We start from the raw sequence: 144179 nt of genomic DNA, 5'->3' as shown, positions 1-144179 counted from the left end.
TAATTCACTTATGAGGTCCAATTAATTCATCATTTCAATTTGACTGCTGATGGCTGATCAACTTGAGAAAGTTTGTAAGCTAAGTGGGAGGGCTGAGAATGGAAACAGAAAGGAGAAAAGAATATCTCAAAACATAAGTGACCCCCCTGCCAAATATCATTTATGGTTTTCTCTTTTCTTCATATCAAAGTGGTGATACGATCGTGGAGCAGGACTGGGACATCATCTGATGATACAGTTAGAATTTTAGGGATTTTTTCACCACTGGCCTGGGATAGCAAATGTCTCTCTCTCCCCCACTCCCTCTCCCCTCCCTTCCTCCCTTTCCTTCCTTCTCCCCTCTTCTTCCTCTCAATATTCTTAACCATCAAGCTTTGCCTTTGCCTACAATGTTCCATAAACCTCCTTACCCCCAGTTGAGAGTAAGCAATAAAACACCATGGGAAATGTAACAGGAGGAAGATACCCGTCTTTACTGGGCTCCTAGGCTCTTGGCAGGAAGGAGTACTTTAAACTTCCTAGCTCAGGACTGAGATTGTCCCCTCAGGGAGCATGCTTAAGTAACAGTGACTGGCCGCTGAGCAGTCTTCTGAGGAGGGAAGCTCTTATCTTGCCTAGCAGTCTTCCTTCTCAACATTGCCCTCAGCCCCACACAGTCTAAGTCTGGCAGAGTTGCTAGATTAGTGGCCAGTGTAGGGTGAGCGTGTAGGAGTCTGGCCCTAGATAGAGTATCTGGAGTTGTGAACAGTGGGGTGACTAACTTCACACTTGTGGGTAAGGGGCTCAGCAGTGACTGTATGATAATAATCAGGATTGTTACAATGTTTTGTCTTAATTCAGCATCTAGGTCAGGGATGTTTGTCTATAGTTACCCAGTCCAAGGAATCTCCTTTTAGAAAGAAAACTTCTTTCTTTGCACTATTCAAATAATAGGTGACAGTATGGATTTGGTCTTAGACCTTTTAAAACATGAGATTTAAATGTCCACAAGTATATGACCTGCTAAGGAAAGGGCACGACAATGCTAATATTCTATACCAGTTTTGCATTTCTAAATATATTTTGTCAAGTAGTACCGACGCATATGGATTCTCTGTTGAAAAGTAGGTTGCAGAGTGATGAGACAGGAGCAAGCATCTAAAAACTTCAGACTTTTGACCTAGGATATGGGTGATAGTGATAGAAAACCAGATCTCTTTGCTTCTAATAATATTAAACAAGTTTATATGTATAATATAAAATATTAACATATATAATAGCATCTAATATACTTAAATAGCCAAATATGAATTTCTCTTAGGTCGTAGCAGTTTTTGATCTTATTATTGAGTTCATTTTATTTCATTTGACTTCTAATTTCATTGTCACTGTTCTTGAAATAATAAACATTCATTTTAGAAAGTATTGTGAGTTTATTTTTGAAGATAAGCTTCATTATTAAAACTTATTAATTCTAAGATTTACTCCATGTTATCCTGGCAAATGTAATTTTAATATTAAAATCAAGAAATGTGGAATGCATCAGATAATTTTTGTGGTGTAACTAAGAATTAAATGTGATTAAGGAAAAACCTGCTTTGAAAGAAGAAAAATTGTTTATATTACTTGAACTTCTGATTATTAATTTGTATTATTCATGACTTTTTTTAATAGGATTATTCTAATTCCCCTCCACCACTACTTCCACACATTATCAAATGTGACCAAAAGTTTTCTTTATTTTTTTATTTTATTTTTTAAGATTTTATTTATTTGTGAGAGAGCGTGTAAGTGAGAGAGAGAGCACAAGCAGGGGGAAAGGGTAGAGGGAGAGGGAGGAGCAGACGCCCTGCTTAGCAGAGAGCCCATGATGTGGGACTCTATTCCAGGAGCCTGGGATCATGGACCTGTGCTGAAGGCAGACGCTTAACCAACTGAACCACCCAGGGACCCCCAAAAGTTTTCTTTAATCTGGAGGGGAAAATTGTCTGTTCCCTGGGTCTTCAGTCTTAACGGTTTAAGCACTCATGGGTCTGTTCACTCATGGCTCCAACAGACAGATATTCATCAGTGGTGTACTAAAAGCCAGTATATAGACATAAAGGGAGGTGGTCTCTTCTATTAAGGATGCTATAGTATCATTGAAGAGCTGGGCATGAAAGCGGACCATTAAAAAGCAATGAATGCAGCAGTCAGTTTAACAGAGTTGTATGCAAAATACAGTTCCTGGAAGCAGAAACATCTAAGTTCTAGAAGGTACATGTGTTTAAGAAGTATTATTAAATCATGCAGGCAATGATTAGGGGTCTTCACCTCTGCTCCCAATGGAGGAAGGAACACATTATTAGGTGGCCTTTTTACTTTTCTGATATTGACTGCTGAGGGGTCTGGCAAAGAGCTTTCACAAGAGGGATGACAGGGAAAGTGATGAAGAGAGAAACTGGAGCTTTCCTCCTTAAATATACAACAGCCTCTTTTCTCTGACTTGGCGATTAGGATATATACCCAAATTAGCATTGTCTAATAGATTTATTAAACTCATACCTAGAGGATTCTGAATATAGCACAGGCCAACAGAAACTGTCAGGAAATTAATTACTGTGGAGACCCAGATATCTCTCCAGACTTGCAAGTGCTGGAGTCTCTACCTATTACTTTTTTTTTGGGGGGGGGGGCGCAGATGAAAATCTTTAGGAATGAAAGCTGTGCTTTCCTGTTTCTTTTTTCCTTTTAAAGATTTTATGTATTTATTCATGAATGACACACAGAGAGAGGCAGAGACACAGGCAGAGGGAGAAGCAGGCTCCCCCCCCTTGGAGCCTGATGCAGGACTCAATCCCTGGACCCCAGGATCATGACCTGAGCCAAAAGTAGATGCTCAGCCACTGAGCCACCCAGGTGTTCCATGCTTTCCTGTTTCAGTTAATGGGGTCTCCTTATCTAGTACTGGAATGCATATTTGTGGTGTCATAATGGGGTAGCTGTACATGGTTCATAGTGTCCTGTACACACATTGACCTTCTCCCCTAGTTGATACTGTAAATGGGGTATAAGTAGAGTGTCCATTTTCCTCTACAATACATGTGTTAAGCTATTTTTCAAAATGACTTTATTGAATCATTGAGTGTTTGAGCACACTCACATGTAAGCCGCATCGTATAGATGTTGGGTGTCTCCAGAGGCAGCCACGTTGACTGACAGCTGCCTGCTTGCCAGGGAGACTATGAGGCTTGTCTATTTTTTGACTTTTCATCTCTGACTTTCTTGTCCTTTTGTCAGTGCCTGCTGCTTTCCACCCCTATCATCACTTCCAATTATTACCACCCTCGACACTGTAACATGGCTGTTACTCTCTAATGCTCCCCTCTTCCACCCTCCTCTGTGCTTTGCTCACTATTCATCTTCTGTGGCTCCTTCTGCTCTTCTCGCCCTTCACATATTGACACTCTGGATCCTGGCCGGTTGGCACATTCACCTTTCTTCAGTGGGGGCAAACTGCTTTGTCAAAACAACTTGAGTGTTATTCTCATGGCTTTGGCTCACATTGATGGTGTTATTACTCTGTTTGCCAACTTGGTAGATGGATTGAGTAGTTGGCTAATTCTTCATTTCAGTAAAGGATTTGACTTCTTTAATAATGTTCTTTTGTTGATGAGTGTGAAAGAGATTGTGATTCAATCTGAAGAGCAATTTTTGTGGGGTTTTTTTTTTTTTTTTGAAGCTGTTTCTTATAGAACCCAAATGTTCCAAAACATAAGCTAAGCATACATTTTAATAACACTATTTTGATTTGCAACGTTTATTCATTGTTTTCTTATTCCCCAGCGATAGCATCGTAGAGAGAGCATAGGAGAGACCTCTGAGCTCTCTTCTTCTAATTCTTTATCCTTTAATGACTTTAAGGAAGTTACTTATCATTCTGACCCAATCTCTTTGTCTATAGGCTTAGTATCAATTGGGCAGAAATAAGAGTAGCCTAGGGATGTAATAACAAAGAATATCCCAGAGGCACATATAGCAAGATCAAGAAACCAGAACAATCTAGATGAACAGCAACATGTTGCTCCTGTAATCTGCCTATAATAGGTCTTTCTCTTGAGCCTCTCATGTACTGACCAGGAGAGAGAGAGAAAAAAAAAAAAATGAAACAAATGTCCATTCTGTGGTTTGAACTAGTTTTTAAAATTTTGTTTTGTATTTTGCTTGCTAAACATACTTATTCAACAAGTGAATTAAACCATAAAGCAATTAAGTTAATTAAATGATTAAGCAATTATGTGAGTTGATAGGAGGGAAGATTTGCCCTACATTATTGCAGGGATTAGGTCAACTAGGACAGTGTCTCCTTGTGCCCTGAGCTAGTATCTAAGGGATTTTTGCTTGCTGATTCCTCTGTAACCCCTCCTCCCTGCTCCCACCACCCCAATCTCTATAAGGGGTCATAGTCTCCTTAGGGTTCATGTATACACCCCTAGTTCAGGGCACTCTGGAGAGATGCTGTGAGGCCAATTTCATTGATCCTAATTTGATGTTATAATGTAAATTTTCCTTTTAATAAATAGCCTTTCACTTGAATAAAAGAGCTCAGGCTCTCAGAAAGCCTCTCCCTATCCACTCCCCCCTACTCTCCTCTCCCTCTGTAGCATCTGGGCACTGGGGGAAGGGTGTTTATGTATCCCCTGGAAGAAAGAAAGATTTGGTGTCCTCTGATTCTTCTGGTCTACTTATGCTGCTTGTCAGCGAAAATAACTTGATCTTGGCTGACTTGCCTTTGTTCTAACCCAGATATTCTCCTTGGCATACATATATGGATGGTTTCAGCTCAGCTCTTATGAGCTACAGAGCTCAAATACAGCTTACATCACTAGCGATGTCCCTAGTCGGGGTGCAGACTCTCTGGCTCTCGGCGCAGTGTCCACAATACATAGGAACATAGCGTGGCTTGAGAAAGCCCATAACATTCTCTGCTTAACCAGGCTGGGATGTCACAGGTCTCTTGGTCTCAGCGGTTTCTCACTTTCTTGGATCTACATCTTAACTTCTCCTTCCTTTCTTTTTTTTCATTCTTGTGCCAGGACAGGAAGCACAATGGCTTTGCTATCAAAAGCTATCTTAAAAAAAAAAGAAAAAAAAAAAAGCTATCTTGTCTGCACGATAAGAGCATTCTATGATCAGGTTCCTTCACAACTGATTAGAGAAATAAAGAACTGAGCAAATCCTTCCTCAAGATGATTTCTCTTTTTCCTACATTCTGCTTTCAAAATCCCATTTTTCCTACAAAAAAGCTGAAAATTACCTTGTTCTTTCTCTTTGCACTCCTCTAAAATTTGTCTTCTCTACTTCTCCCCTACATGTCCCCATTGAACTCTAACTAACCACTCATCATCCCCACCCGCCTCTCCTGCTGCCCCCACAGCAAGGTGTCCTGAGTCAACTGGGGAAAAGATATTGTATTTGGAAACACAGAAGAGAAAACACCTTATTAGTTTTTCCAAAAATACCCTTGTGGCACTGGAAAGAATTTGGAGTTCAGACCCCAAGTTGAAACCCAGATCTGCATTTTGCTATATATGCTACAGTGGGCTGGTTTTTAATCTCAGTTTTCTTATCTATGAAAGGGAAATAAGACCTGCTTCATAACATTGTTATAGGAATTAAATATGATAGTGTGTGAAAAACAGACGCGTGTTATGGCCTTCCTTCATGGCATCTCTGCTGGAAAGCTGTTGTAATAATCCAGCTATGGTTGATTAAAGATTGTGAAGATGGTGCTGGCAATGAGAATTGGAAGGGAGGCTCCAGTACAAGAAACATTCCAAAGGAAAAGCTTCAGAACTTTGAGACTGAGAGCCTCAAGATGGTGAGTCATAGATGACCTTGAAATTGCTTAATCTGAATAAGGAAGGGGTGCTTGTTAAGGGAGAGGGTGAGTTGGGACATTTTTAGTGTCCAGAGGACAGATCATTGTACATGTGGGATTCGAGGTCAAGGGAGAGAATAGAGCCTGGGAAGAGATTTGGGAGCCCGATGGAACGGATATTTATTGAGTACTTCTTCCCTATTGGTCACTGGCTAATGAAAAATAAAGTACTACCTGACCATCAAGGAATATGTGCACATATGTGGGGATATATATTAATATTCTATTTTTTAAAAAAGAATTAATATAATCATAAAATAGATTTAGAGTACATGGAATATAGGATAATTGATTTTAAATCTATGTGAGAAATCATTTAGGTGGTGGGAAAAGACTACACCAGAAATCTGGAGTAGAATAGTGATGGTAACTAAGTACTTTTAGATCTAAGCAAAATTTCCTAGGGAAAAAAAAAAGACAAGGGTTATATAGTTTATGTATTACTAGGTTAAAAGAAGCAAACTCATCTGGGGAGAGAGAGAAGCATATTAATACACAGTTCTAGAATAATTTTAGTACTTGAATACATGTAAAAGCTACAATGGATATAATAATAGACAACCTCTTTAACCCTTTAAATACAGTTTTGAAAAAGACATAGTAACCTTTTAAAAATATCAATTCTTGGTAAAAGCAAGGGCATGAAATTAAAGAGTCACTGGTGAAGGCATTTTGCAGGGGTCTTCTTCTTTTTTAAAAATTTTATTTATTTATTCATAGAGACCCAGAGAGAGAGAGAGGCAGAGACACAGGCAGAGAGAGACACAAGCAGGCTCCATGCAGGGAGCCCAACTGGGACTCGATCTCAGGTCTCCAGGATCATGCCCCAGGCTGCAGGTGGTGCTAAACCGCTGCGCCACTGGGGCTGCCCTGCAGGTGTCTTCTTTATTGTGATTCAGGCGACTTGCCTCCTGGAGATCAAATTTTAAATGCTAATAAAACATAGGGAACCTAAATGAATAGAAGGCTACTTGTCTCTTAGGCTGCACTGCTCACATGTGTTATTTCAACTTTACTTTTGGCAGGGCCAGTATGACAAGTGATTAAAGGCCTCATAGTCTGGGGTCATTGATTCAGCATAATTCTTAGGAGACAATATAGGTGACATTTGATAACTTACTATGCCCAGCATAAGTGCTTTGTGTGTATTTTTTTAAAAAAAGATTTTACTTATTTATTCATGAGAGGCAGAGAGAGAGAGAGAGAGAGAAGCAGGCTCCACGCAAGGATCTGATGTGGGACTTGATCCCGGGACTCTGGGATCACACCCTGAGCCAAAGGCAGACACTCAAACGCTGAGCCACCCAGGCATCCCCGGGAAATTTTTTTTTTAAAAAAACACTTCTTATGTGGATTCACCATGAAGATAAGCAGCATTTGGTCAGCTTTTTTATTTTGAAATAGCTGTATAATTTGTTCTAATTCAGAAATCTGACTTCACACTTAACTCAGTGTTAGAATCTTCTAAAGACAAAATCAAAATGACTCATGTGACTTGTGTTGTATAGTACCAAAATCCCACATTTCAGCTCAAATACACAAAATGGAGATACTAGTTCTGAAAGGGGAAGAAATACTAAGAAAAAACTTTAAAATACTAAAAAATGCAAAGGAAGATTATTTAAAGAATCATATTTCAAATAACACTGGTATTTTCAAATCATACTCTTTTGAGAGAAAAGGTGGAGTTTTTATAAGTGATTTTTGTTGTAGATAGCAATCATTAGATAAATAGCCCTTTCCATTAAGATGTCACACTTTAATAATGAGTGTATTCCCTAAAGATAGTGTAACTGAGTATAGATTGGAATTCTTCAGACATACATACTCTGCAAATACATTCTGCAGTTATAGAAAATGTCAATATATTATCACTGGTAAGCACAAAATTCAACTTTTATACCATATGGAAATTCTGGCCATTTGAATAGTTCCAGTTTGTAGCTTCATAGTAAAAAATATTAACCCAATAAAGTCAGTACCATTAGTAGTAATGAAACATACCTACCTACTACAATAACAATATTTACCAGATTTGTTTAAAACCCTGTCATGGAGTTTGGTCTTGAAATAAAGTTCTTGTCTGCACAGTTCACTGAATGCTATTTCCCAGTTCTTGTTCACCTAAAAATCATCCTCATACCAACACACATAGACACACATAGACACACAGTATATACGTATGCAACACCATCCCCTGAACCAGCATTGCACCTCCTTGTCTCCCACACACACCACACATTCCACAAACTCACTCTACATGCTACCCTACACAACACACATCCATACCTACCAATAGACCATTTATTTAGCTTCAGAAAGATTATAATGCAATGATTGCCAATAAGCACTTATATTTAAATTTTTTCAAATAAGGGATTAAAATAAACATTAAAAACATGAATTTTATTTTCATTTATTTTTATCTTAAAAAGATTTTTAATTATTTATTTGAGAGAGTGTGAGCACTGAGTGAGGATGGGAAGGGGCAGAGGCAGAGGGAGAGGGAGAAGCAGGCTCCTTGCAGGGCTCTATCCCAGGACCCTGAGATCATGACGTGAGCTGAAGGCAGACATTTAATTGACTAAGCCAGATGCCCATGATGATGAATTTTATTTTTAATAAAAATATTCAAACTGTGGTTAAAACTATTCAAAATGAACAAAAGTGTATAACCGAAGAGCAAAAACTTCCCTTCTCCTATGGCTCCTCAGTTCCACTGCCCAGGCATAACTATAATAAAAAGCCTCTTATGCTGCTTTCTAGAAATTGCTACAAATACATAAATATGTGTGTAATACATATGTGTACATATATAATGGTATGTTTATGCATATAAGTGCTATATTTATTTCCTTTAAAAAGTTGATCACCTGACACTAGTTGAGCAGTTAGAATGAGGGGCCAGTCTAGTACTGTTGCCTTTGGAGTTAACATGCCTCTCTGGACCTCTTTAGTTAATGCCTCTGTAGACCCAGGTTTGCCTGGACATGTTCCCTTGGTCTCCATATGGGAAACCTCTGCCAGTGCCTCTGTACTCCTTTCTTGGTTTGAAGCCCCAGTGGAGGTGAGAATTGAGTGGGGGCTGGTAATTGCCTCTGACTTATTCTTCTCCCACATCCCCAGGGAGAACAGTGTCTTCTCTAGCTAGTTTTCAGCCCCTGACTCTGTGAATACTGTTTTATCAATGGTGGAAGGTATTTCTGGAATATATATTATAGAAGGAGAGCATTCCTTCCCTCACCCCCGCCATTCACTTTTAACTTTTTACTGTTATTTACTTCAAAAGTTAGTAATGTGAAAAGAGGTATTTTTGGTGCAACTCATACAGAAAAAAAGTCACAGATATTTTAAAGGAAATTATCTTAAGTATTTCAGTCAACAAGAATGTTAGAACTGGGTAAGGGTAAAGATGTAGATGTATACTTATAATAATAGCCATTTAAATAGTAAAAGTAATTCCAATGTTAAAAAAAAGTAATCACAGTGTTAAAAATTATATTGTTTATTTAGCATCCTTTTTCAGAGACTCAGTACTTCTTTTTTTTTTTTTTTAAGATTTTACTTATTTATTCATGAGACACACACACACACAGAGGCAGAGATATAGGCAGAGGGAGAAGCAGGCTCCATGCAGGGAGCCTGATATGGGACTTGATCCCGGGTCTCCAGGATCACGGGCTGAAGGCAGGAGCTAAACTGCTGAGCCACCCAGAGATCCCAAGACTCAGTACTTCTAAAAAAGCTTTTTGTCCATGTGCACATGAGGAAACTCTGGAGCACTTGGTAAATTTCCATTTTACATCTGGGGTAAGGAAGTCCAAATAAGTGAATTTACTCAGCATCACAGAAATTAAAATGTGAACCTGAATCACTATACACACCAATTAATGACATCAGTTTCATAATGCAGCTAAACCTCAATGAATGTGGTATTAGGATTTCAGTACATTGTAATGGATATATAATTAGTGTCCAGTGCTTTATTCATGAAAAAATAGTAGTGATTTTATTTTTTACAGGGGGGTTTGGAGAGAGAGAGAGAGAGAGAGAGAGAGAGAGAGAGAGAGAGAGAATGAGAATCTTAAGCAGTCTTTTCGCCCAGTGTGGAGCCCAATGTGGGGTTCTGGACTTGGCTTCACAACCCTAGATCATGACCTGAACCAAAGGCAGATCCTTAACTGAGCTACCCCGGTACTCCAATAGTGGTGATTTTTTTTTAAAGGATTTTATTTATTTGAGAGGGAGATAACAGAAATAACAGAAAGCTGAGCAGAGAGGAGAGGGAGAAGCAGGTTCCCAGCCAAGCAGGGAGCCTGACATGGGACTCGATACCAGGACTCCAGGACCATGACCTGAGCCGAAGGCAGATGCTTAACTGACTGAACCACCCAGGTATTCCTGATTTCTAGACCATAAATCATACTATATCCTTTTATTTCAAAGAGGCAATTATATAGTATTGGTAATTAAATAACTCATATTTCAAAGTCACAGTTATTTTTCAACAAAATAAGTTTATTTATTTTTTCAACAAAATAAGTTTAGATGTTCTAATTTTATAATTGCTAAATCTTGTGTCCTTGAACAAAATGAATCTTGTTTTGAGGGGGATGGGGGTGGATAAGATACCCTTAAGAGAAAAAGATAACAAAGGTAAGATCCTGAATGATCCGTGGCTTAAATCCTAAGCCTTCCCCCGCCCAGCCCCTGTCAATTAATTAATTAATTTAAAAATATGCAGTGACTTGAGAGGATTCTTCTGGCCTAATGCTTGAAAATTTTTTTTTCTTTAGCCTTCAACCCTAGTGCTTTGGAACCAAGAGCCTGCTAAACCTCTATTTTCTTTTTTTTTTCTTTTCAATTTTTTTAATTGGAGTTCAGTTTGCCAACATATTGTATAACACCCAGTCCTCATCCTGCCAGGTGCCCCCTGGGTACCCATCACCGAGTCATCCCAACCCCCTGCCCTCTTCCCCCTCCACTACCCCTTTTTCATTTCCCAGAGTTAGGTGGCTCTCATGTATTGTCACCCTCACTGAGATTTTCACTCATTTTCTCTCCTTTCCCTTTATTCCCTTTCACTAATTTTTGTATCCCCCAAATGAATGAGACCATATAATGTTTATCCTTCTCTGATTGACTTATTTCACTCAACATAATACCCTCTAGGTCCATCCACATCGAAGCAAATGGTGGGTATTTGTCGTTTCTAATGGCTGAGTAATATTCCATTGTATACATAAACCACATCTTCTTTATCCATTCATCTTTCGATGGACACCGAGGCTCCTCCCACAGTTTGGCTATTGTGGACATTGCTGCTAGAAACATCGGGGTGCAGGTGTCCCGGTGTTTCACTGCATCTGTATCTTTGGGGTAAATCCCCAGCAGTGCAATTGCTGGGTGTAGGGCAGATCTATTTTTAACTCTTTGAGGAACCTCCACACAGTTTTCCAGAGTGGCTGCACCAGTTCACATTCCCACCAACAGTGCAAGAGGGTTCCCCTTTCTCCACATCCTCTCCAACATTTGTTGTTTCCTGCCTTGTTAATTTTCCCCCATTCTCACTGGTGTGAGGTGGTATCTCATTGTGGTTTTGATTTGTATTTCCATGATGGCAAGTGATGCAGAGCATTTTCTCATGTGCATGTTGGCCATGTCCATGTCTTCCTCTGTGAGATTTCTCTTCATGTCTTTGCCCATTTCAGGATTGGATTGTTTGTTTCTTTGCTGTTGAGTTTAATAAGTTCTTTATAGATCTTGGATACTAGCCCTTTATATGATAGGTCATTTGCAAATGGCTTCTCCCATTCTGTAGGCTGTCTTTCAGACCTCTATTTTCAAGACTTTTAAGAGTAGTACTGTTGTTCATACAAGGTCCAGGGAGTTCCATCTTTACCAGGGCCACAAGGGGGGCATGGATGTCTGGGGATTGTTTATATTATTGTTTTTTCTGAATGCCATTTTCTTTTGCACAGGAACCCGTGTTCTGTAGGGCTACCAGCCCCTCTCCGGGTTCAAGCAGCCCATATTAGGTAACAGGTGTAAATTTCAGGTGCGTTGCTTAGCAACTGACCCAGCTGCCCACCGGCCGCCGCAGGTCAGGTCGGCTGCAGGTGCTGTGTACTGGGAAAGGGCTGGATACGTGGGAGGAAGCGCGAGGCCCTACCAGTCTACAGCTGTTGCTATTGCTGCTCATTAGGTCCATGGAGGGAAGCCCATCCCTGAGGCGCAAGACGGTGATGCGGGAGAAGGGCCGGCGCCAGGCCGTCCGGGGCCCGGCTTTCATGTTCAATGACCGGGGCACTAGCCTCACGGCCGAGGAGGAGCGCTTCCTTGACGCCGCAGAGTATGGGAACATCCCTGTGGTGCGCAAGATGCTGGAGGAGTCCAAGACGCTGAACGTCAACTGCGTGGACTACATGGGCCAGAACGCGCTGCAGCTGGCCGTGGGCAACGAGCACCTGGAGGTGACCGAGCTGCTGCTCAAGAAGGAGAACCTGGCGCGGATCGGCGACGCCCTGCTGCTGGCCATCAGCAAGGGCTACGTGCGCATCGTGGAAGCCATCCTCAACCACCCCGGCTTCGCGGCCAGCAAGCGCCTGACCCTGAGCCCCTGCGAGCAGGAGCTGCAGGACGACGACTTCTACGCCTACGACGAGGACGGCACGCGCTTCTCGCCCGACATCACCCCCATCATCCTGGCGGCGCACTGCCAGAAGTACGAGGTGGTACACATGCTGCTGATGAAGGGCGCGCGCATCGAGCGGCCGCACGACTATTTCTGCAAGTGCGGAGACTGCATGGAGAAGCAGAGGCACGACTCTTTCAGCCACTCCCGCTCCAGGATCAATGCCTACAAGGGGCTGGCCAGCCCGGCCTACCTGTCCTTGTCCAGCGAGGACCCCGTGCTCACCGCCCTGGAGCTCAGCAACGAGCTGGCCAAGCTGGCCAACATAGAGAAGGAGTTCAAGGTAAGCTCCTCGCTCCACCCCGGCCACCCTTGCAAGCTCACCCACTTCCCGGCTGCCGCCTGGTGCCTTCCAAAGTTTGCTCTGGAATCTGTTTTGTCCAGTGGATTTAAAATCACGAGGCACTGGAAATGTTCGGAAATGATCTGACGGCTTCCCCCTCTCAGCATGGTGGTGTGATAAATGCGCTTTGGGGTTGGGTATATACCGGATCAGAGAGCTATAGTTATGGTACTGTTCTATGTGGATGAGTAGTAAGTAGAACGCAAGACTACCCCCCTCCCCACCTTTTGTTTAAAGGAGGGATTTGGTGTGAGTTTTTGCCTCCCAAATTCTTCTTCCTCTTCTGTAAGTAGTGGTATAGTGGCACACGACACAGACGTGGTATTTGGTTTTGTATGCCCTGTTTATCAGCCCAAACATCTGTATATCCCTTTAGACAGAAAGTCAAGAAACTAATATGAAATATAATTAAAGTCATTTTATTAATATGACAAAAATGCTTCTCCCTGAAATCCACAAATGTATATTCAGAGTGGTGAGCCACAGACATTAGGTCAACCCAGAAATACCAGGATAGCAAAGTGTTTTTGCTTTAGTGGATTTTTAAAAAAAACGAATGAACTTTTTTCTGAACATCATCTCTAGTCAGTTTATTCAATTGCTACATCCTCTTGTGTGTTTTGGATGGTTCTATCTATTAAATCTGGGGCAAAAGGAGATTTCATGGTTCTGGTGAAAGCCAGACTGTTTTTCAGCAGGTTCTTGTCTCCTGTTGTCCACATAAGAAGATTATTGTAGACCTCAATTCCTTAAATTATTTTCTAGATGCCGAGTTAATCTGCTTTTTGGTGTTGTAATGTCAGATCACAGAAAGAGTGATTATTCTGTCTTTCAGATCTTATTACAGTTTTTCATACTTAACTGAGATTTGTGTAAATGCAACTAGCAATGCAATTCAGATTAAGGGGTTGCAAGAAAATGGTATTAAACAAGGAAATGAGTTAGTAAGCCATGGAAAGGGATGGAGGAACCTTAAATACACATTACTAAGTGAAAGCAGCCAATCTGAAAAGGCTGCATACTATATCATTCCAAATACATAACATTCTGGGAAAAGCAAAACTGTGGAGACAGTAACAAAATCAGTATTGCTAGGGGTGAGTGGGGAGGGAGGAATAAATCAGTGGAGCACAGAGGAATTTTAGGGCAGTAAGAATACTCTGTATGATACTATGCCATTATACATTTATCCAAACTTATAGGGTGTATAACACCAAGAGAGGACCCTAATGTGAACGATGGACTTTGGATGATTCAGTGAAGGTCCATCAGTTGTAAAAAATGTACCACTGAGAGATGGTGATGATGAAAGCTGCGCATGTGTTGGGGCAGCGCATATATGGAAACTCCTAATTTTATGTGAACCTAAACCTGTTTTTTAAAAATGGTCTTTTAAAAAAATAGTAAAAAAGTAGAAATTTTTGCATATTTTTTGTTTCCCTTTCCATACATACCAGATCACCTGGATATCCGTCAACCCTCATCTTGTCCTAATAGAGATCTGGCCTTAGTATAATTCTTTCATTCCATTAAATATTTTTCTGATACAAAAGCTGCACATATTTATTGTGAAAATGTGAAAAATAATAAAAAACAAACATTACCTTATATTTACTCTCTTTGAAGAGATTCATTATATGATATCTGAAAAGATATATTTCCCTGGACTCAAAAGGAATTATATATTTTTAGACAGAACTCAGAGCAAATTGAAAACTTCAAATTCTGTTTAGAGAGAATAGAAAAGCATTGAGATCAAATAGTTCTAAATATCACTATTTTGGCATAGTAATAAAAAATGTCATTCTAAATTTATTTGCCACTATTTCAAATGTCATTCAAACCTTGTTTCTTTGCATTTTGCTTGATATATATTAAAAATCTGTACAAGAGATTCTACAAAAGGAAATATTATCTAACATTGTGCTTTAATAATTTACAAAAGTTGGTGATGTTTGCAATTCTGCCCATAGAAGTCAGCAAAGCAATTGTTTAAGAATTTGTTATTCGTAGTTTACCCCTGAAGCTGGCTAAATCTGTATTGATAATACTTAGGATCTCCTTTACCCTGACTTGAAGAGTCACCTCCGATAATCTTTCAAATGTGGGAAAATACTACAAGAGGCAAAAGAGAAGAAAAGATAACTGAGTTTAAGGGGGAGTCCATAAAGCTACCAAGTAGCTTTTTTTTTTTCCAAATCCTTCGATTCTAAGGATATGCAAAAATCATCTAAATCTCACAGTTCCTTTTTCTGAACTATGTAGGAGACTCTTGTGTAGCCTTCTCTGAGCCAATTGAATACAGATGGTTCTTCAGAAGTTACAGTCTCTAAGGACAAGTCTCTCTCCCCTGACTAAATGTTTCTTTCCTGTTCTTGCCTGTCCTTATTATTCCTTTCATATCTGCCTTCCTTTCATCTCTTTGCCCTCTTGTCCCACACTCCTGTCCATCTGTCAAGGCTTTAGACAGACGGAGAAAATAATGCTTTCATGACATAGACCCAGAGACTCTGAGCTTGGAAAGGGCAGTGGAAGTGAAGCTCATTTCTGAGGCAAACAGATAACCTAATTTGCCCTATTCCACGTGTTCACTGTATTCTTTCCATAGAGACTGTGAGCTCAAAATACTAGCCTTGAAATGAAAACATAATGTGTTCCCTAGTGAAAAAGAGGTGATTTTTTCCCCATTTTTAGACACCTGTACCTATTTTATCTTATCAGTGGCCTGTAGGATCTTAGGCTTACCCCCCTCAAATAGCTATCATTTGGGTGTATCCGAGAAGGTTCTCACGCAGCATGCAGTTTTCAAAGTTCCTTGAAGAACACAAGAGGCATGGTGCCGAAAACATATGAAGGTCATTACCCCAAGAAGTTGAACATTCTAGGATATAGATTTAGATAAATTAATGGAGGAGAGCTTGGTGACAGGCTATTAAAGAAAGAGTTTGGATGTGCAAATGATGTCTGAAGCTATTCTGAGAGACAGAATATTGGACAGGATGGACTCTAGGTCTAATCCTCCAAATGTCAGTGGCAAGAAAGCTAGTCATTTATTAAGCTGCAAGAATGCAAATTGAAATTTCTTAATTCTCAATGATGCACTTTTTTTTTTTTGAAAAAAAGAGGGAAACATTCACCCTACCTATGTCTCAGTAGTCTTCTCTTTAAATTAGAAGAGCAATTTTAACTTACAGTAGGGCTGTCAGAAAGAGGTAAAGATATATAATCCAAAAGCAAGACGGTATTTTATAAAGCTAGAAGATACTCTAGGAGTCATCTGGCTGTACAGACCTCTTATTTTAAAAATAAGAAAACAGGGGATCCCTGGTGGCGCAACGGTTTAGCGCCTGCCTTTGGCCCGGGGCGCGATCCTGGAGACCTGGGATCGAGTCCCACATCGGGCTCCCAGTGCATGGAGCCTGCTTCTCCCTCTGCCTGTGTCTCTACCTCTCTCTCTCTCTCTCTCTCTCTCTCTCTCTCTGTGACTATCATAAATAAATAAAATAAAAAAAATTTTAAAAAAAAATAAGAAAACAAAACCTATTAGCCAAGGACTCATATGCTAAGCCTAGATTTACATGTCTTGGATCCCAGGCCCAGATATTCTAATGAGCCATACCTGATATCATTGAGGTATATCTGTAGCACTTGTTGTGTACTATGAGCATATAATCCTCCTAGCAGTAATATTAGGTAGGCTTATTCTCATCAAGAGGCTAAGTAAATTCTACAGGATCATATGGTAAGTAGGTGGTAGAAGCAGTGTTTGAACCCAAGAAGTCTGGCTTCAGATTTATGCTTTTAACCACTATACTATCCTGCCCCTTTTGTTATCAGGGAAAGGATCTGCTTACAGTTGAATTTCAATTTTTCTCATGAAGATAAAAAGGGATTAGAATGATAATCAAACCAACAACATTAAAATAAGTGTGCTACAACCTGTAGACAGGTTGTGACAAGGACCCCGTGTCATTGTTCGTTCCCTGGCTTGAGAGGTCTTCAGGGTTTTGAGTTCCTGCTCTATAAAGAAGGTAGCAGGTCCTTCTGGTAACTTTGTGGAGAGCCATGGTATTAGAAGAATGGCGCGATGAAGATGATTAAGCAAAACTAAGAGAAAATTACTAGAAAATGCAGACCAGACAAATGGCCTAGGTTGTGAAGTAACATAAGGCAAGGGTTTATGAGAGAACTAATATGGTTGTTTCATGGTGCAATGCAGACTTTTGCAGCCAAGAAAAGGCTGTCTTTAGCTGGTGCTCTCCTTCTTTCCCTGGAAGTACCACATATATTGGTAAAGTGGCATCCTATGACCACAATAAAAGAAATTGCCATTATCTCCACCTCTGATTATTTTCTGCACTGGGGCAACAGTCTTCTTTCAGCAAGAAATATTTACAGTGTTACGAAGATAAAGTGTTGTTTTTGTAACTTGTATGACTACCAGTTTTTGTTTCTTGATTGATGTTTCTGAGCGTGTGAACAAACCACACAGCTTTCTTTAAGATGAGACAATTTACTGATTATGATTTCTTGAATCATAGAGTTATTTAGGTGTTACTGCAGAGGTCGCTACTATTCAAGCATTGAAATAGTCTCTCTTTTTTCTGATCAATGGAGAAATGGTCATCCTATGTTGCACCAAATCTTTTTTTTTTTTTTTTTTAAAGATTTTACTATTTTTTTTTATTATTTATTTATGATAGTCACACACACACACATACACACACACACACACACAGTGAGAGAGAGAGAGAGAGGGGCAGAGACACAGGCGAGGGAGAAGCAGGCTCCATGCACCGGGAGCCCGATGTGGGATTCGATCCCGGGTCTCCAGGATCGCGCCCTGGGCCAAAGGCAGGCGCCAAACCGCTGCGCCACCCAGGGATCCCCTGTTGCACCAAATCTTATAGAACAGTCTGAACTGAGGAATAGCATGAGGAAATTTCATCTAAAAAAATTGTATTAAAAGGAGAGCTTTATATGGAAACAGACATGAATTTAATTCTTCTGGATGCTATAATAAAATATTTCATTAGTCTTTCAGGAATGGAAGGCAGATGGATATTTAACTGACACTCTGCATAGAAGCCAGAGACTGAACATTTTATTAATTTTATCAGTTGCATAGTACCAAACTTGAAACCAAAGATTGAAGTTTTTATTCATTTTATCTATTCTCTTATGAGGGGAAAAGGATTAACTGTAACTGTTCCTTATCTGAATTTCTGATGTCTGAAATGGAAACTATTCTAGTCTGTGTAGCCTTTAAATAGTTTTTCTTTATTTTAGTCTGTGATGTGATTTTTTTCCCCCATCAAATCAATTCTTTATTTAAGGGAAAACATTCAAATTCTTCATGTCTTTTTTTTTTTTTTCAAGTAGGATTTTTGAAAGCCTAGAAATTCTTCTGTGGTAAGTAGTACTTACCTCAGGACATTGAAATGGGGAATTCTATTTTCCCCAAGTGTGCCAAATTAGAATATCATCTGGTTAATTTTCTTAATGGGCTAAAATTTTAGTGAAAGCCATAGAAATGGAACTGGGGTTTCTGAAAGTAAGAGAGTTTCCCAAGGGATGGTTATTGATACCTTGACTGGAACCAAAGCTAGAAATAGAACTCCATTCAGAAGGTAATAGGGAGTGCTGCCAAGTGACTTCCTTAAACCAGTCCATGGCACTATATAAATATGCTAATGAAATTAAAGATTCACAGATTATTTTTAGCAAGGTGTTAGTTCCAGTGGCCTGGAAATTTTCTCTCAGGTATTGATATTCTGCAACCCATGAGAATTCAATTACATATAATCAGACATTTTTCTCCTTCCAGCTCTGCAGGACATGATAACGTGCCCTTCAGACAAACAAGGAAAAATACCTCCTCTCTGTGGGTACCCGTCCATCTCTTTACATTCACTATAAACCAATCATTCTCAAACATAAATGTGTATCAAAAACACATGGAAAGTGCGTATACACAGACTGCTGAGCCCTATCTTTAGTTTCTAAATAAGAACCGCTGAGATGGGGTCTGAGAATTTACATTTCTAATACATGTCTAGGTACTGTTGATGCTGCTGGTTTGGGGACTACGTTTTTTTTTTTTTTTTTTAAGATTTTATTTATTCATGAGAGACACAGAGAGAGAGAGAGAGAGAGAGAGAGAGGCAGAGACACAGGCAGAGGGAAAAGCAGGCTCCATGCAGGGAGCCCGACGTCGTGGTTGGGGACTACATTTTGAGAAGCTATGTCCCCAACAGAGTAAGGGACAGTATAAACCAAATAAATTATTTTCATGTATAGTCAATCTTCTATGTCAGATTGCCACTTTAGAAAAAAATTAGCATTTCAACAAATTTCACTGCCGGAAAGGTTTTGTTTTGGCCTTAAGGAAACTATTGTTTATATAAGAGAGAGACAGCTCTTTTTGATCCTTTGGTCTGTCAGCATTAGCATTTAGCCAATAGCTCTTAATACAAACCAGTGACAAATGTCCATACCATTTTCAGAGCTGTCTCATACAGGTGGGCAGATTGCAAAAGATACTGGCTAAGGGTGAGTGGGGCCTAACCCTGCTTGTATCTAACTCCGCAAGCCTTGCATCCAACAGTAAGCTTCCTAACCCACAATTTTTGTGATTCACAAAAAGCCTAAATACTTTCCATTGAATTAAAGCAAATTCCTTGAATTAAACTTTAAACCTCTTGTTCTTAGAATGACTATCGGAAGCTCTCCATGCAATGCAAAGACTTTGTAGTGGGTGTGTTGGATCTTTGTCGAGATTCAGAAGAAGTAGAAGCTATTCTGAATGGAGATTTGGAATCCGCAGAGCCTCTAGAGGTACACAGGCATAAAGCTTCACTGAGTCGTGTCAAACTCGCTATTAAGTATGAAGTAAAAAAGGTGAGTGACCTGTTTTTATCCAGCAGCATAGTGGAATAAACGTGTAATATCAACTTTGCCATAATTCCAGGAAAATTTTTTAAATAATATAGATGTTATTGATAAAAGTTTTTTTCCTCCGTGAAAGAAATTAAGTGAAATATGAAAAAGTTGTGAGTCAAATATCTATCTTCTGTGACTCCCTCCACTTTTTGTCTGTTGTGAGACCTTGGATAAGTCATAAAACTTCTCTAAACTTCTCTAAACTTCAGTTTCCTCACATAAAAGGAGGAAACTCTTATATCTAAGTGTGATCTCAGTGGATTAAGATATGCAAAAGAATTTGTGAACTGCTTATTACAATGCAATTAAAAATAATAAAATGTTATTTTATATATTTTTGTAAGTCACTATTATAACTGTCTCATTAATCCTTGTGACAACTCTATGTTATTATCTGTTTCACCTATAAAATAGGTTAAATAGACGATGACATTTCTATTTTACAGGGAACTGCAGTTTGCCAAGCTTAAATAATATGTCTGAGGTAACAGAGCTGTGAATACCAGAAATAAAATTTATGATTACTTTTTACTCCGTTTATTGCAGATAAACTATTAAGTGTATGTATTTGCTGCTTGTATGGGGCTTTTAAATAATTCATGAAAACTGTAGTTATGTTTTACTATAATAAAAATCTCAGTTATTTATAATCTAGCAGCTTTTATACATTAGATAACTGATGGGTATTTTTGTTGTTGTTTTTTTTGTTTTTGTTTTTGTTTTTTTTTGTTTTTTGTTTTTTTTTGTACTCTAAGAGAAACTGATAAATCACTAGGAAGTAAACTGTTATCAGGAACAGATCTAGTTTCATGAACTGGTAAATCTCTGTATAGTTGAGTTTCCTCTCCTCCCTGCATGGTGCTTAAGAGGGCAGCCCTGAGCCAGTCTGCAGGGGTTCAAGTCCTGAGTTAATCATATATTCCCTGTGTGACCACAGGCAAGTCACCCAACCAGGTCACGCCTCCGTCTGCTCAGGTAGTAAAGTAGTGACCACAAAGGCAACTGCTTTTTCAGTTGTTTGAAGGTTATAAGAGCTAATGCATGCAAAGTAATTAACACAGCTATAGTACATGGTGATTGTTCAACGTGGATGAGCTGATAACATTTCTACATTATGAAAATTCATTTTCCGAATGACTCTTAAACAAGTTCAGCTTTTAGTCATCAAACACAGGTTTCATGTTCACTGTGCTGGCTCCAAGCCCCAGTGATAGACTCTAGACAATTGAAGCATAAAGGAATTTAGTAAGGGATATGAGGAGTCACACAAAATCATTAGGAGAACCATGAAACTGAGGCAAGTGTGGGCATCCTCGCAGCAAGTGAGCCTGAGAAAAACTTCCTCTCTTTCCTCTTCTCTCCTTGTATGCATGTGTGTGTGTGCGCACACACACACATACACAAATTCTACCACAATGTAGAGAACTTGCACATACAGTGTTCACAGGGTTTTAGCCAACTATTAATCACAGATCTCCCCTCAACTTAATAAGACAGGGAAATGTGAAGATTCTTAGTAACTACTGATGTAAAATAACTTTTCAAGGAATTATCAGTTAAAAGCAAATTGGCTCAACTGCCTTCCTCTCAGAGCATTCTTTTTTTAATTTAAATTTTTATTTTAAATTCCAGTTAGTTAACATATAGTGCAATATTAGTTCAGGTGTACAATTTAGTGATTAACCACTTCCATACAACACCCAGTGCTCATCACAGCAAGTGCACTCCTTAATCCTCCATCACCTGTTTAATCCATTCCCCCCCTCAATTTACCCATCTCCCCTCTGGTCACCATCAGTGTGTTCTCTCTAATAAAGAGTGTTTCTTGGTTAGCCTCCCTCTCTCTTTCTTTTTCCCTGTGCTTGATTGTTTGTTTCTTAAATTCCACATATGACTGAAATCCTATGGTATTTGTCTTTCTCTAGAGCATTCTTGCTAGCTGAGTTTTTGCTATATTGAAGGAAAGATAATTTTGAATAAGATTCATATTAAACCATTTTTAGAAAGCTGTCTGGACATTTATTCACAGATCTTGTAATACACATCTCTTTTCTTTGGCACCTGAGAGGAGAGAATTGATTTCAGTTGTCACTGGTACTTTATCATTACTTTGAAAGTGTCATATTAGCAGAGACAGCTCATCCATAGTTGTGCTTCTGTTAACCAAAGTGTCTTGAGACAGTGAATGTCTTCCTGGCATGTTAATTTTAAATAAATTGATGTATAGTTTACAATGTGTGAGGTGTCATTAATAATAAATTTGCTACCAGTCAACAAACTATCAGGAAACAACAAAAATCATATATGAAACTGAAAGGAGATTTAGGGCTTTGCAAGTATTTCTGGGTTTGTTTAATGCTGTAAAAGGATATTAGTTAAAGTAGTTGCTTTGGAAGCTTCACTCAGTTAATGTATATAAAAACTTTCTTCTTAGAATGCCCAAAAAAAAAGCCCCAAAGACTTCCTTCGTTCTCCACTCAACACTTACATGTCTCCATCTAGCAAGGAGGAAAAATGCCCCATCCCTTCTGGTACTTCCTTTCCCTTCATCTCATTTCTAGTCCTGAAGTGAAATCGCTTCTTGGGTTACAGTGACGTGTGAACCCTACCCACTATGGCACTGAGGTAGTCTAAGGCCTACATGCAAGGCATTGGGATTTCAAAATGTATGTTATGGAATTTTTTTCCTCCTGATAATAAACATATTTATTCAAATCAACTCATAATTCCACCAAGGAAACCAGCTTTATGTAAGAGTAAGCCATTTCCCACAGAAGACTCAAAGTTTCTTCTGCTATGTGCCCGAAATATACCTCCAGCTGTGGTTCTGAGACTACGGCCTTATAGTACCCATAGCTCAGGTCTTCCCTTGGAATCAACCAGGAGTTCTAACCAGGCCTTACAGAGCTCAGTGGCAGTTAGTGAAGAAAATGAAAATCTAAAAGACCTGAATAGGAGAGATCTGAACATGTTTTTCTTTTTCTTTCTTTTCTTTCTTTCTTTTTTTTTTTTTTTTTTAGACAGAGGAATGAGAGAGTGCTGGTATATACACATGGGGGAGGGTCAGAGAGTGAGGAAGAGGGAGGGAGAAAGAATCCTAAGCAAGCTCCATGCTCAACATGGAGCCCGATGTGGGGCTCCATCTCACAACCTTGAGATCATGACCTGAGCTAAAATCAAGAGTCAGAGCCTAACTGACCCACCCAGGCACCGTGATTTGAATACGAATTTAATGTTTATATGAGAAAGGACTTTCTAATATGAAAGTAGTCAAAGTAATAACAAAGTAAAAATGTAAATAATCTGACCACATGCAACTTAGAACCTCTGTACACAGATCATAAAAAAGTGAAGGGCAAAGTGAGAAAGATAGAATTTCTCAATTCTAACACACAAAGGATTGATATTCTTAATATCCAAAGAGTTCAAAGAAAAATTTTAAAAGATATATATATATATTTATATATATATTTTTTTATTTTTTGACACAGAGAGAGCGAGCACGTGCAAAAATGCTAGAGCAGGCACAGGCAGAGGGAGAAGGAGAAGCAGGCTCCCTACTCAGGCTCATCTCAGGACCGTGGGATCATGACCTCAGCCAAAGGCAGACACTTAACTGACTGGGCCACCCAGGCATCCTCAAATTTTAAGAAAAATTTCTAGAATCCTGTAGAAAAATAAGCCAAAGACTTGAATAGGCAACTCACAGAAAATTCAGGTGGCTAACAAACATATTTAAAATTTTCAAACCCTTTAGTACTAAAGTAAATGCATCCTAGTATGCAAATACCATTTCCTGTCTCTCAAATTTTTAAAGAACAAAAAATATCCTCAATGCTGTTGATGAAATGAGCAATCTTATGCTATTGGTAAGGAACAAACAAAAATGTGTTCTCTATCAGGGAGTGGATGTTTCAGATTATCCCAGAATCATTTCTGAGGAGTCTCTAAGATAAATAATAAAACTGGAAGGATAGTAAATTTTATTACTGTTTGTAGAATTACCCATGTTACTCTACAGAAGAAAATGGAATAGGGTGAAAGATGAAATTTGATTTTTTGAGTGCAAAATATTAACCGTTAGGCAAAAATAGAAGAGAATGGAATAGGGTGAAAGATGAAATTTGATTTTTTGAGCGCAAAATATTAACTGTTAGGCAAAAACATCAATTATTTTCCACTTAGAATAATACTTCTCTCCCAAAGCTCTGAGTTTTAATTCTATCTGTTCCTCTGGCTTCTCTGTGACTTGAGGATGAACATTAATCCCTTCTCCCCCATAGAAATAATGAGAGCTTTACCTGCTTCTAGTAAGCTGTGTCTATTCTACGAAAGTCCTTGACAAAGATAAAAGATACTAAGAAGTTGAAGACTATCGAATGTGGAAAACTGGGCTGTTAACTTGTTAAAATATAACAAGTGAAATGCAAACCTCACAATTTGGACTAATATTTAACATTTTAAGTGTTTACACTGTATTGTACAAGTCATAGTGGGTTGAAGATCATTATATAATGCATATGGAAAGCACTGATTTCCATCAAAAGTACACCTTCAAATTTGAAGATTACCTGGAGGAGGAGGAGCAAGAAGATGGAGCCATACCACAACATTAATATTTCTGTCCTCAAGAGTTTAAAACCTAAGAAAGAAAGGCTGGACACTTACAAAAGCGAAATTATTCCATCAATTCTATGTGGACCCATGTCCACCAGTTTCTTAACTTCATCGGGATTTTCTGTCTTGCAGAAACCTTGGCCTATAAAAAAAGTGTCCCAAGTGGTAATCTGATTTGATGGCATTGTCTACTCCATCTATAGATTTCTCTGAATGCGCCATTCCCCAGTCTAAACTAAGCCAGCTGGAGTCACAGGACTACTTTTTATTTGCATCTGTCAAGCTTCTCACAAATGCAGATCCCTCAAACAGCAAGACATTCAGACCAACATTCAAATTAATACTATTATAAATGTTGATTATTTACCTTGGCAAGCATAAGGAGACTGTCTCCATTTAAAAAAAAAAAAAAAGATTTATTTAAGAGAAAGAGAGTGAGTGAGCAAGCCTGGGTGGGTGAGGGACTGAGGGAGAGAGAAAGAATCTCAAGCCGACTCCGCACCGAGTGCAGAGCCCAGTGGGGCTGCATCCCAGGACAACCCTGACATCATGGCTTGAGCCTAAATCAAGACTCAGATGATTAACTCGCTGAGTCACCCAGGTGTCCCTCCATTTTTTTTCACATTTATTGAGAGCCTACTGTGTCCTAGAGCAGGGACTGCTTATCACTTAATGCACATTGATGCTTCCATTTTCACCTTATTCTTCCAAATGCCTAACACAGTGCCTGGCAAAAACACAAGTACTTCCTAACAGGTTCATTGTTATTTTTTACTGTTTTTCAGAAGATAGTGATACCTTGATTTTTATGTTGCTAAACACACTTAAAAAATATATTGGCACTCATAGTTGATTTGTGAATGACCCTGAATAATTTCCAAGCTTGGGCAAAGTATATCTGGTCACTCAAAGACAGGCATATCCAGTCACAAATGGGCATCTGTTGATATAGGGACCTTTTCATGTGAGCCTGACTATACGTACGTTCTGCTATCTGTATAAGGACAGGTCTTTAATGAATTCCCAGTCCCTCTAAATAGATGCTGGCAGGTGACTTAGCAAAATCAGATAGCAAAATAAAATAAAATGTCAGGGCTGAAATAAGTATAATTTGCTCAGTTTTCCCTGGTTATAATTATAGTTACAAAAGAACTGTTGGAGACAAATGTTTGAGGTTTTTGACCTGTAATAGAGAAAGCAACAAAAAAAGGACAGATTACTGAAATAGGAAGGACGGGGCATTTGATGCCAGCTCCTAGAAGAAGTGGAACTATGGACCAAGCATAATTCTTACAGGTTTATTGGCTTTTTTTTTTTAAGATTTTATTTATTCATGAGAGACACTGAGAGAGAGAGAGAGGCAGAGTCACAGGCAGAGGGAGAAGCAGGCTCCATGCAGGGAGCCTGACGTGAGACTTGATCCCGGGTCTCCAGGATCATGCCCTGGGCTGAAGGCGACGCTAAACTGCTGAGCCACTGGGGCTGCCCGGTTCATTGGCTTTTTGCAGATCTTTGCAGAACTGCAGTGGTAGTACACATGTATTCATAGGGAGTATTATGAATGTATTTTTCATATATGTAGCATTTTAGGAATTGCTTATGAGACTTGACACATTTCTCTTTTAGCTATAGTCTACAATAAACCAAATGACTACTCTTCTTTCTATCTTGAACCAAATACAAGTAAACTGGCAGACAGCCAGATGGGACACATTTCCACAAAGGAAAGCATATGTCACCCAGATTCTGGAGAGGAATTTGTGAATTATGGAGAATTTCAATCAGGAAGAACTGTAATTAAGGACAGCATTAACTTTACCCTCTCATTTCCACTTTAATTCTAGTTCTAAAGCTATTTTGGAAAATGGAGGGAAGCTAAAGGAAGGTATATTCCAGAACCTTATATTCCAGGAAAATAGGCATTAATATCTTTAGGATGCACATGCACTCAGTAGCTGAAGTGTCCCTAATGGCACAGTAACCTCCCTCTCCCTCTGCCTCTCTTTCTGCCAACAGTTTGTGGCTCACCCCAACTGCCAGCAGCAGCTCCTGACAATCTGGTATGAGAACCTCTCAGGCCTACGGGAACAGACCATAGCTATCAAGTGTCTGGTTGTGCTGGTTGTGGCCTTGGGCCTTCCATTTCTTGCCATCGGCTACTGGATCGCACCTTGCAGCAGGGTACATGTTTTTCTCCATCCATTTCCTCTATGGTTGGTGTGCTATGTGCTTTTAGGACGAAAAAGGAAAAAACTCCCTACTTAAGGCTCTTATCAGTTTTACCCTGAATGTTAACTGACTCGGAAACACAAATTCTGCTTTTTAATGACTGGCTCAATTCAAATAAGGGATGAGAAAGGATCTGGTACTAGTGGGGTAGATCACATTTGAAGGCATATAATACTTAGCCTTTTAAGATAAAATCCCCAGGGTAGTCAAGAGGAAAAGCTGCTTGAGTGAAGTAGCACTTTGCTGATTCTATTGATAGCTTAATAAACAGAGAGTCAACTGAGTTGGCCTGTGTTAAGAGAACAACCCTACTGCAGTGGTACCAAGGAATAGTTAACCTGGGAACTGGAAGGACAACTCACTGGAATCTGTCAAGAGATCTGAGGCTGAGTGTATTAAGTACAGTCACAAACAGTGGTGTTAATTTAAAGAATTCAAGAAAAGTGCATGCTAGCTTCTCTCAGCCCTTTGTTCCTTCAGAAGATTCTAAAAAAAAAAAATGGGGTTTGGGGGCTTTGGATTTTGTAGATTGTTTATTTAGTTTTGATTGAATCATTTTGTTCCCTACCTTTATTCCTCTCTCAACTTGCCAGCATAGACTCAATTGAATTGTGCCTAAGAGATCCTCTGAACAAGATATGGGAAGGAATACTAGTCATGCTAACAGAATCTGTATTAGGTTAGTAAAGGGCACTGCCAGGGAGAAGAAGCCATTGTGAGATCCTTTAATCCTGTTTTTATATTCCAAAATCTGGTTTGTTTAAGTCAGAGGCAGTTTCAGGAAAAATGAGTCAAGGCCACTTGCAAATGGTCCTGGAAATCCGCCATCTCTTTGGTTCAAAGGTCTTTCTGGCAGAGTGAGTCCTGCTCTACAGGCACCATGCACATGTGAGAATATTCATCCGTCTCATTCCATTGTTGAGCTGCCCCTGTAATTTAAGGCAGAAAGTTTGTCATTCTGATCGGTTTTGATGACTCGACTAAGTTCCTTTATTATGTGTCATAGGAAAGTACCTTATGATTCCTCAAATAATCAACACTGAAGACTAAAATCTATAAATGATGAAAGAGCATGCATTAAAACAAAAATCATTTCCCATGCAAATAATTTCTCTTTCTGAGGGAAATGACTTGGAAAGTTCAGATTTCTAAGCGTTTGTCTCTTAGGACGGCTGTATCAGTTAAAACATTGAAGTCCGCACCTTTTTTCTCTTCACTTATAAAAGTTCAGCTCTTAGAAATGGTGTGGTGACCTCTCTGCCCATGGAGAGGGCTAAAGGAACCCACATTTATACCTGCCCTATACCACCTAGCCTGTGGCGAAAAGACGACATAACAAGAATTCCCCACATGTATCCCATTTTTAAGACCGCTATGCTACTTTATTTTCATGTTAATGTAAAGTTTTAAAAGATCAGCCTTGATGAGAATCAGACTTGGCAACTCCCAAGAAATCACTGTGTACTACGGATGAACTCCCCCAAATGTGCCTCTTTGCAGCTGCAGAGTAGCACGGCGATATGTAGATGTGTTGTTTATTTTTCTATGTCTAATATGGAAAATGTGACATTTGTTAGTCTGCATTCATGTTTAACTCCAGAAATGCTTAACATTCTTCGGTTATTTGTTGACATCAAATTAAGGTTCCAGACATACAAAAACATTTGTTTGAAGTTGCAATCTCTTAAATGTGAACCTTGGTACTTCCTAAGGTCATAGACTGAGTTTGAAAGTTGGTTCTGGGTATGTGGACTAGAAAACTTACTTGATAAATCTACCAAATGTATCTAATTCTTGAGCTACAGAAGCCCTTGGGATAGGCAGAGTTGTTTTTGATTTCTACTAGAACATGGGACTTTTAAGGACATCATATCACATGGGATTTTAAAGGAGTTACCTTAAAATAATTATGTACTGAACTTTAGAAATGCTTTTGTACTATTTATGTGATTTTCCAAACTCAGGGCTGACTTAATTAAGCTGACCTACTTAGAGGCTTTAGTTATTATATATCTCCTTTTTATTGAGCTAATAACATAAAATATTTACCCTTTCTAATATCTTCTGCCTTTTTAAATGTCTTACAAAGTACAACTTGATTTCAGAATATTTAGAAGTGAGAACTAAAATTGACTTCTGTAGTAAGAAAGTTTTTAATGTTCAAAGGCCTTGTTAGGTACTACAAACACATCATAACATTTCAGTTACAAATGAATGAGTCTCCAAACTCATAACATTTTAATTATAATGCAATAAAGAATACACACTACACATTTTGAGTTTCTTTTCCTAGATGCTCAAAACCTAGATGTTGATTGCATAGTCTTTCATGTAAAAATAAGAATAACCAGCATATGACTTGTGATTTTCAGAAATGCATCTGCGAATGCAGTCTACCCTAAGACAAATTGGATACTTAGAAAAATGAAGTTTGAAGACTTCTTAAAATTATTCTTGGAGGAAGCATCTCCTAAAAGGAGTAATTTTCATAATTTATAACTCTTCACAGAGGCAGAATTTTGAATGTATTCTCATTTCATCTCTTTTTTTTTAAATCCTGTATAGTAGTTTTCAAAAGCAGAAGCCAAGTTTTCCAAAGTAAAAGTTGTTTCTTCTTCTTCTTCTTCTTCTTCTTCTTCTTCTTCTTCTTCTTCGTGTTCTTCTACTTTTTTTGTTGTTTTACTACAGCTGGGGAAAATTCTGCGAAGCCCTTTTATGAAGTTTGTGGCACATGCTGCTTCTTTCATCATATTTCTGGGCCTGCTTGTATTCAATGCCTCAGACAGATTTGAAGGCATCACCACGCTGCCAAATATCACTGTTATTGACTATCCCAAGCAGATCTTCAGGGTGAAAACCACCCAGTTCACGTGGACTGAGATGCTAATTATGGTCTGGGTTCTTGGTGAGCTTTCTATTTTAGTGTTCTAATTTCTATCAAAAATAGTTTCATAATGATTGCCTTTTATATTTGAAATGTTATTGTGTGTTACATGGTGACATCATCATTGTAAGATAAGCAGGAGAGTAAAATAATTGAATAATTTGGCAGCTTGATAATACTAAAAGGTATCCCTTAACACTAAATAAAAACTTTTATGAGTAACATGAGCCTAATTATAAATATAACATGTTTCTAACTTCTATTATTGAATAAATATAAATTTTTTAAAAATGTGACTCGCTGTTATGATCAAATATTTAATTGAAATCCTTGTGAAATAACCCAGTAGCCATTTACTGATGATTAAAGAACATTTTTTGCTTTCATTTCAGAGGGGTTTTTTGTTGTTGTTGTTTTTCTGTTTGTTTTGTTTTAGGAGAGTTTCTGTTTTCAGAATATTTGTTACTTCACCTCACAATAGTCCACTTTTTTTTTCAAATATTTCATTAGCAAAGTGTAGTTGACATGCAATGTTATATAGTTTCAGGTGTACAACATAATGATTTGACAAGTCTATATATTACTCAGTGCACACTGCTGTAAGTGTAGTCACCATACAATGTTATTACAATATTAGTTACTATATTCCTTGTGCTATGCTTTTTATCTCCGTGACTTATTTATTTTATAAATTAGAAGTTTGAACCTCTTAATGTCCTTTATTTCTCCTATTCCACCCCCCCACCCCATTGGCCTCCCCTCTGGCAGCCACCACTTTGTTCTCTGTATTGAAGAGTCTGTTGTTCATTTGTTTTGATTTTTAGATTCCACATGTAAGTGAAACCACATGGTATTTCTCTGACTTATTTCGCTTAGAATATACCCTCTAAGTCCAACCATGTTGTTGCAAATCTAAGATTTCATTCATTTTTATGGCCGAGTAATATTCCAGCGCACCACATCTTTGTCCATTCATTGACCAGTGGGCAATTAGGTTGCTTTCATATCTTGGCTCACAAGAGCCCATTTTGAATAGCTGTGTTAAAGTTAAATCCTTTAAGCAATGAGAGAAAAAAATGGAGGTAGGAACAGTTTATCTATCCATCACTAACCCAGAGTCACTTTTATCTATTCTCTCTGCTTTACCCAGAGTGTTTTTGGTGTCTTCTCAATTCCTGAATTAATAGGTTGGTTAGTCCTCTCATTAGCTCCTGTGGCTTCTACCTAGGTCATATAATTATTTTATGAATTTTATTTTGAGCTATTACATTTTAAAAAATTCTGCAATATTGTCCCCTTACATGGTCAGAACATGTTGTTAAATTGGAAATTTTGCCCTCTTCTCCAAGAATGGCATTTTCTGCTTTCAGTTTCTTCACAGTGTCCTAGGGCCCCAGCTTAAGGGGTCCTTCTTTTTCCAGTGATATGCCTCACCTCCCTGGCATGATACTAGAAAGAGGACAAAAGGTAGGGGAATGATGTAAGTGTTCCTGCATGACTGAAAAACTGATCTTGTAAAAAGTCTGCAGGAAGTTTCTCATGTAAGGGTTTATTTCACCAATAATTGTTATGATGTGGGAACTGTTGGGATTCACAAAGGTGAATTTTCTCCTTTCCCCAAAAGTTTCCTAGAGAAAAATAATTTGACTTGAAGAATCTTCTTTGCTTATTCTCCTTCCTTCTTTTCTGACCACCTCTCTGCAGAAGTAGCACCATTTCAGGGTACCAAATGTAGAACTATGTTTCTTTGAAATCTAATGCCGACTTAGTTGAAGATTTTTCCTCAATTATTTAACTCTGTTAAGGGCCTTAGGGAGCTGTACAATAGTTGGTGCTTTGTGGTGCCTGGTGTGGTGCTTTATATGTTGGGTATTTTATAGGTGGGGACCGATAGTGGACAGAATAACAGCTTCTCAGTCTAAGCTGTAAGATGTAATCTGTACCTTCCCATGTGTGACAGGGATGATGTGGTCTGAGTGTAAGGAGCTCTGGCTGGAAGGACCTAGGGAATATATTTTGCAGTTGTGGAATGTACTGGACTTTGGGATGCTCTCCATCTTCATTGCTGCTTTCACGGCCAGATTCCTAGCTTTCCTTCAGGCGACAAAAGCACAGCAGTACGTGGACAGTTATGTCCAAGAGAGTGACCTCAGTGAAGTTACACTTCCACCAGAGATCCAGTACTTCACTTATGGTAAGTTATTAGCTGCAGGATCCCTTTATATGTCAGAAAAGGAATCGAAACCACATGTGGGAAAGAAATGTCAATTTTAATAGGAGATATGTGTTGAATGTATATGAGCAAAAGAGAGAGCATGTGCATTGGAACTATACGAAATTAAATTCATAGCGAAGCCATGACTCTTCCCTTCTTTGTTTGAGTTAATTTACTTCTCTGTGCCTCAGTTTTCAAATCTATAAAAAGATATTGCAGGGTAGGAGAAAATTCTCTTTAAACCTAACAACATAATTATTTTTTACATATTCTTAGGGTATGAAACTAAATTAGGAGGAAAAAGTAGCTTGATATACTGATTAGGTGGAAGATGAGTCCCTGAGAGCATGGTTCAGAGGAGATAAAATAGTAAAAGGTGCTGAACTGCTATACGGGTAGTGAACAAAAATTCAGCAGAGCCAGGAAGTAGGAGCTAAAGTGACATGAGAATGTAAGTTCTGGGGAACAGGCAGAGATACTGGGGCAGATGTCCTGCCCCTCAACACAATGTGGAAGGGAATTCATGCCTAACTTCTCTGTATCATGAAGAGCAGGGAGGCCCCAGCCGACAACCAGCATGCAAGGATATTGACACCTCCCTTGCCCAGCACAAACCAATGGTAAGCGATATGAGCCTCCCCTCCCTTGAGGCCAGACTGGGGAGGTGAGACTAGCAAATTTTCACGTAGTTGCACAATCTTAAATCTAGAAAGGACTTTAGAATTTTATTGCCTGCCCCTTATTTTGATGATAAGGATACTCAGGCACGGAGTTCAAATGTGTTCTGATTGTGAAGAATACTTCTTTATAAGTGTAATTCAGGCTTATATTTTTGTGATAAGTACAAGTGGCATGTTAACATTATTGAAGAAGACTGGGTGCCTGCTCCAAACTATAAAATGTATGTTTCACACATTGTGAAATTTAAACACATTATCTCTTACTGTCAGCAAGCAAAGATTTTTATATGCCGAGGAGACCAGATCAAATGAGTAAATGATTACCATTTATAATTAAAGAATTAGCTTAAATTGTATTTTTGTGTAATATCTATCTTGACTATTTCAATAACCCATTTACGTAAATTTATTCATGTATATCTAATGACTGTCATCTGGAGGGAAATTTGTGAGTTCAGAATTTACCTCTTATTGTGTGTATGATTTTGATCAAGCATTTAAGCTTTTTAAGTCTTGGCTTTTGTGTCTCTAAGGAGAGAATAATAATAACATCAAATCCATAGAGTTATAGGAAAGCACTGTGTCTGGTATACATTACACACCGAATAAATGTTGGTTTTTGTTGTTGCAAGTGTCTACAATGCATCCATTCTTCTGGGAGTGACTCGGTTGGCGCAAAATTAGCCATATAGTCTTTCACTGACCTTCCAGGGAAACCAGTATCCAGTAGTCTGCTGTGAAATTACTAAGTGACCTTGAAAGGGGTAGGGTCCTCATTTAGAATTTATACCCCCAATTTTTGCATCTCCGTAGCATTTCACATTTTCCAGGAACAAGTTATATTGCTCAGATATCACACCGACAGCACCATTGTGATTCAGTGACATTCTTACTTCTCATGATACAACATTTTACTTGCAAAAGCTGTTAGATGAACTAATTTCCCCCATGAAATATGGAAAAGAAGCTTTGTGCCAATTGAGCCTATAAGGTGACAAAAGATCTGGTCAATAAATCTAGTGACTGGGGGGACAAATTAGTCAAGTCTGTTGTTTTGTCATTCTGAAGGCACCGTTTGTGTCTAATGAAGGGTTTTAACATCTTTATCTTTTGTACTTGATTCCATTTCTACTCAATGTGAAACGGGCTTAGTATCTTTATCAGTGTTTCCTCCATTAAAAGATTCCATGTGAAGGTGGAATTCAGTTTAACATGAAAAACAGTGCCTGGCCAGTTAATTAAATCTAGAGTAGTTTCAACCGAGATCAAAACCACCAACCTGAAAAATAGATATTATTTAATAAGGTATTTATTTTGCATAGCTAGCAATGAGTAGAAAGTTCCATTTCTAATCTCTCTCTCTCTCTCTCTCTCTTTTCCTAGCCAGAGATAAATGGCTCCCTTCTGACCCTCAGATCATATCTGAAGGCCTCTATGCTATAGCTGTTGTGCTCAGCTTCTCTCGGATCGCATATATCCTTCCTGCAAATGAGAGCTTTGGTCCCTTGCAGATCTCTCTTGGAAGGACTGTGAAGGACATTTTCAAGTTCATGGTCCTCTTTATTATGGTGTTTCTTGCCTTTATGATTGGCATGTTCATACTATATTCTTACTATCTTGGAGCTAAAGTAAATGCTGCTTTTACCACGTAAGTAAAACATCTTATAAAAAAAAAGTGTGATGAGAAAATTTTTAACAAACCTAGATGAAGCATACACACACACACACACAAACACACACAGTTCAGTAATGGTAATAACAATGTTTTTAAGGGAAAAAGAAAAACCATTGAAAACAGTGCTTATGTGTGATTACGTTGCTCTAAAGGCTCATTTCTTTGAGCTTGGTAAATGTTGGACCACAGAACAGAATCAGACTTTAGAAAAATTCTAGACAAACTGGCTATGTTAAGAGAATTGGGTGGCAAATTTTTCATACTGGATGTCTCTTACATTATGTATGACATTAAATTTAGTTTCATCATTTTATAGCTATTACTATTTAAAAAAGAAGCATTGGCCTTTATTTTAACGTATCATTAAGCAGTACAGGAGTTGAGTAAAAAGAAATTATAGGTAAATGTTGTATAGCTCACTGTAACACTAAAACCACTTCCTTCCTGTGATCACACTGGTTTCTGCACTGGAGACTCACCTTGCCTGTGATGTCTTCCTTGATTAAACTTCCGTAGGCATTGTACCTTGAAGTTCCCTCAGCATGGAGACTTTCATTTGTGAGATCCTCTCACTCACTGGTGTTTAAATGGTCAGGATGTGGGCCCTCCTTTTGTACTGTAATCATTCCAGGTAGGGAGACCATAAGCCCTCCGTGCCTCCCTTTGTACCCTGTAATGCCACAACTGGAAAGAATGTAGACCTTCAATAAGTTCCCTGTAGACTAAAATAGAATATTAAGCCCTTTCAGGCATCTGAATTGTTTTGAAATGATTTTTTTTTCTCAAATAGTTATAAAGAGCAAGTCTTAGGGGGTAAAAGAGATCTGAAAAATGCTTTATTGTAATGAAAAAAAAAATTCTGTTAGAACCCACTAGGGGAGGGAAAGAGAGATCCTACACACAATGCCACCCCTTTGAACTCTGGGAGAACTTATTTTATACAACACATTGTCTTCATTGTTTTGTGTGAGAATGTGGCCACTTGATATGATGAAAGAATATAGGCTGGAAAACCAGACAGACCTGGACATAGATGCAGCATCTCTGCGGGTTTCTAGCTGTGGCTTTTGGTCGAGTTACTCAACAGTGTTAGTTTCCTTATTTTTAAAATAAACACAATAAGGTTGGAATCAGGTTGTTGTGAGGATTATATAAGGTTGTGTATAGAAAGTCTCTTGCCCACATTAATTGCTCAGTAACTGCCAGTGTCTTCTCCTTTTTCGCTGTCTGCCTCTTCCCACACATAGAGATTCTCAGGAATCTATATTCTTGAAGTTAGAGGTGAGAAAGTTTACAAAAGAGCAGGAGAAAGGAGTCAGAATTTGGGGATACTGTTAAACTAATGGCAGGGTACAAAGAAGTTATAGCTTCTTTTAGTTTCCTGCTACTGTCTATGCTATAACATCACACAATGAAATGTTTTGTAATAGAGAGTTAGCTGTATAGAAGTGGGAACCTTTCTATTCTGCCTTCTATCCTCAGGGTCTAGCACAATTTCTAGAACATAATTTCTAGCACAATTTCTAGAATGTATTCCATCAATATTTGTTGAATGATGGAATGAATAAATAAACTAGTGCTAAAACCTGTAAATCTATAGAACTGTTATTTAGAATATGTTATTTAAAAAACACTGCTTTCCATAAATGTTTCTCTGGAAAAAGGACTGACTTTTCAACCTTCTTTGTAATGGAATTCTACATGCATAGTTATTTAATTTAAGGATTATTTTTGTGTTCACAAATTGGTGATTACAACTTGTTTATATGCCAAAAACAGTTGGCAAAGTTCACTCAAGGGCTAAAAGTAGGTGATCAGTTTGGTGAGGGTCTAAGTGTTCATTGCTGTGATGGAAGACTCAGTAGATTATATAAATTAAAGGAAAAGAAGAGGCATCTTTCAATCTGTTGCCTCCCCTGCATTTCCAGTTCAGTATAACTTTCAGGTAGGAAATATATTTTTGTGGCAAAAAATTGATAGAGTGGTATCTACAGTGAAAAGCATGTCCCCTTCTTCACCGCTAGACCCCATGCACTTATTTCTTCTTAGTTCCCAGAGGCAATGGTTTCTTTTGGATACTTTCAGAGATATTTTATCCATAAACAAGAATATGGTGTTTTTAAACCCCTCTTTTTTAGTCAAATAGTAGAGTATTTCACATTTGCTGTCTCTTATTTTTTTCACTTATTATATCTCAGGTATCATTTTTAATAAACACATGTAGATCTGTCTCATTTTCTCAGTGGCTGCATGCCATTCATTATATAAATGTCAGAATTACTTACACACTCCTTTATTAATGGATATTTAGGTGTTTTTCATTCTTCCCTACTGGTGCCATGCAGGGAATATGTTTGTACATACTTTTTTTTTTTTTGAAGTGAGTATGTAATTTTAATTTTAATCCTGGCCTTGTTCTACTCCAAAAATCTTACTTAAATATCTAAACCACCTATAAAATCAACCCCCAAATTTCCATCTTTTAGGAGAAAGGAATGGGTATTGTGGCATGATTTCAGCTTTCCTCTACTGAGTTCAGAGAATTTTGGCTTGATGATAAATTCCAGAAAAGCTAGGCATTAGCACTATTATTTAATCACATACTCCTGAAAATCTGAGAGGATGATTTCTATAAATACTGTAATAAAATAATTATACTCTTGGGGTTTGTCATGATGATCTTTAATGATGGCATTTTACATCTGCACAGAATTCAGAACCTAACTTGTTTCTTTTGACAACCTAACTTGTTTCTTTTGACTTTTTCATACTGAAAACTGTCAGTTTATTTACAGTGTACCTTATTCTCTCAACAGTGTAGAAGAAAGTTTCAAGACTTTGTTTTGGTCGATATTTGGGTTGTCTGAAGTCACTTCTGTTGTGCTCAAATACGATCACAAATTCATAGAAAATATTGGATATGTTCTTTACGGAATATACAATGTAACTATGGTGGTCGTTTTACTCAACATGTTAATTGCCATGATTAATAGCTCATATCAAGAAATTGAGGTAAACTTGCTTTCTATCCATGGTGTCTATTCTTGCCATCTCATTCTAATAGCATGCTGCATCTGTTTTTGTGGCCTGTGGTAGATTTCCAGCCCTTCTAAATAAAGAGACTTATACCCAAACCAAGGAAGCTAGGACCTTTCTCTGTGTTTTCCTCCTGGATAGATAGGCTCACAGCCTCCAGGGTTTTCTAGGAGCACAGTAGGGGCCCCATAAATTTACGATCACTCTGCCTCCTCTCAGAGCATATTTCAGAAGTTTTGAAATTGAGGGCTAGAAGAAGTATTGGCTATAGGGAAATTATTCTCTCCTAGGTTGTCAGTCAACCATCTGAAAGATCCTCATAGAGGAATTACTACATGTCTGGCAGACATTGATGATGTTCTGTATCCAGTCAGAATTTTTAGTATTCTAGAAGTCACTTTACTTCGTGTTTTGAATTGGGCTTGGTTTGGTACTTTCCTTCAGCATTGTATATATGTTTTGCCATGTCCTCCAGGTTAGTGTTCAGTATCTCTTTAGTGCTTTGCTGTTTGTTAAATCTGCTGAGTCTCTCTGTGTGTTTTAGAAACATATAAAATAGTTTCTCAAAGCAGAAGTTAGGTCCCCCAGAAATGAAAACTCTGGTACTCTGAATACGTGCTTGAGTGTCGAAATGGCAGTGTGGGCAGTGTGAAACAAGCAAGCTAGCTTCTTCCACCTCTGGACCCCCTCCTCTTTATTTCTTCTCTTCATCACCATGGGCCAGAACTGAGAATAAGTGTTTACGGGATTTTTTTCTCTTTTGTGGGTGCCCAACCATTCTTGGTCACACCACTTTGAAGAATGAAGAGGTAGACCAGACAGAGTGGTGGGCAGCAAAGCAAGGTTCATTGAGTGATAGCAAAGTGACAGTACAAAACTCCCAAGGAAGAGGGGACCCAAGAGGGTTGCCACTGGAGTTTCTAAATCTAGGGGTTTTTATGGGCTTGTTGGCGGGCTGTTTTAATCTGATTAATGCTCCCTGCAGCTGTCATCCAATCAGGTTTTTGTCACCGATCACATGGGAAAGGGTGGAGGGCTCTTTCCAGGGAGGTATAAAATCCTTTTAAGGGTGGTTTCCTTTGGGGTGGGGGGGTGGGGGCTTGTCCCTGCCTGCCTGTCTTCCAACCATCCTTCCTCAAAAGGACAATCAATACAAGACAGGAATAAGCCACTAAAGGCCTTTTGGCTTTTGACCACAGATGGAAGACACAACCTCCAAGGTGCAATTCAACTGTGCTATTTTTTTTTCTTTTGTTCTTGAAGTTTATTATGATCATCTATCTACAGCCTGCCTTGGATGGGTCTAGATGAGGAGGAGACAGGTAAAGAATGGGGAAGTACTCTTGAATATGTAGAATTGGCTTCTTTTCATCTTTTCTTGACCTTGAATTTTTCTTGCACTTTTGCTTTGTTTTGGCTGGTGAACAGGGCAGTCTGGTTAAATTTTCAGTGGGTAGAAACAGAGGCATATGGAAGAGAAAAATTTTTGAAAATCAGTATCATAAAAGTGCTACTAAGAATATATGTAGGCCAATAGAGGTTATATGCAAATAAATGTATATAAATCTCTTATCTATTTCTTTTTTTTAAATTTTTTATTTATTTATGTTAGTCACAGAGAGAGAGAGAGAGGCAGAGACACAGGCAGAGGGAGAAGCAGGCTCCATGCACCGGGAGCCCGATGTGGGATTCGATCCCGGGTCTCCAGGATCGCGCCCTGGGCCAAAGGCAGGCGCCAAACCGCTGCGCCACCCAGGGATCCGTCTTATCTATTTCAAAAGCATATTTTAGGTTTGTTGTATGATCCTACTGGAATCAGTTGCTGGAATATTTCGTTTTTAAAATTTAAGTGAGAAAGTGAGGTTCTTGTCTCATAGAATCAAAGAATGAATCTTGCCCAAAAAGGAGAGTGAGTAAAGTGATGGAGTTTTATTAAGCAGGAATACAGAAAAAGCTCTCAGGAACAAAAAAGGTGAAGAAAGAGTTGCCACTGAGGGCTTTTAGGGTTGGTCTTTTATTAAGGCTAACCAGGGAACCTAAATCCTCTATTGATAGTGCCACTGAGTAAGGATTAGTGATAACACTTTTAATGGCTTACTTTATCTTTCAGTCTGGTCATTCTTTGTTGGTCCCAAGTAGCTAAGTAGCTGTTATTACAAGACTCCACTTCTGACACCTAGGACAGGGTGGTGTGGTTTGTTCCCTTATCTCTGGTTTCCTTATATCTCCATATTTTTGGGATTTCTGTGCACCTGATCCCATTGCCTGCCACCCCCCCACACACACACACACCATCTCTCCCTACCTAGCCCCACCTGTCCCTTACTCAAAATGAGACATTATTTCTTTTCTATTTTTGTGACACAGGATGACAGTGATGTAGAATGGAAGTTTGCCCGTTCAAAACTTTGGTTATCTTATTTTGATGATGGAAAAACATTACCTCCACCCTTCAGTCTAGTTCCTAGTCCGAAGTCATTTGTTTATTTCGTCATGCGAATCATTAACTTCTCCAAATGCAGGAGGAGCCGGCTGCAGAAGGATATAGAAATGGGAATGGGTAACTCCAAGTCCAGGGTAGGTATCCAAAACTCACCAACACCTGAAGATGAATGTTCTGTCTTTCTCCTTGTCTTTGATGTTTGTTCACTAATTTTTACGTGTGAACTTAGAAGATGTTGAAAGTTACTGTCCATTTCGTAGTCTTTCACAGACAAATATTTAATATCTTTACAATGTTTCAAGAAGTCACTTAGTCTATACCTTGCTTCTAGTCAGAATTTCATACACGGTACCAGCTAAAAAATAAAAACGTCTTTTTAACGTGTTAAAAGTAAACATAAAAGTTACTGTTAGAAAACACTTTGGTTTTTTTTTGTGTGAGTGTGGGTGTGTTCCATGCTTCTCAGCTGTTATTTTGACATTAGTTTTAATCTCACATTTTCCTCTTGGCTATATACATAGTTTACTGCCATCATATTCTTATTTGTAGAAACTCTTGATTGAGCTAAGTAATCTTTTTTCTTTACTATCATAAAATTGACACAGACCTAAGAGCATCCTCAGATATTAAACATAATATCTTTATTTTTATACATAATCAAGAATGGTTTGTCCCAAAGTTGCCCCAGTGAAGTCATACTTAGATTTTAGTTTGAGTCATACCCTGAATTTAACAAGGATGAGTTTTATGATAGTACTTTATAATCATTAACTTAATTTTCAGAGATACAATTGGTAGAGAAGGTAGAAGGATATGAGCAGGACCTCAGGTAACTGGAGCAAGACATAAAGAGCAAACGTGTGGAATTAAAATACCATTTTTGAAAATGATCTGTAGTTGTAATACCCTGAGGGCCCACCTGATGGCGGTGTTACCTCCATAAAGTACTGGCTTGTTGAGCAGAGGTGGGTGTTTTTTCTCATTTGAAGCTGAGGAAGAAGACTGAATCACTGCAATTTAATTTATCACTTTAAAAAATAGATGTGCATTTTCAAGATTTGTAATACCCTGGCAATCTTAATCTTTACGTCTTTTAAACCTTTTTAAATTGACCTGGATGTGGGCTTTTTTTTTTTTTTTTTAGATATTTTATTTATTCATGAGAGACAGAGGCAGAGACATAGGCAGAGACATAGGCAGAGGGAGAAGCAGGCTCCTCGCAAGAAGCCTGATGCAGCACTTGATCCCAGGATCCTGGGATCACAACCTGAGCCAAAGGCAGATGCTCAACCATTGAGCCATCCAAGCGCCCCTGGATGTGGGCTCTTAAGGCTGTTATGTTCCAAGATAATGATTTGGTTGTGTCATCCTATGATTTCAAGTAATAGCTCATATGTACACAGTGAGAAGCAGTACAATGTAAGGAAGGGAGCCTCTGTGTGAGACCCAGATATGAATTTTGGCACTTAGGGCTTACTAGCAAGTAAGTCATTTCATCACTCTGAGTCTTAGTTGTCTCATCTGAAGGAGAGGACACTTTGTAGGGTTAATGTGAGAATGATATGAGAGGTACGCAGTTCCAGCCTCAACAAATATCAGTGCCCTTCCTCATTCACAGTTTACAGAGTGCTTTGCTGTCCATTTGAACCTCATGCAAAACTGTGAGGTAGGTATTATTATTCTTCCCATGTTATGGATAGGACCACTGAAACCATTAAAGGAATGCACTTACACAAGGTCAGGGAGCTAGCCAGTTGTGGAATAGGTGTGGAATCCCAAGTCTTCCAGCGTCGGATGTCTAGCTCTTTCTACTGCACAGGGCTACCTGTTGCTCTGGCTTGGTTTCTGTCCCATTTCCTCCCCCTGTGCTATACCTTCAGCTGCAAGTCTCTTAAAGAGGCCAGGCTCTATTTGCCTTCCTGGGTGATTGCTGCAGCTACTGAAATTGACTTTGTTTTCAAGGCTCTTTGTTTCTCTGGGGATTTATTAACTGAGGCTTTTTTTTTTTTAAGATTTTATCTATTTATTCATGAGAGACACAGAGAGAGAGAGAGAGACAGAGACACAGTCAGAGGGAGAAGCAGGCTCCCTGCGGGGCACCTGAAGTGGGACCTGTTCCCAGGATCCAGGGATCAGCCCTGAGCCAAAGGCAGATGCTCAACCACTGAGCCACCCAGGAGTCCCAACTGAGGCTTTATTACTTAAAACCAGAATGCTTTCAGGCATTGGAAATCACAACTCTTGCACTTCACACCTTAGAGTTTTCTTTCTGTAGAAAACTGACTTCACTGACTTCATTGCTGATAGTGTCACAGGGTAGAAGGGCAGAAATACTGTCAGGTGGAGAAGAGTTCATTCCGGTGGCTTGTGGCTACCTAGGCCTCTGTAAAGGAAATGCAGCTTGCTGGAATGTGGGGAGCAGATGTGCTTCATTTAGGGTGTCCTCTCCTGCCTGTAGTGCACCATTGGCAGAAGGAATCACTTTTTTTCAGAGAAACTGCTGGAAATAGAAAAGTTGAGCATTGATCTCTTAGGCGTCACGAGCCTTGGCTTCCCAGTCTCCCCGTATGAGGTTTAAAACTGCCATTTTGATTTTTTTTTAATTGTGCATGGAGATGTTTAAATCACTTTAATATTATTAATATTAATTTATACTCTGTGTACTGACTTTAGTAAAAATTTGGAGAAATTATATGTCTTTTTTTTTTTCTTTTTTAGAAGAGAGGAAGGAGCCTCAAGAACTCTTTTGTGCTAACCTGTAAAATTAACCTCAGTCAGCAGTCAGATACTGACCTCCAGTGGCAAATAGGAGAATTAATTTTATTAGCCAAGACTTTCTAGGCATGATTGTGCCACTTCGTCTTAGCATCCTGTACATTCCTGAGTTATGATGCTGGGAAGTCAGGTGGTGGGGTGAATACATATTTTTGCATAGGGGGCCCTGTGTTTGAATCATACCTTATCGGTGGCAGCTTGCCCAAGAGCAGTTAGAGGCAGGCCCTGCTCACCTACATAAAGAGTAGCCAGTAAGAGTGTGCTCCTCTTTAGAGAGCTTCAGAGTGAGTAGAAAGCTACTCACTCTGAAGTAAAACCCTAAAAAAAAGAGCAAGAAAACAAAAATTTGTTAAGCTTATTCTATTCAAGGTTGTGGATCTGGATCAGTATAGGGCCACGATATCTAGGAAGACATTTATTTGGTTCATACTTTAGGGTTACAAAATACCAATGAAACCATTTGAACTTGGAGTGTGTTTCCAGTCAAGTGTAGGATAGGAATATATGCTCAGGAGCAGACAGTTGCCTCCAGTCACCTTTGCCTCCCAGATGCCATGAATACATTTTGATAAGGCATACAAGTCCCCAGGAACATTTATGCTTAGTATGAGCCAGATTTTAAAAATACGTTTTCATTTAAACAATTCTATTGCAGTACACCTTGTGAACGTTTTGATAAACGTGAGCTTGTTGCTCATGTTACATTTTGCCTTTGGAAATATATTAAATCACTTATAAAATTCAACTTCCAGAAAGTGTTCCTTGGAAATGTTGACTCCAGAAATGTTATCAAGGAGAATATAGTAGATTATATTTTTGATTTCCCAATGAATGTATTCTGATTTACTAGGTTAATTGTATTTTTTCCTAGTTAAACCTCTTCACTCAGTCTAACTCAAGAGTTTTTGAATCACACAGTTTTAACAGCATTCTCAACCAGCCAACACGTTATCAGGTAAGCATTCAGTAGACATATCTCTTTATCTGTATGTAATTCCGTGTGTGTGTGTGTGTGTGTGTGTGTGTGTGGTGAGTAGAATTATGTTCTCATGTAGCATGAGGATAGAACAAAACAGAGAAAAAAATAGTCCTCATTCTTTTGGTTGAGGAAGAAGAGTTCTTTGTGTTATTAAAAGCAAAATGTTGCCACAATTTCCAAATAATAACTTCAAATACCTTGACCTGGGGAAGCAATGGAATATATGGTATATTAGGGTATATTAGGAAAATAATGCTCTCACAGTATGGGAACCTGATATATTTCTCGACATAATCCATTTTCCAATGAATTCTTAGGCTATATTGTTTTATCAGTACTACTTTAAAATATCTTTTGCATTTTGATATTAGTTGTGACATTTGAACACTAAATTCCAACTCAGAAGAGGTTGTGCTTTTTTACTTTACACCACGTGATCATTTTGACTATCAAATCTATATATTTCTGATGCATACAGGATCACTAGAATGAAGATCCAGGAATTTATAATGTATGTGATATCAGTGGGTACAGTTTTGTACAGTTTTCATGGAAGTAGCAAATTCTGCAAAATTGCTTGGCACACTGATTATCAGAGCCTTTTAAAAGGTTAGATTATATTCCATTATACAGTTATATTTAACATGTCCTCTATACGTGGAAATAGAGGATATTGCCAATATTTAGATATTACAAGCAATACTGCAGTAAGTAGCCTTGTATATATGACATTTGAAACATGTAAATCTATGAAATTGGGTACTTATTATCAAACTGATTTTGATGGAACTTGTGCCAATTTACATTCTTACAATAAATGTATGAGAGAGCCCATTTCTTCCTTAACATACCAACAGTGTGTTACCAAAGGCTTTTTATCTTTGCCAACTAGATAGGTGAGTATGGTATCACAGTGTAGTTTTATTTTGCATTCTTTGTAATGAATGAACTTGACCATCCTTTTATGTTTAGTGTTCTATTTGTCTGAGATCCTGTGTATTTACTTTTCATGATGGGCTTTTTGTTTTAAATCAAGAGGAATTCTTTTCAGAATTCATTATTTTTAGAAAATCAGCGCTTTGCCTTTGATATGAGTTGAAAATTGTTGTTGTTGTTGTGTATCTTTTTAACATTTTCACCTAACTTTTTGATTTTTGTATAGCCAACTCCATAAACTTTTTATGGCTTTAGATTTTGTATCCTGTTTAGAAAGATCTTCCCCCATATAAGAATACTTAAAAATTTTTTTACACATATTTTCTTTAGTACTTTTATGGTTTCATTTTTTATATGAGAATTTTTGATCCATGTAGAATATATTTTGATGCAATGTGTAGGATGGGGATCCAAATTAATTTTTTTCCACATGATTATATATATGTATGATGTGTTGAATAATTAACTTTTTATTGATTTGAAATATCACCTTTATCACTTACTAAATTTATTTATCTCCTTAGATTTACTTCCAGGTTTTCTTTATGCGATAGAATCACATTATTTAAATTATTATAGTTTAGAACAAAAGTCAAACAAACAAAATATATAGACACAGACCCACACATAAACATGTCCTTACTTTAAGACTTATTTTATATAATGTTTTGGTTATTCTTTCCTGTTTATATTTCTATTTGAACTTTAAAGTCAGCTTGTATAGTTTGCAAAATATTCTATTGGTATTTTTTGTGATTGTATTAATTTAAATAAAATTGACTTTTTATAATGTTCTATCTTCCTTTTCAAGCACATGATATACTTTTCCATTTATTTATATCTTCATTTGTGTACTCACTATCATTATAAGGTAGTCCTTCTATTGTTCATATTAATTAGGATTAAGTTTGGTTTTATTTTTTTCTTCTTCCTCTTGAGATTTTCAAGTTTATATAACATTTTTTTGGCTCACCATATTGTCTTTGGCCATTTTTGTGCTCTTAAAGACATGATTGGCCTTTTTAAAAATGTTTAAATGATGGCATTATGTATCTTCATCTCTTCATCTTTTCTTAAACATTTTTCTGGTGAGTTTCTTTATTTGCTATTTGTTTTTCCTTTTTTCCTTGGATTATCTTAATATAGATCTTGTATAGATTGCTTACTGATTATCACTCAGTTTTGAATGAATAAGTTCTTGAGCCAGCTGCTTCAGGAGGCTGGAGTGCCTTTGGAGAGTTCCACATCCCCTTCTTGGCTAATAGAATTTTCCTTTAGGCACAGGATTGTATATGTGAGTTCACTTTTTATGTTTCCTTATCAGAAAATAACACTACAGGACTAGTCAGATACTTCCTCTCAACCTCACTGAATACTTTAGCAAATATGGCTTTCCATGATGATTTCTCCTTTGCTCTTCTATTCTAAGCTTTTCTAGATTTTGTATTAAAAACTCAAGGGAAGCTTTCAGCCTTGGATGTCTGCTCTTGGCATTTCCTCACATCACCATTTGATCTTTTCATATAACCTTTCTAAAAAAGGGTATGGATGCCTCTGAGTTTCATTGAAGGAGTTTGTGTTTCTGTTTCTTATTCTACTTGTTGCTTTTGAATGATTTAGAAGTGGGGATATTCTCAAGTTTATTGTCAAATTCAGCTTCTTGTTTCTGAAATTGTTATACTTCTATAAACTTTGACAAATAAAATTTTAACTATCAAACTTCACATGCCAATCAAACTTTATACAAATGTCTTCATTATATTTAGATAAAATCTCTTTGTTATGAAATCCATGAGTGATAACAATTGGTTTAGTTGTTATGGATTTTTGTTTCATGCAGTGTGATTATAATATTTGACTTACCTTAAAGAAATCCCTAATCTGCTAAATGGGGATTATTTTCTTCAAAGTTGTAACCTTTCTAATTCTAATGGTCCTGCCACAGCTCAGAACATTTTTGGTATATCTCTAAAGAATTTTATAATAAGTTTATAAAACACAAAAATGCTTTATTCTCATTACTAAACTCAGATAATTATTCACCTTATAATATGACTTTATATTTTTTTCAAAAATTACTTCAAAAGTAGAAAGATTCAAATGTGCCTCAAAGTATAACAGAGAAAAAGTTTCAAAAATACTTTGATCAATGACAGTCTTATTTATATTAACATTAATTATTTAAAAAAAATAACTATTTATAGTATGCTGAGATCATTTTTGTTATGTGTGTAAAGATTTTTTTTTTATAGAATTAGGGATGATTTTTCTGAAGAACATAAGGACTTGGAGGGATAGCTTTGATTGAATTTTGCTTATGAACACCTACGTTAGTTCAGGTTAAAGGTTCATATATATGTTAAGGTGACCTTAAGAAATGGGATTTTTTTTTTTCTAAGACTCCACAAAAAGAAGCTATAGAGTCTTGGGTTCTATTCTCTGATCTCTCCTGTAGTAGCTCTGCTTGTTTAACCAACTTCTTCAGCCTGGGGATACCTTTGGCCCAGGTAGTATCAGACTGTCTCTGGCCCAAATGGTGGTCCTGGTCCAATCCAAGAAGGCTACCATAGGTGGCTTGGTTTTACTGGAAAGCACAGGGCAGTTTTTCTCTAGAGGAAGCAATATGAGACATTCACATTAAGCTTCATTCACACTGAACTTGAGGGCACATTCAAGACTCCCACTATTATGAATGGTCCTTCGTTCTAAGGTTGTAAAGATACAGTCCTTGCCTTCAAGAATCTCTCCTCTGCAGTGGAAGGGTGGGGTTGAGTGGGAGGGAAGGAAAAAAAGGTAGATGAACCTTCACACTCTGGTGTGGCTATGTGGTATAGGTGAAACATAAATAAAATGGTATGGGAACCTAGGGAAACCCAGAAGAGGGGAATATTTGAAAACTGATCAAGTAGAAGAAGCAATTTTATTCTATTCTCTTTTTCTCTTAAGAACAGAATTTGGGAATGGGTGACGGGCACTGAGGGGGGCACTTGACGGGATGAGCACTGGGTGTTATTCTGTATGTTGGTAAATTGAACACCAATAAAAAATAAATTTATTATTAAAAAAAAAAAAGAACAGAATTTGGGCCAGTGGTTGGTTAGAAGGTACAATGAAGCAGATTTAGTGCAATACAAACGAATTGTTTTTTAACTGCTATAGTTGTCTAAAAATAGATTAAATCAGCTGTCTGGAAAGAGTAATAGTTTCTGAATCATAGATGTTTATTCAGAGGCTGTACAATGGTGATGGGTCAGGGTGTCTCACAGTGAATGGTCTGAAAATATGAAAAACACATGACTTCCAGCGTCCCTTCCCTTTTTAAAATTCTACTCTACTTCTGAGTTCTTTGTTTAAATCAGTCTACCCGTATCATCATGCTTTAAAGAATGCTAATATTCAGATTATGGAACTACTGATGAGAGTCAAATTTGGCTTCTCTGGTATTAAATGAGAAAATGAATGTAACAGTACTTGAGAGAGTGCTTCACAATTGTTAGTTGAATTTGAATCAGTGAAAAATAAGCAAGGGAGAAAAAAAGCTTTGATGCCTTTGAGGCATGAAGGGCACACCCATATATCCAACCACCCACATTTCATTACTTCTCCCACCCTTAATGGAGAGTTGAGAAAGGAAATCAGATTTGTTTGCAAGAGATAATGTTTAAGGTAACTACTATCTAGGCTTTCCATACCCTAGACAGAGAAAATCCATAGTCTACTACAAAAGTTGCAGTGTCTTCATTAAAGAGTGATTCACAGGATCATACCAAGAGATTTTGATAGTTCCTGGAGGTTTGTGAACTGTGGAAATTATTCAATAGACTTCTATTCCGTTAGTTAGTAACTTGATCAAGAGGGGAAAATGATGAATCTGTTATTGGTCAATTTAGTTTTTGGGTACTGGCTTCGATTAAGGAATCAGTTGAAAATCTAAAGATAATATTTATAATGGTAATTTTACATGTCACGTGTGAGTTTTACAATCCTTGCCTATACAACCATCATAATTAAGATTAGTTAATCAAGATTTGCTTTACAGAACCATACATGATAATGAGAGCATAATAGTTATATTAATTGAACACCTATGTAATTTACCTATATATCTCTTTAACAATGTAGATTATAACATTTCCATTATACAGATTAAGTTGCCAAGGCTCCACAGCTTGTAAATAATAGAGTCACAACTCAAATCCAGGCAGTTTGCTCTTGCAGCCCACTTTTTAAACTGCTTATACAATATACTGGCTTGGGTTCATGAGACAAGCTACCTAGTAGAATGGAAATAGCTAACATTCACCCCTTCTCTGAACTGCCCGTAATTTTGGAATTCATATGAATTATCTTTCCAACATAAACTAAAGGATGGATTATTACCAGGTAGTGTCATGTGTGAAATAATTGAAAGTAATTTCAATCCAACATTAGGGGTCTTCTTGCCCTATAGAGAAGCTCAAACTTAGTACAGTGGTAGATATAAATATATTTAAGCTGTAAATATTAAGATGAAATTTCTTTAAAAAGTGAGAATTTTTATGGGATACATGGAAAACTTAAAACACCCAATTTTAAAGGGAAAAAATGTAAACCTGTAACCATAATTTTTCCCATAGGCTAAAGATGAATGTATCTATTTTCCCTTCAGAATTTAATCTGAGTGATGCTGTACGGTGTTTCTAGGGAACCTGTACTCTATTTGAATTTTTAAAATATTTTATTTTCCTATCATCTTCCTTTCTGGCAGTAAATATAACTTTTCATAGATTTTTTTTCTAAGCACAGTTTTAGATAATGTTAAATATTTTAGAGTGTATTATACTAGAGCATGTGGGTAGCAATATGTTAGTCTTAAAATTTTATCTTTATAAATAATACTAGCAAGAACTAACCTCTTCTAAACAGAAATTCTGCTTTTATGGGCATTTGATGATTTAATCTGTACAGCTCTGAGTTTTTATTACCCCCATTTTTTATATGGGAATATGGAAGCTTAGAGAGTTAAGCACCTTAGGTTTACTCAGCTAAGAAAGACCTATTCAGAGGGTCGAGAGCTGAGGCCGAACTCGGGATCTGACAAGATGGCCGGGCTGCCCCGCAGGATTATCAAGGAAACCCAGCGTTTGCTGGCAGAACCAGTTCCTGGCATTAAAGCAGAACCAGATGAGAGCAACGCCCGTTATTTTCATGTGGTCATTGCTGGCCCCCAGGATTCCCCCTTTGAGGGAGGGACTTTTAAACTGGAACTATTCCTTCCAGAAGAATACCCGATGGCAGCCCCTAAAGTACGTTTCATGACCAAAATTTATCATCCTAATGTAGACAAGTTGGGAAGAATATGTTTAGATATTTTGAAAGATAAGTGGTCCCCAGCACTGCAGATCCGCACAGTTCTGCTATCGATCCAGGCTTTGTTAAGTGCTCCCAATCCAGATGATCCGTTAGCAAATGATGTAGCGGAGCAGTGGAAGACCAACGAAGCCCAAGCCATAGAAACAGCTAGAGCATGGACTAGGCTATATGCCATGAATAATATTTAAAATCGATCTGATCATCAAGTGTGCATCACTTCTCCTGTTCTGCCAAGACTTCTTCCTTTTTTGTTTGCATTTAATGGACACAGTCTTAGAAACATTACAGAATAAAAGCCCAGACATCTTCAGTCCTTTGGTGATTAAATGCACATTAGCAAATCTATGTCTTGTCCTGATTCACTGTTGTAAAGCATGAGCAGAGGCTAGAAGTACCATCTGGATTGTTGTGAAACGTTTAAAAGCAGTGGCCCCTCTCTGCTTTTATTCATTTCCCCCATCATGGTTTAAGTATAAAGCACTGTGAATGAAGGTAGTTGTCAGGGTTAGCTGCAGGGGTGTGGGTGTTTTTCTTTATTATTATTTTTGAGGGGGAGAGGTAGTTTTATTTTAATTTTATGGGCTCCTTTCCCCCCTTTTATGGTGATCTAATTGCATTGGTTAAAAGCAGCTAACCAGTTCTTTAGAATATGCTCTCTAGCCAAGTCTAACTTTATTTAGACGCTGTAGATGGACAAGCTTGATTATTTGAACCAAAATGGGAACATTAAACAAACATTACAGCCCTCACTAATAACATTGTGACTTTGCTGTCAAGTGTAGAATCCTTCCTTCAAGAAAAAGCTTGTGACCATTTTGTATGGCTTGTCTGGAAACTTCTGTAAATCTTATGTTTTAGTAAAATATTTTTTGTTATTCTAAAAAAAAAAAAAAAAAAAAAAAAAAAAAAAAAAGACCTATTCATATTCAGAGATTTTTTTCTTTTACTCTGAACTCATTCTGCCTCATTTTAATTTTTAAGCAGTTTCATTTTTTGTAGGGATAGATTTCCAAATAACACATTTCTGAATGGTTCTCAACAAGACTCTTACAAGCTCTGAATTACTCTCAGTTTATGTATTAGGTAACATGTTTACAGTTTTATTTGTAAAAGTGAAAAATATTTGTCTATTTATTATAATGGAAGGGCTGTTGCTGCTGGAGATGGAATAATGCTCAGGCCCAGGCTGGTGAGGCCCATCAGTTTGCTAGGCAGCATCAAAAACCTACTCAGAAGAATGTTTTATATTTTAAATTTTCAAGCACCGGATGGCACCACAAATATCCTGTTAGATATCTCTGCCACTACCACCCTTACTTACTTATTACTTACTTATTTATTAAAAAGATTTTATTTATTTATTGCTGAGAGACACAGAGAGAGGCAGAGACATAATCAGAGGGATAATCATAATCATAATCCCCCAATGCGGGATTAGATCCTAGGACCCAAGGATCATGACCTGAGCCAAAGGCAGACGCTCAACCACTGAGTCACTCAGGTGCCCCTACCATCTTGATTTAATAAATGTTAACATTTATTTTGCCATATTCTTTTTGGATCTTTTTTGTAAGGATTTTTTGATTCAACAAATGCCCCTACCCTATCACATTAGCCTTCATCTTTCCCCAGCTACCTTCACGATCTTGAAGTTCTAATGTGTTCCTTCCTTGTATGCTTCTATATTCATACCTTTATGTACTAGTTTTACGTGTTTTTAAATTATGCATAAATTAATATGAATAGTATACTACATATTATACTTTTTCCATTTATCTTTATGTTTTTGAGAATTACCTATATTGATACATGTGTATCTTGTTTTTCATTCTCACTGACATAGTATAATATTCCATTTTATGAATAAACTATTTTTGTTTATTCATTCCTCTTGATGAATATTTCACTTATTTTCCTTCTTTGACTATGATAAATAATACTATAATGAGCATCTTAGTAAATATCTCCTTTGGCACATTTTTAAGTATTTTTTCTGGATGACATACCTGGGAGTAGTTATATCAGTTTACATTTCCAGCAATATGGTACAAGAGTTTCTCACTGTTCTCAGAAGCACTTGGTATTAACAGGTTTTTAAAATTTTGCCTGCTAAAAGATGACTGCTCTGTACATCTTCAAAAATGTTGGTATCATGGAAGACAAAGGCCAAAGAATTGTTCCAGATTAAAGGAAACTAAAGATAAGTAACATTGGAAAGCAAAATTGTTCCTCAGTTAGAAAAACGAGACCAAATATGGACTATGTATTTAACAGTTCTTGACCCCATGTTAATTTTTCTAAAGTTTGATCACTGTAGCATGGTTATATAAGAGAATATTCTTGTTCTTTGGAAACACAAGTATTAGGGATAAAGGGACATGATGTCTGAAAATTACTTTCAAATGCCTTTGCAATATAACAATAATATAGATAGTGAGATAAAGCAATTACAGCAACTTTTTCACACTGGTGAATCTAGGTGAAGAGTATATGTAAATTCATTTTACTTTCAATTCATCTGTAGATTTGAAATTTTTTCAGAAGAAAAAACTCATAGGTGTACAAGTATTCATTATTGTAATTTTCTCTGATTACTAGTGAACATCTTTTTATATGTTTGTCATTCAGATTTCCTTTTTTGGTGAATTTAAATTCCTTTTCCTAATTCTGCTTAGCCATATGTCTTTTCCTTATTGACTTCTCAAAATTCTATAATATTCTTCATCCCAATTCTTTGTTGGTATGTTTTGCAAACAACTTCTCTCACTCTTTGGTTTGTCTTTTAACTTTGGGTAATGAGTTCATTAAGGAGTCTCAGTCTATGAATGTACAAAACGACTTTTTTTTTCAATATTTTTCCACCAACTGCCCTACTTTGGATTGTTCTTTTCTATTGGGTGGAGGATCCCTTTATAGATCTTGTCAAGACTCTATAACTTTAAAAAGTCTCTTTTTTTGCAAATAAAGAGGCAGTCTTTTTTAAAACCATGAATCTCAAAATCAAATCTAAAGCTCTTCTCCTTACTCCTAGAACAAGCTAAACCTTTCCACGTCTTTAGTGGAGAAAGGTTGTGGTCTGCTTTGTAAGTACCTCCCCCTGCTAACTCATCAAGGTGCTAATCCTTCACTTATGTATGTGGAGGGGGAAGGAGAAAGAAGCCAAAGAGCTAGCATCTTTTCACTTGACTTAGCTGTGAGTGCAGCTTCTTCCTGTCACTACTGCTCTAACACTGATCAAGCTTTAATATCCTCACTGTGGCTAGGACTCATGTGCTGCTTCTGTAACTGGGTTGGGGGCATGTTTAAAGGGTTTGAAAAAACCATGTTGTCTGCTTCCCCTATGCACAGTTCCTGAAGCAGAGATCTGGTTCTGATTTAAGGTTCACATCCATCATCCCAGCCCCATTTATTGAGTAGACTCTCCTTTCCCGCTGATGTGTATTACTGCCTTCCACCCAATATAGTGGAAATATATGTTTGCCAAATAATGGGAGTACAGGTTGACCCCATGGCTGGTCACTCTTAACTGAGTTCTTTTTTCTTCCTGACTTAATTGCCAGGAGCAGGTCAGCAAGTTTGCTGGAATCGACATTTAACTGGGAGCAGGATGGTAGGCCTTTTGTTTAGGCAACTCTAATCTTTATGAGGGATTACCCTGGCTTTCCTCTTTCCCTTAGCTTCTGGAGAATGGAGGTGCACCATCTCCTTTCCTCCCAGAAAGAGCGAGAATTACCTCTCCACCCCAGAAGCTCATGATCCCTCCCAGGTCTTAGTCCTTTTCCTTATGTGGAGTAAGGAGAGAATTCATGGTAAGTACTGGTCTAGTGAATCTCAGTAAGCCTCGGGGGGAGGTGGCCGGCTTCAACTGCTAGTGACACCTTAGTCTTAGGCCATAGAATGCTTAGCATCCTTTCTTATCAATTTTGGATTTATCAACAATTTCAGGACAACCAGAAAAATCCCACTTGACATAAGGTTACATTTCATTGGTATTAGTTCCTGTATAAAAGTTTCAAAATGTCTCAGTATAGTCAGATGTGTATTCATCTTTTCCTTATCCTTTCCTTTAGCTTTTTCGAGAAATATTTCTCTGTTCCTTTCAAAATGTTGCTTTTCACATTTAGATCTTTGGTCTATTTGACTCTTTAAAAAATTGTTTTGTTTGTGGTATAAGGTAGAGATCTGATTTTAACTTTCCCATAAGGATAGTTCTTGTCTCAATAGTTGAATAGTTTTTTCTTTCCCATGATTAGTATTACTGCCTTTCAAGTTGCTTTAGCTGATATCCATTTCTTTGTATTTTCTTTCTACAAGAATCACCTTCACTGTTCTCTAAAGTTAATTAGACCCCTGACATGTCTACTCATCAGAGTGAATTGTTCCAAGGATGTTTTATTAGAGTAGGAGCTGTGTTTACTAATGCATTCCTAGCATTTAGTATAGTACCTGGCACAGAGTAGGCTCTCAACAATACTTATTGAACGAATGAGCAAGTCCAGGCCAAGATCCACTCATCTGTGAGTCTGCCCTAAAGTCTAGATTCCACAGAATTTGATAGGTTTTATATTTTACTGTGATTGGTAAAATGGGCTTTTCCTTTCCAGTAGCATAGTCTTTCTCGATCTGTTATTCTTTGAGATAGACATTTTGAATATTCCTAGATTTCTCCCTTTTCTTGAGCTTGGCACCTAATGGGTCATTTAGCTTTATAATTTCTAATTCCTTAAAATTAAGGTATATTTTCTGTTCCTACTATATCTTCATTTTAGCTCAGGCTTTTCCCCCACCCCTTTCCTTTATTTTCTTAATGTGATATTTGGTATATGCACAAGAATGTGCATAATAATAAATTTTAATTCGATGTATACCTATGGAAACCACGACTTGCCTAAGAATGGTAACATTATCTGTCCATTGCCTCTACGTAGGTACTCCTCCCTGGCCCACCCCTTGCCTCCACCAAAGAGGTAATCACTAAGTTAGAAGTCTGGGTATCTCATCCTCTTGCTTTGGTTTTCTTTTCAAATATAGACTTATGATATATAAAAATATTCCTAACAATGCATTATATAGATTCATTTGCTATTGAGCTTTATAAGAATAGTTTCATACTTTGTGATGTCTGCAAAGTAAAATTTTCATTCAACATTTATGCTTCTAAGATTCATCCATACTGTTGTGTGTGGCTATGGCTCAGTAATTTCATTATTTAATTTCATTAGTGGACACAGTGACCTTACATTGTGTAACATGCCATGGTTTCTCTATTCTCCTGTTGATATTTGTTTAGATTGTTTCCAGATTTGTATTTGCTACCTTGGACAAGATTACTATAAACACTGTTGTTTATGTCTCTTGGTCCACATGTGTAGTTTTTCCAGGCTCTGTATCAAGGAGTGGACTTTCTGGGTGAAAGGATATGCAAGTGTTCAACTTTAACAGATAATGCCAAATTGCTTTTCAAAGTGATCTGTTTATACTCATACCAGTAAAGTGTTAAACTCCTCATTGACTCATTCTTTCCACATTTGGCATTATGAGATTAATTTTTTCCCTTTTTAGATGTGAAATTGTGTCTCCTTTTAATTGTAATTTGTATTTCCCCAAGAAAAGAATTTGAGATTGTTTTATATGCCTACTGACCATTCATGTTTCCATTTCTGTGTAAAATGGCTGTTTGTCTTTGCCCTTTTTTCTATTGGGTTGAGTTTTTCTTATTGAATTAAAGTTCTTCATATATCTTGGATCCAAACTTAATTCCTTATCAGTTGTAAGTATTGCCAATATTTTCTTCCAGTTAGTGGCTTGCTTTTTTACTTTCTTTATAGTAGCTCTGTAGACAGAAGTTTTCATGAAGTTTTAATAGTAATAAAGTTTAATTTATGAATCTTTTCTATTGTAATTGGAATTTTTTATCTTGTTTGAAAAATATCCAGCTCTACACTGAATTTATAAATACATTCTCCTGTGCTTTCTCTTAAAGGATTTAGAAGTTTTATCTTTCACATTTAAGATGCATGTGGAATTAATTTTTGTGTATATGTTATGAAGTAAAGCTCCAATTATATTTTTCCTTGTGGATAAACAATTATCCTGTAAGAGCATTTATTTAGATTGAAATATATTCACAATACATATTGCTATGAGAAGAAGGCATATAACAGAATATATGGTATTTTGAAAGCATAAAATATGCATATAGTAATTAGTATATATATAAAATTAAAAAGACACACACCAAAATAACTATCCAAAATGATTATCTTTGGATAGTGGGACAATTGATGATCTTTATTTTTTCTTTTCTGTATTTTCCAACTTTTCTCTGATGAGCGTATATTCATGGTTTTTTAGCAGTGAGAAATAAGGTAGTATTTATAGATGATAATATAGTGTCAGCACATCTTAAAGAGAAATCATTAGTTGAAAGAGAAACCATTAATTAAAATCCTCCAACTTAACTTTTTTATAGTTTCTTTCCATTCTAAACCAGGAGAATGTTTGTAGATCATGTAGTACGTCTCAATAGAAGGTAAAAAAATGGTTAAGTTCTGAAATCTGGGTGAATCTTCTGTAAATAGTTATATAAAAGTTGTCTCTCTCGAGCTGTGTTTACTTTACAGGTATGTGAGACTCTTTGGAGAATAGGACCCAGGTTACTTATGTGTATCATTGGTGATATAATTATTTTTTTTTTGATCAACAGCAGATAATGAAAAGACTTATAAAACGATATGTTCTGAAAGCACAAGTGGACAAAGAAAATGATGAAGTTAATGAAGGTAAGCATCTCCAACTTGAGAAACATCCTTTTGCAACTAACTTAATGATCTCAGGACACTTTAAAAATCCAATCGAAGATTGATAGGAGAATCTTAGGTTACATTTCTAAACCTCTTTTAAAAGAAAAAGTTATTAAAAATGTCAATCAGAAACAGTTTATATCTGATAAGAATGTCCTGATTCTTAGAATGTAAAACCTGCCATCTTTCTGGGAGCCTTTAAATTACATAAAAAGTATTCAGCAGTTTTAATTCCGTTGCAGTGAGTTCACGTGAGTGTTAACATTTTTCCAATGTTAACATTTTCCAATAGGATACTTGGGTGGTTGGTTCAAATAGAACCCATATTTCTTCAGAAAAATCTTTACTTTTTTTGTACAGAAAGAAATCTGTAACCCATTTTTCTCATCTGGTGTTTCTCTTTTGCCTTTCACTTTTCTCCTTGGCTCCTTATGTAAAGGTGCCTATTTTTCCAGGCATATCCTAGGCAGGGCATCTGTCTGTACTATAAAAATGTTTCACCAAAGGCTAGGCCGAAAAACAGGCCCAGAGTTGGAAAGAAATCAACCTGGGAAAAATAAGTTGCCTTAAAAGTGGAAACTAGCTTCCAACAGTAATGAGATGCCACTAGATCTATCTATGCTGATAAAGAGTAGAAAGGGCTAAACTAAATAAAACTGGTGATGGGCATCAAAGCCATTACCTGATGAATGCAAGGAATCTCTTAAAAATCTGGGTCAGAGCACTGATCTGTGTTTGTAGAAAAGAAGTCAATGAACATCTGATTGAGGACCAGCAAAAATCCAATAATGATGCCCTAGAAACTGTCTCAGGCAGACAGGATGGAAAGGGGTTGTAGTTTAGAAAGCGGAAATCTGATTATTTGTACAATAAACTCTCTGATGGGTGCCAATGGGGAGCAGAAAATAAAGTGATAATGGGGGAATTGGACGGCTGACAGCCTTTGCGTTTGCAAAGGAGCATCTTACATGTCCTTGTACCCAAGAGGAAAATGAGTTAATGAGAATTTGGAGCTTTGAACAAAGCTCTCACTAAACTATCATACAATTTAGCATTCTTATTTAATAAATAAAGAAACTGAAGTCCAAGAGATTGAATAGTTTGTGCTTCCTGTATTGGCATATACACCATATAACACTTAATAGTCTCCTCATAAGTCAAAAACAAAAGAGGAGGATATGGCAGTAGGAAGGTGATAGGAGATCTAGTGAGTTTGTAGTCCAGATGTGATACTGAGTGGTGTGAGAATCTATTTCCTTCAGCAATGACTGGCCTTGTGATTTCAAATTAGATCATATTGCCAGATGGGAAAGGAAGAAGCACTTTTTTTTTTTTTGCATAAAAAAAGGAATCTGCAAATGCTTTATATGTATTCTTGTGGAATAATTAGAATTCCTATTTATATATATAACATATAAATTGTTATATATTTATATATATATAAAACATAGAAATTATACTCTAAAACATCATAAAGGTGCCAAGGAATAATATAGAAGGTATGTTTTACATGTGATTCTTTAAAAAAAAAAAAAAAGCTGTAGAAATACCAGTAGTTTGAAGAATCATTTCTTAGATTCAAGATAAATCTCTGCCCAAAGTTTACCTTTTAATGTCAATGGCTTATCTACATTACAGTCATTTGCAAGAGAATCATGTTGTTGTTGTTTTTTTTTAACATTTCATTTATTAATTTGAGAGAGAAAATCAGTGAGAGACAGAGACAGAGGAGCAGGGGGAGAGGCCGAAGGAGAGGGAGAAGCAGACTCCCTGCTGAGTAGGGAGCCCAATGTGGGAGCCCAGGATCATGACTTGAGCCAAAGACAGGTGCTTAACTGACCAAGCCACCCAGGCACCCTGAGAATTCAGTTTTTAATAGCAAACTACACACATTCAAAACACTGCCAAGCTGAATTATGGGAAGAATTGATTTTTAATAGCCAAAAGTCTCCTATGCAGATTCTTATGTGTATACACATTGCCGGTGGTATCACATCTAAATTTAATTTCACATTGTTTGTTACTTCCTAATACTTTGGTTTTCTGTGTCCCACAAAATGTTCCTTGGCCCCAAGTTCACTACCATTCCCTTCCTTAATAATCACTCCTACTTCTTTTTCTTCCCCTCTCTTACCTCAAACCTGACTTAAAATTTACTCGTTCCATGTGAGTATTTGCCTATTAAACAGATTGAATCATCTTTAGTAAAGTTTCATTTTGCTAGGAGTTTCTTCCATCCTAGCAAAGGGAGATGAGCCATCTAGGTTTCAACCCTATGTCTGAGGGAACCAAAGGGGAACTCCCTATAGACAGGATGGCGATACCCTGGCTGTAGATCAGTTCGCCAAGAAATTGCCCTATGTTAAGAGGTGACTGAGCCACAGAATAATGCTTTAGCTGAGTTTTACTGTTGAAAACATGGCTGGACTATTTTTATAGCTTTTGTCAAAGGTCAGCATATTTATAAAGACTAATACTTCTTAAATATCTCGAAGGAAAAAGTTTGAAAAAACTACCTTGGACTTTATGAAGCAAATGTGTTCGTATTATATGAATTTGTGTGAATTTCACTCTTTGTTCTTTTCTAAATCCAAAGAGCAAATTACCAATGATATTTTTTAAATACAAATACTGTAGGTGAATTGAAAGAAATCAAGCAAGATATCTCCAGCCTTCGTTATGAACTTTTGGAAGACAAGAGCCAAGCAACTGAGGAATTAGCTGTTCTGATTCATAAACTCAGTGAGAAACTGAATCCTAGCATGCCAAGATGTGAATGATTCAGTAACCTGGAATAATGGCTTTGACTATAGCACAAATGTGGGCAATAATATTTCTAAGTATAAAATACTTGAAATGGTGTAAATTTTTAGTATCAACTACCTTTATCATGTGAATCTTTAAAACTTAGGTCTTAATGATTTTACTGTTTTATCACATGAAAATTGTCTTCATTTTAATTGTCTGCCTTGACATTATAAACAATGACATGCCAATGTATTTAAAGGCCCAGTACTATTACATTACTGACATTTTTGTCCACTTTAGAATAAACTCTATGTCTTTGTACTTACCTGTTTGCCTCCAAGAGACTGTAAGCTTCTAGGAGACAGGGACCATGTCTTACTCATCTTTGTGTCTCCAGCATCTAGTACAGTGCCTGGTACATAGTAGGTGCTCAATAAATGTTGAAACCAACTGAACGGAACTGCCAACAAAATACAAATAAAAATAAAAAGGCCATCACTATGTAGCATTCCTTCCCTTGTCCAAGTGCTGAAGAGATTTTTTTTTTTTTAATAGAAACTAAAGAAATTTTATAACCGGCTATGACTTGGTAAGATTTTCTTAGAATTTTTTGGCATCACTCATAAATCCTAGGACCTTTGAGCTCTGAATGAAGAATTTAACAATGAAATAGGTAAATAGAAAGTATACTTACAGTACATATCTAAGTTTCATGGAATTGTTCAAAACAACACATTAAAGATTTTTCTAAAGTATATACATTTTGCTTTCTGTCTTACATTTTCATTACATGTCAGTAATGTGAATTTATTTGGTGGAGTGGTAAGTTCTTTTAAAGTTAGTGGCTATGCAGGGTTGCTGTTTTGTTATAACCTTCTAATTTCTGCCTCTGGTGCTTTAAGGCTAAGTAAGATATCAACAGCTGACTTCTATCTTGCCCATTAGCTTCATTCTGAGTTTTAGAGGGTATGTGTATGGGAAGAACCAGGAAAGAGCAATGGCTGGCTATCTGGAAACACATATCCAAGCATCACCAGGTATGTTTCATTTCCCTTTGAGGCATCTCTTGCTATCATTGCTTACAATGATTGTCATCCTTTTTCTTATGAAAGCATTTCAATTACACTTTCTATATAAAATAAATGGTGATGAATCTGTAATTGATTTACTTTATAACTAAGCTGAATGTTGGTAATATCCATACCACCTCATGACTTTAATAAGAAAGGGGATACAGGCCAGGAACTTCCCTCCTCTCTTCTCAGACCATAAAACAAAGTATTTTTTTAAAAAACCAGCTAGGTTTTAATCTCTCGTAGAGTTCTACTTATCATCCAGATTCACTTCACTCTGTTTTTGTCAAGTCTTACAGGAATACAATTTATGATCATGGCTCAAGGATAGTTTTATGGGTTCTAAAAACCAATTAAATACATGATACTTTAAAAATTATTAATACCATATAGGAAGGCTTCCTAGACATGAAAACAAAAATTAACATTAAATGGTACTACATAAAGCTCTTTAAAGATAATTTCTTATTTTCTACTTTTGAAGAGTTAAAACAGTTAAGGTAAGAAAAGAACTTTATATGCTTTTGCTACCATTGTAGAATATTTCATTAACTTTTGTGCTATGCTAATGGTATTTTGTCTTAAACATTTTTCAGACTTTATGTATTTTATATTATACCTCAGAACTGAATAAAATATTGATTTTTTTATTGTTACATGTTACTATAGTTTATATTGAAACAGTTAAGATGTAGAGTTTCCATAATAGACAATACTTTGAGTCTTCTCATGTTGTCTGTGATTCCAAGAGTAAAATATTTTACCTACAGCCATAGACCAGCATATTTAGTAATATTCCTAACTGGGATTGGAAACATGTTGAATGAAAAAGTGTCAGATACCTCCAAGGACATCCAGTCTAGGATCCTTTGAGTATTGAATGAAGATAAGCTCCTGGCATCTATACCCTGTGAGAAAAAAAAAAAATATTATATACATATATATTAGTCTATGCCTCCTACAACTATAGAGATATCAACATAGGTTGTTTTTCCTTTATTTACTATGCTTACATAAAACTGGTATGTTTCTGTTATTTCATTTTTTTTCCTTCATAGTTTCTAGGTGGTAGCCAAGAAGAAAGATGTGATGTCAAGGTGTGGTGGATACTGTTGATACTGTTGATGTCCTGCCCAGATCATTTTTAATGGGCCAGTGTATAGGCATCTCCCATATTCTGTGAGGGTTGGCTCCTTAGCAGTTCCCAAGTATCCCCTTCCCCAGGGAATTGCTCTCAAGTGAAAGGAAGCAGCCTTGCCCTGGATGTTATGCTTCCCCTTCTTCATGCCAATGACCAACTGACTGGGGTGGAAACAAAAAGGCTGGGCCCTTGTTTCAAGGTAGGGCCAGCTTTTTGGTGTAGTTCATGTTCTAGAGCTCCAGGAAGGGTTAGGCTCAGCCAGACTCCATTTGAGACCAAATCTGTGTGTTTAGCTTTTTTCTCTGTCTTACCCTGTTTCCCTTTCTCCCTTTCTGCTGAACACATACCTTCAATAAATCACCACAACCAAATCTTGTTAGGCTTTGTCCCCAGTGAGCCCATTCTAAGACATGGGTATTACTGTGGCAATATAGGGACAAAGTAAGGGTTACCCTAGGTGATTACTGTCAAAATAATGTTTCTTTGAGGTTAATGTTAGCTCTGGGCCAGCAAGTCATTGTCCCACCCACTGTTCTAAAGGATACATTGGGCTTGGTGGGGCACCTGGGAGAAGGGAACATTTTAACAGGACCAAAAAACAATTTGTTTAGCAAAAGACTAGGTATTTATAATTAATTAGAAAAGTATCAAAGTCCTATATCTCTTTTCAATTTCTCTGCTGTTCTTAGTTTTTTCCTCAGTTACAGATGAAGGAAAGGAGGCAACTCTCGAATTGCTTCTTAAGCTTACTGATTCAAAATTTTGACACTTTGTGTTTCTGTATTAAATTTATTGAAGACTCTTGACTTAATGGACTTCACAATATGTCGAGAAGCTTATATTCATAGACTTGAAATAAAAGAGGGAAAAAAGCACAATAATATCCAGTGTTTTCAGAGTTCTTTGCACTGTAAAAACTTGAAAATGACATATTTTTTGTGATTATTAAAAGCAAATTTAGTACAACTTAGGATAAGTCTTTAACCCTATCATGTCCAATATGTTTCAATTTCAAATGTGTTAAGCCAACTGAAAGAAGCTTTTGTAAATAGGAAAGTAAGTGTCTTAGAAACGACATCTAAAGAGAACTGGAGCCGCATTGCTGGTTTAATAATGTGCCCTGGGACAAATCTCGTTTTATACCTTGTTCAGTCAAACAGGGTTATGCTACAAGCAGGTTCTTAGTCTTTGGGTGTCACAGAGCTGCTTCAGGGGTTGATCTCATCATCCAAGGTGATAATGATATCTCTCCCCATGTTTCATTTTTTAAATCAATCTAATAGAGTTATTTATTACTTTTAATTTTTTTAAAGATTTTATTTATTCATAAGAGACACAGAAAGGCAGAGACTTAAGCAGAAGGAGAGGCAGGCTTCTCATGGGGAGCCTGATGTGGGACTTCATCCCAGGACCCCAGGGATCATGATCAGAACTGGAGACCCTCAACCACTGAGCCACCCAGGTGCCCTATTGCTTTTTTATAAAATGAGAGTTTGAGAGTTTCCAAATTGGTCCATGTTAGTGGAGACCAATGTATGTACTCATGATTCACTCAGTCAACCACCGCTAGCTGTGTGATGGTTTTAACTTTTTTTTTTTTTTTTGGTTTTAACTTTAATGCAGTTTTAAATTGTTTTTTTATCTTAGTCATAAGTTGCTTAATTTATATTCATAATGATTGGTTTAAGACCACAACATAAGGTTTATAAGTTACTGAAGTGTATGATACTTCTGTAAATTTGTCTCAAGGCAATATTTATCACATCTGAGATATCTTTTTTTGTTGTTTTTATTTTGGATTTTTTAATGTAACCCACCAAGATATCTCTAGTACCCTAAAATATCTTTAAAAAGAGAAATTATAGTGGCAATTTTGTCTAACTTGGCTTTTCATTTTTGTGAATAAAAACTTCCCACCCTGTTAATTATATAAGAAGTATTTAAAGTTAGTACTCTGAAACCTTTGCCATTTAGAAACAAAACACAGCACTTAAAAAAAATCACTTGCCTTTTCTAGATGCAAAAGGAAAGAATTCCAAACATCATATTATGCAAGCTTTTTGTCTATTTTTGATTCTATATCATAGCCTCATTTCAATGTTTTAAAATAAATTTCATCTTCAAAATGAACTCTTTTCTTTTACACAATTAGCTTAAAGTAAAATAAACAGTGGGCATCACTTGTTAAATGGAAAATAAGCATTGCCAGTATATGTTTTTATTACAAATATTGTAAAGATTGCATGAAGATGAATTTTATAATGCCTCCTTAAATAATTATAGCAACCTAACATAAAATGCCTTTTCTTTAAAGTTGCATTTCTACACATTTTCTTTCTGTACACAATTACAAAATTGCACAATAAAAAATGAAATAATTATTAAGATTCCTAAGCACTTTGAAAGATTATATACTACTATGAAAGTGGTTTGTGGATCCGAAAATGAGAACATTGGATTAATGGTTTCTAAGATTTTGCCCAGACCTGGAATACTTATTGAATTTCCCAGAGTAATTTTTAAAAAGATAATTCCTGCCCACTTCATCACATTTTCAATATTTTTATTTGTTTGTAATAATGCAAAAACATAGCAATAATAGTATCAGTATCATTTTCCTTAAGTTATTAACATGCATTGCCAGGACTTGAAAAAGGAAGTAAGAAAATAGTGGGAAGATTTGGTACTTACTATTTTGGATAACCCTTTATCAGAACCTTGCAATCATAGAGATAGAAGAATGCCCACTTCGGAAACCACGCAGAGTGAAGCAAGGATTCTGAGAATCTTTTGGTTTTTTAACTTTATTTTATAACAATTTTATTTTTAAATTGCAAAATTTTATTAAAAATAATGCAAAAATCTTAAGGAAAACACAAAACAAGAGAAGTTTATAATCTTTTAATCTATAACCAACTAAAAATTTTTGGATTCATTTCATAACAAGTTCTTTACTATAATTGCAATCATTGTATATACACTATTTTATATTCTCCTTTTATTATTATCCTGAACACTTCCCACATTGCTATACAGCCTTCATTATTTTCACTTTCAGTCGCTGTGTAGTAGTCTATAACGTGGATGCACCATTCCCATTTTATTGGATAGGTAGGTCCTTATTTTTAATGGATCCTCAATTATGCTTTGTTACTTTCATATTTTTGTAGGCTAAATATCCATAATTGGAGTTATGCGTTAAAAATGTGATCACATATTTATAGGTTTGGATACATATTGCTACATTGCTTTTGAAAGGGTTTTATTACCTGTTAAAAGCATCAGTTGATGAGCGCATACTCTCTCTCCAACATAGTGTTAAATCTTTTTCTAAATCTGAAAGGCAAAATAAAAAAGGTATCTTGCTTTAATTGTATTGATTGCAAATGAAGGTAATAGATTTCTATAAGTTTATTCAGTTTTATAAGTTTGTTCAGTAGCCACTTTGTGAAATGTCTGTTCATATTTTCAACTGTTTACTTATTGGAATCTTATGTTTTTATGAATTTGTATGAACTGTTTATAAAGGTGTTAAGTTTGTACATATCTGAAATTTTTGTTTACATGTAAATGTTTGTCACATATTGAAATGTTTCATCTATATTTAATATTTTTTTTTCTTTGTGGTTTCTTCTATTCCTCTTAAGATCAGACAGTTCCTTTCTGTTATGGGCTGAATTGTGTCCCACTTAAATTCATGTGTTGAAGTCCTAATCCCCAGTACCTCAGAATGCAACTATATTTGGAGATGGGACCTCTAAAAGAGGTAGTTAAAATCAGTTCATTAGGGTGGGCCTTAATCCAATTTGACTGGTTTCCTGATCAGAAGAGATTAGGATAGGACACAGACTTACAAAGAGGAAAGACCTTGTGAAGATACAAGGAAAAGATGACCATCTATAAGCTGAGATGCCTCAGAAGATTAATTTGGTTTCCTGTTGATACTTTGATGTTATACTTCTAGCCTGTGAGACCTGTCAGAAAATAAAATTATGTTGTTTAACATCATCCAGTTTGTGGTACTTTGTTATTGGGCCCTAGCTAACTAATATGTCTTCCAATTCCCTAAATTCTATTAAATTCTATACCACTCTATGTTCTCATATCTCTTCTATGGCTTTATTTTTCAATTTACTTCTGAAATTTATCTGTATTTTTGTAGAGTCTAAATTGATGTGTATTTTTCCCAAATTGCTGCACAGTTACTTTATCTCCAGGCACTGTTGTCTGCTTTCAATGTGGAGTTATTTTAGCCTCAGAAAAAAGAATTGTCTGGAACATTCTGTTACCAAGTAAAAACCTTCCCAGATCCCTTGCAGGAAATAATTTGTCTACCTAAAAAGCACCTCTTCTCAGGGTTTCAGTTCTTGTTCCACAATCACTTGTGAACTCTCCCCTAGTAGACCTAAGAAATCAGGAAATAGGCTGTATCTTACTCATCCATCTATAGTATTTTTGTAGGCAGAGCACTGTGTGAATTAAGGAAGGGCTGACAAAAGAATCAGGGAATGTCAGCTCTAAGTCTATAGGCCAATGGTAGTCTGCAGATCCCTGAGGCCTTTTCAGGGGGTCTGTGATTTTGAAATTATTTTCATTACTCTAAGACATTATCTGCCTTTTCCACAGTGTTGACATTTGCACTGGTGGTACAAAAACAATGGTGGTTAACGGTGCTGTTATTTAAACATGAATCAAAGCAGTGGCTTCAAACTGTAGTAATAGTCATGTGTTCTTCATGCCACATATTGTCAGGAAACAAAATTCTATATAAGAATGCCTTTTGTGGGGATCCCTGGGTGGCTTAGCGGTTTAGCGCCTGCCTTTGGCCCAGGGCACGATCCTGGGGTCCTGGGATCGAGTCCCACATCGGGCTCCTGGCATGGAGCCTGCTTCTCCCTCTGCCTGTGTCTCTGCCTTGCTCTCTCTCTCTTTCTCCCTCTGTCTATCATGAATAAATAAATAAATAAGTAAATAAATAAATAAATAAATCTTAAAAAAAATAGAATGCCTTTTGTGTTGGGGCACCTGGCTCAGTCAGTTAAGTGTCTCTCTTCCACTTGGATCATGATCCCAGGATCCTGGGATCAAGCTCCAGTTGGGCTCCCTGTTCAGTAGAATGTTTCTCCCTGCCACTCCGCCTACTTGTGCTCTCTCTGTCTCTGTCAAATGAATAAATAAAATCCTTTTAAAAAATGCCTTTTGTGAAGCAATAAAATTTGTCAATTTTAAGTCTCTTGAATACATTTTAAATATTTGTGTGATAAAATGGGAAGTAAACATAAAGCATTTTTACTCAATATAGAAGGGTATTGTCTCAAGGAAAAGCATTTTGTGTGATTACTTGAATTGCTAGCTGCTTTTTAAAAGCACATATGACAGAAATTATGATTATTCAGAGTTGGATATTTGGCGTACACTTTCTTGTGAATCCAAGCAGGGTGGGCAGCCCGGGTGGCTCAGCGGTTTAGCGCCACCTTTGGCCCAGGGTGTGATCCTGGAGACCCAGGATTGAGTCCCACGTTGGGTTCCCTGCATGGAGCCTGCTTCTCCCTCTGCCTGTGTCTCTGCCTCTCTCTCTCTGTGTCTCTCATAAATAAATAAAATCTTAAAAAAAAAAAAAAATCCAAGCAGGGATTGTATTATTTCAAGGAAAACAATTGACATTTGTTGTCGATGCTTAAAATTTTAAGCACAAATTAGAATATTGCAAAATTTGTATGTCTCGGGTTGATAGCTTTCCAATACTTCAAAACTTTTCCGTTGAAATCCATGGTGACATTAACATAGGATTTCTTGGATGTTGTATAATGAAGACACATTCCAGTTTGCAATTAGCTTTTCAGAAACTACTGCTTGTTGATTGGACCAGATTTTTTTAAGTTAAAAAAAAAAAAAAGCCAAATACCAACAGATTGAATGCAGTATTAGATCTGAGACTTGCCTGTCTACTATTCAGATGAATAGTAAATAGATTTGCAAATAACACCAGTCTTTTTACCTCTTTTTTCAGTCGAAAACAGTTATTTTCACTAAATATTTATGTGGCAGGTTTTTAAAATATATTTAACAATTTCAGTTCTAATTTCTAATATGGTAAATATCAACAGATAACTCCTAAACAAAAGGTCTTTGGGGGTCCTCCAAAATGGTTTGTAAGAGTTATGTGTAGGGGTCGTAAGGCCAAAAGTTTGTAGAACCTAATTCTTTGAAGGACCCTTTCCGGGGACCGTAAAATAGAATCGACACAGGCTTCATTCACATCAGGAGTCTACACGGAGAACTTAGAGGTGCCGCCCTAGATGGCGGTGGGGGTGGAGCCAATAGTGCGTCTCCAGTCTCCCGGGAAACCACCTTTCCTCGGTCTCCTGGATCGTTCCGCCGTTCCTCTCTGCCTCTGATTGGACGCAAGTTAAGTCAGTGGGCGGTCCTTCGGAGAGGGGCGGGGCCCGTCTCGCGGGAACGTATTGACGTCACGCCGACGCCGCGGCCCTGACGCCACGCCCTCGCATCCCCTAGTGAGGCAGCTGAGGTTGCTCTTTGGGGGGACGCCAGCGTCCGGTACCCTCCTCAGAGGCCTGGGGTTGGCAGCCTCTGTCACGGCTCCGGTGCCGGCTCGGCGCTGCGCAGCGCGTCGGTGCCACCGTCATGGATCTAAATTTAAATCGAGCGGATTATTTACAGGTAAACCTGAGGGGATAAGGCGGGAGCCGCGGGGGGTGATTCTGCCCTCGCGCCGAGTACGGTCGGGGCCGCCCGGAGCGGGCGTGGCGGCCTAGGTGCCGCGGGGCGGGGGGCTGCGCTCGCGAGTCCCGGTCACCGGCAGCTCCTGCTCGTTCCTGAGGGTCCGCAGGGACGTGGAAAGGAGCGGCCCACGCCCCGCGTCGCCGGCGCCTGCCAGCTTCTGAAGGTGCCTAGAATGCATGACGTGATCCCGATGCTCCTCCGGGGGGCCCGTCGCCTCGCGTCTGCGGCTCCCTGTGGGCCCCGACGTCCCGGAGCTCCATCTCTACCCAGCCCCTCCTCCGGAGCGCCAGAGCTCGACCTCAACCAGCCAGGTCGTAAACGCGGCAACCGTTGATTGTGCCCGCAGTTTTGTTCTAAGAGCTTAACATGCTTTAATCTTCATAAACATTTCTCTTAGGAGGTGATGTTACGACATGGGGATCCAGGGACTCGGATAAAGCAACTGGCTTAACAGCAAAATAAAAGGATGGAGTTCCTATCTGAAACAAAGTCTCTGACGCCGGAGCTGGTGTTCTCGGTTACACCATCCTGCCTCTCCTTATTTCAGCTCTGCATATTCTGTACCTCTTTTCCATCTCTTTTTTCCAGTAATCCTGTTTTGGCTAATTGTACAAAAGTTTACCCGTCAGTTTGCCTGGAAGTTATGCTTCGTTACTTTCCACCTTAATCCCTTCCATGTTGAACTGGTCACCACTTTTTGCTACTGCTTTTGTCTCCTAAATATCTCTTGACTCTGTCCCATTTTTTCCATTTCCATCTCCAGTTCAGGTTCTCATCTTCTCTTTCTCCAAGAATTGAAATAGCTTCTTTTTTTTTTTTTATAAAGATTTTATTTATTTATTCATGAGACACACACACACACACACACACACACACACACACACACACAGAGGCACAGACACAGGCAGAGGGAGAAGCAGGCTCCATGCATTGAACCCGACGGGACTGGATCCCAGGTCTCCAGGATCACACCCTGGGCTGAAGGCCGCGCTAAACCGCTTTGCTACCCGGGCTGCCCTGCAATAGCCTCTTGATTGGGCTCCTAGCCTTCAGCTTCACCTCCCTCCAAGCCATCCTTAACATCACTTATTAGAGTGATGTTTCACAAATGCAAGTCAAAAGAGATACTTTAAACTTTAATACTACCCCTTAGAATAATGAATAAAATTGTAGTTCTACACTCCCTAAATCCTTTCATGATTTATTGTTTTTTCCAAGTTCTCTCACGTTGGCCCCATCCTTCCCACCTCCTATCCTAATGGTGCACTGCCAGTGATAATTCGTTGCTGAACATGCCATGCTGTTTTCATCTTCGATTACTTTTGTGAAATAATTTGATCATCAGATTGGATGGTATTGCCAGTTTGATATTTTAGCAAAAATCTTCTGTGTTGGATTATTAATAATTGTCATCTACTTCCAAAGATTTTTTAAATCACGTTACAAAAACTCTTCAACTATATGAAGTGTTTTTTTTTTTTAAGATTTTATTTATTTATTCATGATAGACGTAGAGAGAAAGAGAGAGAGGCAGAGACACAGGCAGAGGGAGAAGCAGGCTCCACGCCAGGAGCAGGCTCCACTCCAGGATCGCATCCCGGGCCAAAGGCAGGCGCCAAACCGCTGAGCCACCCAGAGATCCCTATATGAAGTTTTTTTTATGAAGTCTTCTAGAAATACTTGTTTGATAAGTATTTTGCCACTAGTGTCACATTATTTTTGGCTTGACAACTTTTAGCTTGAATTTTACTATTTTGAGTGTCCTGTATTTTGACTTTTTGTGGCATATTGTATTAGAAAATAACTTCATCACTGACCATAATTATATCACTAATTGCAGTAAAAAATAAGACTCACTATGATCAGCATCTGCTGGTCCTTTTAATCTCTGATGTACTAATTTCAAGTTAGAATAACAGAAAATATTCACTAGGTGACTGGTGTGTTTCCTTAGGTGGGAGTGACCTCTCAGAAGACTATGAAACTACTTCCTGCCTCAAGGCATAAAGCTACACAAAAGGTACTGTAGAGGTACTGATTTCTCCCCATCTCTGTAGCTCTGATAGAGGAGAGGTTTATATTTCCTTATTGATAAGTTTCTCTTAAAAATACTAATGTTAACATATAAATAAATTTCTTTTAATTTGAACAGAGGTTGGAATACCAAGGACATTTACAGACAGAAATTTACTTGGATGTTATAATTTTTATGTACAACCTGCAATAGATAAGCAAACTTGTTGAAAAATATGTTCAATTTTCCTGTTAACCTACTCAGTATTTGTGCGTACCAGATTGTGTATATGAAAAAAGGAACATAAAGCACAATAGGATATAGAGAAAATACTTTTTAAGCTTTATTGTATTAATAATGTTATTGGGGTGCCTGGGTGGCTCAGTCAGTTAAGTGTCCAGCTCTTGGTTTTGGCACAGGTTTGGTCTCAGGGTCCTGAGATTGGGCCTGCTGATGGGCTCTGTGTTCATTTCATAGTCTGCTTGTCCCTCTGTCTCTACAATACCGCCCCCCCCACCACCACTCTACCTCATAAATGAAAATAAAATCTTTAAATAAAAGTAATTAAGTACTTTGATTTTGAACTTTCTATTTAATAATATTTTTATAGAAATATTGATCCTATGATTTCTATAAGCCAATTAAAATTTCTTAGTAGACTAGCAGGATATTTTAATAGCTGCAAAATAAATACAATATCCTGATATAATAACATTTTGTTAAGATAAATCATCAGATCTCTGATTGTCATTTATTGTATTTGGTCTACTAGATCAGAATTTCTCAATTTTTTTGGTCTTGGGACCCTTTTACACTCTTAAATTATTGAGGATCCCAAACAACTTTTGTTTATTTGGTTTATATCTATCAATATTATTATATTAAGATTAAAACTGAGAAATGTCTAAAATATTTATTATTTTATCTTTTAAAACAACAGACCCATTATATTTACATAAATAACATTTTAATGAAAAATAACTGTTTTCAAAAATGAAAAGAGAATTGTGTTACACTTTTGCAAATCTCTAATCTGGCATAGGCAAAGACACCTGGCTTCTCATGTCTGTTTCCTACAGTCTATTGTGATAGAAGTATACAAAGAAAATCCAGCTCACACAGACATGCAGTTGAAAATAGGAGTTATTGAAATGGCTTTCCCAGATAATTACGGCTCTTCATATATATGACACAGATGCTTGACAACTAGTAGTTTCTTAAACATTAGCTGCAATGTGGGATATGAAACCCCATTGATTAGCTTTTCATGGTACATTAAAAACCATGTGTACTTTGTTTTGTCTTTGTTTTTGTTTTTTTGGGTTTTTTGTTTGTTTATAGATTTTATTTATTCATGAGAGACACATAAAGAGAGGCAGAGACATAGGTAGAAGGAGAAGCAGTCTCCCCACTCCTCACTGGGATCCCCATTTAAGACCAGATGCAAAGACCCCTGGATCATAACCTGAGCCAAAGGCAGATAGATGCTCAACCACTGAGTAACCCAGGTGCCCCAAATCCATTTGTACTTTGAATGGATCTTTTTACTCATGCATAGTTTTATAGTATCTTGAAATGGTCATTTGAGATATATTGGTTCATTCAGTTATGCAGATCTCCTAAATGTTGAGTGTTCAAATGTTGATTGTTCCAGGTATTACTATAGAATATCAAACATCACATTTGTTGATATCACTACTGATTTCATCAGAAAAGTTATTAAATATGGAGTAGCTGTCAAGGTCACAGTAGGAGTAGATACAAGTCTTCCAAAGTACTTATTTTCACCTGAAGGCTCAAATTTTATCATTGGGAGCAAATACTGTCAATTATTTTCCTTTAAAATGAAAAGCTCAGTTCTTTCAGTTTTTTGAGTTTTTTATTTTAATGTCTACAAATACCCGAATGTTAATAGCAATTTGTTATTAACTGTTGATAGTTGCCAGTTGTTCTTTCATTTCTAAAATAGTGTTTCTTGGGGTGCCTAGGTGGTGCAGTCGGTTAAGTGTCTGACTTGGTTTCAACTCAGGTCTGCTATCAGGGCTTTGAGATCCAGCCCATGTCCAACTCAGTGCTCAGGGTGGAGTCAGCTTGAGTTTCTCTCTCCTTCTGCTGGTCCCCTCCTGCTCATTCTCTCTCTGTCCCTAAAATTAAATAAATCTTAAAAAAAATTGTTTCTTGAAAAATGAGTAGTTCAGCTTGAAATGAAACAGTTATATAAGTGCTTTTTGGTATGCAGCAAGTGTTTTATTCTTTCTTTCTTTCTTTCTTTCTTTCTTTCTTTCTTTCTTATCCATCCATTTTAAAGGGGGGGCTGCAGAAAGAGTCTTAAGGAGACTCCACACTGAGTACTAGCCCAATGTGGGGCTAGATCTCAGGACCCTGAGATCATGATCTGAGCCTAAATCAAGAGTCTGGTGGACATTTAACCAACTGTACCACCCAGACACTCCAATTTTATACATATTTTCTATTTTCTCACACTAAATACTAAAAAGACATGACTCAGGGGCCAAAATTTAACAAGAATAATACTTTTTATTGCTTCATCAAGAACATTCTTACATGAAGTTGGATTTTTTTTTTCCTTACTCTCAAGTGGTGATAAAGATTACAGTGACCACTGGTATGGTTTGTTGTCATTGTTTTGGTTCTTGCCAGACACTACCAATTTTATCCACCATTGCTTTTGTACCATCTTGTAAATATCAACCTAAAGAAAAAGGAAAACAAAGACTTACTTAGAGTAATAGTTTTCACTTGCCAGATACCCTATAAAGTTCTTGTTGACCCCAGGAGTCAAGGAATCACACTTTGGGAAACCCTGTAATACATAATTGTTTTTACAAATTATTAGAGTAGTGTAGTGTTAAAAAAAAAACTCAAAACCTTAGCTATTCTTATGTATTTTTTCATCTGAATAGAAATCTGCCAATACCAAAATTCTTTTTTATAAATATTTTATTTGGGATCCCTGGGTGGCGCAGCGGTTTAGCGCCTGCCTTTGGCCCAGGGCGCAATCCTGGAGACCCGGGATCGAATCCCACGTCGGGCTCCCGGTGCGTGGAGCCTGCTTCTCCCTCTGCCTGTGTCTCTGCCTCTCTCTCTATCTCTCTGTGACTATCATAAATAAATACAAAAAAAAAATTAAAATAAATAAATAAATAAATATTTTATTTATTCATGATAGACAGAGATATATATATATAGAGAGAGAGGGAGAGAGTCAGAGACACAGGCAGAGGGAGAAGCAGGCTCCATGCAGGGAGCCCGATGTGGGACTTGATCCCAGGACACCAGGATCACGCCCTGGGCTGAAGGCAGGTGCTTAAACCGCTGAGCCACCCAGGCTGCCCCAATACCAAAATTCTATAACTGAAAGCGTGTGCATAATTATTTGTAAATGTTCATTGTTCTGGGGAAAAAGTCCATAGCTTTCATCAAATGCACAAAAGGGTTTGTGATCCCCCAACCCCAAAGTTAAGAATCAAGGGCCTAAGAATCTGCTCTATGCAACATCAACTTTTTCATATTTGAGGCTTATTGTATGTCCTAATACATGGTCACCTTTCTAATGTTTTCTGTGTGCTTGAAAAGAACATTTATAATTTAATTCCTAGGATAAGTGATTACTTATTTATGCATGTGTTTACACACATACACTATATGTATGTGCATGCAAGTATACATATGTGTATTATTTTAAATCAAAGGTAATTGTTTTTTAATCTATATACTTATCTTTTGTCTGCTTGATTATCAGTTCCTGAGAAAGAAGTGATGAAATCTCCCTCTATATTTATTTCAAAATAATCCATTGGTTACATGTTGATAATTATTGAAGCTGAGTGATGGATACATGGAAATTCATTATAATATTCTGTCTACTTTTGTATACGTTAAAATTTTTCTATTAACAAAGGTTTTAAAAATATCAAAATGGTAAGTCACAACTTTAATTGATAATCTGTTTTGAAAGATAATTTTAACATGTTCTTATGCTTCAGTTGAGAAAAAAAGAAAATTACCTCCCTGCCATTTCTTTCTCTGTTCTCTTGTTCTGTTTACATTATAGGAACAAAATATATGGTCAGCTACTTCCATAATGACTCTCCATACCACCAATTTGCCCTTTTCTTATAATTTCTATAGTAGTAATTTTTATGGGAGTTACTTTCCTAGATTTTCTGATCTCTACATTTAAAGTCATAATTTATATATTGAGAATTGTGTTTCCCCCATATAAGTTAATAGGACATAATAATAATTTTAGATTCTCTTCAATCTCTTGTAGGTCGTTATTGGAGATCATGATGGGGTAGTTATGTGCTTTGGCATGAAAAAAGGAGAAGCAGTGGTATGTATAACTTTTTTTTAGGAGAAAAAAATGATTTTCTAAAGAGAAACACACTACTTATTGAATACTTTTAGTTTAAAGTTGTCCAAAAAATGCATTGTGAGGGAAGTAGTTACATGAAGTATTGCTATAGACAACACAGGAGTCATGTGTTAGATAGCTGTAAAACACCTTTGACAGCCTAGGGGTGATGTAATAGTTTCTGTGCTGTGTAACTGATTACTTCAAATTTTGGTGTTTAAAACAACACACATTTATTATCTCAGTTTCTATGGATCAGGATTCGGAGCTCAGTGTCTCACATGGCTACAGTGCCAGGCTCTATTCCTTTCTGGAGTTGGGAGTCCTAATCCAAGCTTAAATAACAGGATTCAGATTCTTGCTTTTGTAGGACAGAGGTCCCCACTTTATTGCTATCTGTAAGCCAGAGCCTGTTCTCAGCATCTTGAGGTCCCCACAATTCCTTGCCCTGTGGTTTTCTCACAAGCTCTCCCCTAACATGGTGACCTACTTCTTCAGGCCAGCAAGTAAATCTTCTCTTAAATAATTTAGGATACATGTTTTTAATAAGGTTTAACCATACTGATACCACTGCTTAATGAACTGTACTTATAGATGCAGGAATTTAGATTTTAATGATGTGGCTGATGTATGTGTGGCAATAAATGCTCTAAATTTGGAAGATATTTAGCCAGAAACCTTGAAGACTTACTGAAGCAAATATATTTGTATCTAAAGATGTTTCTATAGAACTATAATATTTTTTCTGTTTGAAATCACAGCATCTTTTACAGTAAAGGAAAATGGTTACAGTAAATTTGTGTACTTAATTTTTTCTCCAATGATTTTTGCAGGCAGTGTTCAAGACCTTACCAGGGCAGAAGATTGCAAGATTGGAGCTAGGAGGGGTTCTTAACACACCCCAGGAGAAAATTTTTATTGCTGCAGGATCTGAGATTAGAGGCTTCACAAAGAGAGGAAAACAGTTCCTCTCTTTTGAAACCAACCTCACTGAAAGCATAAAAGCTATGTATGTTTATCCTTTTTTATTTTTACATATCCATTTACAATATTTTGGATAGCTGACAAGCATCAGATGGAGTATCATATCCTAATAGGTTTCCTGGGAAATAAAATTGACTAAAGGTACCTTATTAGTCAGAAGTTAATTAACATAGAATCAGTACAAAATCAGTTGGTTGTTGAAATGTTTTTTTCTTAAGACCCTTATGGTATTTACACATTCATTTATTGACTGATTGGTTCAGTTGATTCATGAACAAAGTGTAAAAGAAAAAAATAAAAGATATCTAGAGATATTTAGGTTTCTGTTCCTTTGCTGTCTCTGGTCATTTTGGTTGTGAGGTAGTATCATTTGTTTAAAAACTGGCTGTCAAAGTTGGTAACTACAAATAGGATATATTTTCAGGTAAGTCAGATAAGACCCTAAATAAAAAAAAAAAAAAATGACTCCCTTAATGGCTTCCTGATATATGAGATTTTGCAAGTAAAATTTTAATTTTTTTAAGTCATACGGAGACTGGAAAGGATTTTAAGGTTTTTCTAATCCACTGTCCTCAAACCTACCACTTAGGAGAATCCCTTGGAAACATAAGAGATTTCTTGTCTTACTTATACCTGCAGAATCAGAATTATTAGGAGTGGTTAAAAGAGAAATGTTCACTTGACTGTGATGCAGCCAAGTTGTCTAAGCAACCAGACCTTGGTTTGAAAACTACTAATTTATAGAGTTCTGTGTGATACACAGCTGTCCTGTATAATTCTATATAATGCACATTACAAATCCAGTATCCAGGCTGTAAGACTGTTTTGGTGATATTAGATAAAAATTATACAATGGCAATTGGGAGTGAGTTCAGTGGTTTAGTAAGAATGTATTATTTTTGAAATGGACAATTATAATTGTGAAATACTAAAAATCAAAGTAATAAATGAGTAATTTGCATAACTCCACATTCGGAAAAGTATGTGGACAGATGTTTGAGAAGGATCAGGAGTTTCCCAGCCAATAGTCTCTTTTGCTAGTTTCTTAAATGTTTTTACTGGAGTGGCAGAGGTGGGAGGGCGGGGATCTTTACTCAATTTTCAAAAATTTATTGTCTGAATTTCCAGATTTTTAAGGGTGCACAGGAAATCAAGGTTATAACTTGAAAATATTCAGTAAGAAACAGCATGTACAAAGTTAGTTACCACTCACACATCTTTCCCTGCTTAATGCTTCCGTCCTCTCCACTCTTGTCAACAACAGTGATTCCAATTATTACTTTGGAAAATGTGTAACTGCAATATAATTGCAAATGTAATGCAGATGGCTTTCAAGATGAAACTTCAAATCTTGAAAAAGATAGAATTTCATTAGATTAATAAAAATTATATTAAGAGGACTACTGAAATAATATCCAGAGCCTCAAAGTGAGGCTACTTAAGCAATAATTGAAGAAGAGAAAGTCAGTGAAGATCATAATAGCATAGGAAATAATTTTAGTACCAAAATTTTTTAAGTAGACTTTAGAATGGTGGAGAAATAGATGAAACCTTCAAATTACCTTCTTTATGCTTACGTGGTTTTAGCAACTTAGAAATGAAAGGTAATACACTAGTATATAATTTTTGTCAAATTTCAACTCCCTCAGTGGAAACTGGATTCAATATAAGAATTAGAACATAGTTATGATTATTGCCTAAGTTTTGTTCAATGTAATTTGAAGTGCAATTGTCTTCATTCCCTTTTTCAGGATAAAATTCTAATGAATTTTTCTCCCACTGTTTATCATTTAAAGTAGATTTGCTTTTAATAGTCTTTCCGGACAATTTCATGTAGTAGTAAGAAAGCTAACTCTAGAGCTAAAAGCTACCTGAGCTGCAATCTACTCTACTACTAGTTGTGTGCCATTAGGCAGGTTACTTGACATTTTATTGTTCTCTGTAAAAAGGGATAATAATGATCCCTAGTTGACAGAATTATGAAGATTAAGCTAATACATGTAATACATGTAAATCCATTAGGACAGTGCTTAGCACATAGTGCACATTCAGAAAAAGTTTTTTGACATTTTTTTCAAGAATAAATCAAGTGGTTTTATTTATTTTTTATATAAATTTATTTTTTATTGGTGTTTAATTTTCCAACATCTAGAATAACACCCAGTGCTCTTCCCATCAAGTGCCCCTCTCAGTGCCCATCACCCAGTCACCCCCACCCCCGGTTTTTTGACATATTAATTGTCTTCAGATACAGACAATTATCATGGTCTTTGTTTTCAGTTTTACGGAGCATAATTTTTGAGATGCCTAAGGACTTAAGATCCTAATTTTCAGCTTTCAGTGTTATATCAAAAGGCTAGAAATTAAGTGGGGGAAATGAGGGGAAAAAACTATTCTTTAAGTCTGTGATAAAATGATAGAAATTAAGTAAACTTTTGTTTTCATCTCAAAAGAATTCAGGAATTTCCTATATTTCTTTTTGGAAATATGGTTGTTTTAAATTACTTTTAATGTTCTCAGGTATATATCTGGCTCAGACCTCTTTCTCAGTGCAAGTTACATCTATAACCATTATTGTGATTGCAAAGACCAACATTATTACCTTTCTGGGGACAAAATCAATGACGTCATCTGCCTTCCAGTGGAAAGATTACCTCGTATTACACCGATATTGGCCTGCCAGGACAGAGTGCTCAGAGTTTTACAGGTTTCTGTTATTTGCATTTTTATAGTTTTTCATAATTTATGTAAATGAATATAGCTGAACAATGTGTACTTGAGATAGATTACTTACTACTGCTTTAAATGTCCTACTTAAAATTATATTTGTAAAAAATACTTTTTAATTGGTAAGCTAATTTTTTTTTTTTAGCTTGAGACAAATGTATTGAGAATTTTGGCAAATTTTTAGAGAGGCATATTTGGGAAAAAGGATGCTTTTCTGTCCCCATGCATAATTTCTGAGTTAGTTCAGTCAGAGTGGAGTCTTTGCTACAAAGGGCACTTCTCACCTTTTTTTTTTTTCTTTCTTTCTTCTTCCATTACTCTTTCCTCTCCCCAGAATCAAACTAATGGAGGAAATTGGTTTGGGGAGAGGATGTTAGGTTTTAACAAAGAAGGGATAGTTGTGATCAGAGTTGTATCATTTGCACTTATTCCACATTAATGACAGTTCTGGAACAGAATAAGCACTCAGTAAATATTAGAGAAGTAAATGAATGATAGAGGGAAAAATCATTTTATCATCCTTACATTTCTATTAAAAACATGATTGTTTAAAACAACTGCATAAGACATTGTTATTAGTAATAATAGTTACAACTATGTCTTCTCAAAAGTGACTTTCAGTAAAATACACATACATACACATGCCAGGATCCATAAAATAAAGTTTATGCAAATAAACTACACATGCAAATAACCTAGAACGGATAGATTATTTGGGTCAGAAAGTTAGACTAATATTGGTACAGTTGAACAAAACATCTACCACTTTATTCTTTGCCATTACTAACTTTCTCACTCTGGAATTTCATAACTAGATGGCCATTTCTTGACATCAGTTCTTTAAATGGAAGGGAAAATCCAGTAGTTCTGTGCAGGTTTTATTTTTTTTTTCTATGGGAAAACAAAGTTGACATTCAAGGTTCATTCTAGGGGCATGAATAATTAGTTTCTCCCATTGTCTGTACTCACAAATATGAGTTGTCTGAATAAGGCTTTTAACAGGAACTGGGTAATATTCAATTAGGAATTGGTCTGGCTGATTCTAGGATTCTGCTTTGTTTAACAGAAGAGATGGATGTGCTTACTATAAAAATAAAAAAAATCACTAAGGATTTGTGGGAACTTAAAACTTTGCCTTGCTAGTCACATATTCCTACCCTCCATCGACTCCCCATTTGTAAGCAATCATTACCCCAGAGGCAGCCTTTTTAAAAAGTTTTTATGTGTATTTTTTGTGTTTATATAGTTGATATATATGAATTTTCAGGTGTAATTTTAAATAAAAAAATAAAGTATGACTTTAACATGTTCTATATAAATTTAATTTTTTAAGGAAAATATCATTCCATATTTACTATAATTTCATGGGTTTCTTTGTTGAATGATCTATCGTGGATATTTTTTCCACTTGAGTATGAGTACTTCTACCTCCTTCTTTAGCAGCTTCACAAATTATGTATACTAAATGAAAACATTACAAGTGGCAAAATTTTTAAAAAGACAAATAAATGGGCGTAATTTGTTTTCCTGTCTAAATAACTGGCTCTCATTGGAGTCGGTTTTGGAAATATCCAAATGCAGGACCAACCTTCTCCTTTAGGAAGTAACTTTGGATCTGTTTAAATGTTTGAATGTGTTCTAAGTTAAACTGGACAAAAGAAACAACTTGTTCCAGGAAAGCTTTGATAGTAAAACTTACCAGGGTTAAGTTTTCAGGCAAAGTATTTAAAATGAAAATTATTTGAAGTGTAGAATATTATATGTATTTATTCTTGATCTTTACCTTTTATATGTATTTTAAAATGAGTTAACATACACAAAATAGCTAACAAATTCAAGTTAATCACAATCTAACTTTTTCTGGCAGTTTTTATTCTACAGTTCTTTATATGAATATTGATGTTTATCTATTAGTGTCAATGTTTTAAATTTGTATTCTGTTTCAGTTTTAAAATACTTGTTCTCCTTCAGGGGTCTGATGTGATGTATGAAACTGAAGTGCCTGGCCCACCTACTGTCTTAGCACTACATAACGGAAATGGCGGTAATGATAATCAAGGGAGTGTATTGTGTTAGGTCTAGATATTTCAGGTTTAATCATTTAACTATAAATAAAGTGAATGAAAATAGGAAACTGTAGAAAGAGCATGAACTAGAATTAAGACAGTTTTTGGGTAACTTGCCAGTAACTAACAGTAATGAATTATTGAACTTTAATTTTCAGTTTCCTCATCTTAAAATTAGATGATGAGGAAGGGTCTTATCCCTTATATTTATAAAATTCTGTGATTATGTAACCAACTTCCAAATTAAGTGTCTTTTTATATTTTTTAAATGAGATTTTTATGTGATATTAAAAAATTTCAGCTATAAAGAGATTATGAGTCATGGAATAAATATAATATGTTGACTTTAATTATAATCAGGAGACTCTGGAGAAGAACTTTTGTTTGGAACATCAGATGGAAAACTTGGGCTTATTCAGATCACTACCTCCAAACCAATACACAAGTGGGAAATTCAAAATGAGAAAAAGCGGGGAGGTAGGTTCGTGATATAGTTTAGATTCTGAAATTTCATTGATTATTAAATATCCTAAATTATATAGTTCATTCTGTTTAATTTTTCATAGTACGTAGTAGACTTAGTAATTCACAAAGCCACCTTATTATTTATCAGGTCTGTCATATTTTGGCATAATCTTTAATTAAGAAATGCTAATAGTAATTTAGTATAGATAGGCTTTTATGGGCTATTGTCCATCTATAACATCATTCTGTGGTCAAATCCTTTATTCACTGTTTGGTGTAGGAAATTCATTGGAATTTGAGAGTATTCGATATGAAGCAAGGAGAAAGTCCAACGGGTCTTATCTGTTCAACGGGAATATTTCTGTTTCCTAAGGAATTTATAACTTTCTGAGGGAATTTATATCTGACTTAGAAGTTATGGCTATTTATAGGTATGGTAATTCTGTTCAGGAAAGCCTGGGTGGCTCAGTGGTTGAGCGCCTGCCTTTGGCCCAGGGCATGATCCTGGAGTCCCAGGATCTAGTTCCACATCGGGCTCCCTGTATGGAGACTGCTTCTCCCTCTGCCTCTCTCTCTCTCTCTCTCTCTCTCTTTCTCATGAATAAATAAAGTCTTTTTAAAAAAGTAATTCTATTCATTTATTCCTTCAACAAGCACTTATTAGGAGAGACAGAGAATAAAGAAATAAATAAATAAGATAGCTTCATCCAGTCACCTGAAAGAAATATCAGCGGGTGATGTATTAGTGATGGGTGAAGGAAGAAGACTATATTTAGACTGTGTGGTAATGGAAGGCATCTTTTAAGAGGTAAAATTTGAGCTGAGATCTGATTGATAAGAAAAAGAGTAGTAATATAAAAATTTGAGGGGAAATTATGCTCCAGGAAGAGGAAAAAAAAATCAAGACTTGAGGCAGAGGTAAACTTGATTCATGTGAAGAACAGAGGGAAGACTAGTGTGGCTAAATGCATTAGCATGGCAAGCAAAGAAGTCAGGGAAGTAGCATAGAGCCAAATCATGTAGATCCTTGTGGGCCTTGGAGAAGGGTTTGAATTTTAATCTAAGTGCAGTGGGAAGTCCTTGGAGAATTATAAGTGGGAGTATGACATGACCTAATCTACCAAAACAAAACAAAAAAAACCTACCAGGGAGAATGGATCTGGGGGGAGGCAGATCAAAATTGGAAGCATGGAGATCAGTTAGGAAGTCATTGTTGGGGCAGCCCCGGTGGCGCAACGGTTTGGCGCTGCCTGCAGCCAGGGGCGTGATCCTGGAGACCCAGGATCGAGTCCCACATCGGGCTCCCTGCGTGGTGCCTGCTTCTCCCTCTGCCTGTGTCTCTGCCTCTCTTTCTAGCTGTGTCTCTATGAATAAATAAATTAAAAAAAAATAAAAACCTTTAGGAAGTCATCGTTGTAGTTGTTATAATTTATTTTAGTCTAGGCTAGAGATATAAGCCACCTGGGCTAGGCTGATGGTAGTTGGAAATGGAAAGGAGGCTATTTCAGTATATGTTTTAGAGATAGAGCTGATAAGATTTGCTAAGGGATTTGGTCTGGACAGTGAGAAAATAGAAGAATCAAAGAAATGGTCTAGATTTTTGGCCCGAGGAACTAGGTGATACCTTACTGAGATGAGGAAAATTGGGGAAGAAGCACTGAAAGGGTGTGAAAAAGGTGAATGAAGAGTTTTCATTGGGGCATGGAAATTTTGAGATGCAAATGTATGTCTCAAAGAAAATGCTGAATGGAGACTTGGCTACATGAGTCTGAAGCTCTGAGGAGAGGCCAGAGCTGTGGAGATATAAACTTATGATCCATTTCTATTTAGATTATATTTAAAGTCTTAGAAATAGATGAATGTGGACGGAAAAGAGGACACCTGATAGTGCTCCCATTTTTTTTTTTTTGTTTTGTTTTTTTCCCATTCTGATTTGGTATATACATTTTTTTCATTCTTAACTTAGTATATACTTGACATAATGTTAGTTTTATTAATAACTTGTCACCTCTATCATCTTTTTTAAAGGTATTTTGTGTGTTGATAGCTTTGACATTGTGGGTGATGGGGTTAAAGATTTACTTGTTGGGAGAGATGATGGAATGGTGGAAGTATACAGTTTTGACAATGCAAATGAGCCTGTTCTACGTTTTGATCAGGTCAGTTCATTAAAAAAAGACTAAATACACTTATTCATCAAATAATTAGAGATGACTAGGATGGTTTGGGTTTTATTAAATATATTAAAATCTTGTGTTTTAGTTTTATAATGCATAGTAGAGTACAGGAGTAACATGTTTGGTAACATAAGCAAAACTGTTGTTTGAAAATAATAATGTTTTAGGAGTAAACTCATATTGTTAGGACAATGTCAAAATATCCTTAAGCAGAGAGAGAAAAGTTGCAATTTCACTTTTAGGCATCCAAGAGTTTACTATATGAGAAGAATTACTAGTTAAGAGTAATTTTAGTTCACAAATTTTGAATGTAGTTAAGCTTGCTTATCCTAAGATAGTTACATGGGGAATCATTCTGGTGTAAATGTCATTTTTCATTTTCATGAAGTGGTATTTGCCAGTCCAGGGTGTCCTATTTTGCCTCAGGCGGGATTCACTGAGGCATTTTTAAAAAACAGAAACAACAAAACTACAACTCAGTAACAATTTTCCCTAATTTCTCTACTAGTGCTACCTTTCAGTTCCAGCTTTAACTGCACATCAGCAAATATAGAAGTTTTGATGTATAGAGAAAGTATATTACATAGATAATATGGGAATAAAAATTCCCTAAAGGCTTCATATCATCTTCTTAATTCATTTAAAAAACTATTTGGAAAAACACATGAGAGGTGGTATATGGCATTCAGGTAATAGGCTAAACATATTGGGAGTTTTGCTTATGTAATTTTTTTAAAAAACTTCTTTCTTGGGGTGCCTAGGTGGCACAGTTGGTTGAGCATCTGATTTGGTTTCCTCTCAGGTCATGATCTCAGGGTCATGGGATTGAACCCCACATCAGGCTCTGCACTCAGGAGTCTGCTTAAGTTTTTCTCTCCCTCTCCCTTTGCCCTCTCCCTCCCTATGCTATACCCATGTGGACTCATTCTTTCAAAAATAAATAAATACATCTTTAAAAACAGAAAGCAAAAATTTCTTTCTTTATATAAATAAAGGATTTTTGCTCATTAGGTGACATATAAATAAATGCTTTTTGCTTATTAGGTGACTGCTGTGGCTAAGTACAACACACAAATATATGAGTCATTTCTAATCTTCTCTCTCCAAATTTGAAAGCACTGGGATTTTCTGCCATTTGTGCAGGATTTTTGCCTTCCAACCTCAGTGTTTCCACATGATAAATACTCAGTAAATGTATGTTGAATGTCTGGAAATGGGAAAATAAGTTTTATGGCTTATTTTATGTGTCTGACAACTTTTTATTTACAGTTATTTACAGGTACTAATGAACTGCTTGATCTTAAATTTATTTTAGATGTTGTCCGAAAGTGTCACATCTATCCAGGGTGGTTGTATAGGGAAAGATGGCTATGATGAAATTGTGGTATCCACATATTCAGGTAAGGTAAACAGTAATAGGTAAAGAAAGAATCAATAAGAAAATAGAAATTTAATACATTATTTTTGATTACTACTTTTTTAAAAAAGTGTCATTAGTAAATCAGTCTTTACCAACAGCATTCAAACCTTTCTATATTGGTTTAAAAATGAGGTAAGGAATGGGTGTATTGATTTATTGATTTATAAAATATTTATAAAAAAGTTAATATTTGAATACTACTTAATTGAGAGTACTTAGCATCCTCTAGTATCTTTGAAAATTAAATGATAGTCTTTGGTTAAAAATAAGTATTTACTGAAATTATTTTATGTTTTCTTATTGTATACATTTCTTATAAAAATTTCCTTGGTTTTGAGTTGGTCATTTTTATATTTTCAAAATAGCCAATGGGAGAATTTAACTTTCCATGAAAATGAATTTTAAAAGACTGTTTTAAGTCATCAGGTATTTGCTAGAATGTTTTGACTTTTTCCATACTTGAAAACTAACATTATAAGATTTCCTTAATCATAGTATTATAGTATTTCAGGCAAAATAACTAGTATCTCAAAATACTTAAGTTTTTTTTTTTTTTAATCGTTTGAATATTTTCCAGCTTGATTTCTGTTGTTCTTCATTTTGTTTTGTTTTTTGGGGAATAAGTCCTAGGACTAAATGAGTTTGCTCTTCGTGGACAAAGATACATGTATGTTAGGGTTTTTTTAAACACTAGCAGCACTTAATGGTGCATGATTATAATTTCATCTCTACAGGCTGGGTTACAGGTCTGACAACAGAGCCTATACATAAGGAAAGTGGGCCAGGAGAGGAACTAAAAATTAATCAGGAGATGCAGAATAAAATTTCTTCTTTAAGGTAATTTTGGATTTTTTTTGTTGCTTTTTTTTTTTTTTTTCACTTCATGAAGTGCCTGTTTTGTTTTGTTTTTTTTTTAATTACTAATAGATGCAGAATATTGTGCTCACTTTGGCAGCACATATACTAATAGATGCAGAATATTTTATTGGAAGGAATTATACCTTAATCCATTTATCACCTTTTTAAATGAAAGTTTATCAGTTTGAGAAAATTAGCAGTAAGTGCTAATTAATATTTTAAAGTTAGAAATATACTTTTATATGCCTTATTCTATATTGACATTTTCTTATATCAAAAATTATATTTTTTCACTCGTTTAGTTATAGATAGTGGTAATGTTTTGTTTTTTTCACAGGCATTAGAAAGAAAACAACACAGATGGCTGTATTCCTCATTAATTGTAATGTTTACTGCTCCTATGGACAGACCAGATTTCTTACTGAAAATGAGTAATGTTGATTCCTTTAGACACAGGGATTGCTTCTGTGGCCTATTTAATTTGACAAGTCCTATGAAAAGGGACCCCAGACTCAAGTAAAATTACTTCATATAATGAAGAAGTGGGAATTGCTGAAACTTTAATAACTACTGTCCCTACTTCAACTCTTACCAACCTCTTGGGGCAGTGAGGGCCGATCTTTTTTTGGTGGTAGTTAAGGGCTACAGAAGTTTTTAAGGCAGCAAAATGCCATAAGTACTGATTCACTAAAGCCACACCACAAGTTTACCACAAGCCAGTTTAGCAAAGCCACCTGGAAAGCAAGCTCCAGTGTTTGTACAAGAAAACCAAGTAAAGTTAATGTCTACTATTTCACATTATCAGTATGATACCATCCGTTTATAGCCCAGTCTATCCCTCCTGATTCCAGCGGAATATTGAATGAGAAGCTTATGTCTGTTTTGTTTATTCAGCACTTGCAATATAGGTACATATGGAGCACTCAGTAGATATTGCTTGGACAAATAAATCTTTTCCTTTGTTTATTGCACAAATCTCTTCCAAGCTCTTCCCAGACTTTTCCCCCTAACTTGGGGCTGGGTAAGCCTCATGTTGTTGTTTCTCAGTTAATGTTTGCTTCATTTGTATATGCTTTTCCCTTTAATTGGAGTGGCTCTAAGCAATGAAGCAATGCCTTTGTAGTGCAGTCTATAGAACTTCAGCTATAGCACTGGCTCATGATCATTTTGTGGTCCCCTAAATGTGAATACGCTGCAGCCTCCTCCTTCTTTTGTTTCCTTCTTTTGTCTGTCTTGCCTAATTCTTATTGAAAGGTAATGTTTCTGGTTTTGCACATTTTGTTTCTTCAAATTAAATCTAATACATTTCTCTTCTGATTAGTGTTATATGTAACTGTACCTAGACTGGTGTGTTAGAATTGATTATTTGCAAGCTGCTTTGATACTTATAACTCTTTATTAATAATGCTGGTATAGTACTGAGCTTTAATTTTTAAATTAAAGATAAATAATGTGGAATGGGTCAGTCACAGAAGCAAAATTTTGTTCCTATTAGTATCATAGTTCTAGTTCAACTAATAAAAGTCCATTTTGCAGAAGTAAATGTCTCAAATGCTTGAAATCATTCTAAGAACTTCAAATATGTATACTTATAGGTGATAGAGTTGTATATATTTTCCTTTAGGAGTGAGCTGGAACATCTGCAGTATAAGGTACTACAGGAAAGAGAAAAATATCAACAGTCTTCTCAATCAAGCAAGGCAAAATCAGCAGTACCTTCATTTAGTGTAAATGACAAGTTTACATTAAATAAAGATGATGCCAGCTATAGTCTCATCTTAGAGGTGCAGACAGCAATAGATAACGTCTTAATACAGGTAAGCAAAATGGCTAATTTATTTGTTTTATGATTGGATCTATTTTGCAGACCAGTCATATGCACTAATTACTACTAAATACTTTTAATTTTAGACAGTAATTTTAAGTGCTCATCTTTTATTTATTTATTATTTAAGTGTTCATCTTTTAAATGTTGCATTTAGTTTAGATAATTTTAAAGGCTTATCTTAATCTTTAAGTAGATAATCAGTTTGGTCATAGATTACCTAAATTATATCTTTAGTTTTTATTTATCCTATGAGCACTAAATAAGACTGATGTACTTAAGTTTCAGGAAACATCAGAAAGAACGTTAAGGGTTTTGTTCTTTGGTTGACCTTTATGAGAATTTTAAGAGATGTGAAAGAAAATTGCAGTATTTAATACCCTTATTATAACCTTTTTTTTTAAGCTCCAGATCCTAAAATGGGAGCTTACAGTACAGCTTGCTCATTAGCCACTAGTTTCCAGGTAGGTCAGTAGACAAAGTGGATAATCCCAAAGGTAGAATTGAGGGATAAAATATATAACTCCACTCAACAATATATTTAATTAGTTTTTCTTTAAGTTGGATGATATTCAGGGAGTGGAGAAGGATGATAGTGGGATGAATGGAAAACAAGCAAAAGATCAAAACCCATCAGAAAATGAGAAAAAAAACATGAGGAAGAAGACAAGGTTTAAAAAGATTTGGGGAGAGATCAGATTTTTAATTAAATCTAAAGGCTGAAACCTGTCTTAAGTAATGCTAGCTTAAGGCTTGCATTAAACAGCTCTAGGTACATACATTTACTTTGAACTGAGTGCAACAGCAGTGTCCAAGAAACTACTCTCCAGAGGAGATTGAATATTATCTCCTTTCTGTGTTACAGGTGAAAATAAAATTCATAAAAATGAACTGATATAGTAAGAATAGCCGCATTAGGAAGATTAACTTTTAAGGGGGTGGTAAGAGATGATAGTCTATGATCTCTGGTAATCCAAATAAGAAAGAAATAAGTCATTGGGATATAACATTTATTCTTTATTGCATTTATTTTCTAGAAGTATACCTTGTCATCATATATAAATTAAAAAAATTCACATGTTCAAATTTAAAGATGACTATGAAATAGAATTAAAGAGAATACTTAGAAAATATTTTGTGAAAATTTCTACTTTTCCATCTGAACCTTTTTGTTTTTTTTAAATTGACTGTAGAGTGATGTTCCAATAGACTTACTTGATGTGGATAAAAATTCTGCTGTTGTCAGCTTTAGCAGCTGTGATTCTGAGGTGAGTAGAAAGTATAAAGAATTTTTCAGACACTTTCATTTCTATGACACCATTTTGAATTAAGTCTGTGAATGCTACTAGGGTTTGATATTTCTTCTTCAATCTTTTTTCATAACCTTTCCCTCAAAATCTGCATCTGCTCTTTTCCTGTATTTTCAGATAATCCATAAAACTGGGGTGTCATCCTAGATTCCTTCTTTTCTCTGATTTAAGTCCAGTTAGTTACTAGTTTATGCCAGTTCTATCTCCTTGGCTCTTACACCTCTATTCTGCTTCATTTCCACTTTTTTTTTCATTTATTTCTTATCTTACTAATTTTGTAAAGGTTTTATTTATTTATTTATTTTTTGTTTTGTTTTAAGGTTTTATTTATTTATTTACTTACTTACTTACTTACTTACTTACTTATTTGAGAGAGAGGGCATGAACAAGGGGAGGGGCAGAGGGAGAAGCAGACTCCCTAATGAACAGGGAGCCCAACTAAAAGGAGCTCAATCCCAAGACCCTGAGATCATGACCTGAGGCAGACACTTAGCTGACTGAGCTACCCAGGTGCCGCTTCATTTCCACTTCTTTTAACTTTCCAGGCCCTTATCATGTTTGCTTGAACTACTCTTCTATCAGTTTTTCTGCCTCCAGTATTGCCTCTCACCTCTAGGCTCTGTTGTATACTGCCACCAGAGAGGTCTTCCTAGAGTATAAACGTCTCTGTGTCATTTCTTTTCTAAAAACCTTTAAAGATCCTTATTACCTGATGCATATAAGTCTAGATTTCTCTTTGTAGCATAACAACTTCCTATGATTCAGCTCTTGATTATATCTCTAGCTTATCTCTTGCCAGCTGCTACTTTTCCTCCCATGCACATATTTCTGCCAACCCGAAGTTCTTTAAATTTCTTGAAAAATGCTATATAGTTTCACACATCCTACATTTGAACATGGTCTCTTCCTTCTGTCTGTTCTTTTTCACCTTTTCTGGGCTTGGTGGATCTTGCTTAACTTTCATTTAGTAGACATTTGTTGAGTACTCACCATGTGCAAAGTACCTTGGATGAGATTGTGTCGGAGCTTTTGGATATGGGTACTATATCACTTCTTTCTGCTTAGTACTAGCTAACTAGCAGTCTCAGAGCGAAGTGTGGCTCCTAAAGAGAGGTTAGGGTAAAGTTAGGGTCTGGAGTAGTTGTATTGGAGAAACAACAAGCTAGAGCAGGAGATGGTGACTAGAGTTGGCAGGTAGTTATACATATAAAAAAGGAAGGAATAAAGAGTAGATGAAGGACAAAATTGGTGCCTATTATAGGGAATAGTTTTCAGTATAATTACATAGTAAAGGTTTTTTTGATAAGAGATTTTATAACAGTTATATTATGCAATATTTATGGTTTTTCATCCCTGTTTGAGAATAAAACATAAAAGATTGGGACTTAACACTTTTTATTTTCATTTAAAAAATCAAATTGATCTTAAAAATCTTAATTTCTAAGTTGCTATGAAAGATTAACCAATTTTATTTACACCACTGCAGGATTCTTTGAAATGAGTATTTTATGCTAATTTAGAACCCATTTTCTAGAATGATGGATTTAAAAGAAAAAAAAATAAACCTGTTATGGAAATTCCAAGTATATACAGAAGTAGAGACAATAGTATATAATAACCTCCATGAACTCATTAACTTTGATATATGGCCAGTCTTGTTTTATGGTCTTCTCCTTCTCCCATCCCAAGCCTAATCCCAGACTTTTCATATATTTTAATCTTTATCATCTTATCCATAAATATTTAAATATATAATATTTGTTCTTAACCACATAAAAGTATAAGTTCACAGAATTCTGTTTACTAAGTTTAAATGATTTGAAATTAAAATATTCAAATTATCTTTTTGATATTGGCATCCTTTTAATTTCTTCAGTTACTTATTAAAAATAGGGAAATAGTAGTATACAAAAGTTGCATGCTAAATATTTCATGTTGCTTTCTTTGTTTTTGCAATTCCTGCACACAACATTTCTCTATTTTTAGCAGTTTAATATTGTTTCAGGAAGTTATATTTGAAGTAAGCTCTCCAATTTAATTTGACAAACCTGTAATGAATGCTTATAGTATCCCAGGCACTGTGCTATTTGCTGTTTGTCCTCTATAAGTATTTGTGAAAGTTAAAGACAGTCAATACCAAACACTGATGTTTTTGTCTTTTAATATTATAAACATTAGGAGTATGTGCTGTCAGTTAAAGTTTTAGGACAATTAATATTTAAATGTTATTGTAGAAGCTCAGGATGGAAAGATCATGAGCATTAGAGTCTCAAAAGATACGAATTTGGATTCCACTTTCATTGCTTACTATCTTTTGGGAGATTCTCCTAACCTATGATGTTGCAGTTTCTTCGTCTGCTAAAACTTACTTAGTAAATAAAACTTTGCATAGGGTTGTTTGCAAGAATAAGAAAAAAGCACTTATCACAGTGTCATCCAAATGATATGTGGTTAGTAAATGTTAAGTAGCCATTATTATTGTTGATGATGTTTTTGTTATTAAAAACATGAATTCATCCTTTTTCCTCAACTTTGAATTCTTCCCAGTCAAATGACAACTTTCTTCTCGCCACTTATCGGTGCCAGGCAAATACCACAAGGCTGGAACTCAAGGTAAAAACATTTGAAATTACCTTTAATTGAAAACTTGAACTTTTTTCCCTCTGGTATATCTTGCAACATATGATCTCATTTCTTTGTATTTTTTTTTTCGCCCTGAAATGAATTGGAGTAATGACTTTTGGATGACCAGTTAGGTTTTAACTAGCGCCAACCATCATCTCTTCCATTGGCTTCTCTAGAATTACCCATCCTGAATTTCTTCTAAGTGGAATTTTTTTTTTCTAATTTTCTATTATGAAAGTTTCAAATGTACATAAAAGTAATGACTTTAGTTTCGGCAGTCATCAACTCATAACATTCTTGTTTATACTGTCATTGTCCATTCCAAATTATTTTGAAGCAAATACAAGATATTTTTGTAATTTCATTTGTAAATATTTCATTATATATGTCCAAAAGATACTATTTGTTAAAATGTAAGCACACTGCTATTATCACACCTAAGGAAAATTAACAATAATTCCTTACTATCATCAAATATTTAGTATTTAGATTTCACTGACTTTAATGTTTATAGTTTGATCCAGTCAAGGTCCATATATGGTAATTTGGTTACTGAAGTATCGGAGTATTTGCCCTATATTTTTCTACCACCCAGATTTTTCTGATTGTGTTCCAATAATGTCATTTATTACCATATATTCTAAAGAAAATATTTTAATTTTTCTTTAGTAATTTAGTAATATCTCTTATAATTAAATACTGATTATAGCACACAAATCTATTTTAGTTACTTAATTTGTGTGAGGTTTTAAAAAATTATTTTTGATACATTTATGATCTAAAAATTAAGGGTTGTAACTGTTTTCCTTGTGTTGCTGATGTTCAGAAACTCAAAGCCTGTTTTTTTCAAGAGAGATGCTGTTATACAATAACTTTTTCACGTCTAGTTAAGGAAGTTCCAATTAAATGTAGGTTTTTTTTCTAAACAATTTATTTTAGTCTGCATAAGTTCCTTCTTGTGGATTTTGAAAGCAAAGTTGAAAACTAGAATAAATTTATTTCTAAACGAATATACTTAAAACAGATTTTGTGTAACTTCATTAAACATTTTAAGTTACATTTCCACTGAACAACACTGTGCCAATAAATTGGGAAGTAGGCCTAAAAATATTAAAAAGCTGTGTTCTTTTTTTAAAAATTGGATGCAATAATAGATGTGAAAAAATTACAAAAAGAAGAAAAAGTTGGAACTTATCTTGCCATATGCTAAAACATAACACAAAACTACTATAATGAAAATAGTGTAGGGTATTTATAAGACCTAAATAGGCAGAGCAACATAATAGAAATAGAGCCCACTATACATTTACGGAAATTTAATGTATGATATTTTTATGTAAGGGAAAATTCTATTAAATTACTATTTCTATTTAAAAATTGATGTTGACACAACTGGCACCTATCCGGAATAAAATCAAGTGGATTCTTATCTTAATGCCATATTTAAAAAATAAATTCAGATGAGTTAAGTACTTTATTTTTAAAAAGAAGGAAATTTAGTTGTCTTCTAGGTAATGGGTAAATATCAATAAAATACAAAGACTGTGTATAACTTTTTATTAAAAAAAAAAGATTTCCACAAAAGGGAGTCAAAATAGCTAACAAATACTAAAAGAAGATGTTCTACCTTATTATTTGTTAGAGAAATTCAAATTAAAATAAACAAAAAACATTTGCTATCTAAGAGACTGGCAAAAACATTTTAAAAGGGAACATCACCAGATGACAGGGATGAGAAAAAGGACACTCTCAACCATAGCTGAAGGAAATAAAAATTATTATAACTACTTTGGAAAACTGGGAAAGTCCCATTTGGAAGAATCTATTTTATGGCAACAAAATCACAGTATCATACACACAGATGTATATTTCATTAACCACAGCAATGGAACCAAGGTGGACATTCAGTAATTAAATGATTAAATAAATAGCTGTTTATGCATTCCATGGAATGTAACACAGGTACAATAAAGAATGCATTGAACTATTCCTATTAACATGGAGTAAACTCCATGAAAAATAAAACTTGAATGAAATCCCTGTATATGTAAATACATTTTACCTATAGTGGTATAAATATGAAGAAAGATGAAAATTCACACACCTGTCTGATATAACAGGTTATGAAATAGAGGGAAAGCATGGGTGGGATGGGAGTGGGTGGCATTGGAGACGCAGAGATAAGGGAAAAAAGTAATTATTAGAAATCAAAACAAAGATGTCTGATATAAAAAGAATTTATTCCTATGCAATTACGCTTTTATTTTTATACATCTGCATAGAGAAATGTGTGAAGGCATGACCAATATAGCAGTAATAATCATCTCTGGGTGGGAGGATTTTAGGTGACTTCTATGTTCATCATAATTTTTCTTTACTTATATTTTTAATAGTGAATATGAATTATTATATAATCAAGGCAGTATGACTTTTTATTGTGGAAACAATTATGTGCCAGTGTAAGCCTATGTTTTAGAACCAAATCCTGAAATGTAGCTGTATCAGATATATTTTTTATTTCCTATCTGTATTTGTATCTTTTATCTTTTTATCTTTCCTCTCTTTCCATTTAGAGCAATATTTGCAGTATAACATTTGCAAAAAAACCTTGCTTTAAACTTTTATGTTTCCCATTTAGGTAAAACATTGATTCTCTGCTGCCCCCACCCCCCAACACGCTAGGAAAAGTGTGAATTAAAATATCAGCTAGCTTAGAGAAGCTACCATGGTAATACAAGAGGTACTACAGTCCATCTCATGAATTTGAACTGAGAGGAGCAGAAAGTGGGCCAGGAGGGAGAAGCCGGACGGCTTTCCAACCCCTCTAAAATTAGTTCTTCACAGTTTAATGAATTATTATTTTCTGTTAAGTGTTTTGAATTGTCAGGATGTCCAACCAGGGACATTTAAAATATCTCAAAAGAATTTCCTAATTCAAATATGTAATAATTAGATGGTGTGTATTTCTCTATTCTCATGGAAAATCAAGAATTAAGTTCTTAGATTTTTTTCTGTCAATAGCTTTTTTTTTTTTTTTAAGATTTTATTTATTGGGATCCCTGGGTGGCGCAGCGGTTTGGCGCCTGCCTTTGGCCCAGGGCGCGATCCTGGAGACCCGGGATCGAATCCCACGTCGGGCTCCCGGTGCATGGAGCCTGCTTCTCCCTCTGCCTGTGTCTCTGCCTCTCTCTCTCTCTCTGTATGACTATCAAAAATAAATAATTAAAAAAAAAAAGATTTTATTTATTTATTTGGGAGAGAGTAGAGTGGTGGTGAGGGGCAGAGAATGAGGAAGAAGTAGATTCTCCTCTGAGCAGGGAGCCCAACACAGAGCTCAACCCCAGGACTGAGATGACCTTGAGCCAAAGACAGACGCATAACTTACTGAGCCACCCAAGTGCCCCTCTGTCAATAGATTTTTATAATAGCTTTATGCTGTAATACCCTTACTTAACGAGAAAATGAAGTATTCCATTTAAGTTTTAATTATTTGAAAAACTTATCCTCTCAATGAAAATGTTTAAATTTTAACCACTTTTTATGTGAATCGTGATAGGGTAGTATGTGAGAATCTATGTTTTTTGGAATGGCATAGCACTGCTAAATGTAGACAAATCACCTAAAAGTATGTCATGGAGATAACTTCTATAGATAGATTAAGTTTACCTTTGACTACCCAAATCTTTTTATTTTTAAAATTTTTTTTAAAGATCCTATTCATTTATTCATGAGAGACACAGAGAGAGAGGCAGAAACAGGCAGAGGGAGAAGCAGGCTTCCTGCAAGGAGCCTGATGTGGGTCTCGATCCCAGGACCCTGGGATCATGACCTGAGCCAAAGGCGGATGCTCAGCCACTAAGTCACCCAGGTGCCCGCCAAAATCTTTTTTAAATTTTCCTTTACTCTAGATAAAAAGCAGTTGTTAAATAGAATGTCATTATTTACTTCAGAATATTACAGAAGAGATTAAGGTCTAATTACTTGGTTACTTGTGTTGAACATTTTAAAGATGACATTTATGTTTTGTTGCTAGATTTTTAAAATTTTCTTTTCTCTTTTGTGTTAAATCAGATTCGTTCAATTGAAGGCCAATATGGCACACTTCAAGCATATGTGACTCCAAGGATTCAACCTAAAACCTGTCAGGTCCACCAGTACCTTATCAAACCGCTTTCACTCCATCAAAGAACTCACTTTATTGATCATGACAGGTAGGACAAAGGAAGAAGCAGTTTATTTTTTAGGATATTACATGATGCAAATACACTTTTCACTTTTATAGTACAAATTCTGGTAGCTAGTTACACATTTTAAAAATTAATTATTTAAACACTATGGATTCATAATTTTAATATAAGATTTGTCTTCTTTTAAAGGTTGATTTAAGGTGAATTCTCCTGTCTTTCTCAAATATTACCATTCTGATATCAGCAGAGCAATAGTTCTCTCTCCCAAACACCTATGATGAATAAATACGATTTAGCATTTCAATTTCTCTCTGAATAGGCTCTTACTGTTACAGGATTTCTTTCTACATGGGTGCCTGCCGTTCTTTGTCATGCCATTTTAAAGAATGAAAAGATAGACCAGACAGTGGTGGGTAGCAAAGCAAGCTTATTGAGCAATAGCAAAACTATAATACAAAGCTCCCAAAGAAGGAGGGAACCTGAGAGGGTCATCAATGGAGTTTCTAAGTCTGGGGGTTTCTATGGGCTGTTTTAATCTGATTAATCATCCCTGTGCCTGTCATCCAATCAAGTTTTTGTCCCCTATCACGTGGGAAAGGGTGGAGGGCTCCTTCCAGGGAGGTGTAAAATCCTTTTAAGTGTGGTTTAGTCTCCTTGGGGGGAGAGGGGGGTGCTTGTCCCTGCCTGCTTGCCTTCAGCTATCGTTTATCATTATTATATTAGTCTCAAACATTATATTTTCTATTTTACCTCAGGGAATACTGGTAAAGCAATTGGTTGTGATAGTCCCTTATTTCTGGATTCCATTTCAAGTTAAGCATCCTTCTGTTGGTAGTTTTTCATTTTCTTTCCTAAAGATGAGACACCATGGACTTAAATATAAGTCTGACAGCAAGCAAGACAGGTAGTAATGTCTCCATTTTATAGATGAGAAATGGAGGCTTGGAAAAGTTAACTAACTTGTTTACAGAAAACAGTTATGGTTGGAGGCCAAAGCCCATGTTTTTTATATTGCAGTTGGTAATTTTAAAGATTTGTAATTTAAATAAGATATAAGGAGAAATATTCTTAGTGAAGATTTTGAGAAAACATTAAAGAGAATAGATTCTTTATGGTTTTCTTCCTGTTTTAAAGTCTAACTTGTTGTTAATGGAGGTAGCATGCATGGTGTGCTGGAAAGAACAGCAAACTGGGAGTCAAGAGACCAAGATTATAATCTTACATTTTATCTAATGTTCCTTTTTGACTTTGGGGAAAGCATTTAATCTCTCTGGGTTTAGGTTTCTTATCTGCAAATGAGAGGGTTGATCTGGATGCTCTCAAAGGTCCCATCTTGTTCTTAGATTCTTTAATTCTGTGTCTTCTTAAAATTCCTCTGAATCCTTAATTCCTTGCATTTTCTTAACTGTTCACAATTATCTATTTATTTTAAATGTATTTGATTTATTTTACAACCTTTTGTGTACATGTGCATATGTATGTGTGTGATTTTGCAAAATAAGAAGTATTCCATATCCCTGCAAGATAGCAGGTATTTTTCTCTAACTTGCCCAGTGCCTTACAGCTAGTAAACAGCTAGAAACTGTTGAACCACTATTGCAGAATTCTGCTTGTTCATGTGTTATGCACATAAATACCTTCACATATTCCCACACATAAATCTGTACCCCCACTATTAAATTACAGACCTATGAATACACTGACTTTAACGGGCCAGTTCAGTTTTGCTGAAGTTCACTCCTGGGTGGTTTTTTGCCTACCTGAAGTTCCTGAAAAACCTCCAGCAGGAGAATGTGTGACATTTTACTTTCAGAACACCTTCTTGGATACGCAACTTGAAAGTACCTACAGGTAAATAAAACTTATTACTGGCTTGCAAATATTTTTATATAAATGGAGTTCTAATTTTTCATTTGTTTTAAGGCAGGAATAACTTGAAAATAATATGATTGAAAGCTTATACTGTTCAAGAGAATCTATTGAAAAACAAGTAGAATTAATGAGCTTAAAAAATGATTGAATACAGATGAATATGTGTTGGAAGCCGCGTGCCAGGAAGGGGTTAATGGATCGAGCAATGGCTCTCTGTTGACTCTTCCAACCGTGGCCCACCTGTCTCACCCTTGTTGTTGAAGGCTTGTGGCTCAAGGACGCATACTATAGCTATCTATTCAAGGGCGCATACTGTTGCTGTCTACTGTGAAAGGACATGTCTGGAGAACTAAGCTTAAAATATCCTGCTTGTTAAACAACCCTGCTTTATAAAAGAGTGAATAATACAAATAAAGTTGGCATTGTGGCTGAATCCGGCCATATGTCCCTCCTCCTCCCACTCTGTTTATGTCTCTTTTCTTTTCCTCCTTCCCTTACCCTCATCCCTGGATGGTTGTCGCTCCCAGCGCGCGCGACAAATATGAAAGATCAATACCTTTCCTGTTCCCAACAATAACCAGTTAGAAAATAAATTATTTTAAAAGACACTATCAGAATAACAATAACAGTAACAAATATCCATGTAAAATCTGTAGAACTATTCATTAGAAATATGCAGAACTTACATGAGGAAAACTTTAAAATTTTATTGACATAAAAGATTTGATTAAATGGAGTAATATATTCTATAGTTATCTGTGTGACGATATTGTAAACATGGCAGACCTTCCCAAATTGTTTCAGACATTGATCCTGATTCTAGTAAAAATTCTGGTTAAATTTCTTTATCAAAAATAGGAAATGGCTCAGAACTTGAGAGCTTAGGTTTTTGAAGCTATCATGTTTAAAAGTTGGAGGTCATATTCTTCTACACTCTTAAGCTCTTCATTGCACTCCTGCTCCTTCATGTCGCTACTCACTCATCTCCCACAGGCTTCCATAATTTCTGTCTGAATACATAGAGGCTAAATTTTGCTTTTCCTTTGTTCCTATCTCGGAATGTGAAATGACCTCTTACCTGTCTTAGGTATTTATTGTTATTTGTTTGAAGTAAATAGTAATTTTTATATAAGCTTGTCCCTTCAAATTATTCAAATTAGACTTTAGGCTCCTTATGGGCAGAGTCAATTTCTTAATTATCTTTGTATGTTTCCTCCAGGTACCTACTACATGGCTTTGAACATAGTAGTGCTCAAATATTTTTAGGGTACTTAAAAATACATGTAATATGGAGAAAGTGTGCTTTAGAGGCAGACATTAGGTTTGAATCATGACTCTGTGACTTACCAGCTATTTGACCTATCTGGATTATTTCACTGATTTCAGTTTTCTTTTCTGAGGGATAGAAATAATAGCACTTCAATGAGTGGTGAAGATTGATTAAAGATTGTAAATCTTGTGAATCATGCTACAGTGCTAGGTACTCTGTGTTTAATATTAAATATCATCAGTTAAAATTAAAGACTAGTGAAAATATCATGATTTCTAAAACATAATTGGAATCAAAATAATATAGGAGTCATCTTCCTAGAAAAAAAAGAATTAGCATTTGTCTACAGGTAGTTAATATAAACTATTAGGGTGTGTGAAAATCAAACAAAAAGACAGCATTTCATACATGAAAGATGGTATATATATTGATTAGGAAACTTTTGATTATCATAAAAAGGAACCAAATACAGGTAGACCAACATACCAAATAAAAGCTCATATAACTTAAAAGTCCAGAGTAATCTGCTTTAGGCACAACTGGGTCACTGGCTTAACTGATGTCATCAAGACTATCCCTTTCCATTGCTCAGCTCTGTTCTTGTCTCTTTTTGGCTTTCCAATTAAGTATCATTGTGGCCACCAGGAGTTCTATCCAGTTTTCTATCTTTTCAGCTAACATCGAGCCTTTCTTTCCCACTGGTTCCAATAAAAGTCCCAGGATTGAGTGTCATTGTAGAGCCATGAACCATTGTGGTCAGGAATGTCACATTTAGTGACAAATTGCTAAATGCTTCCTCCTAAAGTCTCACAAAAAGGGTTGAGGCCAGTGCCAGTGAAACTATAGTTGACTCTTAAACAACACAAGTTTAAACTGTGAGAGACCACCTATATACATTTTTTTTAAAATAAATAAAGTATGGTACTGTAAATTATTTTCTTATGATTTTCTTAATAACATTTTCTTTTTTCTAATTTACTTTACTGTAAGAATATAGTATATAATACATATGACATACAAGATATGTGTTGATTGACTGTTTATATTATTGGTAAGGCTTCTGGTCAGCAGTAGGCTATTGCTAGTTAAGGTTTTGGGTAGTCAAAAGTTATATGCAGAGTTTTGACTGCAGGGGTTTGGCAGCCGAACCCCCCACATTGTTTGAGGGTCAACTATATGGATTGAGGAGGGTTAGAGAAAAAAGAAGTGGTACTGTAAAGAAGATGACGGGTCCTGTGTCTGTAAGAAATGGCAGTGGATGATGGGCATGGAAAAACAGTATCAGCTTTCTTTTAAGAATGAAGAATGTAGTCATGTTGTAATTTATGTGAGTACGTCAAAGAAAAATATACTTATGTGTAATAAGCAATTCTAAGTGCATTTCATATACATACAGAGTTAGCTGTTGGAAATTTTATTAGTCAAAGTAAAGAAAAAAGATGCTTTAATGAAGGACTTATATATATTGACGTATGTTTGGGAGGCATATATCTAATATCTTTTATTTAGTTTCACAATTTTGTTCACATGAAAACTTTGTATAACAGTAAAAGATTACACATTTTAAGTATGCTTTATATTAATAATGAGATACGTATATAAAGAAATCTAAAATCAAATGAATTCTAAACACCAAGTACTGGTTATAAAATATTGTATTTACTGGACCTACTTACTATATTTATTTTCTTCTAAAGTTGTTCTTTTAAAAATATATTAATTTTATAGAAAAGGAGAAGGAATTTTTAAATCTGACAACATTTCTACCATATCCATCCTCAAAGATGTGCTGTCTAAAGAAGCTACCAAAAGGAAAATTAACCTCAACATATCATACGGTAAAAAAAAAAAAAAAAAAAAAAAAAAAAAGAAGAATAAGAAAAATAAATCATTCTTTCTGGGATATTGGTTTTTCGTTGTTGTTACAATAAGAATGTTTCTGATCAAAGTGACTTAGCTAATCGTGCCTGGCTCACCTTCTTCTAGAGATAAATGAAGTATCAGTCAAACACACTTTAAAGCTAATCCACCCAAAGCTGGAGTACCAGTTGCTTTTGGCTAAGAAAGTGCAATTAATTGATGCTTTAAAAGTAAGTATACATTTACATGGACTCATGATCATTACTTTATGGTGATGGGATTTCTAAAATTATAGACTTTAAAGTTACATGGATTTAACTTTGAACATTAAAGTCCTTTGTTTTTTATTTTAAATAAGGAATTGCAGGTTCACGAGGGAAATACAGACTTTCTGATACCAGAATATCGCTGTATTCTAGAAGAAGCAGATCACCTACAGGAAGAATACAAAAAGCAACCTGCACATCTTGAAAGACTGTACGGTTAGTAGACTATTCTAGAAAATCTTGCTATATTTCTTTTCTGCTGGCTATTTGCGAAGGATCATGTGAGAGAAGCTAGGCAGAAAGATAAGTGAAGATTATAAAAATCATGAACCAGTGACAACCAATTTATTTCATTGAATATTTTGTCATATTTTTATTTATTTTTTTATTTTGTCAAATTTTTTTAATTAATATTTTTACTTGACAAAATAAAAGTTAAGTGAAATACATGTAATGCAGTAAATTAATCTGTATATGAAGAAATCTGGTGTGAAATGAATATAACCTATGAAGTATTAAAATGTAGGCTGTATTTCACACAAATAATTTTTAGGTTATTATGATAATGTGAAATATCAAAATGCAACATTTAATATTTTTTAGACAAAATGTAAGGGATATATATGTGCTGTCAATTTACAGTTGAAAACTTGTTTTGCTTTGATGGTGACAAGTTGGGTGTTTCACAAATTGTCTTGAAAAACATCGAGAGCAAGAGAGATATATAGGAAGAGAGAGAAAGGATAGAACAGCTTAAGGAAAACATTTTTTTGTGATCTTTATATAATACCTATTGTGCAGAGCACGTTTCTTTATAATATCTTCATTAATCAGATATTTAATCCTTCCGACAGTTCTGCAAGGTAGATGGTGTTATCGTTATTTTTCACATTTTTTTAAACCTGAGACTAAAAAGTTTGTTGTCACATAGGTGGTAGCACAGCCTGCATTATAATTTCCTCATCCCAAAATGCTTGGTTTTTGTACTATACCAAATCTGTAGAGTCAGTTGGTATCATCAATCCACACTGATCTTTGAGCCTGCATAATGAATTTTATACCCAGGGACTTGCTCACAAACTATAACAATAAAATCTAGTATCTTAGTATTGATTATATGGCAAACACATAATCTTTTATCCTTACAATAACTTAGAAGATGGGTGGTACAAAACTATCTCTTATCACAAGTTCCAAAATCTAGAAAGCTTTGAAAACTAAAACTTTCATAAATCATTTGGCAGCAAATTTGACTTGATCTAAATTAATAATTTAATGATAAAACCTCACTTAAACTGACAATTGAGGTTATTTATAGTCATTTTTATTCTACTTAGTATGAATATTTATCCATATATTTTGCTACAAAAACACTATTGTGTTTTTTTGGTTTTTAAAGATTTATTTATTTATTCATGAAAGAATAAATAAATAACACAGAGAGAGAGGCAGGGATATAAGCATAGGGAGAAGCAGGCTCCCCTTAGGGAGCCCAATGTGGGACTCAATCCCGGATCCCAGGATCATGCCCTGAGCCAAAGGCAGAGGCTCAACCGCTGAGCCACTGAGGCGTCCCACTATTGTGTTTTGTTCTCAGATGCTGCCGCTCATTTCCCTTGGATATTATGCCATATATGATGTATTCCTTTTATTATCTTTCTAAAATACGAAAAATTCTGAAACACGTCTTAGATAAATTCCAAGAATATTCATCATATTAATTGAATATTTTAATTCAAATAGAACTGTTAAGAACAAGATCTGTTGGGGTACCTGGGTGGCTCAGTTGGTTAAGCATCTGCTTTATCTCAGGTCATAATCCTGAAGTCCTGGGATTGAGCCCCAAGTGGGGCTCCCTGCTCAGCGAGGAGTCTGCTTATCCCTGTCCTTCTGTTCCTCCCCCTTCACCCTGTTCAGGCTCTCTTTTGCTCCCTCTCAAATAAATTAAAATCTTAAAAAAAAAAAAAAAAAAATCTCTCTACATTTTGTCAAAATGGTCAGCTTGGGAAGAAAAATAAAACCACTTGTGATGTTACATATATACCAATAGCAGTTCACAGCATGTCCGCAGTTAATTGTCTGAATTTAGTAGCTTTTAACTAATAAGAGGATTACTAGCCAAATTATTTGTTTTGAAACTTGCCTTAAAATCCCCCCAAATAAATATTTTTAAAAATATCAATACTTTTAGTTTTGTATATATTTAAAAATGCAGTTAATGAGTGCTTAGAAATAGATTCTCAGGTATCACTTTCATTAAGAACTGTGTTAATTAGAACTAATCAATAACAAGAAATTAACATTTTTCTTTATAGGCATGATCACTGATCTTTTCATAGATAAGTTCAAGTTCAAAGGCACCAATGTAAAAACCAGAGTGCCTCTTTTACTGGAGATTCTGGACAGTTACGACCAAAATGCATTGATTGCTTTCTTTGATGCTGCATGAAATGTACACAAGGTAAAGTTCCAAAGAAGTTGTCTTTTTAAACGAAATATTTTAAAACAGAATTGTGGCACAAGCTAACTGTACATACTTGTATTTCAAATGCTTTTTAATATAATCTAAAAACATTTAAGATGTGACTTCCTTTACTAATGCTTCTATTTTGAGAAATGGGAACTTTTTAAAAATAAAGAGAATTTTTATTTTGGAACAAGTGGAATGATTATAAGGAATTTCAATGAACTTTTTGCAAGTGGATGTTTTAACTTTTAAATGAGAAATATTTGGAAAATAAATTCAAATATTTAACAAGCTACACGCACATATAAGCTGCTTTACAGTTTTCAAAGTGTATTTACATATAGTACTTCATCTGAGCTTCACAATATATATTTATTGTTATTTTGTCAAGTCGTATAAGAAAACTGATTCTCTGTGAGGTTAAGTGATGAAGAGGACATGCTGTTGTTATTTTGTAAAGCTGGGACCAGATTCCAAGTTCTGGTGCCTGGTTTGTGTCCTGGTTACTATATAAGGACCAGTTATATATTGTTAACCAATGAGAATAACTTACTAATTATTTTTTCTAGGAGTTGAGATTGATTTGCAACTGATTTTTTTTTTTAGATTTTACTTATTTATTCATGAGACACACACACACACACACACGCAGAGGCAGAGACAGAGATAGAGACAGAGGCAGAGGCAGAGGCAGAGATAGAGACAGAGGCAGAGGCAGAGGCAGAGGCAGAGGGAGAAGCAGGCTCCATGCAGGGAGCCTGATGTGCGACTGGATCCCCGGTCTCCAGGGTCACACCCTGGGTCGGAAGGCAGCGCTAAACCACTGAACTACCTAGGGATCCCCCAATTTGCAACTGATTTCACTCTTGCTAGGTAATGTTTTGTGACCTGTGCTCAGTTTGTGAGCTTGAGTATGCTCAGTGCTATAAATTTTGGCCATGGAAATGAGCAGAGCTGCACAGATTGAAGGGATCTTCACTTGCTGTCCTGTAACCAGTAGAACTGTACAAGGGTACTACATGTGAATAGTGCAGAAATAGTGATGGCCTCTTAGATTTTCCTGCACTAGTGTCCACTGACTTGTTTTATCATGTAGAGAGGGAAATAAGACTTTAAAGCTACAGAAGTTTTATTCACTAATGTTAATTCTTGTTTCTTCATACTCAGGAGAATATTGTGTTTGAAGATTGTTTTAAAATGGCGTAAAGATTATATAATCATGTTTTCAAGAAGGGCACCCTCATGAATTTGTCAGAAAACAATGTCTCTTAATTCTTTACCATTATATTAATATATGCAAGCCTTGTTTATTAAATCTGAAAACTTGTTAAAGGCACATATCACTGAGAGTTTTATTTTAAAAGGTCATGTTTTTATTATATTTAAACAGCCTTCATTGCTAAATGGAACAAAATTCTGTATCTATGTCACTAGAAATTTCACTGGGTGCTTTTTGTTGGCTAGCACAGCTGGGAAAAGCATCAAAATTAGTGACTGTCTAGTTGAATTTCTTCCAGTACATTACCATTTGTATATATATATGTATCAACAGTAGTTAAGGTAGCACCTACCTAATCACATCTTCATGAGGTGAATTCGGAAGCATGACTGAAGAAACCCCTAAATGATAAATGACAGGACAGTCCACACTCGAGTATCAGTAAGCAAGTATGTTAATGATTTATGCACATTACATAATCACAACAGCCATACGACATGTAGCATTTTTACCCCCAATTAATAGATGAGAACACTGAGAATCCGAGACTTGTCATCACTGGGCCCGCCTACCAGGCCGGTTCGCGGCTGGGTCGGATCCGAGCTTGGGAGACCAGTCAGTCCAGCCAACTGAGGGCCCCACGGCCAGCGTTAGGCAGGCGCGGCCACTAACAACAATTGCTGGAGTTTGACTCCGTCGGTCCTAGAGACAGCCGTGGCCCAGCACCCTCGGGTCACCAAGTGGCCCAGTTTAAAGTCACTAGAAGTTCAGGCCCCGCCTCTTTGGCCGGCGCAGGCGTTTTCCCTCCCGCCGCCTTTCGGCGTTTCTCCGCCCCCGCTCCGTGGCCTTCACGGCTTCCTTCGTTTGTCTGCGACCGTGTCGCCTTGAGTGACGTCACGGGCATCGGCCCTTCCCATTGGCCCATTTCAATAGTCGCGGGATACTTGAACTGCACGAACAGCCGCCGCTCCGGCGGGCTGCTCGCTACATCTCGGGGGCGTCTTTAGCCCTCCACGCCCGGCAGTTCCTGCCTGAGCCTTTCGCAACGTCCTCGGAGCTGCGCGATCCCGAGCGAGCAGGCTGGCCCGGACTGCCGCGGGCGGCTGCGGCTGGAGCTTTTCTCGGCGGGGTCGGCGGGACGCAGTACACGCTGCTTGGCGCCGCAGGCTGATCCCGCCGCGACCCGGGGAGCAGTGATGTTGGGCAGCTCGGAGCCTGGGCCTGAGGCCCGCGAGGCGGGCTCGTCGCTGCTAACGTTGCAGCATACGGCGCTCCAGGAGGATCAGGAGAACATCAACCCCGAGAAGGCGGCGCCCGCCCAGCAGCCCCGGACCCGGGCCGGGTTGGCGGTCCTGAAGGCCGGGAACCAGCGCGTCCCAGCGCCGCAGCAGAGGCCCAAGACACGGCGGGTAAAGAGATGAACGATATCTGCAGGCGAGGAGGGCCGAGCGGGAGTTTTGCACGAGGTTTAAGCAGGCCGGGGAGCGTGGCGAGAAAGCATCTTCCGAGCTGTTGTAAGGGAGGCCTGGGTCTGCAGTCCCCTTGATGCCTAGTGTTCTGGCGCGGGGGATGCCACGTAAATCTTTCCCATAGCTCTCTTCGCCAGCGCTGTGTGTTTTGCTGCCTGTCTGCTCTTTATTTGGCATATTTTTCGATAGAAAATGAGGGTCAGAGCGAGCCCCACGACGTATGTCCGCGCTTTCCTCGCCGCTTTAAACCCCAGGCACTGCCCTAGGATCTGGACCCCCTTCCTGCTCGCCATTTGGTTAAGATTACCTTTACTTTAGGAAAGAGTATAAAAAATAATTTGCTTTTACTAAATTCCGCCATTTTACCGGATTTGCTCTGTTGCTCCACCCTGGGGCCAAAGCGGTGAACCAACACCTCTTTGCCGGCTCTCCTAAACTTGTCATCATTCAGCCTGCCACCCCACTCATCTTGTGGCCTTGATTAGTTTTGCATAAATGCATTTAGTGTGATTCTATAACTTATGTAGAAATGCCGCTAACGAACTTGAACATCCCTTTCTTCAGCTATTCAAACTTTACTGCCTGGATTTTGTCCCAGATAGTTTAATTTCCTGAGAGTATTTGGGAGTGAAAACAGAAACTGAGAACCGTAAGGGGAAGAAAGCAAGCAGAACTCCATTTAATAGGCTCAAAGCTAGCTATTCATTTCTTTTTAGGTTGCACCTCTTAAGGATCTTCCTATAAATGATGAACAAGTCACTGTTCCTCCCTGGAAAGCAAACAGTAAACAGCCTGCATTTACCATTCATGTGGATGAAGCAGAAGAGACTCAGAAGAGGCCAGCCGAATCTAAAAAAACAGAACATGAAAATGTCCTGGCTTTTAATTCAGCTATTACTCTACCTGGACCAAGAAAACCACTGGTACCTCTTGATTATCCAATGGATGGTAGTTTTGGTAAGTTTTAAAGAACATCTGTATCAAATAAATGTAATCCTAAAGTGATTATGGATTAAGGATAGTTTCATTTTAAGACATTATTTTACCTGACCCTTACTATATAATGAATTTGGTGTAATGTAACAAAGTTTAGAAAGGGTATGATTCATCTCCGATCTCACAGCTCATACATTGACCTAGTGACCTATAAATCGTAACTGGGTGCTCCTTCCTTCCCATATTACCGCCAATCACATCAATTTAATTAGATCTCAAACCCTTATTTTAATCTGACCCTGGAAATGTTTGCCTGCTTGGGAGAATAGATTTGAACCGTATTCATAAAACTCACTTTATACATACCACTTGAGAGTATTTGAATAGGATACAGCTTTCAATATTGTGATATCTAACATCTCTTACAGTTTAAAATTTTCTGTAAATCCAGTCTGATACCAGAGAGGGACACTGTCCTCCTGTGAGGCAAGAGTTGAATCATGACTGCAGCTAACCACATATAAAATGAAGTAGCTGCTATAAAGCAAGCTCTGCCAACAGTTTATGCGTGCAACTTCTTTACCATATATAGGTCTGTTAAGTCACTGGATAATTCGTTCGTTTCATCTCATTTAGGTTTTAGTTCTGTTTTGAGAAGTGGTCTGGGAATAGCAGGAAAATCCTTTGGAAATAAAGTAATTTTTGTATTTTTATTGACAATTTCTAACAAATTTTAACCTCACAATGAAACTTGAAAAGAGTAACGAATGATATTCTTTGCCTCAAAAAGTAATTTAAAATTACAAAACATGAAACATTTGGTAATTATAGTGTTAATTTGTTTGAATTGCTCATAACAAACCTAATTTTAATTAACATTAACCCCACTTTTAGTTATTGCTACATTGTTCTTTGAATATGTCAGACTTTGGGGTCAGCACTCTTAGGGTAAATAGTACATAATACCACAAAACTTGGATTTTAACGGTCTTTGCAGAATCACTGTGCCATTTGCTCTTCTCTCATGGAATATGATTGATACTTAAACATAATAATACATTTTCAAGCACACTCTTTTAGTGGCCTAGCAGTATTTTCTCTTGTTGATTAAAACCAAGTGGACTGGGGATCCCTGGGTGGCTCGGCGGTTTAGCGCCTGCCTTGGGCCCAGGGTGTGATCCTGGAGTCCCGGGATCAAGTTGCGTGTCAGGCTCCCTGCATGGAGGCTGCTTCTCCCTCTGCCTGTGTCTCTGCCTCTCTCTCCCTCTCATGAATAAATAAATACTTAAAAAAAAAAAAAGTGGACTGAGGTACTAAAACTAGAGTGAAATATTCTGTTTCTTTGGCATGGAAGCCCTTTTTAGTTGGATGAAGTAAATGCTTTTGAATGGGATGCCTTACAAAGCCAATCAGTTTGGCTATTAATTAGAAAATTAAACGATGAACTTAATCATACTTTTATATTCTCCCAGAGTCACCACATACTATGGATATATCAATTGTATTAGAAGATGAAAAGCCACTGAGTGTCAATGAAGTTCCAGACTACCATGAGGACATTCACACATACCTTAGGGAAATGGAGGTAACAGCTCTGGAATCCAGTTTTTATACTGTTATTCATTGTGGCAAAATGAAACCAAGAGGATGTTTTTAAGTTTTTTAACTGCTAGTGGATTATTCTGTTGTATTTGTTAATAGTAGAATAATCTAATTGTAATTTTAACATTATACTAAGTAACTTTCTCAACAGGTTAAATGTAAGCCTAAAGTGGGTTACATGAAGAAACAGCCAGACATCACTAACAGTATGAGGGCTATCCTCGTGGACTGGTTAGTTGAAGTAGGAGAAGAATATAAACTACAGAATGAGACCCTGCATTTGGCTGTGAACTACATTGATAGGTTCCTTTCATCGATGTCTGTGTTGAGAGGAAAACTTCAGCTTGTGGGCACTGCTGCTATGCTCTTGGCCTCGTAAGTCCAACCTGGTTTGTTGGATTGATAACTTCTTGTGTAGGGAAGAAGTTGTGATTTTTAACATTGTGACATTTTAATATACACAAGGCAGAGAGTGACTACTTTAAGGGGTAGCAGTATGAAACAGAGTAAGAAAGTAATGTAGGACATTAATTTTCCTAGATCTAGATTTCAGGGAATTTTCTTGAATGAAGATGGGAGACGGGCTACATTTTAATATGATAGGACTGGATTACCAAGTTTAAAAGTGGTTCCTTCCATCAAAAAGTACTTTCTGGCATAAAATCTCACCATTAAGACATGGAAACTAAATTCAAAAACTAAAAATGTTTATTTTTCTAAGAATTTCCTAAATTTTTAGTTACTTGGTGAACTCTGGCATTGTGGTGGAGTATAGGTTTTGGATTCATTCCATGTATTCTGCTAAAGGGATTTCAGAATTAGATAAACAGCTTGCTTCTCTTTTTGGAAGAACTGATTACTCAAAACTTTTTTCATTGTAGAAAGTTTGAAGAAATATACCCCCCAGAAGTAGCAGAGTTTGTGTACATTACAGATGATACCTATACCAAGAAACAGGTCCTGAGAATGGAGCACCTAGTTTTGAAAGTGCTTGCTTTTGACCTAGCTGCACCAACAGTAAATCAGTTTCTTACCCAATACTTTCTGCACCAGGAGTCTGCCAACTGCAAAGTTGAAAGTTTAGCAATGGTAAGTTCTTTTCATTTTGTTGAATGAAGATTTTTAGGTTACATAGTTTAATTACATAGCTTTGGTCAAGGGATTTAGTATTTCAGGGACAAAGTAGTGTTGCCACATAAAGAGAGCCTACCATTGGCAAAAGAGAACATGAATTGGGAAAGTACCAGGAGTATAGTGGTATAAGGATGAAGTCTTAGGAAATGGTAGCCAGAAGAGTTGTTTTAAAAATTATTAGAAGAGGAAAAAGTACAGGATGAGAATGGAGCAAAAGATAATGGATAACGCTATGGGAGGTTTTTTCTTTGGTTGCCATAGAGCCAGTCTTAAAGAGTGGAAAATGTTAGGGCAGAAGGCAAAAATTTGAGGTTTGAATTCTAGAGCTCTTATAATCATCAAGTGTATTTACTTTTTCATTCCAGTTTTTGGGAGAATTAAGTCTGATCGATGCTGACCCCTATCTAAAGTATCTGCCATCAGTTATTGCTGCAGCAGCCTTTCATTTAGCACTCTACACAGTCACAGGACAGAGCTGGGTATGTATTGCCATGCTTCACATGTCTACCAGGCAACTTGAATATTTAGGCCAGATAAGTTAGATAACTGTACAAGTGTTGCTGGTCTAGAGGTACCTACCTGGAAAAACAGTTCAAAAAAATCTAAGCTGCTTAAAGTTTACCTGTTTAGTAATATGTTTGTTACATAGAAAGCTTAGTTATTGCTTGGATTTGGAAGATGTGACCTGCTACTGACAGGTAAAGTAGTAAATATTGATCAAAGTCAGCATAAAAGATGGATTTACAGCTTGAGAACACTAGAAGATTTGTTAGTTGGAGGTGTTAGTCCTAAATTTAATGAAATTCAAGCTTAATACCAACTACTCATTGTGTTTAGTGTTGCTAAAAACAAAACTCAGTGGTTCTCTACTCCTTTCTCTGCAGCCTGAATCTTTAGTTCAAAAGACTGGATATACCTTGGAAAGTCTTAAGCCTTGTCTCATGGACCTTCACCAGACCTACCTCAGAGCACCACAGCATGCACAACAGTCAATAAGAGAAAAGTATAAAAGTTCAAAGTAAGAATTAACAAATACGTATTATAAGAAGCTTGCTTTTCCTGGCTACTGTAGGATTCTGAGATCCTTGACATTTTATCAAAGGATTCAAAAAGAGGCACAGCCTCCTCTTAGCAGGCCAACTGTTTTGAGCAAGTTGTAGTTAGAGGCTTTATGTTCTCCATTTGAGGGAGGAATGGGACATGCATGCATGCTTTGTGGACCAGTGATTTAATAACCATTAATTCAGAATAGAAATAGCATTTTTGAGTTCCTTATTATATGTATCATTCCATGATCTTATCTAACATTTACTGTTTTTCCCTACTTACAGGTATCATAGTGTTTCTCTCCTCAACCCACCAGAGACACTAAATGTCTAACAGCGAAAGACTGCCTTTATTTTCCAAGATGTAAATCACTCAACGTATATGGTGTACAGTTTTTGTAAGGTTTTAATTTTACAATCATTTCTGAATAGTTATGGTCAAGTACAAATTATGGTATCTATTACTTTTTAAATGGTTTTAATTTGTATATCTTTTGTACATGTAACTATCTTAGTTATTTGGCTAATTTTAAGTGGTTTTGTTAAAGTATTAATGATGCCACCTGTCAGCACAATAAGAGTAAGAACTAATAAATGGATTTGGAAAATTTGGTTTGTAAGTCAAATTGGTTTGACTTTAAGATACCACTCAGAAGAATTAATGTGATTTACCATAGAAGGGGACTGGGAAGGCTTCTCTTGAAATTAAAAATAGTTTTAGCAAAACATTGAAGTTTTAATATTCAGTTTCCTAAGCAACTGGATCAATTTTGTGACTTGAGCATAATTAAGCATATCTGGAATAAATCTGTGCTTATTTATCGGTTGTGATGATCCTGAGAATCTTTCAGCCCTTTGAACACACTATGAAAGTGCTTTTTCTTTCCTCAACTTTTACACTTTACAATTATTTAAAACCTGTTAAGTTGTCCAGAAGGTTAATATTTTAAAGCATAATGTAAAACGCTATGTAAAGAATCAACTAGATTTTATAATGGATTTGTGAGTAGAAAAATACCCAAAGTTATTAGCACTGAATAAATATCCTTTTAATAGTTATATATACAAACATACAACTCTATGCACTTCAATTAGCAGCTCTCTTCTTTTTTCTCTTTTTCACCGGCTTTTTACTTGGTGCTTTTTCTTGTTTTGCACTGATGGTTTGTGTTCTGTGAATAAAATAATTAACAGTTTACTAACAGTATTAGCATTATAAAGCTGAGACCATGGATGGTTTACCAGACTTACACCATTTGCTCATTAAATTTTGGACCACCAAAATAGGAGGCCTTATTTTTTTTTCCTAGTAGAACATACAACATTTGCCAATTATGAGAATAAAATGAGGTAACTTTAAAGGCATCCATCCAGTTTTTCAGTAAGAACAGCTGGAATTTGAATAAAATAGGGGTGTCTTTGTTTATAGTAGGATGAGAATAAAACCACAGAAGTCTTGAGTATGTGTATACATTTGAAATAAACCAGAAATTTGTTACCTTATTTTCTTTGGGTTCTTGTCTGGTTCTAAAATGATCATTTCTTCTTCTTCACTGTCTGAGAGTACTATAGGGGCATCTTTAAGAAAATAATTAAGAAATTAAGGAAACTATATATATAAGTATAATCACGTGGAAAATTTCTATATGGGTTTATGTCAGCAGTTCTGATACTCTGTTTGCATACAAATAGCCCCAACTATTCTGGAGTTTACAGAACTACTTGGTTCTTTCCTTCCCTAAAGTAACTCCTTGGAGCTCTGAAAAATAACATACTTCTTTCCTAAAAATTCTGTAATTATATGACTACTTTGTACATGTCATAATGGGGCAAAATCTGTATCTTCTATTCTGGAAGGAAAATACAAAAAAACAATTATTGGGTCAAAGGTATATACGTTCTAAAAAATTTATTGCTAAATCCACCCAAAATACTGTTCCAATTTAAATGAAAAACCTGTTTTTCCTATATGCACCCTTGCCAATGGTGGTTTTTAAGATTTTATCTAAGAGCAGAGGAAGAGAGACTCTGAACTGAGGATGAAGTCCCACATGGGGCTTGATCCCAAAACCTGAGTCAAAACCAGTCAGACTTTACCTGCTGAGCCACTAGGTGCCCCAATTTTTAATATTCTCTGATAGAAATCTCTGCTTTGAATTTATTCTGATAGTAACTAGAAATCTCTCCTTTGAATTTATTTGTTACCACTAGAGTTGCCCATTAAATATATTACTGGCCATTTATATCTGAGAATTACTTTGTATCATTTGCCAATTTTTCTCCTGAGCCTTAATAATATATATACAATGTGGATTAGCCCTCTTTCTAGTTGGCATATCAATTCTTTATAGTTTTCAGTTAAGTTTCTTTTTAGTGTTTATATGCTTTAGAAAGACTTTACCTGTTTTTATCCTACCAATTATCTTAGGTCTACTTTCATTCAGTTGAAAATATTACTCTTCCAAGCAGTAACTGAATGTTTAGCTATTAATCTTACTAATCTTAGAAAAATATTTCAAAAATATGTAAAAAGAGGCCCATGCAAAGATGCTTTACTCTACCACTGTAACAGAAAATGGTAACATTTATCAACAAGGGAATTTTATTAAGCCAACTTAGTTAACGTCAAAGCTAGAATTCAATGCAGCATTTAAAAATGTGGCTGATGACATGAAAAAGTTCTAAGGATTCATTCACAGTCCCTGTGTTTAAGCAGCTTATTCTGCTGTAAATACACAGTAAATAAATACATGGAACAAGGTCTGGAAGAATAATACCAAAAGAAGTAACCACCGGGAAAGCTGAATAAGGCTCCCAATCAATGGGAATTATTTTTCCTCACAAAACACCCCAGCAGGGCAGCCCCGGTGGCTCAGCGCAACCGCCTTTGGCCCAGGGCATGATCCTGGAGTCGGGGACGGAGTCCCACATCGGGCTCCCTGCAGGGAGCCTGCTTCTCCCTCTGCCTGTGTCTCTGCCTCTGTGTCTCTCATAAATAAATAAAATCTTAAAAAACAAAACAAAACAAAAAAGACCACCCCAGCAGCCTCTCAGTAATGTTTATAGATTATAACTTCTTTCCTTGAAGGTAGGCAGGTATGTGCATTCCATACCTAAACAGTATCACCTAATTTTTTTCAGCCAGATTTTAATAATTACACCCTTTAGTTCTCTGCCAGCCTACTTGCTACATCCAACCTTGTAGGATAAGTTTTACCACATAAAAAAAGCCCAATTCATGATTATTATGGGCTAAGCAAGAATTTGGTTTTACTAACAGTAAAAGTTAAAACAATTTTCTCCAGTTCTACGGCTTTCAGAATGCAAAGAATATCTTATCCAGGACTACCAGTATTCTAAGCAATTCTAGAATTTTGTATGTTCTAATACTGCTCTATTAACAGCCATACATGGCTGTTTACTTTTCTATTAACTAAAATTAAGATTTAGAATTTAATTTTCTGTCACAAACCACATTTCAAATGTTCAATATCTGCATGTGGCTAGTGGCTATTATACTGAACAGTGTACATAAAGATTTCTAACATTACAGACAGTTCCACTTGGACAGCTCTAATACATGTTATATGGGCTTTTTATATTTGAGTCTAGAAATTACAAAGAGAAAATAGCATGCAGGAATGAATCCTTAAGAAACCCATCCCTTTAAAACTGGCCAGATATAAAAGGAAAAAAGAACAAAACATTTTTAAACTAAAAATGCCACTACATACAAAAGAGTACCACTACTCCACAAAGATAAGCACATTATTTTAGAAAAGAATTGGGGTTAAATATTAACAGATTCAAACCACAAAATATTTGGCTCCTCTGAAAAAGGAACTGCTAATAAAAGAGCTGTAATACACATAATATATTACATAAAAGCCATAAAGTGTTACCTACCTTGGCTCCCAATATTGGAGACTTCTACTCCAGTGTCCATTTTTATAGTATCAAGAATGATAGCTTCATCAGTGCCATCTTCATCCTCCTCTTCCTTCTCAGACTCTTCAAGATCACCCCAGGAGTTTTCTATTCCCTCTCCAATTTGGGCAGTTCCAGGAGTCCAAAGCACAGGATTAGAAACACTTAACAAGTTAAGAAAACTATGAATAACAAATGCTGTGATTTGATGCAGTGTTGAAAAAAGATGAGAGTAAAAGTTTTAAGACTGAAATGTGCATCATTTGTGCAAAATTTCACTAATAGCTGCGCTATGGATGGCTGAACAATCAGAAAGAAAGAAAAAACATGTAACTGAGGTAAGATTTTATGGAAACAATGGTGAGAAATACTGAGACATACTGGCTCTCAACAGTTCCAATCATAAATCTGGCAAGTGTATGAAAAATTTCCAAGAACAATGTGTAACAGTATATAATGCTTGATTATGCCAATGAGATTAAAGAATAATTTTCCAAAGGAAAATAAAATGCCGTAAATTGGCTAAGAGAAAATTTTCTGTTTTTGTAGGATAGATGAAGAGGTGGATATTATGTCAGACTTAAGACTAGTCACTGTCTTGTATCTTAAATGTGTTCTCTATCAAAGCAGTGTTTCAGAAGGTAAACCTCAGTATGTACACCCTTCACATATACCTAATACTGCCAAAAGTGTTATGAATCATGTTACTGAAAAAATCATCCAATAAAGATACACTTCTGAAGGAGGTTCAGCTTCAGCAATAATTTCTTCTGCTTTCTCTTCTACATCGGAGGTATCGATAGGGGCCTTCTCCATTTTAAATGCTGTGATTCTTTGACTTGCTATGGACTCTGCAAAGCCAAATTTTCCACCTTCTTTCCTGTGTGGGTTTTATTTGGGAGTGGGAGGCATGGAGGAGGGGGGTATGATAATGGAAGAGAAAACAGGAAGGGAAAAGTTAACTATTTCATCCTTTTGATGGAGGAGAAACATTGGAAAAAAACTAACTTAACCTCAACCAATTTATTATGCTTATCAAAAGTAATAATTAAAAAGAAAGTTACTATAATTACCATTTATTGAACCATGTGCCAAGCAAGTGTTAAGTGCTCTAAGTATATTATTCTTTAATCCTTAAGTCAGCCCTACCAAGTAAGTCTTATCTCCCATATTTCAGAAGACTTGGAAGTGCTACGTTATAGAAGCAGCAGAGTGTCAACCCACTTTGTGTTTCTTCTGTTAATTTGAGCTACCAGATCCCTTTTTTTCCTGAAGAAAATGATACTTTTTTTAAAGAAAAATATATGGCTTCTCAATACAGACTATATTTAAATTGGAATACAACACTTCAACTTAGATTAACAGATAAGGAAAAATGGGAGTGCGAAAATTATATTGTTACCCTTCTGCAAGAAAAGTCCCTAACAGAAAAATCTGTTAAAAATAAAAAGACCATTTAGTTTTAAACTTACCTAACCTTCTGGTCATTCTCCAAAGCCTTCTGTATTAGTTCTGTAATTTCCAGTACTTTCACACCAGCTATTTTACTACATCTCAAAACCTATTTATAAAAGTGCATTCTGTTATTTAAAGACAACAAACCACACAGCTTTCTCTAACAAAGCTATAAACATGAGAATAGTTTTTCTACTTTTATAATTTAAGCCTGACCTTTTCAAATATGAAAATACAGTATAAACACAAATTAATGCAAAATGTGAGAGCTGTTTTAAAATGTCTGAAGGATTATCATGTTAAGAAAACAGACTCAAGGGATCCTGGGTGGCTCAGTGATTGAGCATCTGCCTTCAGCTCAGGGTATGATCTTGGGGTCCTGGGATCGAGTCCCGCATTGGGTTCCCCATGGGGAGCCTGCTTCTCCCTCTCTGCCTCTCTCTCTCTGGGTCTCTCATGAATAAATAAAATCTTAAAAAAAAAAAAAGAAAAAGACTCAAAAACTTCCCTGACAGTGCAAACGATACCACTGAAAAGGCCACACACATACATTATATACTCAGGGATACACTAACTACCTTTCTATGTGAGTGATTCAAAGCATTGGTTCAAGACATGGCTGCAGTATCCCCTGGGAAATTTTTATAAAGCAAAGACTCCCAGGCCTCAGTGATCTAATGGATCAGAATCTCTGCAAATAGGGATCTGGTAATGGTCATAATACTGGTAATAGAAACTAACATTTTACGGCATACTTAATATATGCTACTACCCAGTGCAACGTACCCATGTGTTTATCCTTACATTCTTTAACAAGGTGTCGACAATAACATTATTCTTGGTTTTGCAGATAAAGAACCCAAGGCACAAAGATATGAAATTATTTGCAAAAGGTCAATTAGTATAAGGCAGAACTAGAATTCCAACTAAAGCAGCCATGTGCCCCATCTGTGCTATATGCTAATCTATTTTCTAGAAGCCTTCATGGGAATCTGATACATAGCTGGATTTGAGAACTACTGCTTATTGAACCCAACTTCTGAGAATAAAATTATCTTTTTACCTAATTCCTTCCTTCCTTCCTTCCTTCCTTCCTTCCTTCCTTCCTTCCTCCCTCCCTCCCTCCCTCCCTCCCTTCCTTCCCCTTTTTTGGAATAGGAATACAAATCTCTTTCCTCACTGGGAAGAAAAGTGTTCCTTTATGTTGAAGGGTCATACCCTGGAGAGCCATACATGGGAGCAGCAAGGAAGACTGGTAGCCATCAGTCAACAGAATGTAATAATATTGAAACCAGATTCTAACATCACCTGGAATCAATCACTGAAAATATGTTTGATGGCTTTTAGTTAAAAAGCAAGCAAAAACAAAACAAAACAAAAAATAAGAACAAGCTTCTAAAAAGAAGAGACCTATTCTTAATAGGACATTAATCAAAGCACTAACTTGATCTTTCAGCAGCATTATCCCACCACTGGACTGGATAGTACAAATCTCTCGATGCCTGTTCATGGCAATCACCAGCAGGCCATCCATTACACGTTCTTCTCGTTCATTGGGATCCACCAATAAATATGTGCTGAAATGAATGTTAAATGGACCTGAGCAAATCTGAGGTTGAATGCTTATCAATCTTAAGATAATATTTTTAAAAGATAGTATTAATAAAGTCAATGTGGTGAAGGTCTGAGCCTATAGATGTGAATCCCTTTAATGGGAGAAGAAATGAGAATTACAGTTTTTATGAACAAAATAAATGCTAAGTGGGTTATCACTAGCTATTACAGGAAAATCACTTAAGTTCATATTGGTTTTTTTTTTTTTAAATAATATATAATCTAAACCTAATGCTATCACTTTGGTTAAATGACTTGTGGCTTATCAATAAAACCTTAGATGGGGCGCCTGCGTAGCTCAGTCAGTTAAGCATCTGCCTTTGTCTCAGGTCATGATCTCAGGGTCCTAAAACTGAGTCACAGGTCAGGCTACCCACTCAGCAGGGAGTCAGCTTCTCCCTCTCCCACTGCCCCCCTCCAATAGTGCACACAAGCATTCTCATAAATTTTAAAATATTTTTGAAAACTTAGATAACATTAATTTTTAAATTTTAAATGTTACCTAGTGTGTTGCAGATTATGAAGTTCTTCTAGGTTTAGCTAATGGCTCATTAAAAAAATACTATTGGCCTTTAGTCACATGTGACTATTAAGCCTCTGAAGTGTGCTAGTCCAAATCAGGATGTACAGGAGTGAAAAAAACTAGACTTCAAAGACTTAGTAGAAATACAAGAATGTAAAATATCTCATGAATAATTTTATATTAAATATTAAGGTAATAGTTTACACATAAGTAAAGTAAAATATATATAAAAATTAATTTTCCCTCTTTCTTCTTACTTTTAACGTGGCTACTGGAAAACTTAAAATTACATGTACTGCTCATGTTGTGTTTTTACTGGAGAGTGCTGGTCTATATCCCACTAATGAAATTCTGCACTACAATGACTAAAAGTTGAAGAGTTCCCTTGTTTTTAGTCATAAGATTGTTAAAACATCTGATTTATACCTCCCTTTGTTTCTGAAGAGATTTGAGGTTCAAATTTTCATTTAAAGGCACCATAACATGAACCATAAAAACCTCCAGTTTTTCTGCTGTAGAAAGTTAGCAGTGAACTGTGAAGAAACTACTAAAGAGCTAAAACTAGATTTATCCCATCTGTGAACCATTACCTCTTGTAACCTGCTCCTACAACCACTCCATCTAATATGCTCCAAAGTCCCATCTTTCATTAACCTACAGTAATTCTCACCCTACTCTCCCAAATTAGAGTCTAGCACACAACTCTATTAACATCTATGCATCTCTAGCACCACCATGCTGCAGTAACTTTATAAGTATCCTTTGAAAAGTGTTGTGAACTCTCTTCATTATAGAAGAGTTTGTCACTTCTATTGAGAATGCTCTTTGCCAACTAATGCTCTTCCAAGGAAAGAAAAAAGGTACTTTAATATTAAAGGAGGTATTTGTTCCTTTGTCCAGGGAACATTTGAACAGAACAAAAAAGTTCCTAGCTGTATGTACGATTTCAGCCCATGACAAGAATGAGACTTACCCTTGCTGGAAGAAGGCAAAACTGACACAGATGGGCATGTGGTGGATGCTTAAAGGTACAGGATCACGCTCTTCAGGTGTATACTGTTTGAAAATAAAAATTCCTTTAATCCTCAGTTAAGTACCTAAATAACTCTTTTACAATTCCCTATTTGACTTTGCCACTCATGTTCCTTAGAACTTGATACATACGTCAAAAAGGTTTTTTAATGTATAAATAACATAAAATCCATTAACAATGAATGAATATTATGGATAAATATTGTTTGTAGTACTTTATAGTTCTGTAATCCAGTGTTTGGACTTTTCCATTATCCCACCAAATCTTAAGCTTATTTGCAGTCACTTCTCCCACTCCCAGGCACGAGCATTCCATGCAAGTAGAATCAAGTAATTTTGTCTTTTACATGTGCTTCTTTTGAAGTTAGCGTGTTTCATCCATCTTGTATATGTATCACTACTTTGGTTCTTTTTACTGCTGAATACTATTTCACTGCATAGATATAGCACAATTTGTTTTTCAACTTAGCAGTTGATGAACATTTGGATTATTTCCAGTTTTGTGCTATGACTAATGCTGTCATTCACCATTCCCATGAAAGTCTCTGACTGAAAATGCCCTATCTTTTCTCCTGAGTAGATTCCCAGGCATGGAATTGTTGGGCTGTATAAATTGACACTTATCTTTTTAAGAAACTGCCAAACTCTTCCAACGTGGCTATATAGTCTAGGTTACCACTAGCAATAACTCTACAATATTTTTAAATTGATCACTCTCTCTTTTACTTCCTCATACCAATTCCCTTCTCTAAAGGAACATGTCTCTGTAGTTAAGAAACCTTTGTCTGTACACTAAGTCGTTAGAGCCTAGCCTATTGCCTAAAAGCAGCACATGAACACCTAACTGCTCAGAAATTTGGGCATCTGATGTTTCCTTTCACAACTGTAAGACTCAAACTATCCAAAGTGTACTTTCATTATTCCAGCATGAATTCAAATATAAATTGAAATTAACATACTGAACACAAAAGAGAGGGGCAACGTAAAGACTATATGTCAACAGTTTTCAAAATGTAGCCCTAACAGTGGCAGCATCATTATCACCTAGAAACTCTGTTAGAAGTACTTTGTAGGTTCTACCCCTACCCTACTCTGAGGGTAGAGCATAGCAGTATGTTTTAATGAGTCTTCTAGTTGTTTCTGATGGACTTTCGCCAGAGAGTAAGCACAAGTATCTCAACATGCTGCGAATCATGTATCTCTCACACATGTGGCTCCTCAACATAAATCAACCACTTCATCTCATGCTCAATCCCAAGAAAAAGTCATCTAGTTTTATCCTAGAAAACCAAGACAGGGTGTGCTTTTATTGACAGATACTTTAATACAAGAGATGGAAGAGATTTCAAGGACAATTTTGACCATATATCATTTTTGCCTTATTAACAAATATTAGAACATACTTAATTACCATCTACAATAAGAATTCACTAATAACAAGTTGCCTACACATCAAGGATACTCATTCATTTATAGGAAGAAAACTGGCTTAAATTACGGGAGCTTACCAGTGTTACTTCTTCTCCTTGGACAGAGACATCAGGTCTTCGGAAGTGGCACAAGGCTACAATTGCAGCAATGCTGGCAGCGTCAATAATATTCCCATCATGATTTAATAAATGTAGATCCACACGTATTTGCCAAACCTGAATGTGAATTTAAAACAAAAATAAATCCTAACTGATCACAACCAGTGGGTAGTTATAAGCAAAGTAATACTGTGTGCAAATTTTTCTCTTGCTGTTAAAACATGCAGTTACTCCTATTCTACCAATAAGATGTATTAAGAGAAATGTTAAGCCAGGCCAACATCTGAAGTACCAATAGTTCACCTTTCTATGAGTCATCTGACAACAGTAAAATATACTCTCTAAATAAACAGAACCACTACACAATAGTACTAAGATTTTCCCAACCCTAAATATATTTTTATTGTGTCTCCTAACTTAAAAACCTCAAACTCTTAGGTTTTACTTGACAATATTTATAATAATACTACAAGTAATTCAAATAGAAAGTATTATATTCAAGGATAGAATGTGGAAAGTGACTTCTCCAGAAACAAAAAAGATAGTCAAAATACCCTAATCAAGGGTAAAGTTCTAAAACATCATCATGCACACAATTCATTGAGAGCAGTATTTCCAATGTTAGTCTGTCACTGCCTCCTCGTGTAGCCCTACATAAGTCAATAAACCTACACAAAAGGATTTAATCGGTTCTTCAGTTCTTTCATTCGTAAAAAGGGAACACATACCTGCTTCTATCAACCCAAAGAACATAAGAAAATAGAATATATGAAAAACCACAAGTTCTTTAAATAACACATTTTTATACACATCTAGATTGATACTTTCACTGAGGTTTATTGTCTCTTCAGAGAGAGATGACATAAAATTCTATCGGTAGCACTCAGGAACATTTTAAGTGAAGTGAATCAGTATAAAACTAAGTTAACAGAAGCTCTGAGAATAAAAGTACAGATACAGGAATCCATGAATCAACAATACTCAACCTAAGATTAAGAATTTTGGGCATATTCCCCACCTTTTCACCAGCAACAACACAGAGAGATTCAGTGTCTATACACTTCGAATTTCTTAGACATCTTTCCAAGAGTCGATTCAACTTCACCAAGAGATCTGACTGCCTATGAAAATAGGAATGGGCTAATGTCATGAAATATAACACCAGGCATTAAAACAATAGCTCACTGCTGTTAGGTTCTCCTCTGGCTAAAGCAGCTTTAAAAAAAAAAAAAAAAAAAAAAAGGTTTAAATACCTTCCAGGTTCAAAAGCTGGAGCAGCCATCTGAGAGAGTTCAAGGTTAAAAAAAAGAATACCTTCTGTTGCCCTATTGAGTTTTGGAGAAACAAGTTCACAGGAAACCTGTCCAAGAACTCTGTAAAGATAAAGCACAAATCTGTTAACTAAATATATCTCCTTTCCAATTAAAAATTAACCTAAAACAGATACCAATTAAGTTTTGATCTTACTCTGAGTAATCACACACTCAGTATGATGTACTATTAGAGGCTGAAATCACAAATAGAGTTTAGAATATATACAGAAATAAAACACATATTGGTGTACTCAAAAAGATGGTAAGAAAAAACAACTCTTCCTATAATACTATTCCATAGATTTTATTTTTAAAAATCAATGATCTTTGCTTTTCTAAAACAACTATTTATTAACACAAGATGGCATGAAAACTTGAGATTTCTTAAGAGTTTTCATATGGCATGGCTGGCTAACGTTACCCGAACAATATTTTTACAGCTTCCAAATGAATATTAAAAACCTAATTCTCATGTCAGAAAAATGAGAAAAGTAGGACCATTTAATGGGAAGTAAGGGAAACAAATTCAGGGCAATTACTGCTGGCTGTACATATGACTTGAAGAGATCAGAAAACTACGTGATACTCATGGGATGAAAAATACATTTCATGATACTCATGGGACGAAAAATACGTTTATGGTTAAAAATCTTAAATGTGAACTATATATCCCCAAAACTCTCGCATTTAAGAAAATATACTTATTCTGGCAGCAAAACATCTTTGTTTCTTAGTCTGTGCACACTTCTTAGCTGCTTTGTAAACAACTGATTCAGTAAGGTTCTTTTAAACTTCTCCCTGTTGGGCTTTCATCTAATTCGAATCCTTTATTACCTTGTCTTCCCAAGCTCCACAATACAGCACCCATAATCTGTTCCAAATGAGATCTTTATGTTCCTATAATCATAGGTTTGTCTGCCATCCAGCCGCTGTAAGCAGAACATTCATTCGTTTATTCCTTCAACAAGTATTTATTGAGCAGCTACTCTATGCCAGGGCTAAACATGGGGCGGGGGGCAGGGGGGGGCGCGGCGGCGATTCCTAACCACTCCCCCCTCCCATCGGAAAGTGGGATCTCGGTCCCTGAGCACTAATAGTTGCTGGTGTGATTCCAGCTTTGAACCCAACTGAAGCCAAGAAAACAAACAAACAAACTTGAGGGATTGGGGCATTTCCCCTCAGGGGCTCTCCCCCCACCTCGTACCTGTCCCCCCCCTCCCCGCCCCCGGGCCTGCGAAGGCCAGCTCCGTTGGACCCCTCACCCCTCCGCCCCCCCGGACCCCCTCGCCACCCCAACCTCCCCCCCCCGGCCTGCGAAGGCCAGCTCCGTTGGACCCCCTCACCCCTCCGCCCCCCCGCCCCCCCCACCCATCCCGTAACCTCCCTACCCCCACCCCCCCACCCATCCCGTAACCTCCCTACCCCCCCACCCCCCCACCCCCGGGCCTGCGAAGGCCAGCTCCGTGGGACGCTTCACCCCTCCTCCCCCCCGGACCCCACTCGCCCACCCCGTAACCTCCCTACCCCCCGCCCCGCCCACCCCCGCGCCTGCGACTGCCAGCTCGGTTGGTCCAAGCCGGAAGGCGGCCGGCGGCCGTGCGACCAGACCGCCCTCGCACCGCGAAGCTCTCCGGGGCCATTTACCTTCTTCTCCTCGATGGCGCGGAGTAGGAAACGGCGCTCACAATTTGAAAGTGGTGTCTCCTTCATGCTGCAGGCACACGGAACACAGCAGCACCGGAATCCGCTGGGAAAAGTGATCTGGATCCCCCTTCACGCGCGCCCCGTGGGCTCCGACGCGCAGGAAACTTACGTCATCAAAGCTCGGCGGCTGAGGAGGGGCGAGGCGGGGCCGCCCCAATGCGCAAGCGCGGAGGCCCGCGGGCGCTCGCGTGCCGAGCTGGGTGGGAGAGGCGAGCGCGCTTGCGGAGAGGCGGGTGTCTGACGTCAAGGTCTCTCGTCTACCATAAGGTGTAGGCAGGAAAGGCCCGAAAAGTAACTATCAGCCATAGAAGTCGATATCCGTGTGGGGCTCTCACATTCCACCCTTTCATCAGTTCTAACGGGGTAGCTAGACGGGTATTGTTACTTCACAGAGACGAAGAAGTTGGGATTCCGCCGCCAGGAAGCTGCAGAGGCCAAGTCTGTAAGCGTTTTCAGAGGAGAAACCCCGGAGCGAACGGGCGAAGTGGGGAGGGAGGGGGGGAGGAGAAACTGGGGTGAGGGGGGTATTAACTGCGGGCTCAAGGTGAAATCTCGTAGACTTGAGTTGACAAGAATTGGGAATATTAACCACTTTCTAACTAACAGCGTTATAATCCCCGCTAGCCTTGACTAAGTGTGTGTGTTTTTTTTTTTTTTCCAGTCTCCGCAGTTATTTCAAGCTGATAAACTTAATTTCCTGGGCGTAGAGGAACCGGATGCTCGCGCCGACCACCTGGCATTTTTTTTTCTTTTTTTTTTTTTGGAGAGGGGGTACCGAGAAATCGTTAAAAGCAGGAACTCCAGACGATCCAGATTCAAATTCTGCCTCTGCCCTTGACTAACAGGCCTGCGACCCTTGGCCGAGTTAGTGTATGGGCTTCACGTTATTCATCTGCAAAGTAGGAGTGATACGCCTATTTATTATGAGGGATGAAAACGAGTAAAATAACACATGTAAAATGCTTAGAACAGTGTCTGGAACGAGTAAGTCCTATGCAAGTGTTTGCATATTGTGTGGTTGACATTTGCTTCAGAGGTAATAGGCACTGCGATTCCTTTTCAGGTTCCAGTCCGCTACTTTTGTTTCGTCTTAACAGGTTTTTTCCCCCTAAGGGTGATGACATTGTAGTCTCAGTTTGTAGCACTTGCAATCCACGTACTCAATAAATTCCTTTTTTTTTTTTTTTTTTGGTGGGGGGATGCGCTTCTGTGTCCCAAGAATAATTCAAATGCTGGAGAACAGTGGTGGACAAAATCCTGTTTCCTCGAGGAACTTTTATTCTCTTTTTAGAAGAGACAAACAATAAAAACTTAAAAAAAAAACAACAACAACAAAACAAGTGCAGATATTGAATGCCATCTGAGAATAGGGTGGCTATTATAATAGGGGTAGTTGCAGGAAGAGGTCATTTTGTAGAGGTGGCATTTGAGTTAAGGGAATTGTCAGTGATGACAAGGAGCAGCCATGATATCAATCTGGAGGAAAGGAAAAGTGTTTCAAGCAGGAGGACCACGGAGAGCCAAAAAAATAAATGAGATAGGATGAGTTTAACATGACCTGGTGACAAATTGTGAAAGAGGAAAGTGGACAGAAATCATGTCCATGTGCTCAGACAGTTGATTGATTTTCAAAACAGGAAAAGGAGATTACGGAGTATAGACATTCAAGCTCTTTAACAACATGAGTTCTTTTATACTACAGTTTCACAACAGGACTCCAGGCTAACTTCATCATTTCTTTGGGCATTTACTAATTTCTCTTTTCATCAGAAATGAAATGGGACTTTATTGAAGTAATCTTGCCTTTCCGGGCGAACAACCTGGTAGAGGAAAAAAAAATGGGAGTTTGGCTTCAGATAAACGTCAGTTCAGTTGGATTTTGGGTGAGTGAGGTAATCTGTTTGAGCTTCAGCTTCTGTATCTTAGTTTGGAAATAAGTAATTACTTTGTATTAAGTTGAAAAAATAACACAGTGTTTTAGGCAAAATAGCTATTCAAATATTAGTTTCCTTCCCTTTTTTGGCTTACCAAAGGCTTCCCTTGAAATTATCCATGAGTCACCATGTCAGCTTGCTGTTGCTTGATTAATTTGCCTTTGCTTTTCTCCACTTTGGTAGGATTTCCACCTTTCTTTCCTACTTTCACTATTATGTTATCGTAATTTTAACACTGCAGCATCTGCCTTTTATTAGAGTTAATACAAAGATGTATAACACATGTCCACTCACGTCTGCATACCATCACAAAATATATTTACTTCACAATCTCATTTTTAGAAATGTTTGAAAGACCCAAGGGACTTTGGCTTCATGTTTTCAGGGGAAAAAAGTTTTTGAAGTTTGAAAAGGGCTTCAGATAATATTGTACATTCTGTTCTTTAAGAAGAATCGGTTTGAATCAGCATATTAACCTGGACTATCTGTCTGAATATAACCTGCTTTACAGCAAAATATTTGAGTACACATCTTTTTTCCCTCTTTATTAGACATCTTTGCTTTGTCTGACCATCATCTTTCTTTTTTTTTTTTTTTGGAGAATGCCCTGTCCTGATCCCACATTATTCTGGTGTCAATGTGTTAATAGCAGGCATGGGTATAACCAGATCCTACTAATCATGGAGCCCCAACCCTCTCTCCTTATTGCCTATTCACCCAGGTAGGACTACATAGAGTCCCTTCGTCAGTTTTGACACGTGAAATCTGGGAGACAGTAGGTCTTTTCTTCTCTAATATTATGAACTGTAAGGACGATGCAAGTCTGGAACTGTTAGGGGCCGTCTTGCCACCACATGGAGAGAATGTGTTTGAAAATGAAGTCAGACAGAGGCCAGTAAAATGAGAAATAAGGGAGAGAAGTGGAGCCCTTATGTAGAAATAGTTTGCACCATTTCTTGGACTTCCCAGTTGATGAGCCATTACATTTGAATTGGTCTTTGGTTAAGGGTGTCCAGAAGAATCCTGACTAAATACACTTCTACTAGATTATAAGGATCCATGTCTTATTAATCTTTATATCTCCCACTGAAATTGGTAGTATGCCCTGCGAGTCAATGGATGAATGGTCTATTATAGTACATCTGGTGAAAGAAATTAATAGGCGGATGAATAAATGAACAAGTGGAATCTTTCAATTTTGTTTGCCATATAACATGTCTGCTGTACAATTTGTCTATATAGAAATTGGTTTTCCAAAAATTATCCTGGAAGGAAATAATGCAAAATGTTAAGATGGTTTTATCTCTGGGTGGTGGGATTCTGGGATTTTTTTTTTTTCTTTTTGAACTTTTTTCTTTATATATTTCCCAAATCTTCTGTAAGGCATATGGATAGCTTTTATCATCAGAAAAAAATAAAAATGTATTTTTCTTTTCTTGTTATGACACATTTATCAATTTAAAGAGATTTTGACTTACAACTACATTTTAGCAAAGACATTTGTGTTGCTGTTTTTCAAGACTCAAACTGGAAACTATGTAGTTAATATGTGAAAACGTTTTATGTATTGACAACTGCTGTGGTCTGAATATTTGTGTCCCCCTGCAAATTCATATGTTGAAATTCTAATCCCCCAAAGTGATCACATTAGGAGGTAGGAAGGGGAAGATGGAACCTTCATGAATGGAATTAGTAGGTTTATAAAAGAGATCCCGCTGAGCTCCCTGGCCCCTTCCACCACATGAGGATACCGTAAGAAGTCTGTGACTCAGAGAGCTCTCACCCAGTCATGTCAGGACCCCAATTTCAGTCTTTCAGCCTCCAGGAATGGTTGAGAAATAAATTTCTATTGTTTATGAGACACCGAGTCTGTGGTATTTTTGGTTATAGCAGCCCAAACAGATTAAGACAAAAATGATTAAACACTAATAAGTCACATGTAGTATGTATTTCCTTTCCATATTTTTCTTCATATTATGAACTTAAAAACCCTAGATTATCAAGTTCATCTCTAACTTCTATGGAATGGTTAAAAGAGCTTCCTTTTCTTTCTTATCATCTGCTATTAATATATGATCTCATTATTAAGATTTTTCTATATGTTTAGAGGAATAAAAAATTATATCTTCAACTTATAAATACAATAAGATGAAGGGAGAGGAGAAGCAAGGAATATTTTGATCTGCATTGTTCTCTGATAGTTGTAACGTGAGTAATCCTGAACACAAAGAAAATTAGGCAAATTCTCAGCTTCCACCCTAGACTTACTGAATCAGAAACTCTGCAAAAGGGGCCCTACCATCTGTGTTTAAAAAAAACTCCTCCAGCTGATTTTTATACACACTAAAGTTAGAGAAGCCCTAATCAAACTTTCTTGGAGAAAGTGATATGCCTGGTCTTTTCCATAGCTCTGGGATTCCCAGTCTTATGCAAAAATGTGCTTGCAGATGTTACCCACTCCCCTTCCCCAGGGAATACTGCTAACTGAGGGCTTAGAGACTTCTGGAGGGAAGTGGAAGCAGAAAAGGGATTACAGAGCTCCTAATATGTGCTAGACAGTGTGATTTGTGCCAGCAAAGTTGTGCTTCCTTACAATGATTGGCTTCTTTGACCTAACAATATGCATTTAAGGTTCTTGCATGTCTTCTTGTAGCTTTCTTTTTTATTACTGAATAATACTCCATTCTGTGGGTGTGCCATAATTTCTGTATCCATTCACCTATTAAAGGACATCTTGGTTGCTTCCAAGTTTTTGACAATTAGGAATAAAGCTGCTATAAACATTCAGATAACAGGTTTTTGTGTGGACATCAGTTTTCAACTCATTTGGATAAATACCAAAGTGCACAATTGCTGGATCATATGGTAAGAATATGTTCAGCATTGTAAAGAAACCTGTCAGACTGTATTTCCAGAGTGGCTGTACCATTTTGCATTCCAACCAACAGTGAATGAAAGATCTTGTTGCGTCACATCTGCACCACCATTTGCTGTTGTCAGTGTTTTGGATCTTGACCATTCTAATAGGTCTATGGTGGTATCTTGTTATTTTAATTTGTGATTCCTTACTGGCATATGATATTAATATATGTTGAGCAAATACATTTGCTTATTTGTCATTTACAAATCTTTGGTGAGGTGTCCAGATCTTTTGCTTATTTTTAAATTGAGTTTTATATTTTCTTATTCTTGAGTTTTAAGAGTCCTTTGTAAAAAAAAAAAAAAAAAAAAAAAAAAAAAACACTTTTTAAAGAGTTCTTTGTATATTTTGGATGATAAATATATGTTTTGCAATATTTTCTCCCAGTCTGTGGCTTGCCTTCTCATTCTCTTGACGGTGTCTTTTACATTACAGAAGTTTTTAATTTTAATTGAATCCAACTTGCCAGCGTTTTTTTTTTTTTAATACTATCTTTGGCATTATATCTAAAAAGTCATCATCCCCAAGCCCATGGTTATTTAGATTGTCTCTTGTGTTCTTAAGTGTTGTCTACCTTTTTCCATTAGAGCCCTTAGCATATTAATTATAGTTATTTTTAAATTCCTGGTCCTATCATTCCACATTCCTTGCCATATCTGAGACAGGTTCTGAGGTTTGCTCTGTTGTCTTCAAACTATATATTTTTGTCTATTAGTATGCCTTGTAACTTATTGTTGAAAACCAGACATCATGTACTGGATAAAAGTAACTGGAATATATAGCCACCTAGTGTTGGTAAGGTGTGGGAAGGGGGAAGCATTCTGTAGTCCTATGGTTTGGTCTTAGTCTTTTAGTGAGCCTGGGCCCCTAGGCTGTGACCTTTACAAGTGATTCTCAGTTCCCCACCCCATCCTCCTTAGGTAAGACAGGAAAACTAATGGGGAATGGAGTTGGGTCTTTCTTTTCCCCCAAGTTAGGTGGACCCCAGTCTCTTGGGTTCTGGTGACATAGTTTCTCTTGAGGACAAGCCTTATTAAGAAGAACAGAATGTTCTGGCCCTATGTTAGAATGGCTAACTGTTCCCCTCCCCTTGCCAGAAGCATGAGAAGACTTTTCCCCCCAATATTCACTGTGAGAGCCTGGTAGGGCTTCTGGAGGTAAAACTCACAAAAGAGTGGGAGTCATCCCATGAGTGACCCCCGAATGGAGAGTTTTTAACTTTCAGACTTGTCTGCATTGAACTCCAGTAATTAGTCCATTCATTACTGCTCAGGTGTTCCACCATAGAGGTTCCTGTTGAGGTTTCTGTATGTGAGTTTCTGTTCTGGTAAGTTGTAGTTCTCTGTATCAGTCTGTCTGCCTCTCCAGATTTTGTGACAGTGTTTTGGTTTATGACAGATCTAATAAAAGTTGTCAATTTTTAGTTCAGCTTTTTTTCTTTTCATGTGGGCAGAAATGACCATTTCCAAGATGACTGTGTGCTAGACCAGCATTGGAAGTCACATGAGGAACACCAAAAACTTAAAACAAATTCTTTTATTTATCAAACATGAATATAATTCTATGTTCCAGGCCTTGATTTAAGCATTTATAAATATTAATCCTAATAACTACCCTATGAGGTAGATCAAATTATCATCTCTGTTTTGCAGTTGGGGAAACCTAAGGCACAGAGAGATTAAGGATTTGCCTAGGGTCAAAAGTAAGTCATGAAACCAGAACTCATTTGTAGGCAGTCCGTCTCGAGACAGGTATTTATCCACTACCCTGTGCTGCTGCTTATAAATGAGAATCCATTTCTATTCCAAGTATGTAATCTTCATCTTAATACTAAATCAATTTATTTTCTTTCTCTGTGAGGATCTTAACTTTCCCCTTTCAGTTCTACTGACATCTACAGTTGACCCTTGAATAACATGGGTTTGAACTGTATGGGTCCACTTATATGTGATTTTTTTCCGATAAATACAATACAATAATGTAAATGTGTTTCCTTAATGTTTTCTCTCACTTATTTTGTTGTAAGGCTACAGTATATGTAACGTACAAAATATATTTAATTGATTATGTTATTAGTAAGCCTCTGGTCATCAGTAAGCTCCTAGTAGTTAAGTTTTGGGGGAGTCAGAAGTTATATACAGATTTTTGACACTGTGGGGGGTCAGCACCCTTAACCTCTGCATTGTCCAAAGGTTCACCATACATAGATAAGAAAGCTGCTATTATATTACCCAAACTCCATTTCTTATGCTTAGACTTGACTTGCGATTAGAAGTACAACCATGAAGTGGGCTCATTAATGCAGAGAGACATGATGAGAACCAACTGTAATCCCAAAGCTTGCATACAGAAGGAGTAAGATTGTAATTTAGCTTTTATTAATAAGCAATAGGAGAACTTCTACGTGCAAAAGTGGTGTTGGTTCTTGACTGAGAGACTCTTACAGAATATGTCATTTGTATGACCGTTAGCCCTAAAGCCCAGGATGCTGCACCTATTTCATGGATCAACTCTATCCACATTAATGATTTAAGATGAAATCCTCCTACTTCTTGTTTTCACTTTGTGTACCTCTTCCTGAAGTTGCCTAGGAAGGAAAGCTCAGATTGTTTCCAAGCAGCAGTGTCAGCAGAAATGGGAGAATACCAGATGACGGTGACTCTCAAAAGGTGATAGTGGATAGCTGAGGCAAGAAGGTGGTTTCATGTGGGCACATTTCTCTAACAAGCAATAAAGTAGGGGCACCTGGGTGGCTCAGTCCATCAAACATCATACATGTCCCACTTGGGCTCAGGTCATGGTCTCATGATCTCAGGGTCCATGGGATCGAGCCCCACATCAGACCCCCAACGCAGCAGGGAGTCTGCTTCTCCCTCTTCCTTTGCCCCTCAACTTGCTGGTGCTCTCTTTCTCTCAAATAAATAAAATCTTAAAAAAAAAAAAAAAGCAAGCAAGAAAGTATTATTTTGAGGTAGTACTTCAGTGGTAGGCAGCCTCAAAGATGGCCCCCAGTGATCCCCACCTCCTGTTTCAAGACCTGCATAATCTTCTCCCTTTGAGTAACTTGCCTCAAACCAATAGACGCCCTCAACATTGAGGGGATGACACATCTGTGATTATAAGAGAATGTAACTTCCATATTCCTACAAGTTTCTCTCCCTTGTTGGCTGCGATGAAGCGTATTTCTATTTCTATGTTGGGGGGCCCACATGGCAAGTAAGGATATCCTCCAGCCAACAACCATGTAGATACTGAGGCCCACAGTCCACAGCTCCCATGGAACTGAATACTGCCAATGATCACCTAAGTGAGCTTGGAAAAGGATCCTTCCCAAGTTGAGCTTTCAGGTAACACCCCAGTCCTGCTTGATAGTGGCCTTAAGCAGACCCAGCTGATCTGTGCCCGGATTCCTGACTCAGAAACTATGAGATAGTAGATGTTTATTGTTTAAGCTGCTAAGTAGCAATAGACAGCTAATGCAATTTCTAGCACAAACTCTTAGGTAAGCATTACTTCTGGATTTCATATTTCCACTCACCTATTCTCATCTTGTTGATACTGCAAAGAAAATCTATATTTAACATTTTTTGCAACTTTATCAAAATGTTGCTAAAATATTTTGTGAAGAAATTTGTAACACATAAATGCTGATTCTGTGTCACTAAAGTATGCTTTCCTTAGTGACCAGGAAATTTTTTGATGATCTTTAAGAGGCCAACTGAAAGGAAAGCATGGTTTGTATCTCAAGAATCTTGCTATAGTTAATTAAGTCCTACTAGACTAGAACTATCATTTTATCTCTGGCAATATAAAATATATAGGAAATTACTTCTAATGTGCAGATGGAAAAGCCTTTACCAACTTTGCTCTTACTTAAAAAACTGAGCCAGAACATGTAGTCTGTTGAAAGTCATTGGCAAGCAAAAATCCTTTCAGCAATGGATTTTTTTTTTTTTACCTGATCCAGTAATGTTATCTGAAAAGGCAAATTCATATTGGAATCTCTGTTATGAGTACATATCTATAAAGAGAAATACCAGTATTTGGATTGGAAAGGAAGGCTGAAATTAACAGAGATATCTATGACATCTCTAACAGAGATGAACTATTACAGAGATTACAGATATCTATTACAATTTTATTACATAAAATTTAAAGTGGCACTTTAAATTTTATTTCTAATATTACTAATAAAAATTAGATTGTGTAGCAAATAGGAATTTGAAAGAATTCAGTCATTTATATAAATATTTTTTTTGTGAGTGAACCATGTGCCAGGCTCTATTCTAAGCGCTAGAATATGTAGTAAACAAAATAATAGACAATATTCCCTTGGAGCTTATGTTATAGAGACAGGGGCACAGTAAAATAATCAACAAACAAGCAAATAATAATGCCTGGCAATGACAAGTGATACAAAGAACAGTAAAACCAGGTTTGGGTGAGAGAGTGGCCAGAAGGTTACTATGCGGATGACATAATCAGGAAGGGGCCTGTCTGATGAGCAGGCATTTGAGGAAAGCTGGAAATGTGGGGAATGAATGTGGTGGACTTTCATATTCCAAATGACCAAATAGGCTGTGGAGGAAGGTTGCTGGAAACAAATAAATGACTTCTTTGAGGTTCTATGGCATGTACTATATACAGCTGGACATAGTTTTATAAGAGGGAATTTAAAAAGCCTGGGCTGTAGAGCTAACCTCCTGGTTTAAAGTCCAATTCTAACTTATTAGCTGGGTGACCTTGGGCAAGTTGTAAAGTTCTCTGAAAAAATAATGAGGCTAATAATTACACCCTCGTAAAGTGGTCATGAGGGTTAAATAATGTGCAAAAAGTACTTAGAACAGGCCTCAGCCCATATTTAGTAATAATAAACATTAGCTACTGTTCTTCCTCTATTACAATATTTATTTATTAAATAAGGTCAACACATAGCACTCTCTGGAGATAAAACGATCTGCCTCTTATAAGATGAGGGCTCTAGCCTTCAAATTTGCAAGCCCAATTTCCTAAGTAGCTTTCCTGGCCTCCTGGAAAGTTTTAGCACAGGAACCAGGAACTAGCTTTTCAGACACATTAGGTATAAAATCCATTGTTAAAACAAAGGTCTAAAGAAGCAAGTGTCAAAGATTCTTTGAAATCATCTAAGAAAGTCACACATTTTCTAAAATGTAATTTTTATAGTGGTTTGGGCATCAGGAAGCCTTGGGTTTAGATCCTGGCTTGGGAAACATTGGTGTCTTGGACCTATCATCCTACCTCTCTAAACCAGAGTTGTTATAGCTGATACTCTTACAGCATTTATTACATGCCAGATACTTTTATAAGATGTTTACATAGATTAGCTCATTTAATCTTCAAAGTGGTTACTATTACCATCTTTGTTCTACAAATGAGTGAGCAATTTGAGGCAGAGATCAAGTGACTTTCTCAAGGTCACAGCCATTTAAGTGACAGAGTCAGGATTTGAATAGATTCTGGGGCTCCAAGTCTGTGTGCTTAATTAAAAGCCTCATACTCTACTGCCTCCATAATAGTGGAGAACTATTCTACCTCATAGGTAGAACTATATTAAAAGAGGTTGTGTGTAAGCACTCAGCACAGTGCAAGACACTAAGTAAATGCTCAATAACTATTTGTTGATGATTGGCTATACAAAGTCATAGTAAATTATATCATAGTTAATAGACTGCATACTTTATAATGGCTGAATAATTTCCATTATTTTTCATGTTTTTAGATAATCTTGTATATATTACATCAACTTGCAAATCCATTATAGTCTAATAACCCTATTGGATTACCTGGCAAAATTTGTTTGTACCGAGCCCATGCTGGTCACCTCTTATGTTTCTAAATGCCCACAGACCATCTGTTTGAGAATCTATTTTAGAATTTTACTTGCAATCAGTGTCAAGCTCATCATTTACATATTTGCCTTCTTTGCATTTTTGGAACTTGGGGAACTTCTAGTTCTCTTTAGGATGAAAATCTAGTTTATATTACTGGCATACTTCATTAGTAATGAAGACCATTAGAAATTTTCTACGTAGTTTTCAATTTTCTAAAGTAACGGGATGATTGCATTATACTAGAAAAGCATTTGAATCATACAACTAGCAAATCACTTCTATTTCAAACCCATAACTGTATCAGTTTGTGGGGCTGATCCAGCATAAAATTAGATTACTCATCTGTTAGAGGAAATTTTCCAACAGGAAAATTTAGGTAGGATATGAGTCATATAATCTGACATTCTTCTGCTATCTAAATAAATCCTATTTCTTTTAACTAAACCATATGTTTTAAAGGAGTAAAGAAGAAATAAAAATGTAAAAATTTTGTGCATAGAACCCCTTGACCAATTAGATATTTTATACATTTGAATTTCTGAATTATAGTTGTACCTTGAAAATAGGTCAGTCATTTTCTTTGCAGCAAACATTTCCAAGTACATTTCTTTCTTAAATGATTTCTGGTTACTTAAATATAGCAAAGAAATAAAGCTATGCATATTTTTGTTTTCTGTGTAGATGGTACTCTCTAAAAGCAAAAGCTAGTATAAACATTTTGAAATATTGAAATGTATAGTGCATGGTCTCCCTTCTTAAATTTTCTAAAGGTCACTGGCATTGTTGGGAAATGGGAATTAAACTACAAAACTTCAGTTTGTCAAATTGTATTTTATTTATCAATCTACACTTAAAATGGTAATAAGTTGCTTCCATGGAGAAGTTTTGGTACAACAGTTGGAATCAGGGCACCATTGACATGAGTTTGGCCTTGGCCACAGGACCAGAGGTTGTGCTCCACCCCCTGTCCTCTATCCTCCTTTAGTTTGGTCTGCAGAGAGCTGAGGAGCTTTGTAGTATAACTACAAAGGATGGAGGTGGTAAGAGAAGGAAAACAAGACAGAGCAGACCCTTGGTGGATCTCAAAGGAACACTCCTATATTAGTTGAGAATTTAAAGTTCACGTGAGTGTGTCTCTCTGTGTGTTTGTGGATTTAGATTGACTTACAACTCCTTATTGTTAAAAACCAATGAAAATTGAATCTCTTGCTTGATCTTTCTGCATCATTTGATATCATTTGTCTTCTTAAGATGCTTTTGTCCTATGATTTTAGTGGCCTTCTTGAAATACTTTTTTTTCCCCCTTTTGACTTTCATGACTTCTAATTCTCCTGATTTTTCTACCTTATGTGACTATTCCTTTTTAGTTCTCTTTGGGGAATTTTTCTACCTCGGTTCATATCTGAAGTGTCAGTGTTTCATTGAATTCTGTCTCAGAAAATTTCTCCCTTTTTTACATCCTCCCTGGTTTTCACTTCCCTGATTTCAATTATCAGTTGTGTGCTGATTACTCCCAAAGGTATTGTGGGATTTCAGACCTCAATCCAGACCTCTTCTGGATTATAGATTTCTTTAGGTGTTCTGTGGACATTTCAAATTCATTGTGTTCACAGCTGAACTCATTATCACTCTTCCCAAACTTTTTTTTTTCCCTTATATTCTCTCTAGTGAATGGTAGCACTCCAGTAGCCAGTATGTAAGGGTGTCATTCTTTTTTTTTTTTTTTTAAGATTTTATTTATTTGAGAGAGAGAATGAGAGAGGGAGAGAGGGAAAGAGAGAACACAAGCAGGGAAAATGGCAGGCAGAGGGAAAGGGAAAAGCAGACTTCTCACTGAGCAGGGAACCTAACATGGGGCTCAATCCCAGGATAATGGGATCACAACCTGAGCCAAAGGCAGACACTTAACCAACTGAGCCACCCAGGCACCCCTTAGGATGTCATTCTTGACTCCATTCTTACCATATCCACCTTTTCTCATAACTTACCAAGTCCAGTGGAGGCTACCTATCAAACACCTAATCCGTTGATACCTATCAATGGGTTCTCTCCAGACCCCATTGTCATGACCATAATTCAAGTCACTATTGTCTTTTCTCTAAGTTATTGTATTGGCCACCAACTTAGCCTCCCAGTGTCCAACCTTTCCTTCTTCCTCTTCATTTTCCACATTACATATGATGCTTCTAAAACACAAATCCAATCATGCTGTTTTACATACAACCCTTCTATGACTTCACATTACTTTAAAGTAAATTCCAAACTCTACACCATGGTTTACAGTACCTTTTCTAATTTAGTCTCTGTTTATTTTTCCAGTCCCACTTATACACACTTTTCTTTCTGTCTACAACTTTATTGAATTATTTTCAATTACTCAAAGGCACCAATTTCTCTCTCACCTCCAAGCATTTGCATTGGGATTCTCTTTGCCTGAAATACTTTCTTCCACATTTTCTCTCTGGCCAACTCCTAACCATTCTTTTATGTTTCAGCAAGAAGTCTTTCCTGAAATGCCAGACTGGGTGGAGTCCCCACTCTGTGCTTTTAGAGCGTTTATGGGATGCATTTAAAGTGGTCTGTTTGCTTGGTCTCTCTATTAAGCTCCATGAGGAGAATCTGTTTCATTCACTTTTCTATCCCCTGCACCTAGGCCTGAACATGGCAGATACTTAGTAAATATTGAATAAATGAGAGAAAATCAAGACCAAGAAAATGGAAATGTATTTGTATGGCACCACAGGCCTATATTGTACTACTGAGCAAGGGTAATCTTCACAGTCACATTTGCATTCTTTCTGTGTTCCAGGGACCTTTCAAAGCAATTTCCATACATGTGCTTTTCCCAACAATCCTAAATAGATGAGGATTTTGATGCCTAGATAATGAGGTAACTTGCCAGAGGTAAGACATTTGTTAATTTGGTGCTTTCGCTTCTTTGGTAGGGGAGCTGTGAGTGTTCACTATGTGTAACAAAATATGTTACTAATCATATTTTGCGTCAAAGTACCACTAACGTGATTATGACAGACTTCAAGTTTGAGGCTTCAGGTTCTCCAAAACAAGTTTTAAAAGTCTTTAAATTAGAAAATATCATTTTATTTTAAATAGCCATTCATCCTTTTTATGAAAAAACTGTTATATAAAATTATTTTTCAGAACCTTTTCCAACATTATATAAATAATGTAAAATTTCAACGAGACTACCCTCCTTTATTCAAAATAGTTTCAAAGCCTTCTTGAGAAGGACAGATGGGGGATGCCTGGGTGGCTCAGTGGGTTGGTGCCTGCCTTCGGCCCAGGGCATGATCCCAGAGACTCAGGATCTGGTCCTATGTGGGGCTCCCTACATGGAGGCTGCTTCTCCCTCTCCATATGTCTCTGCCTCTCTCTGTGTCTCTCATGAATAAATAAATAAAAATCTTAAAAAAAAACAAAGAGAAGGACAGATGGTGTTTTCATCATCTACAATATTATGAAGGATACCAAAGTCAGTTGAGGTGAGGCAAAGTACAATGTTTCATAGCACCAGGCCATTAATTTAAGATGCATAAAGAAATTTGTTCAGAATTGGAAATCTTTACAGGATCCCAAAAAACCCACAACATATTTAGCCATCCAAATTGCATTTCACAAGCTTCCCAGTGCATTCTAATTTTCTGCAAGAGATTAGTCAATATTTTGGTAATCAGATTTTGAACAGGCTGTTTGAAGCTCTGTTTTTCACAGAGAAGGTGATCGGGTATATGTTGATGGAGTGCTTTTAAGTGGCAACACTTTCAGCTTTATATAAGCCAGTTGATTAATATTGTGTAAAAATTAATCCATAGCAATAAGCACTGGAAAGAATTATATAAAACTTAAACCAGTAAATGTACTTAGAGTGGTGAGATTTTATTTTTCCCCCTTAATTTTGTGGAGATGCTGTACGTGCCATAGACAAAAATCAAGGAGAGATACAAGGTCTGTCTAGCAACTTCTGGCTCATGTCTACCTGAACTCTTAGAAAGCAGCCTTGTCACCCTGTGGCCTCTCCCTGCAGGCTGTGATGTCTATTTTGGCTCAAGACTTGTGACATCAGTTAATAAGCTTTCTTCTCCCAAAGCACAAAATTGACTGTGCTTATTTGATTAGCCCAAACGCTGTAAAAACCCTATGCTCAGAAGCACATGGTAGGGTTGGGTATTTAAGAGCTTCCAGTGGAGCCCAGGGATAAAAACAGGGATGGTGGCGGATGCTTTCTCCTCTACCCCTCATAGTGGGTGTCATACTGCTGGAGAAGAAATAAGGGAACAGCTGGAGCGAGGCAGGGCCCTTGGCAGCAGAACATGGTGTCAGAACCCAATTTGGCAAAGCAGAAAGTCGTTGGTAGTTACATCAGGAGTGCCAGGTCCTTTCCAGCTGCCAAGAGAGAATGGCTGTGGGTGGGTGGGTAGAACAAAGAGGCAAAGGGAACAACACAAGCCCATTTCCAAGGAGGGGTAGGAAATAAATGTGCAGAAACTGCCCTCAGAGATGTGACATGCTAGTGGCTACTCTGTGTGTCTTGTCGTAATCTGTATTAAGTGAATTACAGATGAGGTAAGGTTGCCATGTACTGCCAGAAGCTGTGTACTTGACGCTCAGTCAAGTAATGAAGCCTAATGAAGCCAAGGTGGGCTTTGTTCATGGATTCACTCTGACGCCACACAGGATGTTAAGAAACTAGCACAGGGCTCCTGGCATCTCTATGACAGCACAGTCTTGGCACAAAAAAGCAACCCATTAGAATTTTGAGGCTCTTGTGTGACTTCTGATCCAGAAGAGGGCTCCTTGAGTTTCAGAGAAACATGTTAGTTTCTAGATCCCTAGAACTCCAGGGATCCACCAGGCTTGCCAAAGCAGATTAAGTAGACCAATTTACCATATATGACCCCTTGAAAATAATATGTCTAAATATAAATGAGCAATCTTCCAGCAGGAGAAATGAAATATTAGTATTTAGTATATTGATTCCTTATCTTTAGTTCTCTTCTTACAGACCCTCCGTGTAGAACTGCCACTAAGTGTCATATCTCTGCCAGCATCTTCCTCATTGCCTTTTTCCCAGTACTCCTTGGTAATGGGTACTGTTTGATCCTTTTGCCTTTTTGTTCTACCCACCCACTTGCAGTCCTTTTTTTTTTTTTTTTAACTTTTTGTCAGCCCAATAACAAGCAGTGGGCCCAGAAGAAACCAACTACAAAGCCTTGAAATAAATGTTTATATCAGTTTTATTTTACTAATCCCACCTCATTCTGCTTGTCCACATCACTTTGATATATACAATATTAATATATATAGTTCTTTTCCATATTCTGCCCTGTACTTGTCATCTATTTCTTTGATCTCTCAGTTTAGTCTCTTCTTAAGCAGAAAATAAAAATTACTTAAAGATGGGAATGTGTCTTTTATTATTTGGTATTCTATCTAATGCATAAAGGGTGAACTCTGAACAATACAGTGATAGAGTTAATACCAAGTGTTTTTATTTCTTTACTCAGTGCCTGAGACAATGCATGTACAATTAGACCTTTAAAAACCTTTTGTGTTTTATGAGATGATTTTCTATGTGCTTTTGATTGTGAATCTATCTAGAACAAGTTGTTTGACTTCCTTCAATATAGTTTTATTTATATTTTATTTTTTTAAGATTTTATTTATTTATATGAGAGAGTGAGAGTCGGTGAGAGGGAGAGAGAATGTGAAGCCAACTCCACACTGAGCACAGAGCCTGACACGGGGCTCAATCCCACAACCACAAGTCCATGACCTCAGTGGAAACCAAGAGTCCGACGCTCAACTGATGGAGGCACCCAGGCATCCCTCAACATAGTTTTATTAACATACTTTCCAGATCTAGATTTTTATGATATAACAATAAAACCAACCCACCCCTAAATTACTACTTTGTTTTTTTTCTAAAATCTTCTGAAATATAACAACAAAATATGTTTGAATGACCAGTGTTGATGTTATTAAATTTGAAAATGACTCCAAATGACTTTTCGGACTTAGAGTATGCTCATTTTTTAAAACGATTCAGGAAGCTCTACCCATGTCTCTTCACATTGGTGGAATTGAATTTGTGCACTTTGCAGAAATCACTTTGTTCTAAATTGAAGACTGTAGTTGGGATCAAATTAGATTATGTATGTGAAAGCACCCTGTTAATCGATCTATAAATATATGTCATTAGTATGAGTAAGGATGATGGTCGTCAGTAAATAAATTTAGTTGTGTGGAACTGGGACCTCACTGGGTGTGGCATGAGATAACGAAATAACTAGGTGCCACCAATCGAGTGCTTCTGAAACTGTAATGTGCATAGGAATCACCCGGAGAAATTGTTAAACCGCTGCTTCTGCTTCAAAAGCCTGGACTCAGGCCTGAGTGTCTTAATTTGTAACAAGCTTCCAGGTGATGCCAACACTGCTGATCCACAGAAAACAGTTTAAGCAGTTAAGGTTCTAAGCCTTCACAAAAGTTGTTGATTAAGAAAAAATAAATAAAAAGGAAAGAAGATAAAGCCAAGGACTATAATCTTCGAAGTGCAGCCCATCTATAATGGGCTCATATTACATAACCTTGGCACTTTGCACCCCTAAGCGCACACACACACACACACACACCTATAAGTACCTGAACAACTCCAAACAAGTTTGAGGTGGGAGGAGAAGGTGGTTAGGATGTAAGAAAATAAATAGGATCTTTTCAAGGATTTTTTTTATCACAATCCCCCTAAAAGCTTTTTGAAAAAGCTATATTTCTGCTAGAATATTTAAATTTTCTGCTAGAATATTTAAAAGCTATATTTCTGCTAGAATATTTAAATACTTAAATTAAACATTTTTATTATAAATTTAAATAGCACCAAGGATGTTGTTTATGGCATACTTTAAAGTTATTGTATCACTCTTCAATGAAAATGGAAAATCCACAGTTATTTGAACCCATTATCATCCACTTAAAACATTAATAAGTTCCTCTCTAACAGTAATTTCAAGTAGTTTTTTTTTCTTTCAACTTCCTTTCTTTTTTTTTTTAATTAATTTTTATTGGTGTTCAATTTACCAACATACAGAAAAACACCCAGTGCTCATCCCGTCAAGTGTCCACCTCCGTGCCCGTCACCCATTCCCCTCCAACACCCGCCCTCCTCCCCTTCCACCACCCCTAGTTCATTTCCCCGAGTTAGGAGTCTTTATGTTCTGTCTCCCTTCCTGATATTTCCCAACATTTCTTTTCCCTTCCTTTATATTCCCTTTCACTATTATTTATATTCCCCAAATGAATGAGAACATACACTGTTTGTCCTTCTCCGATTGACTTACTTCACTCAGCATAATACCCTCCAGTTCCATCCACGTTGAAGCAAATGGTGGGTATTTGTCGTTTCTAATTGCTGAGTAATATTCCATTGTATACATAAACCACATCTTCTTTATCCATTCATCTTTCGATGGACACCGAGGCTCCTTCCACAGTTTGGCTATTGTGGCCATTGCTGATAGAAACATCGGGGTGCAGGTGTCCCGACGTTTCATTGCATCTGAATCTTTGGGGTAAATCCCCAACAGTGCAATTGCTGGGTCGTAGGGCAGGTCTATTTTTAACTCTTTGAGGAACCTCCACACAGTTTTCCAGAGTGGCTGCACCAGTTCACATTCCCACCAACAGTGTAAGAGGGTTCCCTTTTCTCCGCATCCTCTCCAACATTTGTTGTTTCCTGCCTTGTTAATTTTCCCCATTCTCACTGGTGTGAGGTGGTATCTCATTGTGGTTTTGATTTGTATTTCCCTGATGGCAAGTGATGCAGAGCATTTTCTCATGTGCATGTTGGCCATGTCCATGTCTTCCTCTGTGAGATTTCTCTTCATGTCTTTTGCCCATTTCATGATTGGATTGTTTGTTTCTTTGGTGTTGAGTTTAATAAGTTCTTTATAGATTTTGGAAACTAGCCCTTTATCTGATATGTCATTTGCAAATATCTTCTCCTATCCTATAAAAGCCTATCCTAATAGGCTTTTATGTTGAAAGTCTTTTATTGGTTATGTTATCATACTTCTTCACATCAACTGTATATCCTATTACCATATATGTAAAACAATTTGTTTTGTATTGGCTTATTATAAACACAAGTAACATTTGATTAGCATAAATTATGAATTTTGATAAACAATTATTATGTGACTATTAGTTGGCACAAATATCCCAAACAATACACAGAGGAGGCATAGAGCAAATTTATTGGGAAGTCTCATATCTAAGAGCCAGCAGGAGAGCATAGAGGATCTCTCAAGATCTCACCCAGCAATGAGAAGTATTTAGACCCAGAACCTCACCCAAGACATTGTGAGGGGGCAGGGAGCACTTATTTGACTATGTAACAATAGGAGCCTCCTAGAGGTAAGGATGACTTTCATAGAAAAGTGAAGAAGTTGGAGCCTAGGCTGGCATCAGCTAGAAGCCTTATCACTGTATTTTTTAGCTGGCTCATTGCTGGGTTGCCTGCTGGGGTAAGGAGAGAGAGCCACTAAAGCTAGTCAGCAAAAGGTTTTTGTTTCTTGTCACCTGGAAAGGAAGTGTCTTTGTTTTGTTTTCTTTTGTTTTGTTTAGGAAGTGTCTATGGAACTTCCTAAGTGAGATGGATGGGGGAGAATGTATTATGATGCCTTGATTAAAGAAAATATTTAAAAATTATTTCTGAATTTTGAAATGTGTAATTTTAAGATTGGAAATAGGTAGGAGATTAGTCTTTCTTGTTAAAATGGGAGGAAATTTGGAAAGAGGAGTATGAAAAAGAGAGACCCTTGACATATTACCAAGTGAAAGAACCCAATTCGAAAAGGCTATTTACTGTATTATTTTAGCAAAACTGAAATAGGCAAAACTGTGTTCTGAAAAAGGCAAAAAACTGCGGAGCCAGTAAAAAGATCATTGATTGCCCGGGATTAGTGGGAAGGGAGAAATGAAACTACTCTGTAGGATACTATAATGGTGGATATATGTCGTTATACATTTGTCAAAACCCATAGAATATTCACCACTAAGAGTGAACTCTGGTGTAAACTATGGATTTAGGGGTATTATGATGTAGGTCAACGTAGGTTCATCGACCATAACAAATGTAGCATTCTGAGGGAAGCGGTTGATTATTGGGGAGGCCGTGTGTATGTAGGGGCAGAGGTTATATGGGAACTCTGTACTTTCTACTCAATTTTGTTATATACCTAAAACTCATCTAAAAAATAAAGTCTAATAAGAAAGAGAGACCTCTGAAAGCAAGCAGTAGGAGAAAAGATGGGGGAAGCTTATATTATTCATTCAGGGGAATGCTGTATCTGGTGCACCAATTATTAAAGGTACTAGTTGGTTTCAAAGCCTCCAATTATAATTGGCTTTACTATAAGGAAGATTATTATGAATGCATGAGCAGCAACGATTACATTATAGATTTGGTCATCCCTAGTAGGGCGCTGGGTTGACCTAGTTTGACTCAAATGAATAGACTAAGGGCTGTACCCACTATACTGGCCCATGCACTGAATAAAAGATAAAGGGCACCAATGTCTTTATGATTAGTGGAAAATAGTGGTTTATGAACATAGGTAAAATGGCTGATGAAAGCATTAGACTGTAAATCTAAAAAGTGGTTTAAGTCCTCTTTTTACCAAGCTCTGTGGTAAAATATCTTATTGAATTGCACATTTAAATGCTCGTATGCTCTTTAGAAAGTCTTCATATACCTTTCATATACCTGAAACCTGGTTTGAAGATCTCTGGTCTAAGGTTATGGGAGAGTGAATAGACAAGAAAAATGTAAGAAAGATGGGTTATTCATTAAATAAATGGTTTTGGGAAAACTGAGTAGTCATATGGAAAAAAGAAGGGCGGATCTCTACCTTACACTTCATCAAAAATTAAGTTCTGAATGCATAAAAAATTTGAACATTAAAAAAGCCATGTAATG

General features: G+C 36.7%; 5 protein-coding genes and 2 long non-coding RNA genes across 10 annotated transcripts in view; 5 read left to right on the top strand and 2 right to left on the bottom strand.

Annotated features, from left to right (window-relative positions):
* The window catches only part of TRPC3 (transient receptor potential cation channel subfamily C member 3), a 64825-nt gene extending 4818 nt beyond the window's left edge, over positions 1-60007 (top strand). The window contains exons 2-12 of one of the 3 annotated variants that reach the window (XM_041759353.1): positions 12105-12876; positions 19648-19836; positions 26512-26676; positions 29413-29629; positions 31569-31802; positions 33887-34151; positions 36995-37190; positions 39582-39791; positions 43304-43387; positions 56409-56481; positions 59140-60007. In XM_041759353.1, coding sequence (XP_041615287.1) covers positions 12105-12876; positions 19648-19836; positions 26512-26676; positions 29413-29629; positions 31569-31802; positions 33887-34151; positions 36995-37190; positions 39582-39791; positions 43304-43387; positions 56409-56481; positions 59140-59282 — 2548 coding nt within the window. In that variant the 3' untranslated portion in view covers positions 59283-60007. Of the gene's footprint in view, positions 1-12104; positions 12877-19647; positions 19837-26511; positions 26677-29412; positions 29630-31568; positions 31803-33886; positions 34152-36994; positions 37191-39581; positions 39792-43303; positions 43388-56405; positions 56482-59139 lie in introns of all 3 variants that reach the window. The other 2 variants (XM_041759352.1, XM_041759354.1) reach the window with 2 other exon arrangements.
* On the top strand, positions 49373-50593 carry LOC121493462 (ubiquitin-conjugating enzyme E2 N). Its single transcript, XM_041759355.1, has one exon. It carries the CDS (start codon positions 49429-49431, stop codon positions 49885-49887), a length of 459 nt encoding a protein of 152 aa, XP_041615289.1. The 5' UTR covers positions 49373-49428; the 3' UTR covers positions 49888-50593.
* Positions 60008-67944: 7937 nt separating the features above from the next.
* BBS7 (Bardet-Biedl syndrome 7) lies at positions 67945-103645 on the top strand. 2 transcript variants are annotated; one of them, XM_041759158.1, is made up of 19 exons: positions 67945-68145; positions 70163-70228; positions 74517-74579; positions 75434-75609; positions 78105-78291; positions 80283-80355; positions 80738-80854; positions 82871-83001; positions 84335-84419; positions 85174-85276; positions 86922-87114; positions 88316-88390; positions 90980-91045; positions 95129-95268; positions 96931-97095; positions 100115-100224; positions 100373-100476; positions 100605-100728; positions 102828-103645. In XM_041759158.1, the coding sequence occupies exons 1-19, from the start codon at positions 68110-68112 to the stop codon at positions 102959-102961; spliced, it is 2148 nt and encodes a 715-aa protein (XP_041615092.1). In that variant the 5' UTR covers positions 67945-68109; the 3' UTR covers positions 102962-103645. The 2 variants fall into 2 exon arrangements, with proteins under 2 accessions (XP_041615092.1, XP_041615093.1); XM_041759159.1 differs by lacking the exon at positions 70163-70228.
* Positions 72582-104850, bottom strand: LOC121493364. The gene is made up of 4 exons (XR_005988464.1): positions 104711-104850; positions 104551-104599; positions 97005-97089; positions 72582-72935 (listed from the first exon to the last, which is right to left on the bottom strand). It is a non-coding gene; the product is annotated as an uncharacterized LOC121493364 (long non-coding RNA).
* Positions 104683-111273, top strand: CCNA2 (cyclin A2). Its single transcript, XM_041759161.1, has 8 exons — positions 104683-105607; positions 106384-106624; positions 108076-108188; positions 108357-108580; positions 109087-109294; positions 109705-109818; positions 110224-110357; positions 110671-111273. The coding sequence occupies exons 1-8, from the start codon at positions 105395-105397 to the stop codon at positions 110717-110719; spliced, it is 1296 nt and encodes a 431-aa protein (XP_041615095.1). The 5' UTR covers positions 104683-105394; the 3' UTR covers positions 110720-111273.
* Positions 111274-111412: 139 nt separating this feature from the next.
* Positions 111413-123598, bottom strand: EXOSC9 (exosome component 9). Its single transcript, XM_041759160.1, has 12 exons — positions 123423-123598; positions 122613-122707; positions 121719-121838; positions 121484-121586; positions 120445-120582; positions 118878-118960; positions 117212-117344; positions 115785-115873; positions 115046-115192; positions 114292-114476; positions 111885-111963; positions 111413-111557 (listed from the first exon to the last, which is right to left on the bottom strand). Exons 1-12 carry the CDS (start codon positions 123486-123488, stop codon positions 111473-111475), a joined length of 1323 nt encoding a protein of 440 aa, XP_041615094.1. The 5' UTR covers positions 123489-123598; the 3' UTR covers positions 111413-111472.
* Positions 123599-123696: 98 nt separating this feature from the next.
* LOC121492414 lies at positions 123697-137217 on the top strand. Its single transcript, XR_005988229.1, has 3 exons — positions 123697-123924; positions 124144-125365; positions 136998-137217. It is a non-coding gene; the product is annotated as an uncharacterized LOC121492414 (long non-coding RNA).
* Positions 137218-144179: the final 6962 nt, after the last annotated feature.

Source organism: Vulpes lagopus, chromosome 6 (genome assembly GCF_018345385.1).
Source record: "Vulpes lagopus strain Blue_001 chromosome 6, ASM1834538v1, whole genome shotgun sequence".
NCBI classification, from domain to species: Eukaryota; Metazoa; Chordata; class Mammalia; order Carnivora; family Canidae; genus Vulpes; species Vulpes lagopus.
Note: the sequence above shows the minus strand (reverse complement) of the source record. Positions and strands in the feature narration are given on the sequence as shown.

Coding starts and splice junctions, on each gene's coding strand:
- BBS7 (XM_041759158.1), top strand. CDS start 68,110: ATGGATCTAAATTTAAATCGAGCGGATTATTTACAG. Junction 68,146..70,162: donor ATCGAGCGGATTATTTACAG/GTAAACCTGAGG, acceptor GTGTTTCCTTAG/GTGGGAGTGACCTCTCAGAA. Junction 100,729..102,827: donor ACATCTTGAAAGACTGTACG/GTTAGTAGACTA, acceptor TTTTCTTTATAG/GCATGATCACTGATCTTTTC.
- CCNA2 (XM_041759161.1), top strand. CDS start 105,395: ATGTTGGGCAGCTCGGAGCCTGGGCCTGAGGCCCGCGAGGCGGGCTCG. Junction 105,608..106,383: donor AGAGGCCCAAGACACGGCGG/GTAAAGAGATGA, acceptor ATTTCTTTTTAG/GTTGCACCTCTTAAGGATCT. Junction 109,819..110,223: donor CAGTCACAGGACAGAGCTGG/GTATGTATTGCC, acceptor CTTTCTCTGCAG/CCTGAATCTTTAGTTCAAAA.
- LOC121493462 (XM_041759355.1), top strand. CDS start 49,429: ATGGCCGGGCTGCCCCGCAGGATTATCAAGGAAACCCAGCGTTTGCTG.
- EXOSC9 (XM_041759160.1), bottom strand. CDS start 123,488: ATGAAGGAGACACCACTTTCAAATTGTGAGCGCCGTTTCCTACTCCGC. Junction 120,583..121,483: donor GTGTTGTTGCTGGTGAAAAG/GTGGGGAATATG, acceptor ATTCACATTCAG/GTTTGGCAAATACGTGTGGA. Junction 118,961..120,444: donor AAGGAGAAGAAGTAACACTG/GTAAGCTCCCGT, acceptor ATTTTCAAACAG/TATACACCTGAAGAGCGTGA.